The sequence below is a fragment of the Podarcis tiliguerta genome, assembly GCF_965153285.1.
Source record: "Podarcis tiliguerta genome assembly, chromosome: 11".
Lineage (NCBI taxonomy): Eukaryota > Metazoa > Chordata > Lepidosauria > Squamata > Lacertidae > Podarcis > Podarcis tiliguerta.
In genome coordinates, this window is record NC_139544.1 from 9451963 (window position 1) to 9595220 (window position 143258).

General features: G+C 43.9%; 4 protein-coding genes and 2 long non-coding RNA genes across 17 annotated transcripts; 1 reads left to right on the forward strand and 5 right to left on the reverse strand.

The window, feature by feature from the left end:
- Nucleotides 1-8202: 8202 nt before the first annotated feature.
- HABP4 (hyaluronan binding protein 4) lies at nt 8203-26258 on the forward strand. Its single transcript, XM_083404235.1, has 8 exons — nt 8203-8654; nt 16143-16293; nt 18598-18759; nt 18919-18990; nt 19741-19824; nt 21865-22030; nt 24115-24300; nt 25956-26258. Exons 1-8 carry the CDS (start codon nt 8339-8341, stop codon nt 26010-26012), a joined length of 1194 nt encoding a protein of 397 aa, XP_083260361.1. The 5' UTR covers nt 8203-8338; the 3' UTR covers nt 26013-26258.
- A 991-nt stretch (nt 26259-27249) lies between these two features.
- Nucleotides 27250-85093, reverse strand: CDC14B (cell division cycle 14B). 12 transcript variants are annotated; one of them, XR_014503069.1, is made up of 16 exons: nt 84687-85093; nt 68872-68965; nt 66519-66594; nt 63872-63964; nt 53383-53459; nt 51324-51390; nt 50237-50299; nt 49781-49868; nt 48980-49210; nt 47392-47530; nt 45559-45712; nt 44971-45071; nt 38515-38631; nt 32878-32991; nt 32163-32219; nt 27250-31884 (listed from the first exon to the last, which is right to left on the reverse strand). XR_014503069.1 is itself a non-coding variant. In XM_083404085.1 (15 exons), the coding sequence occupies exons 1-15, from the start codon at nt 84865-84867 to the stop codon at nt 31845-31847; spliced, it is 1575 nt and encodes a 524-aa protein (XP_083260211.1). In that variant the 5' UTR covers nt 84868-85089; the 3' UTR covers nt 27250-31844. The 12 variants fall into 12 exon arrangements, 8 of the variants coding, with proteins under 8 accessions (XP_083260211.1, XP_083260207.1, XP_083260208.1 ...); XR_014503070.1 differs by lacking the exon at nt 32878-32991 and having other exon boundaries at nt 27250-27896; nt 27928-31884; nt 84687-85089; XR_014503072.1 differs by having other exon boundaries at nt 27250-31881; nt 84687-85089.
- A 3465-nt stretch (nt 85094-88558) lies between these two features.
- Nucleotides 88559-97290, reverse strand: PRXL2C (peroxiredoxin like 2C). The gene is made up of 6 exons (XM_083404384.1): nt 97078-97290; nt 96145-96213; nt 95052-95105; nt 93601-93706; nt 91246-91377; nt 88559-89086 (listed from the first exon to the last, which is right to left on the reverse strand). The coding sequence occupies exons 1-6, from the start codon at nt 97267-97269 to the stop codon at nt 88959-88961; spliced, it is 681 nt and encodes a 226-aa protein (XP_083260510.1). The 5' UTR covers nt 97270-97290; the 3' UTR covers nt 88559-88958.
- A 9247-nt stretch (nt 97291-106537) lies between these two features.
- LOC310660147 lies at nt 106538-113288 on the reverse strand. Its single transcript, XR_014503241.1, has 3 exons — nt 113028-113288; nt 111972-112111; nt 106538-107152 (listed from the first exon to the last, which is right to left on the reverse strand). It is a non-coding gene; the product is annotated as an uncharacterized lncRNA (long non-coding RNA).
- Nucleotides 113289-129659: 16371 nt separating this feature from the next.
- Nucleotides 129660-131689, reverse strand: LOC310660190. Its single transcript, XR_014503288.1, has 2 exons — nt 131242-131689; nt 129660-130476 (listed from the first exon to the last, which is right to left on the reverse strand). It is a non-coding gene; the product is annotated as an uncharacterized lncRNA (long non-coding RNA).
- Nucleotides 131690-133664: 1975 nt separating this feature from the next.
- LOC310660056 (protein FAM240C-like) lies at nt 133665-139122 on the reverse strand. The gene is made up of 3 exons (XM_083404464.1): nt 139012-139122; nt 138768-138920; nt 133665-134419 (listed from the first exon to the last, which is right to left on the reverse strand). Exons 1-3 carry the CDS (start codon nt 139101-139103, stop codon nt 134287-134289), a joined length of 378 nt encoding a protein of 125 aa, XP_083260590.1. The 5' UTR covers nt 139104-139122; the 3' UTR covers nt 133665-134286.
- Between the last annotated feature and the right edge of the window lie 4136 nt (nt 139123-143258).

A 143258-nucleotide genomic window follows, 5' to 3' on the forward strand; every position in this document is an offset into this window, starting at 1 on the left:
TCCCCTGAAAGCTTTGGCGGTCGAAACAGAAGGCTTTTTATCACAGAACAAGAAATCAGCCCTCAACAAATTAACCGGGGGGAAAAGATTTTTTTGAAAAAATCCCTCAGCCCCGGGGTCACAATTTCAGCAAAAATCTGACTTTTGGCACTTCATGCAAAAATGATGCCAAACACTTGCAAATGCACGCCTGAAAGGATTGGCGGTCGAAACAGAAGGCTTTTTATCACAGGACAAGAAATCAGCCCTCAACAACTTAACCGGCAGAAAAAGATTTTTTTGTAAAAATCCCTAAGCCCCGGGGTCACAATTTCAGCCAAAATCTGACTTTTGGCAATTCATGCAAAAATGATGCCAAACGCTTGCAAATGCTCCCCTGAAAGCTTTGGCTGTCGAAACAGAAGGCTTTTTATCACAGAACAAGAAATCAGCCCTCAACAACTTAACCGGGGGTAAAAGATTTTTTTGAAAAAATCCCTAAGCCCCGGTGTCACAATTTCAGCCAAAACCTGACTTTCTCCAATTCACTCAAAAATGATGCCAAACGCTAGCAAATGCTCCCCTGAGAGCTTTGGCGGTCGAAACAGAAGGCTTTTTATCACAGGACAGGAAATCAGCCCTCAACAACTTAACCGGCAGAAAAAGATTTTTTTCAAAACATCCCTAAGCCCCGGGGTCACAATTTCAGCAAAAATCTGATTTTTGGCAATGCATGCAAAAATGATGCCAAACGCTTGCAAATGCACGCCTGAAAGGATTGGCGGTCGAAACAGAAGCCTTTTTATCACAGGACAAGAAATCAGCCCTCAACAACTTAACCGGCGGAAAAAGATTTTTTTGAAAAAATCCCTAAGCCCCGGGGTCACAATTTCAGCAAAAATCTGACTTTCTCCAATTCACTCAAAAATGATGCCAAAAGCTTGCAAATGCTCCCCTGAAAGGTTTGGCGGTCAAAACAGAAGCCTTTTTATCACAGGAGAAGAAATCAGCCCACAACAACTTAACCGCCAGAAAAAGATTTTTTTGAAAAAATCTTTCAATTTCAGCAAAAATCTGACTTTCTCCAATTCACTCAAAAATGATGCCAAACGCTTGCAAATGCTCCCCTGAAAGGTTTGGCGGTCGAAACAGAAGGCTTTTTATCACAGGAGAAGAAATCAGCCCTCAACAACTTAACCGCCAGAAAAAGATTTTTTTTGAAAAAATCCCTAAGCCCCGGGGTCACAATTTCAGCCAAAACCTGACTTTCTCCAATTCACTCAAAAATGATGTCAAACGCTAGCAAATGCTCCCCTGAGAGCTTTGGCGGTCGAAACAGAAGGCTTTTTATCACAGGACAGGAAATCAGCCCTCAACAACTTAACCGGCAGAAAAAGATTTTTTTCAAAACATCCCTAAGCCCCGGGGTCACAATTTCAGCAAAAATCTGATTTTTGGCAATGCATGCAAAAATGATGCCAAACGCTTGCAAATGCACGCCTGAAAGGATTGGCGGTCGAAACAGAAGCCTTTTTATCACAGGACAAGAAATCAGCCCTCAACAACTTAACCGGCGGAAAAAGATTTTTTTGAAAAAATCCCTAAGCCCCGGGGTCACAATTTCAGGAAAAATCTAACTTTTGGCAATTCAAGCAAAAATGATGCCAAACGCTTGCAGATGCTACCTTGAAAGGTTTGGCGGTCGAAACAGAAGGCCTTTTATCACAGAACAAGAAATCAGCCCTCAACAACTTAACCGCCAGAAAAAGATTTTTTTGAAAAAATCCCTAAGCCCCGGGGTCACAATTTCAGCAAAAATCTGACTTTCTCCAATTCACTCAAAAATGATGCCAAAAGCTTCCAAATGCTCCCCTGAAAGGTTTGGCGGTCGAAACAGAAGGCTTTCTATCACAGAACAAGAAATCAGCCCTCAACAACTTAACCTGCAGAAAAAGATTTTTTTGAAAGAATCCCTAAGCCCCGGGGTCACAATTTCAGCAAAAATCTGACTTTTGGCAATTCATGAAAAAATGATGCCAAACGCTTGCAAATGCTCCCTTGAAAGGTTTGGCGGTCGAAACAGAAGGCTGTTTATCACAGGACAAGAAATCAGCCCTCAACAACTTAACCGGCGGAAAAAGATTTTTTTGAAAAAATCCCTAAGCCCCGGGGTCACAATTTCAGCAAAAATCTGACTTTCTCCAATTCACTCAAAAATGATGCCAAAAGCTTGCAAATGCTCCCCTGAAAGGTTTGGCGGTCGAAACAGAAGGCTTTTTATCACAGGACAAGAAATCAGCCCTCAACAACAAAACCGCCAGAAAAAGATTTTTTTGAAAAAATCCCTAAGCCCCGGGGTCACAATTTCAGCAAAAATCTGACTTTTGGAAATTCATGCAAAAATGATGCCAAACGCTTGCAAATGCTCCCTTGAAAGTTTTGGCGGTCGAAACAGAAGGCTTTTTATCACAGGACAAGAAATCAGCCCTCAACAACTTAACCGCCAGAAAAAGATTTTTTTGAAAAAATCCCTAAGCCCCGGGGTCACAATTTCAGCAAAAATCTGACCTTCTCCAATTCACGCAAAAATGATGCCAAACGCTTGCAAATGCTCCCCTGAAAGGTTTGGCGGTCGAAACAGAAGGCTTTTTATCACAGGACAAGAAATCAGCCCTCAACAACTTAACCGCCAGAAAAAGATTTTTTTGAAAAAATCTTTCAATTTCAGCAAAAATCTGACTTTCTCCAATTCACTCAAAAATGATGCCAAACGCTTGCAAATGCTCCCCTGAAAGGTTTGGCGGTCGAAACAGAAGGCTTTTTATCATAGAACAAGAAATCAGCCCTCAACAACTTAACCGGCGGAAAAAGATTTTTTTGAAAAAATCCCTAACCCCCGGGGTCACAATTTCAGCCAAAATCTGACTTTTGGCAATTCACACAAAAATGATGCCAAACGCTTGCAAATGCTCCCCTGAAAGTTTTGGCAGTCAAACCGAAGGCTTTTTATCACAGGACAAGAAATCAGCCCCCAACAACTTAACCGGCGGAAAAAGATTTTTTTGAAAAAATCCCTAAGCCCCGGGGTCACTATTTCAGCCAATATCTGACTTTCTCTAATTCACTCAAAAATGATGCCAAAAGCTTCCAAATGCTCCCCTGAAAGGTTTGGCGGTCGAAACAGAAGGCTTTTTATCACAGGACAAGAAATCAGCCCTCAACAACAAAACCGCCAGAAAAAGATTTTTTTGAAAAAATCCCTAAGCCCCGGGGTCACAATTTCAGCAAAAATCTGACTTTTGGAAATTCATGCAAAAATGATGCCAAACGCTTGCAAATGCTCCCTTGAAAGTTTTGGCGGTCGAAACAGAAGGCTTTTTATCACAGGACAAGAAATCAGCCCTCAACAACTTAACCGCCAGAAAAAGATTTTTTTGAAAAAATCCCTAAGCCCCGGGGTCACAATTTCAGCAAAAATCTGACTTTTGGAAATTCATGCAAAAATGATGCCAAACGCTTGCAAATGCTCCCCTGAAAGGTTTGGCGGTCGAAACAGAAGGCTTTTTATCACAGAACAAGAAATCAGCCCTCAACAACTTAACCGCCAGAAAAAGATTTTTTTGAAAAAATCTTTCAATTTCAGCAAAAATCTGACTTTCTCCAATTCACTCAAAAATGATGCCAAACGCTTGCAAATGCTCCCCTGAAAGGTTTGGCGGTCGAAACAGAAGGCTTTTTATCATAGAACAAGAAATCAGCCCTCAACAACTTAACCGGCGGAAAAAGATTTTTTTGAAAAAATCCCTAAGCCCCGGGGTCACAATTTCAGCCAAAATCTGACTTTTGGCAATTCACACAAAAATGATGCCAAACGCTTGCAAATGCTCCCCTGAAAGTTTTGGCAGTCAAACCGAAGGCTTTTTATCACAGGACAAGAAATCAGCCCTCAACAACTTAACCGGCGGAAAAAGATTTTTTTGAAAAAATCCCTAAGCCCCGGGGTCACAATTTCAGCCAATATCTGACTTTCTCTAATTCACTCAAAAATGATGCCAAAAGCTTCCAAATGCTCCCCTGAAAGGTTTGGCGGTCGAAACAGAAGGCTTTTTATCACAGGACAAGAAATCAGCCCTCAACAACTTAACCGCCAGAAAAAGATTTTTTTGAAAAAATCCCTAAGCCCCGGGGTCACAATTTCAGCAAAAATCTGACTTTTGGCAATTCATGCAAAAATGATGCCAAACGCTTGCAAATGCTACCTTGAAAGGTTTGGTGGTCGAAACAGAAGGCTTTTTATCACAGGACAAGAAATCAGCCCTCAACAACTTAACCGGCGGAAAAAGATTTTTTTGAAAAAATCCCTAAGCCCCGGGGTCACAATTTCAGCCAAAATCTGACTTTCTCCAATTCACTCAAAAATGATGCCAAACGCTAGCAAATGCTCCCCTGAAAGGTTTGGCGGTCGAAACAGAAGGCTTTTTATCACAGGACAAGAAATCAGCCCTCAACAACTTAACCGCCAGAAAAATATTTTTTTGAAAAAATCCCTCAGCCCCGGGGTCACAATTTCAGCAAAAATCTGACTATTGGCAATTCATGCAAAAATGATGCCAAACGCTTGCAAATGCACGCCTGAAAGGTTTGGCGGTCGAAACAGAAGGCTTTTTATCACAGTACAAGAAATCAGCCCTCAACAACTTAACCGGCGGGAAAAGATTTTTTTGAAAAAATTCCTAAGCCCCGGGGTCACAATTTCAGCCAAAATCTGACTTTCTCCAATTCACTCAAAAATGATTCCAAACGCTTGCAAATGCTCCCCTGAAAGGTTTGGCGGTCGAAACAGAAGGCTTTTTATCACAGGACAAGAAATCAGCCCTCAACAACTTAACCGGCGGAAAAAGATTTTTTTAAAAAAATCCCTAAGCCCCGGGGTCACAATTTCAGCAAAAATCTGACTTTTGGCAATTCACGCAAAAATGATGCCAAACACTTGCAAATGCTCCCCTGAAAGGTTTGGCGGTCGAAACAGAAGGCTTTTTATCACAGGACAAGAAATCAGCCCTCAACAACTTAATCGGTGGAAAAAGTTTTTTTTGAAAACATCCCTAATCCCCGGGGTCACAATTTCAGCAAAAATCTGATTTTTAGCAATGCATGCAAAAATGATGCCAAACGCTTGCAAATGCTCCCCTGAAAGGATTGGCGGTCGAAACAGAAGGCTTTTTATCACAGGACAAGAAATCAGCCCTCAACAACTTAACCGGCGGAAAGAGATTCTTTTGAAAAAATCCCTAAGCCCCGGGGTCACAATTTCAGCAAAAATCTGACTTTCTCCAATTCACTCAAAAATGATGCCAAAAGCTTGCAAATGCTCCCCTGAGAGCTTTGGTGGTCGAAACAGAAGGCTTTTTATCACAGGACAAGAAATCAGCCCTCAACAACTTAACCGGCAGAAAAAGATTTTTTTGAAAAAATCCCTAAGCCCCGGGGTCACAATTTCAGCCAAAATCTGACTTTTGGCAATTCATGCAAAAATGATGCCAAACGCTTGCAAATGCACGCCTGAAAGCTTTGGCGGTCGAAACAGAAGGCTTTTTATCACAGAACAAGAAATCAGGCCTCAACAACTTAACCGCCAGAAAAAGATTTTTTTGAAAAAATCCCTAAGCCCCGGGGTCACAATTTCAGCCAAAATCTGACTTTTGGCAATTCATGCAAAAATGATGCCAAACGCTTGCAAATGCACGCCTGAAAGCTTTGGCGGTCGAAACAGAAGGCTTTTTATCACAGGACAAGAAATGAGCCCTCAACAACTTAACCTGCAGAAAAAGATTTTTTTGAAAAAATCCCTAAGCCCCGGGGTCACAATTTCAGCAAAAATCTGACTTTCTCCAATTCACTCAAAAATGATGCCAAACGCTAGCAAATGCTCCCCTGAAAGGTTTGGCGGTCGAAACAGAAGGCTTTTTATCACAGAACAAGAAATCAGCCCTCAACAACTTAACTGGCGGAAAAAGATTTTTTTGAAAAAATCCCTAAGCCCCGGGGTCACAATTTCTGCCAAAATCTGACTTTTGGCAATTCACGCAAAAATGATGCCAAACGCTTGCAAATGCTCCCCTGAAAGGTTTGGCGGTCGAAACAGAAGGCTTTTTATCACAGAACAAGAAATCAGCCCTCAACAACTTAACCGGCGGAAAAAGATTTTTTTGAAAAAATCCCTAAGCCCAGGGGTCACAATTTCAGCCAAAATCTGACTTTCTCCAATTCCCTCAAAAATGATGCCAAATGCTTGCAAATGCTCCCCTGAAAGGTTTGGCGGTCGAAACAGAAGGCTTTTTATCACTGGACAAGAAATCAGCCCTCAACAACTTAACCGGCAGAAAAAGTTTTTTTTGAAAAAATCCCTAAGCCCCGGGGTCACAATTTCAGCAAAAATCTGACTTTTGGCAATTCATGAAAAAATGATGCCAAACGCTTGCAAATGCTCCCCTGAGAGCTTTGGCGGTCGAAACAGAAGGCTTTTTATCACAGGACAAGAAATCAGCCCTCAACAACTTAACCGCCAGAAAAAGATTTTTTTTTGAAAAAAATTTGGCATTAACAAATTTATTGTGGTATCTGTTTTTTCAGATCAGAGCCTTTATCAGATGACAGGAGGTTTTCCTTAGTAGGCAGTTAAATAGACATAGTGGGGGGGGGGGGACTGTAAGCCATGAAGCCATGTGTCTATGAAATGCAAGAGCTACAGTTTGTGATATTCAATGTAAAAGTGTATATAAGTAAAACACAGTGTCTATTTACAATGGCATTCATTTGTAATATAATTTTTCATAGCTTTTTAATGTTAATTTAACATCTGAAATGGATGGGAAGCAATTATCGTGAGCCAGGGCTAAACAAATATAATTAAAAGTTACTGATAAACTCTAGTCCAGCAAATTTTCATTAGAGACTTCCTTTGAAGTGGTTATACTAAGTGTTTATGCTTCCAAGTTCAAAGCCCACTCAGGCATGAGGGGATGGGCCGTAGCTCAACAGCAGAGCACAAGTTTTGTGTGAGAAAGGTTCAGGTACATTCCCTCTTTCATTTACAAGCAGGCCTGAGAAAAGACTCCAGCATGACAGCACAGAGAGCTGCTGTCAGTCAGTGTAGACAACACCAAGAGAAATGAATGGTATTTATAGTATTTTCCTATTCACAATGGCCTTCGGTCTTCAGGGAAACCGACTTAATTATAATCCTAAAAAAGCAGAGACATCACCTTGCCAACAAAGGTCCGTATAGTAAAAGCTATGGTTTTCCCAGTAGTGATATATGGAAGTGAGAGCTGGACCATAAAGAAGGCTGATTGCCGAAGAATTGATGCTTTTGAATTATGGTGCTGGAGGAGACTCTTGAGAGTCCCATAGACTGCAAGAAGATCAAACCTATCCATTCTGAAGGAGATCAGCCCTAAGTGCTCACTGGAAGGACAGATCCTGAAGCTGAGGCTCCAATACTTTGGCCACCTCATGAGAAGACCTCCTGGAAAAGATGTTGGGAAAGATGGAGGGCACAAGGAGAAGGGGACGACAGAGGACGAGATGGTTGGACAGTGTTCTCGAAGCTACGGACATGTGTTTGACCAAGCTGCGGGAGGCAGTGGAAGACAGGAGTGCCTGGGGGGCTCTGGTCCATGGGGTCACGAAGAGTCAGACACGACTAAACGACTAAACAACAACATAATCCTATCATTTACTACACTAGCACTTTAATACCCAAGCTGTCACCTACAGTTACTGAAAAATATTTCATAGACCACATGGAGGATTTCTAATAGATTTTTATGCATCATCTCTAGCGGGGCCATTCTAGTTCATTTGATCATGTACAGTAATTAACAGTTACTAATTACTGAGACATCTCCCCCCTCGTGTAATCCTATCCATGACATTAACCCCCCCCCACCGCCCCGCCCTCACTGCTTTTGCTTCCAAAGCCGGGCACGTGACGCCACAGACGCTCTCCGTCATAAGCCAGCGGCGTGGGAAATTGTGAGAGCGGAAGGGGGATCCCGCCTTTTCATTGGCCGGCCGGGGAAGGCACGAACTCCCTGATTGGCCGGCGGCTCTGAACGTCGTCGAGGTGCATTATTGGGTAGGGCCATGAGGGACGGAGGGCGCGGATTGGTCGGCGGCCAGCGCCTGCGAGGTGGGGGTGGGCGGACGCCTGCGCGCCGATTGGGCAGTGCAGTCGGACGGGGCGGGCGAGCGGCCATGGCGTGGTTACTTGGGCCGCGCTGAGCCCGGCTCGCTTCTTTCTGTCGCATTCGGGGAAGGGGCGGCCGTCGGTGCCGCCGCCGCCACCGCCAGGGCAATGATGAAGGGCGCGCTGGCCAGCCCCGTGGCCGCCGCCACAGCCATGCAGGAGACTTTCGGCTGCGCCGTCGCCAACCGCTTCCACCAGCTGCTCGACGACGAGTCCGACCCTTTCGACATCCTCCGCGAGGCCGAGCGGCGCAAACAGCAGAGCAAGAAGCGCGAAGAGGCGGCCGTCGCTGCCGCCGCCCCCGCGGCCGGGAGGAAGCCCGGCCCGGGAGGAGCCGCCGCGGCCGCCGCCAAAAGGGAATCCCAGAAGGAGCGCAAAGGCGGCGCCTCCTTCCCGCAGCCGGAGAGCCCCTCAGCAGCGCCCGGTAGGGAAGGGAGCCGGAGCGGGGGTGGGTGGGGAAGCGAGGCTTCCCTCGGGGGAATCGGGCTTTGGGTCGGCCGCGCTGCCCGCGACGCCCTTCGGACGAGGGAGCCCTTCGGAATGAATTGGCCGGGGCGGGGGAAGGTGAATCCGGATTCGCGGCTGCGAATGACATTGGACGGGGCGGGTGCGGTTCGGATTAATGGACGCGCGGCAGCAGCGATCGCCGCGGCGCACCTGCCCTCCTCTCGCCCCAGGCGGCTGCCAGCGCGCGCCTTCCGCGCAGGAGGGCTGCTTCCGCGCTGGCCTCGTGGTCGGCTTCCGACTCCTCCCTGCGCGGGCCGTGGGCGAGTCTTGCCGGCTGCGGAAGGGCAGGGCCGGGCCGCCGCCTGCGTGCCAGGCGATTGTGGCGTCGGGCGGGGAGAGCAGGCGCTTGGGATGAGGGCGCAAAGATGCGGCCGCGGCGCCTGGGCTCCGCCTTCCCGTTCTCGTCCCGCGGGCTGGCCGGCGCCAAGAGGCAGCGAGTTTTTCCCCCGCCCGGCATTGTCCCCGATTAATTCCGTCGGGGGAAAGTCGCTTGACGCCGAGCTGTCAGAAAGGGCTCGCTGGGCTGCCTTCAGGGCTCCTTGATTCCTTGGGGATCAAGCCGATCTCCCAAGCCCTGAGCTCAGCAGTGCCCGGAACGAGGGGGGCTCAAGTTTTTGTCTCCTGCTCTTTGCATGCCAGACTGCACGTGTGGCAGGAGTGCCAACGTGAATAAAAAATGGGGGAAGGGGCAGATAATCGATCACAAGGTGGTGCGCACACACACCAGTTGAATGGTAATGCTATAATAATAATAATAATAATAATAATAATAATAATAATATTTACACCCTGCCTATCTGGCTGGGTTTCCCCAGCCACTGTGGGCGGCTTCCAACAAAATATTAAAATACAATAGTCCGTCAAACATTAAAAGCTTCCCTAAACAGGGCTGCCTTCAGATGTCTTCTAAAAGTCTGGTAGTTGTTTTTCTCTTTGATATCTGATGGGAGGGCTTTCCAGAGGGCAGATGCCACTACTGAGAAGGCCCTGTGCCTGGTTCCCTGTAATCTCACTTCTTGCAGCAAGGGAACTGCTAGAAGGCCCTCGGCGCTGGATCTCAGTGTCCGGGCAGAAAGATGGGGGTGGAGATGCTCCTTCAGGTATACTGAACCGAGGCCACAATGCCCATCAACTTGGGGGGGCAACCCCCCTCAGATATTTTATTGGAGGGGCTGAAGGGACCTCTGCCCCTAGGAGTTGGCTTCTGTGATTTGTGAACAACTCAGTTTGTGCAAGAGCACGTATGAGTCAGTGGGGGCGGTTGTATCCAACCCATGTGCCAAGGAAGCCTGGATTGTGCTGAGAACCTAAGCTAAAACTTGACGATTCTCAGAGCAGGGCTGAGTCATGAAACATTGTTGTGTTTTCCACCCCCACTTGACAATTTATGAATAATGGCATTATTCCAAGGGAAAGATGCATCAGGTTCTTTGATGTTGCCCGCGTTGTCATTGCCCACAAAAGATTGGCCATTCCAAGTGATTGGGCAGAGGGGAGGTCTTAAGCTGGCAACAGAAAATCACACATGAGGAGATGGCCGTATCCCTGTAGGGAAGAAGTTCCACAGGCCGGGTGTCGCCTCAGAGAACATGCTATCCTGTGTTGCCACAAAGGCTGTAGCCATTGGTGGAACCATGCAGAGGGCCTTTCCCATTGATCTCAAGACCCAGGCAAGCAAATGTAGGTGCTCCCTCAAGTACTGCTGATAAACAAAATACTTGTATTTCTGTGAGCCTGTCTCCAGTTTTAATCCAGAACAAAAATGTGTGCCTTGTCAACCACTTGAAAAACATTGCAGCTTGGGATAACTAGCGTAGTAAAACCTAATACGCATTTTCACTGCACAGAGCTTAATATAAAATTTTATGATGTAAAGATTGACGTAAAAAGAGCTGTAGAATGGTTTAGCAGGTCACTTAAATGTAAAATTGGGTGTGAGACAAATTCATTTGTGCTTCGGAATACTTCTTGAATGTATTGGATCAAATTACGTACACAATATATATTTTTGCTGGTTGTCCCCAGTCTCTCGCTTTCTATATCCTGACTATTCAGTTTAACCAATTTGTACTTGGGACTGCCCAAAATCTTCATATGCCATGTCTCTCCCTACAGACACATATATGCAGAGAGATATCCATGGACTACGGCAATTGTTTCATCACAGCAGCATAGTTTTTCTGACACACAATAACATGAGTTGCTGCAGCTGGCTATGGTAGTGTGCTGATTGTTCCCTGTGGAAATCTGAACCCGGGACAACTGGGGTAGATCAGATGGAGAACATTTTATCATGTCTGAAGTGTCCTTCCTTCATTCTCCATTAAATTTACTGTTCACACAGAAGAGCAAAGGGGAAAGTATACAGACTCCTCTTTAGAGATTTGAATGCCTAAACTGCCCAGGTGTAAAGTGGAGGCCAAGGATCACATTCCCTTGTAGTTAACTTTTTTGGGGGGTCTTGGAGGCTGGTGGTGAGCAGCTGATGCAACTCTTAAAATTTGTTCAGTGAGTTACAATTTGTTCAGTGAGCTCCACAAGTGAAGGGCTTCCAGGCAAGCAATAGGTGTTATCAGACTGCAAGGACACCTTTTAGCCAGGCAAAACAAAAAACTGCATAGGTTGCTTATAAGGTAATGTGGTTCTTTAGAGTTTCCAAAAGGGCTGGAGAGACATGCCTGAAGGGCCACATTCAGTCGCTGAGCCTGAGGTTTCTCACCCTTGGCCTAAATCAGTGGTGTCCAAACTTTTTCCAAAGAGGGCCAGATTTGATGAAGGGAAGGGCCCTGGGGGCCGACCAAAATTGTTGACCTTTTTAAGGATTTTACCCCAAAGTTGTTGAGTTTCTTTTTGGATTGAAGTCGTTGAGGTGTTTTATAGGATTTTACCCCAGGAAATAAACTGCCACAGGGGACGGATTAGGCCCCCGAAAAGGACTTTGGACATGCCTAGTATAAATGGTAACATTGTCCAAAATCTGCAGGATTATGATCTGCTCTTCCCCTTTCCACAATGCGTAACCCAATTACTAATTGCATCATATACGTGCTAACGTTGGCTATGGAACTGCCTAGCACAACTGACTCTGATTGGCAGCTGCTGTTGAGAATCCCTGGAAGAGCATGTTTCTGAGACTTGCTACACAAGACTGTTGAACTGAAAATCGATTGATTGATTGCATTTATAGCACACCTCCCCTCCCACCACTGAGCACACAAGGTGACATACATGGTACTTAGTCCCCTTCCTCATTTTATCCCCACAACAGCCTGGTGAGGTAGGTTAGGCCAAGAGGCCCAAGACCATCCAGTGAGTTTCTCAACCGAGTGGGAATTAAAACCGTGGTCTCCTAGGTCCTAGTCCGACACTCAGTAACCATGACACCACACCAGAATGAACCTTGGAAGCAGATCTTCATGCAAATCATTGGGTTAGGTTGATACCTCTTAAGTCACACTATGTTCATTCCCCCCCCCCCCCTCTTGAAATGTTGACATGGTGAAAAGGGCTTTGAATAGTTATTGGCTAAAAAGCAGTTGGGATTTAGTCATTTTAGAACTTTGTCCATTCTCCGTTAGTGCTTCTTTACTAATAAGTTCCCTTATATCTTCAACAGTCCTTGGTAGCTGTTAGCTTGTTTTCACGTTTAATTTGTTAACTTTTTGTCTGTTTCCCTGGGTCGTTTTTCTCCCTGGGAATTAGTAGCTCTGTGCTGTTTTGATCCTTTCAGATGATGACAGCATCTGAACTATCTCTTTCTGCTATCAATCCGTTTACATACAGGTTTGAAAAATCATGCAACTAGGACTGTTTAGGTAGCGCAACACTTCCAGCTGCAGTCTTCATCAGAATTTGGAAAGCGTGGGATATATTAAAGCCTCATAGTGTAACAAGACTTTTATGCTGGTTTACTGGGATAGAATCCTCTCCTTAGAAATGGCTGGGTTAATATTGGGTTTTTGTTTTGTGAACTACCATGTGCTCTGTTGGATGAAGAAGAATTGTCTAAAAATTCAACAGATAAATAATAGGTTTGGGCCCTAAGCCCGAACAGTGGTCTGAAAGAGATTTGGGAGAACTTTGCTTCAAATCATCTCTCAACATAATGGCGAATTGGGGGGGGGGGGGGGCTTTTCTTTGTGAATGCAGTTTACCTGGTCATGTGCAACTTTAATCCAGACATTATTGCTGATTTCTCCTTTTTGCTACTTTGCGTTCTCCGTGTGGAGGGTGGTAAACATTTGAAATCTAGGACTGCTTAGGTTTCTTTTTTGCCAGTAAGTTGAGATGCTAACTTAAATTAATGATAAAGACTGCAATCCTTTTTCAGGGTTGTAGAATTGGTTACACATTCAATTTCAGCTGTGTAGTCATAAGCACAGGCTTATTTTACTTGTAAAAATTACAGTCTTTAAAACATAGCTCTGTGTAATTATCTTAGGGTGTGTGTACACAAGCCTTTTAATATGTATGAGATTCAGCTAACTCAAATAGGAAACCATATAATTATAAAAGTAAACCTCTTGGGTTGTAGAAGAGCCCTTTGCTCGCTAAAGAGCTCTTACTTCATTAAAACATTTATTCTTTATGGCTTAAAATGCAGTTTCCTACATGATTATATAATGCGATATTATAGTGGCTATAATACATACTGAAGACTTTGAATGAATTGTTTGCCAGGACATATTTATAGTAAACATACACATGCTATGTCCTTAATTTCTTTAGACAATTTTTAGGTCTTAGCAGGGCTGGCCCAAGGCATTTTGGAGCTTGAGGTGACCCCAAAATGGCCCCTCTCCTCGCTAGGGAAGAAAGGGCAAGGGGGAAAAAAAATCAGGAACAAGGGGGAAGAAAGATTGACATTTGGATCTGGTGCCCCAGTGGATCCTGCTTCCTGAGGCAGTCGCCTCACCTTGCCTCCTGGGTGGGCCGGCACTGGGTCTTGACATCCTTTGGACTATTGCAGCTGATCAGCCATTGAAATAAAAATGGGTTCATTTGGATTCTAGAAAAAAAAATGGCTTGGCTCTGCTTGGTCATCAGTTGTTGATTCTGTGAAATGGCACTTTAGATGTCTTCATTCCAGAAAATTGCTGGGCTACAGAAAATGCTAGCACTGTGGAATAAGCCGTTCTACATGCTGCTGCTTGGATTGCGGTCATTGGTATCATGGCAGGATTCCTTTGTGAAACATCTCTGGAAAAACAAGTTTTTCTGCCTCACATTGAAGGCTTGTAGGTAGTCACAGAAGATGAGAGATCTAACAAATTATGCAGAGAGGCCAAGATGAGGTAATGTCTCCCAACAGCCATTCCCATTATTTTTTCCATATATTGAAAGCTGCAAGTTCACTGGGAACAGGTCTCTTTCAGCATGGTATCTCATTATGTCCTTCCGGTTGTTTTATGACTCTTTAACTATCAAGCAAATAAATAAATAAATAAGGAGGGTGTGGTACTTAGCTGGTTGAGTGGTGATTCTGTAACTTCTGATGCATGATCCATAAGAAATCATTCATAGCAGCTGGCTCAGGGCACTGATTCTGTTGTTGTTTTATTATTATTATTATTATTATTATTATTATTATTATTATTAATATCCTTCCCATCTGGCTGGGTTTCATCAGCCACTGGGCAGCTTCCAGCGCATATAAAAACGTAATAAAACATCAGACATTAAAAACTTTCTGATAGAGGGCTGCCTTCAGATGTCTTCTAAAAGTTGTGTAGTTCTTTATCTCTTTGACATCTGATGGGAGGGCATTCCACAGGGAGGGTGCCACTACTGAGAAGGCCTTCCGCCTGGTTCCCTGTAACCTCTCACTTCTCACAGTGACAGTGAGGGCACTGCCAAAAGACTCTCAGAGATGGACCTCAGGGCTGAATGATGGCAGTAGAGATGCTCCTTCAGCTATATCAAGCCAAGGCCATTTAGGGCTGTAAAGGTCAGCACCGACATGTTGAATTGTGCTCGGAAACGTACTGGGAGCTAGTGAAGATCCTTTAGGGCCTGTTTAACCATTCTTGGCTTGCCCATGAAAAGTACAGATTTATTTCCTGCATAATCACTAGCACATCTTCCTTGTAATCTGCAAACCCTCCTCATCTTCTTGCTAAGATTTTTGCTATACACCAATAGGACTTGTATTTCCTAAAAGGCGTTTAATATTGCTTGTTGGAATTGAAGGGATAGTTTCATGCATCTCTGGGAGTATGAATTTTATAGGGGTTTTCACAGTTGTCCCTACTAGTTGTGATATCTGCAGTTTGTATATTTTAGTTGGGAGTCCCCCGTTCTGAATACTGGGTGTGCTTCCTCTGTTATTTTCATATAAATTGCACAAAACCTGCCCCCTTTGATAGCTGGGCTTTCTTGCTGAGTTGCTTGTATTGAATTTGTGAAGCCCAGTCAAAAATTGTGAATGTCTGTTTGCTGTCAGTGGTACCTTTGAGCCAGATTTGGGCTTGAAAATAATTTTCCTTTTTTTTATTATCAGTTGCATACTGACAAGTTTATGCTGTACATTGAAAATTGTAACACTTAACAACGGGCTGTGAAATGAAGCTATACATTTTGAAGTTTTGTTTAGCTTAGTTTATTATTTGTATCTTGCATTTTCACCAAAGATTTTCAAGGTGGCTTGCAAAATAAAAATAGAAGTCATACCCAGAGTGGACCCATTTACAACAGTGGTTTAAGTTACTTACGAGTAAGTGAACTGAACCAATTTCAGTGGGCCTACTCTGTGTAGGACTAAATTGGAACCACTCACAGAAGACATCTAGACAAGTACACTTCTAAATAAATAAAAAGTACATCAAGAAATTCAAGGGAGCAGCATAAAGACCAAGATAAAAATATCTGGGCATTAGAAAAGTGCACTTATTTATTTCATACAATCTATATGCCGCTTGGTAATTTTTTTAAAAAAAACAACCCTCCTCAATGTGGTTTTCAAAAAGAATGAAACAAAATTATTGGTAGTAACAATATAAAATGGTTATTTAAAATAATTCAAAATTATTAATTTAAATTAGCACTGAACTAAAAATGTATTAAAACAAATCAATATTCTACATATTTTATTTATTTTACTTTGTAAAGTATTTATTAAATATTAGGTGCTAACAGATGGTAGAAAACAAACTAGCAGACACAGTTCAAACTACTGTACATTACAACAGCCTTCACTAACCTGTTGCCTTCCCATTGTGTTGGGCTCAAGCTCCATGCTGACTGGCACTGATGGGGTTTGTGATCCAGGATATTGGAGGGCCCTAGGGTGATGAAGACTGCTTTCAAATCTGATTGGAATCTAGGTGTCTCAGTTAACAGCCAGTAGTATTGTGTGATTCTCATAGTTCATTTACCTAACAAAATCATGTTTGTTCTGTACCCACAGGCCAGAAGCGAGCTCCAAAAAGGGGAGAACAGCAGGGATGGAATGAAAACCGAGGCACAGAGGTAAAGCAAGATAAAGCTGAGTGGAGACCTTCTTTCAGGGAGTACCGTCCTCATGAAATGGAAAGACAAGCGGAGTTAACACTAGAAAGGTATGCGCTGTTGGAGGAGGTATAAAAATGGCACCCAAGAGGACTTTGCATTACTCCTTTTCGTGCTTCAAACTTGCTTTCAGCTAAATTGATTGCTTACGTGACCTGGACTCGCTTTGTCTTGTAAATGTGACTCTGGTTTACGTATCTGGATCAGATTGTTCTCTTGAGGAGACAATAAAATCAGGTGGTTGTTTGACCACAGCAGTATGTAAAAAAAACAAAGAGAAAGCTGTGAATTGCTCTATCATACTTTGTGGTGTTGGGACCGCACCTAGATTTGTGGGTTGGTTTTGTTTCTGTTTAAAGCACATCTTACAGCTTGTTGAACTCTAGTGGGAGGGGAGTGAAATGTTCCGCAACATCTCTGAACCATTGGCTGCTCATTAGAAAAGAATTCAAATAGCAGCTCAGAACCAGAGTTGTCTTGTGTGAGAAGAAAGGACTTGACTGCAGCAGCACGCATCAAGACCTCTCAGTTTACTTGTACCCCTGCAGGCCTTCATGCCCCCATCACTTTCTGTTCCAGAGGGTTCCTTAACCTTTGAGAGCAGATTACAGTAGGGTAAAAAGGTAAAGGTAAAGGTACCCCTGCCCGTATGGGCCAGTCTTGACAGACTCTAGGGTTGTGCGCCCATCTCACTCAAGAGGCCAAGGGCCAGCGCTGTCCGGAGACATTTCCGGGTCACGTGGCCAGCATGACATCGCTGCTCTGGCAAGCCAGATCCGCGCACGGAAACGCTGTTTACCTTCCCGCTAGTAAGCGGTCCCTATTTATCTACTTGCACCCGGGAGTGCTTTCGAACTGCTAGGTTGGCAGGCACTGGGACCGAGCGATGGGAGCGCACCCCGCCGCGGGGATTCGAACCGCTGACCTTTCGATCGGCAAGCCCTAGGCGCTGAGGCTTTTACCCACAGCGCCACCCGCGTCCCTTACAGTAGGGTAGAAGAGCCCAAAAGGATAAACGTCACAGGCAGAATTCCACTTCTTAAGTTTGTGGCCTTGGGAAGAAATCTTCACAATTGCTTATGTTTTCTAGGTAATAGCAGCAAAATGAAATCTGCTCATTACCACATTGGACAAAAGGAATGCAGTTGCCGCTTTGATTTAGTTTTGTGAACTTCCATGGGGAAATCAACGTGCTGCCATCTGCCTTATTGCAGGGCAGATATGTGGGTAAACCATATGCGGAGCGAGTCTGCCCCTGAGGCCTGATAGAGGTGGAAACCATCTCCCATGTTTTGCTACGATACCGTTTTTATGAGGATATACGCTCGGTCTTCATCACCCCTGTTATACAGAAAATTCCAAGTGGGTCTGAACCTCAAAGCTTAAAATCCCCGCTAGAGGATCAGGATCCAGAGATCACGCCAAGGGGTGGCCAGATTTTGCGTGGCTGCCATAAAACTCAGGGAACAAGCTGTGCTGTTACAAAGACTAAGGCCTCAGATGCAAACCCTGGGTAATATTTTAGAGACTAAGATCTAAACCACATTTCTATTGGCCGTCATATTCGTATTGTTTCATTTGATTGTAAATTCAAACTTAATTCTATTGTGTTTTATGTTCGTTTAGTATGGTATGTGAATTGGCTCTGGGACCGCAATAAACTTCCTTTCATTTCCATGGGGAAAACATCAGAGCTGTAAGGTTAAACCCTGCTGGACTGGGGCAAAGGCCCATCTAGTTCAACATCCTGTTTTTGCAGTGGTCAACCAATGAGAAACCTGCAAGCAGGACCTGGGGGCAACGCTGCTTTGTGGTAGCAGCTGTTACTCAGAAGTATACCAATGATGGCCATCTTTTCCTTGGATTTGCTTAATAATACCCCTTTAAAGCCACCCAGGTTGGCAGCCACTGTCTGTCCTGAATCATCCAATTTCATTGGATGGCCCTGAATTTGAGTACAGTCAAACCTCGGTTCTCGAACGGCTCCGTTTTTGAACGTTTCAGCGCCCGGACGCCGAAAACCCGGAAGTTAATGCTCCGGTTTTCAAATGTTCCTTGGAACTCAAACGCCTGACGCTGCTTCCGCTTGAATGCAAGAAGCTCTTGTAACCAATCAGAAGCCGCGTCTTGGTTGTCGAACGTTTCAGAAGTCGAACGGTCTTCCAGAACGGATTACGTCCGACAACCGATGTTTGACTGTATTATGAGGCCCTATCCGCTTTTTCAGTCTACGCCGTGTATAATTTTAACGCAATTAAATATCTTGCATGTAATGCTTTGCTTTTCTATTGCATCTCAACGGTGTTAACCTATTAAAGATACGTTGGGTCAAGCTAAGGTGAATTGTATTTCAGACCAATAGACCGATTCGATCGGGAAAGGCCAATGAGAGGTCGTGGGGGAGGAAGAGGTGGAATGAGAGGCAGAGGAAGAGGTGGTGGAATGAACAGGACTTTCAACGGCTTTGATCAAAGAGGGAAACGGGAATTTGACCGACAGAGTGGAAGCGACAAAACGTAAGTGTGCTGGTCTAGTACCTTAACAGCATCTTAGTAATACTGGGGGGTGGGTGTTGTGAATTTGCATCTGTAACCAACCTTTTGGACAACCGTTTTATACAAATATTTTTAATTTCCAAAAACGGGGACTAAAAAGAATACGATTTATGTCTCTAGAGGAGTCCGAGCAGAAGACAAAAGGGGTGGAAGTGGACCTCGCAACTGGGGAGCAGTTAAGGATGATGTGAGGTATGACAGTGTTTTAGTAGTTATATCCTGGATTGTAGTCTTGTTGGAACATAGTTTCCAAGCTGTATGGTCATAATCTATCATTTACGAATGCTGCTTCCCAGCTTTCAGATCTTGCATCTAAGAAACTGGCAAAAATTCCGGAATCCTAATGCTAGTGTCTCTTTGCTGAGTTTTTGGATTCTGTTGAACGTTCCTAAAATCTCTGCTAAAAGTATTGTGATATTTCTGTCATCAAGTTACTGGCACACAATGTGTTAGTTGCCAAGGCTGATACAGTGGTGCCTCGCAAGACGAAATTAATTCGTTCTGCGAGTCTCTTCGTCTAGCGGTTTTTTCGTCTTGCGAAGCAACCCGATTAGCGGATTAGCGCTATTAGCGGTTTAGCGGCTATTAAAGGCTTAAGGGATTAGCGGTTTAGCTGCTAAAAGGCTATTAGCGGCTTAGAAAAAGGGGGTGGGGAGCGAAAAAAAATCTCAAGACTCGCAGACATTTTCGTCTTGCGAAGCAAGCCCATAGGGAAATTCGTCCTGCGAAGCGCATCGAAAAACGGAAAACCCTTTCGTCTAGCGGGTTTTCCATCTTGCGAGGCATTCGTCTTGCGGGGCACCACTGTATTGTTTGAGGATGATCCCATCTCTCCAGTGAGACACTAAGGTGTAGTTATTCTGAACAGCCTGTATGAGTACACTGCAAAGTATAGTTTTTTGTTTCCGATGAGTTCACTTGGTGCACTTCATGTTTCTGCAGTGAGCTGGAACAGACTGCTCCTATGGAAGAGACCGCAGAAACAGAAGAGAACCCAGGAGCACCTGAAGGAGAATCTCCAACCAAGTATGGGCTGGTTTTGAACATCTTGCTCTTGTTATTAAGTCATTATTGGAAAACACAGCCCATTGTCTAGCATCATGCAAGTGGTGCGGATCAAATTTGGGCAAGCTGTACCTTGCATAGAGTGTCAATGCAACATTCTGCAACAGGCTTGCCCAAGTTGTGACCCACACTGGGCGACTTCATTAAAAAAACTTGGGGCAGGCTATGGGATAAGTACCTGGCAATGTTACATTTGTAGCTGATCTTAGTCCTATTTGGACCCCTTGAAATTAATGGATATTAGTAATGTAGGTTTATTAATTCTAATGGACCTGGCTTGAGTATGACAAGTTAGATACAAACCTTGGTGCATATAATTCCTTGTGCAAATTCTGACTTTATAAGACTTGCATTTCTTTCCTTGGCAGCTAAACCTAATTTTCTGTTTTAAAGCTTTTCTGATAACTGAGTTCTCTTGAAACTGTTAAGGCAGATAATGCATCATCAATCAATCAATCAATCAATATGCCCCAGCCACTCTTCTCTGGTTGGTGAAGATTGCATTTAGTGTCACATTTGGCAAGACATAACATATCCATGTTCTATTGCATCCAAGTACTCGTATCAAATACCTGTATATATTGTTCTGCAAAATATACCCATCCAGTAGGATATGTCGGGCTAATTCCCTGCAGGGAATAATAACTATTATCTGTTTCTCTTTCCAGTGACAAATGCTTGAAATAGGTATACATGAGCATGCAAGCTCTTAAAGCGGTTTGTGGGTTAGATAGATATCTCAGATGTTTCTTGGGTGTGCTTGCGTACAGCTAGTAAACCTAATGTACTTATAACAGTTTTGATCTTGGACTCGCTATAGCAATACTGAACAGCAAAAGTCAGTGTTTTAGAAACTGGTGAAACGATAGGCATCTGCTGCTGTTACAATATGGAAAAAGTAAGGTTCAGGTGTATCATTGACTCATGTAATGGTCAGGAGATCAGGAGTGGCTAACCTTTTTGGGGCCTGAGGGCCATATTTGCTTTTGGCCAACTTTCTGAGGGCCTCTTGGCAGCAGTGGGCAGAAGCAATAGTGGGCGTGGTCAAAAGTTTGTGGATGTGAACACTCACACAAACATACAGGCACATGTGGGTAGAAACCAGGGTGGATAAAAATCAATTATTTTTATAAATAAATAATAAAACAAACAAACAAATAAATAAATTCTGTTCCAAAACCAAAGCGTTCCAAAACCAAGGCATGCTTTCCTATAGAAAGTAATGCAAAGATGGATTAATCTGTTCCAGACTTCTGAAAACAACCCCTAAAACAGCAGTTTAACATGAATTTTAAGATCTAACGCGAAACCATTGATCCATAAAATGAAAGCAATAATCAATGTACTGCAGTCAGACAAGCAATCAATTAGTAGCTGAACTGGGTTCCACACAGTCACGAAAACAAAAACAAAAGAGCTGCAAAAATGAAAACGCAAAATAAATAGCAAAAACAGACCTCAGCATAACATTCAAAATGGAAGCATGGCACTCAAAACGGAAGCGTAACACTCAAAACGGAAGCGTAACACTCAAAACGGAGCACATTCGGCTTCTGAAAAAAGTTCACAAACTGGAACACTTACTTCCGGGTTTGCAGTGTTTGGGTTCCAAGTTGTTTGAGAACCAAGGTACCACTGTATTGGAAATTTTGAGTTCCAGAAGTTTGAACGCATGAGGGAAGTATTGACATGCTATGGGGAACATCAAGGTCTGCAGGAGTTGAAAAGACTCTGTTTCAGTTACCCTATGAGTTCTCTGTATACTCAGTGGAGTGCAGTCTGTTGTGGTGGAATGGAGTAGCCTGGAAGGGGGAATGGCTGGCTGGAACAGGAGCATTCCATACTGCAATAGTTTGTAGCAGCTTCCTCTCACTGATGCAAGCTCTGCATACCGTAGCTTAGAAAGGGAACCTTCAATTTCAGCGCTCTGTGCCTTCAATTTTACTCTGCCTTTCCCTTCTTGCCATCCTAGAGGCTAATGGTTTTTACTTAAACCCTTAGAGTTGCTGAAGGAGAGCCTGTGGAAGAAGTTCAAGAGATGACGTTGGATGAGTGGAAAAATCTTCAGGAGCAAAGTCGACCAAAGCCTGAATTCAACATCCGGAAGCCTGAAACCACTGTTCCTTCTAAAGCAGTGGTGATTCACAAGTCAAAATATAGAGATGATGTAAGCAAAAACTTAGATTTTAGGGGGTTATTCCTTTCAAGCCTATGGCTTTATTGTTCTGAAGCATACTGAGAGAGAGTCTGAACAGATTAAACATTATTAGAATATCTTGCACGTCTTGGGAATTGCTCAAGTTTTTTTTTAACTTCCGGCAGTAGATATTTTTCTCTTCTTGATGACTCAGTCGTGTTGACCAAACAAGCGTTTTTCATTTGTCTTGTTTGCTACTTTGAAGACTTGTGATTCAGAGTATGAAAACAAAATTGAAATATTGGGCTTTTCTGAAGCTTTTTTTGAGTATCAGGTGTCTTTATGATTTGTATTGTGTGACTGCCAAAAATTATGATAGACACAGGCCCTTCATATTAGATGTTGCCTTAGCCCAGCTTCATGAGGGCTTTTCTTGCATTAGTCACTATAACAGTGTCATTGAAAATAAAATGGTTGTAATTCTTCATAGTTGCATTGAGGATTAGATGATAGGCAGATTCTTTTCAAAAGGACCAAGATTTAAGCTTATAAGAGCCAGGCAACTTCCTCTGCAACACCTGATAAACCACAACACTTTGATTTAAGGTGACTTTGCCTTTTGCTTGTATTGAGCTTGGAGCCCAAGAAAAAGCGTTATGTGAATTGTCAATGAATATTAATAAAACATATATATATATATATATATAGTGGTGCCTCGCAAGACGAAATTAATTCGTTCCGCGAGTTTTTTCGTTGTGTGAGTTTTTTTGTCTTGTGAAGCACCACTGCAGTTAAACACTAACAACGGCGGGGAGAGGCAGGGCAGCTGCCGCAGCCGGTACCTCAGACTCATCCGCGCCTTGTGGCCACCGCGCGACGCGGCTGCTGGAGGGCGGCGGGGCTCAGGAGCGCGACTCTGGCTGCAACGCTGGCTGAGGGGAGTGCGCGAGGGGGGTGGGCAGCGGCGCGAGGTAGCCGGAAGGTCGGAGAGAGCCGGAGGAGTCGTCAGCCAGAAGGTGGGAGGGAGCTGGAGGAGCGGGGAAGCGAGCATGCGTGCATGCAGTGACCGTCGCCATGACAGGAGAGGCAGGGCTGTTTCGTCTAGCAGAGCAAGCCCTTAGGAAAATCTGTCTTGTGAATCACCTCAGAAAACGAAAAACCCTTTCGTCTAGCGAGTTTTTCGTCTTCCGAGGCATTCGTCTTGCGGGGTACCACTGTATATAAACAACCAACAACTTATCAACGTTCATTTCTGTGTTGTACAACCCATGGTTAAAAGCATTTACAGTGTAGCATCTTTGGCAGAGCACATTGACTACCCTTTTTGCAAAGGACAAAAAGTTGGCTGTTAAAATGCCAAGATAATAGGCATGTTGTCATTTCTGTAACATAGAGATAAATTATTGTGACTGCTGTGCTAGTAAGGTGTGATATTGTTATACAGTGGTACCGTGGTTTTCAAACAGAATGTGTTATGGGAGTCTGTTCGATTCCCAGAACCATTTGAAAACCCAAGCGCGGCTTCTGATTGGCTGCAGGAGCATCCTGCAGCCAATTGGAATCTGCGCCAGATGTTCGGCTTCCGAAAATCGTTCGAAAACTGGAACACTCACTTCGGGGTTTTGATAGTTTGGGAGCCAAAGTGTTTGGCTTCCAAGGTACGACTGTAAAATGTTTAACAGTATTAGTACACTTTTGAGAGCAACTTGTCATTAGCGGCAATTTAAATAAAAGAGCTGTCTTCTCTCACATACCTTACAGCAGGCATAGGCAGACTTGGCCCTCCAGATGTTTTGGGACTACAATTCCCATCATCCCTAACCACTGGTCCTGTTAGCTAGGGATCATGGGAGTTGTAGTCCCAAAACATCTGGAGGGCCGAGTTTCCCTATGCCTGCTCTAAACCCCCTTATAGGTCTCCACAGGGTCAAAAGATGTGGTGAGAACATTGTAGCAATTTTTGGGTTGGGTTTTTTTTTAAAAAAAGCTTCAACTATTTCCTTTTCATGTCCCCCTTTCACAGCTCCTAGGCAGTGTCTGGCGGGTGCTCCTTTTCGGGGGGGGGGGGGAGAATTCGGGTTGTGTGTTTATAATCTAGATCAATTCTGTTCCAGGTGCTGAAGGAGGATTTTGAGGACGATGCCCACTTTTTCCGGAAAGCAGCAAACGACATCACTTCTCAGCTGGACATTAATTTTGGGAACCTGCCTCGTCCGGGGCGTGGAGCTAGAGGAGCCCGGGGAGGCCGTGGGCGTGTCCGGAGAGTTGAGGACTCAGGAGGACACAGGCCGGAAGTGATGGTAATTATTAGCGTGTTGTGTTAAGCCCTCCTTCCCAGATCTAGCAAGTGCAGAGTGACCACTTCACTACAGTTTAGACCAGGGGTCAGCAAGGTTTACCTCGCCTGTGCTGGTTCACTCCATCTGTGTCTGCGCAGACGCGATTTCCGGCACCACAGAAGCGAGTCCCTGCGCTGTGCCGGTTTAGTACAGCGTGTGGAGACTTGCCAAGTGGGCGACTCGGTTTGGGGGCGACTCGTGGGCCGGTTAAACAACCCCTGTGGGCTGCTTGTGGCCCGTGGGCCTTAGGTTGCTGATCCCTGGTTTAGACAGATCACTCGAACTCAATTATGTAGATTTGTCCAATTCTCAGGAACTTCCTTTTTTTTTTTAATAAAAAAAAACACGCATCAGGAATAAAATGGGTTAGGAATTCATCTGAGTTCTCTAGTAGTTTGGAGAAAATAGAGCACTTGAGACCTGTCTACAGACTCAAGAGACAAGGAAATCTAAATTTATGAGCCCGCTGCTGCTTGAGGACGACCACCTGATGGGCTCACCTCATAGCTCTCAACTTTCAGATTTGAAAATAAGGGATCAGCAGCCTCACCTGTTCCGGGGACAGTCTACAGGATATCTAAGAATCTGGGATAGCAGCGGGAAACAGCGCTGCAATAAGGGACTTTCCCGCAAAAAAAAGAGAAGGTTTACAGCTATGGCTCACCTGTGTGGGTGGAAATTAGGAGTTTTGGTTGGAGGATGCCATAACATGCACTGTTTGTGGGGAAAAGAGCAATAAAGGAGGCAGAATTTAGAATAAAATGAATGAATAATTCCATTTCTATCCTGCCATTGCAAAAGTTTGGCCATAGATCCCCCTCCCACCCCGCTTTCATTCCCATAGCTGTTGAGGTAGGCCAAGAGTGATTGACCTAAGGACGCCCAGTTGAACTTCTTGTGGTTGAATTGTGGTCACTTTGAATTCTAATTCAAATTGAAATGCTTTAGTTGTGAATTTTCAGACTCTTCAGAATTTAAGAACTTGGGTTTTACAAGTATTTTTATTAAAAATAATAAGCTGAGCATGCAGGAGAAATCCTATATGCCTAATGTACACAGACACTGTCCATCCAGTGTTTAATGGAGGCTTACAGTAAATAATACTTGGGTTTGAAGGTTGCGGCGCCAAAATGGAAACTGAGATGAAATTTGACAAGAGTCAAATTTTATGGGCATCTCAGGATCTAGATGGGACACGGGTGGCGCTGTGAGTTAAACCACAGAGCATAGGACTTGCCGATCAGAAGGTTGGTGGTTCGAATCCCCGTGACGGGGTGAGCTCCCGTTGCTCGGACCCTGCTCCTGCCCACCTAGCAGTTCGAAAGCACGTCAAAGTGCAAGTAGATAAATAGGTACCACTCTGGCGGGAAGGTAAACGGCGTTTCCGTGCGCTGCTCTGGTTCGCCAGAAGCGGCTTGGTCATGCTGGCCACATGACCCGGAAGCTGTACGCCGGCTCCCTCGGCCAATAAAGCGAGGTGAGCGCCGCAACCCCAGAGTTGGCCACGACTGGACCTAATGGTCAGGGGTCCCTTTACCTTTACCGGATCTAGATAATACCGCCAGTTATTATCTAACTAGCAGAAAGGTTTTGAGATGTGCTCTTCTTCCTTTTAGATGCACGTCACTGCTCCAAACCCCGATGACCCTGAGGATTTCCCTGCTTTAGCTTGAAAGAACTGAATAATGGCGCCTCGATAACAGCTCTATGTTGCTGTGGAAGAATATCATCCAAGCCTACAGAGAGAGATGACTTATGTGTGTGAATTTTGCACTTCTATTGTGTTAAGCGCCTAGACCTATCCTGTGGGCTAGGAGGCAAGGTTGAGCACCACTGTTTGGGGATTAGCTTTGTGAAGGCTTATGGTATCGTACGTGAGGGCTTTCAAATAAAGGTTCAAGGTGATGGTGTCAAAACAAGTACAGAAGGGTGTCTCTTTGTCCACGGTGTCACAAATGTAAGCTAAACCAGATTGGGTGGTTTTTAGGTTGTTTTTTTGAAAAGAGAGGATTGTTTTGATGGCAAAACCCCATAGGCACTTGGCAGCTGTTTTTCTGACCTGAGTGAAATGTACCTTCGCCTATGCAAAGCAATTGCACAATTTCGAGAGGTTAGCAAATAAACAAAAGCCTGCTCATTGGTTGGGGTGTGAGGTGGTATTTTCACAGCGATAACTGTTCTTACTCCATAACGCTCGGAAGCTGCAAGCTGCTGTGTTTACAGTTTCATTTCCAGTTTGGAGAGTGGGTTTCTTGGGAAGGTGACTAGAGAAATAACTGAGAAGCCCTGTGTTCATACATAAACTTAACTAAATAAGTGAGTCCAGGTTAGGATATTCTTTTGGGGTATGACAGTGTGTTCTTTCCTGTGAAACCACACTTGAAGCTACCTGGCCTTAGAAAATTTTATACCACTTCAGTGAGGCTACAGACATATCCAAGTTTTATACAGGATCAATCTACTGGATCAATCCACCCCTACTCATTGGCATTTCATCTACAATTGTAATAGCCTCCATGTGCTTTGTTGACCCTTCTGAAATTGCACCCAGGTTGTGTTCATCCAGTTTGGGACTAGGCTTGAAGGCTTTGCCACTTCCTTGCCTAATTAATGAAAAAATGGTTTTTAAAAGCCCATCTTATTTTGCAGGAGTTGCACTAATCACTGTAGATAATTTAGGTGTGGGTACTTGTGAGTGTTGTACTTGGGCAGCCGCTTTGAAATACAGAATCCCTCAAGTAGCCCCAGGTAAAAGGGTTATTCTGTAATGCATGTGAATTATGGCTCCCTTGCAGCTAAGGCATGGATACAAATTCCTCCAGAGCGAGACAGTCTACCAAGAAATTGTTTTCCCTTGAATGGAAAGGACCAGTGCCTTTTTATACCAACATTACACATTGCAGAGCCTGATATAAGCAATATATTTTATTTGTATACAGTTCTCTTATATGTCAGTATTTATATAATCAAATTACACTGGTTTAATAAGAAACACACACTATCAGATCAAATTTCCAAGATAGTATTAATTTACCCTTAAAATACCTTTAGCAAAATAAACTTCCTTTCTTGATTTCTTTAAAAAATATTAATTTTTTTTTTGCTTTAAAAAAAGATGAGCAGTATTGATTACACCACATATTTGGAACAAATGATCTGTACAAGAGTTTCCAAGGCAATACATATAAAAACTGTAGGGCAACATATATGGGAAATGTAAGTGGCAACTTGGGTGGGTTGGGGAAGGCTATGTTTTTGTCCAGTTTTGAAACAGCACAGCTGTTGTCATAGCAGGTGGATGTTTGAGAATGACCTTGCCCTAAGTTGGCAAGTTTGAAAATTGTGCCGCAGTTGCAATAAACCAGTACTGACTTGGAATAATTTCAGGGGGTGGGGTTGGTGTGTACGTAGAAGGCAAAACCAGTAGCTGAAATGGCATTCATTTAGTAGCTCTATAAAAGCCCAAACTAAAGCAAATGATGCAGAAGAATTGTGAACCCTCTTTGGTTTACAAGCCTGGAAAATGCAACAAGCCCCACTTTAGGCATGAGAAAGGACTGAGAAACAAGAATATATTTTCCAGCTGACTTACCAGACTGTGTCCCTCAAAGATGGTTTGAGATGTGTAAGACCTGGAACTAGAGTTCCGCAAAAACTACCAAACTTAACATGAAGTAAGAGGTGCCTTAAATCGGAGCAGTGGTTTTCAAGTGGCTGTTGCTGCAAATCATTTATATTTGCGTTATTAAGGAACAGGAGAATTGTGTGTAAGAGAAGTGTGTATAGTAAAATGTTCAGGGTTTAAGAGAAGTCATCTCTCCAAAGTTTGGTGGCTAATAGCAAATGCGATTCTGTACACACATGGCAGTAAATACCGCTGAAAACAGTGGGGCTTCTAAGCAAACATGCCTAGGATTGGGCTGTTAATGATTGAGCTTCTCCATGCAGCTTAAAGGTCTTCTAATCTTTATAGGCCAACATTTAAGGTTTTGAGTGTGGGGAGTGGAAGTGTGGCTGAACAAAATTTGGAGAGAAGCCAGCTAGTAAAACAGTAAGTTGTGTGGACTAACAACAGTTGTGGACTGTTAAGTAATCTTTCCTTCCATCAAGGCCTTGCTGCTAATCTAGTTAAGTGAAGGCTCAAGCATACCTTGCAATTCTGTCTTAAATGACAGCCTTCCAGGATCGGCCTGTCATCTCCCATGAGACATCTTAAACATTTCCTCAAGTTAAAGCAAAAGGCTGCCATGGACCTGGTCTACCCCACACTGCAAGAAGGTACCAAATAGCACACCTACGTCCAGGCCTCAGATAACTGAAATATTGTTGCTTGTCTGCTTTTAGTATTTGCATTTTCTATACTGGCTAACCCCTAAATTAGTGCAATATTTTCAAAGGCAACAGAAGGAACTCTTCTAAGGTTATCTTGTAGAGAGGAATTACAGTCCCAAACTTCAAGTGAATATTTGAGTCACTGAAGGAGAAACCCCACTAAGTAAAATGGGGGGGGGGGCCATTGATTATCTCTTTTGAAGATGAACATCATCCCTATGCCTTTCGCAGTCCCATAAGATCTGAATTCACCCGACTCATTAGTAGACAATAGTTTCTTTCCCCCCAGCAACTCAGAGAATTGACAAGCCAAGGCTATGTATCTAATAGGCTGAGATCTCGGCTAACCTTCATCCCTTGCCTAATAGGATTCAGTAGGCTTACATTTTGGAACTCAAAGGTAATTAACATCGAATCATAAAGTTGGAAGGGACCCCAAGGCTCATCTAGTCCATGTACTGACCATAAATCTCTGGTAGCAACGGCCATTGTAAGTAAAGGCCAGAGTTGCTGTTCTACAAGCAAATCATATTCCCATGAAGGAACTGGGCTTAGTTCTTTTATACAAAGTAAGTTATAGTTCCATATAAACTACCTTCTCACATCCTAAAATTTGGGCCCCGGTGTATGCATATACTGATCTTGAGTATCAGTCCATTTGACACGATCAGGGGTTGGCAAACTTTTTCAGCAGGGGGCCGGTCCACTGTCCCTCAGACCTTGTGGGGGGCCGGACTATATTTTTTGGGGAAAATGAATTCCTATGCCACGCAAATAACCCAGAGATGCATTTTAAATAAAAAGGACACATTCTACTCATGCAAAAATACACTGATTCCCGGGCCGTCTGCGGGCTGGATTGAGAAGGCGAGTGCGCTGGATCCGGCCCCCAGGCCTTAGTTTGCCTACCCATGCTCAAGATTAAAGCAGCACATTTTCTCATTTTTAACAGGCTGTATCTATTTGGATACTCTTATTTGCCTAGCTCTACTGGACAAGATAAATACCCAATATGAAATGAGTAGCAGCAGGAGACTAGATCTGTTGGGCAGAAGGTTGTTTGGTCCCATGACCAAATAGCTGGGGATGATGAGAGTTGTAACCCAAGCACTGGAGGGCCACAGAGACATCACAAAATCCTTACTCATAAAGCACTTTTGCAGAGTAAGAGGGGTGGGGACTGTATCTCACCTTTTGGTAATTCTAGTATTTCGTACCATGTACACAGGCTGTGAAACCAAATATTGGCTCTATCAGTCCAGCATGATGTAGAAACATCACATTCTTTCAAATAATCTCCATGCGTGAAGTCTGCAGATTCTTAAATGAAAGCCGCTACGCCATGGAGAAATTTTGTAGTAACATGAAGCAGCTCAGTGATTTAAAGTAACATGCTGGAAGTTACAGGCCATGAATAAGGGAACCAATTTTAGCGAATGTGTCCGTCGTGGCAGTGAGAATTCAATCATAACATATTCATGAAACCATAGTTGCATTTCTTGGCAACTGTTAGCAGCAACTTCTTCATTGAAACTATGATGGTTAGCAGCTTGCTCAGTGTCAAGTGGCTAGCAGTCTCTTAGTTTTAGGTTTCTTTTGCTAGCCCCACAGGGGCAGATACCACCCCCCAGCCAAATCCTAAGGCACAAAGCCAACGCCCTACTTAAAAAGTAGCAGCAACTGTTGTCAAGTAGATAGGTGTTCATGTGCCACTTTCTGGCTCCCACAGCAATATTTCCCTAGGCAGGAAAGAGCAGAGTGGAAGAAAAACAGCATTCCTGGAGCAGGATTGTACCTTTAATTCCTGTCCCTTTAAGATCTAACAAGGTGGCCAATGCAGCTGTCAAAGTGCTATGTCCAATAACAAGGGCAGAAAAAAGCATCGTGGTGCTTTGGCTCCATTCTTCCAACTTTTTAAAGCCACAAATGAAAATTATGATAGCTTAGGATGCTCCAGGTACACTTGCCTCCAGGGCTGCTACTACTGCTTCTCCATTAAAAAAGTAATTTAAAGATGCAGTGTGTCAGACAAGGGGAGCAAAGAGGCTATTGCAACTCCAGTCAGAGCTCAGTGCTAGAGCTCATGCATTTCTATTCAGAAGGTCCAGGTTAGGTTCAATCTCTGGCTTCCCAGGTAGGGCTGGCGTATAGACTCCTGTCTGAACCCCTAGGTAATGCTGTAGGCCAGGCATGGCCAAACTTGGCCCTCCAGCTGTTTGGGGACTACAACTCCCATCATCCCTAGCTAGCGGGACCAGTGGTCAGGGATGATGGGAATTGTAGTCCCAAGACAGCTGGAGTACCAAGTTTGGCCATGCCTGCTGTAGGCTTGGATAGAGACATCCCTAGCATTGCTTTTATAGACATGAGATGGTGTGTGTAAATATCTGCAAAGAAAGAAAAGTTACTAGGAAGCTCACCTTGCCTCCTGCATTTTGGCCCAAAACAAGTCGTGTTAGGATAGTTTTTCTCTACTTGCACAGGAGAACAACTTTCCAAAGTGGCCCTAAAATACGGCACATACAATCTTTACATTTCAATTAGAAGCAGTAAGTAACACAACAGACAGGGGTGTAACTTGAAGAGAAAAAAACAGAAACCCCAGAAAACAAAAACATGAAAATAAATCACAATTTGATGGATGCTAGTTTAGTAGTCTGTTACCGCTTTATAAAAATCCTACTAAAATTAGGATAGTCAAACTTTTATGGAGCTGTTTATGGGGGGGGGGGGGAGATGAAGTATCACTTCTCTCCACCTAGGGAGAGAAATTACATTGATAACTTACATAGGTCATTCCAAATAGCTAAAATGCCACAGTCGTCTTGGTGGTTGACAAGCTAGATGATTGCCATCACATTTTAGACATGAGCGCTGTACGGAAAAGAAAGCTCTTTTGATAACAAGAGTTATTCAGACCGAAGGCTAAAATTTACACGCTGCTTTTTATATTTGGGAATAATTTCCTAGCATTAAAAGTAAAAATGGTACAGTTTACAGTAATTTAAGGTCCTCACACAAAAGTTCTCTTCACAAAACTAAAACGTCTTCCAACTAAATATAAAAAATAGACCACTGCTTTTTTTATATATACAAAAAAGTTTCTTCCAATTGTTTTAATTGGCAGCCATGTCCTTTTGTTTCCCTTGCATCCTCTTCCACTCTGATTGCTTTTAACGCAACACAGTTCTGGTTCTTGGGTTGGGAGCACTGCTGAAATGATAAAAATGAGGCGTGCAAGATGTCAGATACACTTGGCAAAACACAAACCAGTAATTCGAGCATTGCTAGCCAATATAAAACTAAGAAAGCAAACAAAATAGGAGCTCGGGGAGGGAAAGGACCACTCACAGACGGCATTTTTGAAAGCGATGCAACATCTGTAGTAAACGAAAGGACAGGCCAAGCAACTCAGATTACAAACAGTGAAGCAGGGAAGGGGGGCAGGGAGAGTTCAGGTCTATAAAGGGATAGCAGTGGGAAGAAAGTACCATAAGCGCATTTGTTGTAAAGCATCCCTTTTCCTTCTTTCCCTCTGGGGCACCAGACTGTAGGAAAAGTAGAGAAAGAAAAGGTAAAGGGAAAACAATTCTTTCAAGACCAGTCAGAGTTTAATGAATGAAGTACTGTCGTTTTAGGGATACGGGTGGCGCTGTGGGTAAAACCTCAGCGCCTAGGACTTGCCGATCACATGGTTGGCGGTTCGAATCCCCGCGGCGGGGTGAGCTCCCGTCTTTCGGTCCCAGCTCCTGCCCACCTAGCAGTTCGAAAGCACCCCTAAGTGCAAGTAGATAAATAGGTACCGCTTTATAGCGGGAAGGTAAACGGCGTTTCCGTGTGCTGCGCTGGTGCTGGCTCACCAGAGCAGCTTCGTCACGCTGGCCACGTGACCCGGAAGTGTCTCCGGACAGCGCTGGCCCCCGGCCTCTTAAGTGAGATGGGCGCACAACCCCAGAGTCGGACACGACTGGCCCGTACGGGCAGGGGTACCTTTACCTTTACCTTTACTGTCGTTTTATTCAGCCTTCAGTTTAAACAAGAAAGACCAAATGCAACTCATGATATTAAAAGCAGATGGAGATCTTTTAAAACAAAGTGTGTGTGTGTCCCGCCCCCCCGGCAGTTTTTCCATGGTTAAATGGTTAAACTATCCCTGAAAGAAATTAAAAGTATTTCTTACTATTTAATTAATAGTGTAGGACTTACGGTGTGTTTGATCCTATTCTTCAAGTGCCTTTTAAAATCCATTCTCTCTCCACTCATCGTGTCAACACAGTATCTTGCTCCCTAAACTGCTATCTGTAGCAACATGGGACGACTCTTTCATTTGTAGCAAAGGTTTCCAGCCATTTTCAAGAGAAAGAGGGGAGGGAGTTACTTAAGCACTCTTGAAAACTGCGTAGGAGCTTAAGATCCGGTGTTATTTTTTGAACTGGCTGAGGCAATCGGATGCACCCGCTCCGTAGAAGTGCTTGTGAGCAACCCCGATATAGAAGCAGTTCTACATATATGTAAAGTACCGTATTTTTTGCTCTATAAGACTCACTTTTTCCCTCCTAAAAAGTAAGGGGAAATGTGTGTGCGTCTTATGGAGCGAATGCAGGCTGCACAGCTATCCCAGAAGGCAGAACAGCAAGAGGGGTTGCTGCTTTCACTGCGCAGAGATCCATCTTGCTGTTCTGCCTTCTGAGATTCAGAATATTTTTTTTCTTGTTTTCCTCCTCCAAAAACTAGGTGCGTCTTGTGGTCTGGTGCGTCTTATAGAGCGAAAAATACGGTACTTTTCTAACAATGGTTGTTTCCCCTGCAATAGAATTTCTATGCTGTCACGACCCACAAAATGCCTGGTGGTAGCATAGGGCTTTCTCTGTACGGCATTGAGGGACCTTACACAGAGCACCTGCTAAGACTGATACCGTATTTTTCGCTCCATAGGGCGCACCGGACCATAGGGCGCACGGGGGGATTATTCCCTCCCCAGCCACGGGGCTGGGGAAGCCCGAGCTTCCTCCGACCCCAGCCCCCAGAACAGGTCCAGGAGCGGTGGCAAGATTGCGCGCAACCTCGCCGCCGCTCCCAGAGCTTGTGGGGCTGGGGATCGGGGAAGCCTGAGCTTCCCCCCGACCCCAGAACAGGCTGCTATCCGTAAGCCTTCGGAGGCTTGCGGATAGCTGCCTGAAGCCCGGGGTGCGCAGTGAAAGCCTGCATTTCAGCGAAAGCCTGCATTCACTCCATAGGACGCACACACATTTCCCCTTCATTTTTGGAGGGGAAAAAGTGCGTCCTACAGAGCGAAAAATACGGTAAATGTGGCCTAAGCCTACCTTGCAAGATCTGTCACACAGGTGTGTCTTCGTATGTACAACAGATCAGTGTCCTTAGAAGTTCAATCTACTGACCAGACCAAGGACTGTGGCACAATGCAGATTACGAGAGTGGGGTATGGAAGGAGGCAAGGCTTCCAAAGGAAACACATTTATTCCCCCCCCCCCCCCAGGGGCATTTGCTTTTCTGTTTATGCGCCACAGCACTGCACCAAAGGATACATAAAACTGCTGTGTGGCCAACATTGCAAGTTGCTTTTGAAAACAACTCCCTCCATGCCCCATTTGGGTCACTTGTATGTTTCTAGGATGTGTTCTGACTTTTCCGGCATTATAGGAGTCAGTTCCCACATCTCCAAAATTCACTTCTGTGTGCCTTACTTACTTCTGCCTGGGAAATACAGTGTGCCAAATCCCCCTCTGTACATAGGACTTGAGAAAACAAGTTATAGAATTACTGGTCTTCGCCCTTTACAGAAGGGAGGTGTGATCACCACTAAGTTGTATACCCTAGTTTAGAATTCCAGAGTATGGGCTGTAGCCAATGTCAGAAAACACCCACTGATATCCCCTCTGCAAAGAGAAAATAGTCCTTCTGTCCAGGAATTTGGACATCTTGGCAAACTATTGTTGGGGGAAACCTGGAAATGGAAGACAGAGGGTATGATTTTGCTACCCATAATCTTCCAAACTGATTCTATTCTTTTTAACACAGTGACGCATAACAGATTCATTTTTGTTATCTTCTCACTTAACATATCATTGCTAAAATTTCAAAAGATAGGATGAGCCACATCACAAGTGCGCCTTGGTGCCTTGGCTGGTTCCTGGATTTCCATTCTCTTTTAAATATTTGATATTATTTGACTGAAGCAATTGTGCAAGAGGCTGAACAAAGGGAGCGTCCATCACTATTCAAGGTGATGTAGAAAACTGAGGGTGGGGAATCATTTTAGGTCTGAAGGTCACACCCTCACAGGCAGCCAGGGGTAATATTCATGCGAGTCTTACCACTGTGCAACAGATTACAGTCCAGCCGTGCAAAAAATCAGGTTTCTACACATACACCTGTCCGTTCAAATTTGAGCCAAACAAGAGGCATTATCACAGTTTGAGCACACATTCTTGGCAAAGCACTTAGGAAGAGGGTGACCTATTGGAGGAGGGCATCCTGAGGGCCAAAGAAAGAGGTCCCAAGAGCCACATTTATGCCTAGGCCTGAGGCTCCTCACTCCTGATGTAAATGACTAATTTCTGCTACTCAAACACCAGCATACAATTCCTCTCTAACCTCGGTTCCACTAAAGTCGAAAGAAATATGGCTACCACAAAACTTCAGGAAACTGTATATTGATATATTATCCAAAACTGGTTTGAAGTCTGTATCTTGCTAGCGGTTTCATAATTTTTGACCTGGGAATATATCGCAAATCACGATGTGTGTGTGTGTGTGTGTTTGGGTGTGCGCTAAGCAAAAATCATAATGTGGGGAAAACCATGAAGCCAGCCAATGCTCTCGATTCCTGCAGCCCGTTAACTCTGCCTGCTCAACTTCCTGCAGGAGGCAGCAAATCACAAGAGCAGGTGCCAGCAAAAATTACAATGCAGGGAAAAACATGAAGCCGGCCAATGCCTCTACATAGCTCCATCCTTATTTCAGATGTTGTGATTTATCAGTATATCGCAATGTTTAGCCAGTGATATATCATGATGGTGAAAACCAGATATTGCCTGGCCCTACTGTGTACTATTTAAATCACAATTATCCAATGCCTAAAATATCCAGTTCATGCAACGATTTAGTCTGTGGGCCCTTAATCTACTGACCCAAGATATCTTCTAAGGAAAGGGCCCATTCAGATGCAACTAGGCTTGAGCTTTGTGCCTGCATGTTCTGTTTTTGCACCACTTTTTCTCTCTTCAGCACATCAAGATTGAAGACTTTCTTGGTTAACCAAACCTATAGGGCAGAATCCTTGTTGCACAAGCAGAAATCTGCTCATGTAAGAGACACCACCTTCTCTTCTGCCTCTGCAGCCAGTGGCGTAGCATGGGGGGTGCAGGGGGGGGGGCCCGGCGGCACCGGGCACAACATCTGGGGGGGGGCGCTCGCACTCGCAGCTCTCTGCCCCTACCTGGCTCACTCTCTCTCTCTCACTGCAGTGCTGGCTGTGCGAATCCAATCCGAGCCGCCGGGTCGCCGCCCACTGTGGAGGGGAGGGTGCCAGGCGTGCGGTGCGGAGAGAGAGCGAGGGACTATCTGGGGGAGGGGCAGTGCAGCGGGGGGGGGTGCAAATTACTTGCCTTGCCCCGGGTGCTGACAACCCACGTTACGCCACTGCCTGCAGCCTCCCTATTTTCTTCAAAGGGTCCTCGGAGAGAAAGGAGAAGGGAAGGGGTGGCATGTCTGTTTATATGGTTTGTGCATATCTTGTCTTAATAAGGCAAGATGTAATATCTGAATCTGGTCAAGTAAAAAGTGTGGAAGGCAGAGCTCTATTAGAGTGCAATGGAAATAGAACGTTAGGGATATTTGAAGACAAAGAAGTTCAAATAAAGGCATACCAAAGATAACAGTAAGACTATGCAGAAAGAAGGAGGAAAGATAGCCAGCGAAATCAGCAGGTTTTGAGAAACTGGTTCATTGTTCATTCTGCTTCAACAAGCTGAGTAAATAGTTAGTGGATTGTGAAAGTAGTGGAAATATGAATAATTTTGAAACAAGCAAATATTAAAAGTAAAAGCAGGAATTCTTTCTGCTGAAGCCATTTAGAAAAATAAGTATTGTCCAGATAAAATTTCATTGACATTGTAAGGATAGGTGGCTGTTACTGTCGCAAGGTGTTTCATTCACTACACAAGAGTAAAGACCATGCGCCTTGATAGCACAAAACAATAGTGCTGCAGCAAGTGGATTCAGGTGAAGGGCTAGTAAAAAACAGAAGAACAGAACAGCTGGAGGAGGGGAATGAAATGCTGGCTAGAGGTGATAAAGCTTTATCAACAAAAGGACTCTCACCAAATACTTCCAAGGAGTAAATCTTTGCCAAGCAAGGACAACCCTGCTGCCCTGGAACTAGATCGTGTGGTTGGAGGGGGAAGGGGAGCATGGAAACCCAGACTAGTATCTCTACTGCAAGAATACATTTCAAAATGCACCATCAACAACCAAATTTACACCCCCCAAAAAATAACATGCATTTTTTCAAACTCTGATGTAATACAATTTCTATTTCCTTCTGTTAAACTAATGGCCAGTCTAATATCAAGTGATTTGTTATAAAAAGCCCCCTCCAATAGTTCTAAAATTAACAATGGCATAGCTACTTGAGTGTTTTGTTTTGTTTTTGATGATGTACACTTATGGCACCAGCAGCCATCATCTTACAAGAAATGTATTCCCCTTCCTTTCTCACACAGGACACAATACCAAAATGGCACTTGCCATCTACAGTTCTTTTTTCCTTTTTTTAAAAAAGTAGCACCTGTATGTTTTTCAAATTGGTGACTGATTAATCATGGGCATCTTTTAGTCATTCAAAATATATCTTAAATACACATTAAGCAACAAAATCTTGCAATCCTGTATGTTCAAGTCTCTCCCCCCCCATTGTTTTCTATAAACACCATGCCTCCTGCTCAGTTCTTTAAGGCCTTTGCATCTAAGTAGAGGAGGCATTTATATAATTTTCATATTCTTATATCTAAGAGACTCTCTCACCCACACAGAGGTCTTTTAAACTTGTTTTACAAGGGGAGGCTGATGGCATAAAAACATCTTTTACTGATTTACTTCAGCTTACATTCAACCTTCATACGTGGCTTCTGAGGTTGTCACCCATCCAGGCAGTGGCCAGAGTTGGACCTGCTTAGCAAAGATGGAGACCTCATATGCCTTCATGATACATGTTATTCAAAACATCCACATTTAACTCAAGCAGTTCTGTCTTAAATACAGTTTTCCAATACATTAGCAAAGGATACTTGGGCCCAGGCTGGATGCAACACCAAACCATATTTTAGCTTTATGTGTGTGAGCAGCCGTGGAGTCCTGGTCTCAGATGCTCCCCCTTCCTCTCTCCTCTTACGAGTCATGCCATAAGGAGAACATCATCCGCATCCATTTCTACTTTTAAACTAACCGGCAAGAGCTCTGATTAGTTTAAACTATAGTTTTAAGTATGCCAGGATCACAAACCACAATTTGACGTGGGCTTATTTGAAAAGGGGACCCCCGCCTCTCAAAAGCTAAACGTAGTTCCTCCCACCCCTCAAATTCAGATACAAAAAGAAACAGGTTAGTTCAAAACTTAAAAGAGGATGCCTCTGACCTCATGGCTGTGCTGGAGGAGGGAAGGGGGAATCTGTGAACTCAAAGCTCACTGCTACTTGCACTAAAACTACGGTTCAGTGTTTGTCTGGAAGCAGCATTTAATTCAAGCAGCAGAAGCCTGAATTTTATTTAAAGTTCAGCCTTCATTAATTGACAGTGTCTGCAGGGCAGCACAGTAGTTCTCACCTTTTAAAACTGCCTTTTCTTGCAGTAGACCTGGTTGTTCTTTTAGAATGGCCTGAACTGTCAGAATTGCTAGTTTCAGGCTGTTTACCTTTCTGAACACTGGACTGCAGAATCACCCTGAAAGGAGTAGGAGAAAGAAATTACTTAAAAGTAAACTGAAATGTACATAATGTACGAAGATAAAAACACCTACATAAGATGCCTAAAAGACAGGATTTTGTGGACAACTGTTTTTGATCTTTCCTCATTGTGTGTGGGGTAGTATTCAGATTTCTGCTCTGTTTTAAATCCACTAAAACTTTTCATTCAGACTATTAATACAGCCAACCATTTTGGGCTCAAGTTTTTACTTCCAAAACAGAGAAGCAAAGGGCTTTCTTTCTTTCTTTCTAGTGCAACAAAAGTGCCTTTATGGATCCTACCATGCAAACATCTCTGCATTACTCCTGAATGTCCTAGACAAGGCACGGGTGACCACATAATCCAACATATGAACTGATACTAAGAAATATCTAAATATAAAAAAGGAGAAGTGATTGCCCAAGCTTGACCACTGGAGTTTATAACCAAAGAAATTGGTTTTTACACACACGGAAAAACCATCTGTGAATCCCTACACTGGGGCTCAGGATTTACAAATGAACTCTTTAGTTTTCAAAAAGTTATGTGAACCAACACTTTTTTAAAAAAAAACACCACAAGATAATTTCTGCTTTGCTGCTATCCTGTTCTCCTAATGTCCTTGTTTTCTTTTCATGCTTTCCATGGGCGGTGAAGCAGGAACAAACTTCTTAAATTCCTCCACTTCACTACCCAGTTATTACTGGAAAGGGGAGAGATTTCATCAGCATGACAAACCTAGACAGCATTTTAAAAAGCAGAGACATCACCTTGCCAACAAAGGTCCGTATAGTAAAAGCTATGGTTTTCCCAGTAGTGATGTATGGAAGTGAGAGCTGGACCATAAAGAAGGCTGATCGCCGAAGAATGGATGCTTTTGAATTATGGTGCTGGAGGAGACTCTTGAGAGTCCCATGGACTGCAAGAAGATCAAACGCATCCATTCTTAAGGAAATCAGCCCTGAGTGCTCACTGGAAGGACAGATCGTGAAGCTGAGGCTCCAATACTTTGGCCTCATGAGAAGAGAAGACTCCCTGAAAAAGACCCTGATGTTGGGAAAGATGGAGGGCCCAAGGAGAAGGGGACGACAGAGGGCGAGATGGTTAGACAGTGTTCTCAAAGCTACAAACATGAGTCTGACCAAACTGCGGGAGGCAGTGGAAGACAGGAGTGCCTGGCGTGCTCTGGTCCATGGGGTCACGAAGAGTCGGACACGACTGAACGACTAAACAACAACAACAACATTACCCTACTGCAAACCCTTTCCCTCCTAGCTGGTGACCTGGTGCACACTCACATAGCATCTTAGATAACCATTTCCAGAAGGTGATGCTTGGGGAGTGCTCTCTGGCCCTGTGGAGCCTTCAACGTAGGGTTCCTCAAGGTTCAATTTTATCCTCTATGCTATTTAACATCTCCATGAAACCGCTGAGTGAGGTTATTATTCAGAGCTTTAGGGTATGTTGTCAGCAATGAGCTGATGACACACAACAATGTCTCCTTTACATCTGCAGGTGAGGCAGTGGACGGACAGGACCAGGTGAGACGAAGGCATGGTCAGTGGGCGGCTCCCTAGACCGGATGCCTGCTCTTGATGGAATTACACTCCCTTGGAAGGAGTGGGTGCATAGCTTGGGGGTACTCCTGGATCCTTTGCTTTCGCTGGAGGCTCAGGTGACCTCAGAGGTGTGGAGCACCTTCCATCAGTTTTGGCTGTTGACCCAGCTGCACCTCTATCTGAACAGGGATGACCTAACTTCCGTTGTCTATGTTCTGGTAATCTCCAGGCTGGATTACTGTGATGTGTTATATGTAGGGCTGCCTCTGAGGATGGCGTCCAGGCTGGTCACCAGGGCAGGACGGTTTGAGCACATTACGCCAATTCTGGCCTGACAGCACTGGCTGCCAATTAGTTTCCAATTCAAAGTACGGGTTTTGACCTACAAAGCCTTAAATGACTCAGGACCACCTCTCCCTATTTGAACCATCCTGCACCCTGCAATCATCACCTGAGGCCATTCTTCACGTACCTACGGGACCGCCTCTCCTGGTATGCCCCGCGGAGGACCTTAAGGTCCACAAATGACAATATTTTGGAGGTCCCAGGTCACAAGGTGGTTAGATTGGTCAGAACTAGGGCCAGGGCCTTTTCAGTACTGGCCCCGACTTGGTGGAACGCTCTGTCACAAGAGATTAGGGCCCTGAAGGACTTGACATCTGCAAGACAGAGCTGTTCCACCTGGCCTTTGGTTTGGACTCTTATGTCCAAACCCTGACCCTTATGTTTTCCCTTCCCTTATGGTTTTGATCCATGGGTTCCTTAAAAATGAGGCTGCATTTTAAATTGCATTTTAACCTGTATTTTAAATTGGTTGCCCCCCCCCTTATGATTTTACTGTAATTTTACTGGTGTTAGCCGCCCTGAGCCCAGCTCTGGCCAGGGAGTGTGGGGTGTAAATAAAATGTTATGATTATGATTATTATGTGCCTCCTCCACGAGAGGTCCGGGGGGTAGCAACATGAGAACAGGGCCTTCTCTGCAGTGGCTCCCAGTTTGTGGAATGCTCTCCCCAGGGAGGCCCGTCTGGCACCTTCATTATACCTCTAAGGGCATCAGGTGTTCTCTTCTTCCAAGCCTTTGGCTGATTAACAATTCTATGTTCTTTTAAATGTGTTTTTGGGAGGGGTGTGTTACTGGTTTTCTCTTTTTCTGTTCTTGTTTTTATTACGTATTTTGTGTTTTCATTTGGTATTTTTATGCTGTGAGCCACCCTGCGATCTTTGGATGAAGGGCAGTACACAAATTTAAACAAATAAATCCCATATCGTCAGCTCTGATACTGTAGAAGAATTTGCCCCTGTCTGTTCCTGTAAGTAATTAAGTGGGCTGCAATAATAGTTCTGTTCAGTGAAACTTTCCAGGAGGGACAATGGCTAGGTGACTATGGATTTCTTTATTCTTACTTTAAAAATAATAAATTGATATGTTTTCAGTTTATTTCTATTTATTCTATTCTTAGCCACTTTAGATATATAAAAAAGCATTCCTGAAAACTTTAACAGGACAGTAAAAATTCAGGTCAGCTATTAAAAAAACATTTTCCTCCACAAAGGGTATGAACCAGTCATTGAGAGGACAATTAACAGAGCAATCCTAACTTACCTTTACACCAGAATTGGGGAAGAGGGAAAGAGTGATCAGCTGGTACAATGGGAGTCAGATCCACTGCTTGGCTATTTCATAGGAGCCAGAGCAGGAGGTGGGGGACAACAGATTTCACCCCCTGCCAGGGGCTGTAATAGGAAGGAATTAACTATGGCCACCCTATGACAGGCATTCAGTTTCAGTGATTCTGTGGGAAAGTGAGGGAAACAAAGGGCCTATGGTTCTGGTGTATCCACAGCCAGCCCTGATAAGCCCCCTTCTTACCTCCTCCACCCAACATCAGTGGTGGAAGGTCTAAAGATCTAAGTGTCTTCTCACTGGTACACCTCCATCTCCATCATAGCAGCACTCCCAGGGACAAAGGATTGCTCCATTAAGATGCTAAATCCCTCTTCTACAGCAGTGACCCCTCCCTCTCCCCCCACATTTTGTAAGTGGGTGCATTTCAGATAAGCGACAGGTTCTGCAAGACTGCAACTGTAGTGGCAACTGCAAAGGGAAGAGACAGTTTAATTCCTCACCGTAATTGTCTCTTTCGCTTTGTGACACCAATTCATTTCATTGGTTGCAATGCATAGCTCATTGCTTCTATTGTGAAGCAAGAAATGTGCCTCAAGTCTCCAGGAGTTAATAAAATGCAAGCTATTCTAAGCACACTAAGGCTGATGTGTATACAGTACAGTGATTTACTGCATTTTTAAAACTAAAAATGCAGGATATGCTAATTTCCAGAAACAACACAGAGCAAGACAATGGTCTACAACTATAAAGAATGGGAGCGGGCATCTGTATGAAATGGCTAGGAGCTGCTATCAAGGTTCCAGCAATATGTGAATGACATCCTGCTCTTTCTCTTTATTCCCTGCATTGTAGGGGGTTGGACTAGATTGCCCCGGGATTCACTTCCGGCTGTACAATTCTATAATTCTATATTTATCAAGTTAAGGAAATCATCTATGCCTCATTTCTGTAGGTTTAAATTGGAGCATATAAGCTATTAAGCTAGTAAGCGTGAGCAGAGTTAAGGACTGAAAGTTGCAATGAAGCACAAGCTGCTCAACACAAGACCTTCTTGTTAAAGATACAGGAAAATGTGAAATATTCCAAAGTATCACTAGGGGGCATAAGGCCTCGTTTCTTAAATCGGCCCAGTACGATCCAAGACACAACAAACTTTCATTTTTTCATAAACTATTTTACATTTCCATCCTAAATCAGACAGAAAGGTGGGATTTAAGACTTTCATATGTGAAAAAATACAGAATACCTGCAATCCAGAAAATAGTCTTCCCCTTTTACATTCCTTCACTTACAGCACAATCCTATGCAGCCTTATTCACAGGGATTGCAAGTTTCAGTGTCTGACCTGTACTGCCCTGACAAAGCACTGTCTGCATCTTTTCAAATTCATAATCTGAGAATCAAAACCCAGCACAGATTACTGAGGCAAGGTAGGTATTCAAAACTAGTCCAGAACTAGGAGACGAAGAAACCCCAAACGACCTTTCATATGCCGATAACAAGATGAACACCAGACAAGAAAAGAACACCACCCTGCAAATGCCTGGCAGTTTTCGAAGGGCAATTCTAAAGCACACAAATCACAATCGGTTTTCTTGTAAAAGCAAGTAGCCCAAGGTCCATGATGCCTTGCAAAAAAAAAAGGGGGGGGGAGGGGAAAAGAAGAAGGCTGTAAAAGCTTGGAGCATGCATTTATGAAAGAGGCGAGAAGGTGAACTTCTGTAAAGAATGTAATAGGGACACACTTACACTATGACTCTGTCAAGGGAGGTCCTGCTGGACCTAGGTTCTTAACCCATCTAGACAGAATAGGAGGTTGGGAAGAAGGGAGCCACACACAATCCACCAGATGACAATGCTACTCAGGACAGACACCAGCATAGCTAGGAGACATCTAAAAAGGGGTGAGGGTGGGGAGGAAGAGATGGATATGAAATCAAAGGGGAAAATCAAGAACTCTTTTTTTAAAGAAATGAGTGGTACATTTCAGCCAGTTGCAGTTGAAAAAAGGGGAAAAAAGCTCTATCCGTGTTCTTTGGTGCTGTGGGGGGGAAATCCCTTCCCTGTTCAAAAGCTATGCTGTATTTTTAGGGAGATTATTTTAACCTTCGTTTGATTTACAGGGTGAATCTAGGAAGGATTCTGCAAATCACTTTTCACCTCAAATACCCCAAACTCTGTCTTAGCTGGAACTTAACTGACAGATTTGTCCAAATGCCATTTAAGAATACAATTTAAGAGCCTGCGGCATCATGCCACTGGTCCATTTAGTCTCGCATCCTCACAGTGGTAACCAGGTACTTATGGGAAGATAAAAAGCAGGACCTCAGTGCAATCTACGCCCTTAAAAACACACAGACACAAAACTTTGTTCATAATATAGCATACCAATATTAAATGCTCTCTGTGGGAGGGTCCATCAATTCATAGCTGTCAACGTTTCCCTTTTTTTAAGGGAAATTCCCTTATTCCATATAGGATTCCTCGCAAGAAAAGGGAAAAGTTGACAGCTATGCATCAATTAGGCTACATCTGCTTCACTAATATTTAGTCTGCCTGATCTAACAGCAACATCAGCACCAAAACATACATCCACACTTCGAACAAAACACACAGAGAGATGTGCTGCTTTTCTACATTAAAATTATATTTTTAAAGTATTGCATACTTTTTGCCCGATATGCTTTTTTTCTAACCATAATGCACATGCAAAGGAATTTCTTTTGGCCCAAAACCTTCACACTCTCACACACAAACACAGGGAACTGTTCCAGCAGCAGTTTCTCTAAAAGCAGAAAGCAAGAAACTTTTAAGTTATGGGTAGGAAAACCAATCCTGGAAGGGCCTTGTTTTGTAGCAGTTTTGTTTTTAAAAATACACTGAAACAAAGAAGCTTTTAGGCATTGATGTAATGTTTGGTTTAGTAAGTGTTTTGTGATTTAGCCATTGAGCCTGATATGTTAGGAGATGCGGCAGAGAGGAGAATTTACTGATGTTAAGGAACTGAGAAGACCTGGACATCGAGGTGACAGCTAGTGGCAATGAATTAATTGTGTACAACTTTTAGAGTACCTAAAAACATACGGAAGAAGTCAGTCTTTAAGAAAGAGGCTTTTGCATTTACAGATGCAAAATGAAATTAACTTACGTTAGTGGAACTGAGTTTCCTTTTGACTGCCGTTTACTTTTCAGGGCACGAAGCTTATCTCCTTGCGTAACTGAGTGCATTTCTTCTTCATCACCACTGTACTGTAAATAAATGGTAAGTCATTGGAATAATTTATAGTATACTTCAAAGTCTTGATGCTGAAGCATAAAACTTCATGCATACCAGACCCCCAGTAAACTAATGAACTTTTCACCTAAAGTTGCAACAGATTTCATAAAAACATTTCTTTAGCATTTTGGTGCGTATCTGTTGTATTTTCTTGTTAACACAGGCATAAAAACCCACAGGAGGAACGCCCTCTCCACAGCAACAGAAACTTGTGTGTGTATCTCTCTTCTGCTACTCAAAAAGGAATATCTAAATTCAACTATATTATGCCCATACCTTACCTGTAGAATGTCCTTTCAATCTTGCTCATTCATCAGACATTTTTCCCTACTCTTAGGAAGCTTTTCAGGAATAGGAATACAGAAGAGCATACAAAAAGAATCCAACCACTTTTGCTTTATTATACCCACATTTAGCAATGCCCTAAGATTTACAACAGCACGACGTTCGGGTGATTACCGGTTCAGAATCTTTACTGCTGCCAATCTGACTTTTGGAATCATGAATTGAAATGTCATCTACTCCTGAAAGAATTTTTGTAACAGTGTATTTTGCTGTCTTCCTTAGCTTTGCACGGAGTATATCACCTTCCAACCAAAGTTCTGACTGTTTCCTGTTACGGAGAGAAAATACAGTAGAAATTTCCAATATCAATTTTTGACTACATTTATAAATCCAAATTCATAGGTTAAGCAGAGTCCGGTAGCAGGTGTGCCACCCTCTAATGTGGTACAAAATGGTCTCAATATAGTCATGTAAAATATTTATCGCATTGCATCCAACTATGCCCTTCCATTTGCAGAACTGCTTTGACCTAGCAGCGGTTTCCAGTAATTGGAAAATGAGGTTATTTTTTGCCAATTCCTCCTCCTCTTCTCTGCAACACCCTCCCCAACAACAAAAAAAGCAATCTGCTCTGGAGGGTTGGTGGAATCTTTGGAACAGCATGGGAAGTAGTGTGGAGGGGTGCCGGGGGAATCATTAAAAATTGTCTCCCTTACATTAGAGGAGTGGATCTCAGCTGAATCAAAAGCCCTTTTGTGAACAGGTGGATGTAAACCAGAGTTGTTGTTTTTTAAAAAACCAACAACTATAATTTTATTTCCACCTTGAAAGTTTTACTGAAAGGCAGGAGACAAACATTTCAGAGAGCTATTGCTGTTGTTTGTTTAAAACAATTAGATGTATTAGTAGATTAAAAAGTTGCTTTCAGTCTGCTGGCAGGCTTAATGAGTGCTGACTGAAGTCTTGCAGTGTACTTGTTTTATCATACTAATCTGATGCTAAGGCATCAATCAATATCGATATTTTAATCACCGCATTTTAGACATTTCATTGCTATGTTTTGTGCATGTTCTTCACCTTAAAAAACAATAGTTTCATTTCATTTTTGTATACACTTCAGTAGTAATTCATATATATTGATGTTTCTACCCAATTCTGTACCATAGTCTATAATTTTGAGGTTGAGTTTTCTGTTTTCCTTCCCTTTTCTTTAATGCTTAGTCCAGGCAGAATGTGTGCCAACTGTACAGGCTCTGTGATTTCAGCTTCTGTCAGTAATGCACATTCAGCTGCTGAATTCTACTGCATACCCCGCAAGTGTCTCAGGGGGGAAAAAGGGACATCCCATTTTTTCTCACGATATAACAGTGTCCATTTGGGTTGCTGCGATGTTGTGCAATTTCATGGTGCAATTTTTCCCTGAAAAAAGCACTTTTGGGGGGCCACAATATCGCATGGTGCCCCAAAACATGGGTTTTTGGGCACTGTGCCTGAAGAAAGCAGGGTTTTTTGGGGGGGGCTGCAGCACAAAATCACACGAGATCACAGCAACCAAACTGGCTGGTGTGCTCTCACAATAAAAAATGGGAAGATGGTGTCTGGAAAGACGGCATCCCTGATTTGGGCTTCATAATGTTGGAAGGTATGCTACTGATGGGAAGGCAAGTCAAAGACACACAGCTCTAACCAGATGCCGGTGATTGTAGGCTGCTTATACTGCAGTTTCCAATTTACGTGCAAAGCAGCAAGCAGCAGACCAAGCCAGCAGTCAGAATTACCAGTGTCTTCAGAAGGAACACTGCCAATCGCTGCTCTCTATGTGGGTAACTGCTGTTTTATGGTCCTAACCTCCTTTAACCTATGTTTAATATATCAGAAGGCAGAATGGTCATTACCAATTTGTCTGAGGCCAGGTCCCGGTCACTGCATGCAAATAATTAAATAGCTTCAGCACTGATTCAATCTTCTGGGGGTGGGGCGTGGGAATGGGTTTAAAAGCTTACTTACTCTAACAGGAAGTGCTGCTGTGCTCCAATCACAGAGCCAGGTCTGCAGATTCTAATCCAGGCAATCGCTTCAGCAGCAGTCATCCTGTAATGCTTCATAATGTAACAGGCTATAAGTGTGCCAGTTCTGCCAAGTCCAGCTGCGTGGAACACAAATAAGCTCGTTCTTTTTTCTGGCTTTTGCAAGCAGATCCTCATTCAGGCTTTATCATGCTTTTATGCCCCCTCTGCAAACCACAACTGCTTGGGCCCTACATTTCTTAGGCCAGGCCTTCACAAAAAGGAACCCCAAGCACACCAGGCCATGTATTGGGTGTGTGTGTGTGTGTGTGTGTGACACACTATATAGCTCAGTCATACATCACATGCTCTACATGCAAAAGGTCCCAGGTTAAATCTCCAGCATTTCCAGTTAATTGGATCCATCAGGATGCAGATAATGAGGTTGCCCTTTCCAGCAACCAGTCAGAGCAGACAGCTCTGGGCTAGATGCACCAATAGTCAGACTTGCTATGAGGCAGTTACCTATGTTCCTATTCTGGCTTGAGATAATACTCTTTTCTGTAACTGACAGTATCCTCTGTGGTCAGCTCAGAGTGCCCTGTTGATGTATTTTATAAACAAATTTAAACAGCAAATGCTTGAGCAGATCCAAGCCTGGATGAAGCTCCTCAGCTTTCATCAATCTCTTCGAATGGTATGGAGATGCTCCAGAGCTGAGCCACCTGTGGCCCTCTGGGGAAATGGCGGGGGGGGGGGGGTTACCCAATTTTCAACAACTCTGCTCCCTCCTAAACCCAAATTGCTCACAGCTCACCCCATTCAGGAAGTGCTCTCCAACCTGTTTGGATTCAACACACTGTATCTGTAATCAAAACTTTCTAAATTGCACCAAAGGCATACCTGGACATAAGGTGGCAGTCGAAAGTTTGCTCTGGAAGGGATCTTTCAAAGTGAGCTTAGCTTTCGATACCCAGATTTGTAATACACAAAAAAGCAAACTAAAATATATCCGTATGTTATTCTGTAAGGATGTTCACCTTTATTTTACTTCTAAAGGCTTGAGCTGCACATTGTCACTTTTCTCCCATAAAAATCACTACCTCCTGGGTGACTTATGATGAGGCTTACCTGTAGCAGCTGGCCTCGCTGGGATGCTCTTTATTTACTACACATTTATGCAGGCAACTTATTTATTTCACATTTGTGCTTGTTACAGTTTAGTGGAATCCACTGGAACACAGGCCGAAAGCAGAATGTTTAGAGGCTTACTGCTTCCATTTCTCTGTCTCTAACTAAGCTATGTATGATTAGCAAGATTCCACATGGAAGTTGGAAGTAGTAACCTAGCAAGAGGCCACAGCAGTTAGGGATGAGATGGAAGAAAAAGCAGACTTCCAACATTCTAATGACAGAGATGTCAGAATCCTTGCAGTACAAACAATTTCAAAAAGAAACTGGTGTGATTTTGGTCAAATTGCTAAAAAAAATGCTGCGCAATGGCTGAACCAAGTGATGGTTAATAATGCATGCTGTGAATGCTATCCCAAAAAGTTAGTGTCAATTACTTTAACGCATGATTCCTGTACCTTTGCAATGAACTGCTATAGCACCTTCGGCATTTTCACAAATACTTAGGAATGTTCTGATGATGGCATCATTAGGTATACTTCCATCAGCAAAGAAGAGTTCATAGTGTTCAAAACCGGCATCTTTAAATCTCCTTGCATCATACACTCTCTTGTTTAGACGGATTATAGTGGTAACATTATGTCTTCTGAAGTAGGGAAAATAGGCCTCGGGAGCGTGGTGTGGGTAACCTGGAAGAAAGGAAACAATGAACATTTATGGTAGTGTAGAACAAAATATCAAGCAAGCCACCCAAAATACCCCACCAAAACCTATCAACCCAGCCTGTTTTCAAATACTGATTTCTATAGTTCAGCGATGTCCAATCAGGTGACCGCGATCGACAGGTAGATCCCAGAAAGATCGCAGCTGGTCGCAGGATCGTTATCGATCGCGGGATTTAAAGCAATGTATAATGAATGTTTGTGTCCCCTGCCCCGTTCCTACATAGCTTCAAAAGGGCGATCGTTTCTAGTCTGCTGATGATGTTAGTTGGCTTTATTGTTTTGTGTGCTTGTTAGTGTTGTAATTAATGGTTAGCCTCCCCCCTGCCAAAAAAAGCTCAACAACTCTGGCCTTTCCACCCTAAAATAAGTTCCTCCTCCCTCCAGTGACTATGGGTAGATCACAGCCAGTTTTTTTATACTGGGAGTAGATCGCAGTCTCTTGGGAGTTGGACGTGGCTGCTATAGTTGGTAATGCAATAAGTAACAGAATAATGTATGGTTTCCGCCACAAGTGCCTCTATCTTTTAAACATACCATTTTCAATTTTACTTCTTGAGTGTGGGCCACTGAAGGCAATGAATTTTTTGGGTATTATCCAGTTAAAGTCTCCGTTTTCAGCCCTCTGTTAAGAAAACAGAAGAATTGTTTACTTCATCCCTCAAACATCCCTGACATTAGTCACATTTGCTTCGGTGAACATAGTGAGGATGACGAGGAATGCTGATGTAAGGTTTTGCAGAATAAGAATGTGTAATTCCGATTTCATCTGGGATTATAGACCACATGCTCTCACACTGTCATGCGACAGCCTTAAGTGTATTGAAACATCTTTTTGTTATTTACCTTACTTTCCTTGACTCCACATACTTAGATATAGACTATCTTGAAAACAGAAAAAATCAAGAGCTATAAGTAATGCATGCCAATTTTAAGCAAAGACAGTCTCAGCAGTAATTATAAGTAGACATCAGTAAACAGAATGATGCTTACCTCATAGTGCTCATATTCATCTACATCAAATGAATTGAAATCAAGGAAGCCATACCGCAAAGCCTAAAATTTGCAAGAGAGCAACTTTAAAAACAACAACATAAGACTTGTAGAATGGACCATAAATGATCACTTTTAGTCTGTCTCTTTTACCATTCCATATTATCTACATTGTCTGAACTAAAACTTTACTTATGTAAATGATATATGCAAAGCACTCAGAAATTGCTATGTAAGTGTAATTATGACTACCATTCCTGCTCACACAATGGAACTTTCCCAACACTAATAATAATAATAATAATAATAATAATAATTTCTTCTCCTTCTTCTCCCCCTCCTCCTCATTGCAGCCTCCCCCAAATCCAGTCCCTTCAGTTCAATGTACTTATTCAAAACCATGGGTCACCACAAAGCTAATAAAAATAGACAACAGCTGGCTTACTGACCAGTGAAAGCCCACTCCTGAGGGTCAGAGGACCCTCTAGAATGATGCATTGTTTGAAATGAGGGGCTGCAAGAAGAGGGGGATTGATAGAATTTGGGGAGTGGGAGACATCATACAAACACGGAAGTGCAGTCTGATATCACTATGGATCCAAACCATAATTGTGGTTTGGCTTATTTCCCCCTCTTCTTAATTATCCAATCTTTTGGAAATCTTTCAGATTTCAAACTCTCCAGAATCCCATAAGGTTCTGATCAAAGTACAGTGGTGCCCTGCAAGACGAATGCCTCGCAAGACGGAAAACCTGCTAGACGAAAGGGTTTTCCGTTTTGGAGGTGCTTCGCAAAATGAATTTGCTATGGGCTTGCTTCGCAAGATGAAAATGTCTTGCGAGTTCCTGCGGGGGTTTTTTCCTCCCCCCCCCCTTTTCCCCAAGCTGCTAAGCCACTTAACAGCTGATCCGCTAAGCCGCTTATCAGCTGATCCGCTAAGCCGCTAATAGTGCTAATCCGCTAATGGGCTTGCTTCGCAAGACGAAAAAAACCGCAAGACGAAGAGACTCGCGGAACGGATTCTTTTCGTCTTGCGAGGCACCACTGTATAGGGTTCAAGATCACACATGGAATTTATTTTACTAACCTTATTTATCGCCTGAAAGCAGTCAAGCAGCGTTAGATGAAAACTGCAGGTACCAAACGCAGCATCCCTGCAAGGCACACAAGTGTGAACTCAACGTTGGCCAACTTTCCTAAGGGAAATTTTGTAGGCTTCCTGACTTGGCTACAACAACACACTCTAGCTAGTGGTTTCTATTAGCTAACAGCAAGCAGATAAATACTTGTCAAAAGGACACTTGAACCGTTCCCTAGTTTTGTGGCACACAATTACTGCTTTTCCAGCAAAAGCCAAATGGTCTCAATGCATGGGCGCTGGTTGCCTAAGCCACATCAGTGGAGCAGTGCCATGGCAAGGAAGGATCTTGTTGTGGCTGGTTGCCTTGCTCTCTTGGGTCAACAGCAAATGCGAGAGAAATGGCAGAGAGGTCAGGCTGGCTCACTCCACTAGCTGGAGTCTGCCCATCCTTGCTGCCCATGGCCAACCTGACCCTTTTTTGAGAGCCCTCCAGCCAGCAGATGCTACAAGCTTCACTGAGGCTCACGCTGACCACCATGATGAGATGAGAGGAGTATTCAGGTCAATGTGGGGAGCATCCTGTGACAACTGTCCCAACTGCTCGATTTGTTTTCTGGAATGATCTGCCCTGCATGTGTGTTGAATTCTCAGCTCTGGGTTCATTTGCTATGCTAGGCACTAGTCAGCCGCAGGTGGAAAAATAAATTGCTGCACTTGGAAGCTGTGTTGTCATGGGGGCAAAATCCACTAGCCACTTAAGTAAGTAGCGAGCTTGGCCCCCCATCAACCTTGAAGCCTGCGGCTGCAATCCAATAAACACTTATTGGGGGGGAGCCTTGCTGAACTCAGTGCAGCTTATTTAATATGAATAGGATTGCACTGTGTGTGTGTCTCTACATGTAGAGCACTATAATCTATCATACGAGAAGTGTTCAGCTGGTGTAAACACAAAACTATATTTTAGGGATCAGTAACTAAACAACAGGGACGTGGGTGGCGCTGTGGGTAAAACCTCAGTGCCTAGGCCTTGCCGATCGTATGGTCGGCGGTTCGAATCCCCGCGGCGGGGTGAGCTCCCGCCGTTCGGTCCCAGCTCCTGCCCACCTAGCAGTTCGAAAGCACTCTTAAGTGCAAGTAGATAAATAGGTACCGCTTTATAGCGGGAAGGTAAACGGCGTTTCCGTGTGCGGCACTGGTGCTGGCTCACCAGTGCAGCTTCGTCACGCTGGCCATGTGACGCGGAAGTGTCTTCAGACAGCGCTGGCTCCCGGCCTCTTAAGCGAGATGAGCGCGTAACCCCAGAGTCGGTCACGACTGGCCCGTACAGGCAGGGGTACCTTTACCTTTACCTAAACAACAAGGGATGCGGGTGGCGCTCTGGGTTAAACCACAGAGTCTAGGACTTGCCAATTAGAAGGTCGGTGGTTTGAATCCCCGTGACAGGGTGAGCTCCCGTTGCTCGGTCCCTGCTCCTGCCAACCTAGCAGTTCGAAAGCATTTCAAAGTGCAAGTAGATAGATAGGTACCGCTCGGGCGGGAAGGTAAACAGCGTTTCTGTGCGCTGGCCACATGACCCGGAAGCTGTACACCAGCTCCCTCGGCCAATAAAGCGAGATGAGCATCGCAACCCCAGAGTTGGTCACGACTGGATCTAATGGTCAGGGGTCCCTTTACCTTCACCTTAACTAAACAACAATGTTAAAATTGTTTCCTTAACACATTTTGCCATAGCAAATTGCATGGGGCTCCCTTATCTGGTTTATTTTTGTTTAAGGATAGTTTAAGTCTTGAGCACACATGTAAAAAAAGATCTAGAAAAGTCTTCACCAATCAGGTGCTCTCCAGAGGTTTTGGAGTTTAACTCCCATTCTCCCTAACCACTGACCGTATTCTTTGGGGCTGATGGGAGCTGGATTCTAACAGCATCTGGCAAGCACTAGGTTAGTGAAAGCTGAGGCAGGAATTCCAAATGGGCAGGGGATCAGTTTCTCCCCCTGCCCTGCCAAGAAAGGGTAAAATGAATATTTTTAAAGAATGGGTGGTTTTAATACATGCTTTCATTTACCTGAAAGGAAGATATGTCACATTTTCAGACACTAAATGCCTGTATATGTTTTCTGGAGATTCCCTCAGATATATTATCTATTTTGGAAAGAGAGAGGAGAAAAAGGGGACAAAAAACATTCATATGGTACTTTTAAGTTAACTACAAGATAATATTCTCTGCAATTCTCCCACCCACCAAAGCAAGGCATACAGTAGGACAAAGGATAGTGTGCATACAGTAATACAGAGAACTGGCTATAAAGTAACATGGCGGTCAATACAAAGCCAGAAAAAAGGCAAATAGAACCAATAACCATTCTGCATACATAAATGCTGTTCAAGCTCCAGAAAGTGTTATTGCAGTAGAATTGCAGATCAGAATTAGATTCCAGTTCAAAACATTGCTACGTTTTCTTCATGAGCCATTAGAATGCCCCAATAAATATTCAGAACCATCAAATGGGTCATTTTTTTAAACTAACAGGATTGGCTACAGAAGACTTTGCCTGCACAGCAGTCTGGCATGTAAGCAACCCAAGCCCAGTGTTATGGTTACTACTGGTACAACCGTGTTGGTACCAATTCACACAAACTGCTTTTACCAAAGAGCACAGCACCCACGTGATTTGACAACTCTGGTGGAATCCACACCATGTCCACAATATATCAGCTAGGCCTGACTCTCACAACCAGCCTACACCTGCTTGCAAAGGTGAGACTCCTATCTGTACTACTTATTTTTATAGTGTGGTAAACAAATAACCTTTGGAATCGCAACCTAACTTTGCCATATAGGAAATGCAATTATTTTAAGCCTCCATCAGCACAAGACATGAACTGTGACTGTTCTCACACCGCCTGTTTAATCATTATTTTAAATACTAAACAGTTTGCAATGGAAATTTATAGAACTATGCTTCATTAAAAATGAAAATAGGAAATATAGCATAAGCAAAGTTTAGCAACTGTACACACTTCTATCATGTTTCACCCGCCCCAGTTTTTAATCCTTAAAATATTAAAAATGCTAGGTGATACAATTTTGCAATCAGCCTTCCTAAACAACTGTGCTCTCCTAGTAGATAAAACAAAGGATAAAATTATAGGTAAAAGATAATTCAGCAGCTGCAATTCTTGATTATCCAATTAGCATTCCCAATACAATTTGGCTGTACACAAAGCAATTATCCATTGCATGGACTGAAGAGACACGTCATGTTTCAATAACATTCAAGTCCTGTTTTGATGAACAGATGCTACACAAAGTAGCACAGCTGGGTAGTTTTAGTCTCTGGAGTTACTGGTCTTAAGAGGGGACCCCTGCTTACATGGCAATCTGTATTCAGTTACTTCAAAAGGGGGGGGGGGAATGAGCATTGTTGCACTTGGGGGCCCTCCTGCACATTCTGATTAGTAGGGCGCTGGAATCATGTCACAACACCCCCAGTGGCTTGTACATTCAACAGCACAATCTATCAGTGGCATAGCGTGGGTTGTCAGCACCCGGGGCAAGGCAAGTAATTTGCGCCCCCTAACCCGGGGCAAGGCAAATAATTTGCGCCCCCCCCCCCGACTGCACTGTCCCTCCCCCAGATAGTCCCTCGCTCTCTCTCCGCACCGCACCACACGCATGGCACCCTCCCCTCCACAGTGGGCGGCGACCCGGCGGCTCGGATCGGATTCGCACAGCCAGCACTGCAGTGAGAGTGAGTGAGCGAGCCAGGTAGGGACAGAGAGCTGCGAGTGCGAGCGCGCTCCCCCCCCCCAAGATGTTGCGCCCGGTGTGGCCGGGGCCCCCCTGCACCCCCCACGCTACGCCACTGCAATCTATTACTGTTTATCTTGAAGGAGAGCTTTGCTGGCTATATGCACTGATGGAGTGAATAACAGGACCCTCACTCAACCCCTACAAGGGCTTGGAAATTAGAAGCACTGCACTTGGAAAACTACCTTGCTTGAATTTCTTTTCAAGGAATGCAGCTTCAAATTGCTTTGAACACAATGCTGTCCTACAAACAAGTAAAATACTATTGCAGAAATGTGCGGGTTCTTCGGGAGTTGCTTCTACGTAAAGTGGGACGGAACATCTGCTGTAAAACCTCCCAGTCTCAATTCATGTACATCTGCATCTGCTGGGCGAGAGCTCTGGACAGTAAGGCTGGAAGTTCTGGTATACTTCGTAAGTGATAACCTATTAAAACCATGTCCTAACAAAGACCATCTCTTCCGTAAGGATGTTGCAATGGTATCATAAGGTGAGGGTGGGGGGAATCAGTGGAAGAAAGCGCTTTTCTAATGGGGGACACATAAATTGTTAAGGTCACACCCGGTAGAGTACAGGGTCAGGTTTAAGGTGCTGGTTTTGACCTTTAAAGCCCTATGCAGCCTAGGACCCACATGCCTACGGGACTGCCTCTCCTGGTATGCCCCGCGGAGGACCTTAAGGTCCACAAATAACAACACTTTGGAGGTCCCGAGCCTCAAGGTGGTTAGATTGGTCTCAACTAGGGCCAGGGCCTTTTCAGTACTGGCCCCGACATAGTGGAACGCTCTGTCACAAGAGACTAGGGCCCTGCGGGACTTGACATCTTTCCACAGGGCCTGCAAGACAGAGCTGTTCTGCCTGGCTTTTGGTTTCGACTCGGTCTGACCCTTATGCTTCCCTCCCCTTATGGTCTTGATTTATCAGCTACTTTAAAATGACGCTGCATTTTAAATTGCATTTTAACCTGTATTTTAAATTGCCCCCCCCTTTCCTCCCTATTATGTTTTTACTGTGATTTTATTGGTGTTAGCTGCCCGGCCACCCTCTGGCCAGGGAGGGTGGGGTATAAATAAAATTATTTATTATTATTATTATTAGTCATGATTTATCTGCCAGAGCTGTCTCCTCATCTTGCTCTAAGACAGGGGTGAGGAATCTCCAGCCCATTGGTCCATCTTGGCCTGCCAGGTCATTTCCCTTCACAAGCCACACCCACCTATCCATCTGCTGACAACACTAGGTGGTGTCCGCAGGTGTTGTGGGGCCAATCCTTCTGGGTTGTTGCTTTCCCACTGCCTTCTTTGCAGGAAATGTGTTGGTGAAGCAGACCTCTCCACCCGCCACAGTGGGTCTGTCACGGCTAAAAATTGGCCGCTGTTTCTTTACTGCTAAAAGAACTAAGTCAGCATGAGTCAGCGGCCTACAAGGACTCATGCAACCCTTCACCAAATTGCACCTGTATATATAGAGTGGCCAATGTTAGTGTTGGGTGTGGGTTGGTTGGACGGTAGTAAGCTAGTTGCGTTTGGTGTGGGTAAAAGCTGTCGGTCGTGGTTGGAGAAGACAACTTTTTAAGAATAAAAGCAGCATTCTGCAAAGTACTCTTTCTTAAGGACTCTTTGTGCCAACTAGGGTCTGAGGTCCAGGCAAAGGAGGTCAGAACCTTTTTCTTTTTCAAACACTGACAGGGTCAACTGAACCAATGGATTCAAGTTACAAGAAAGGAGATTCTGACAAAACATCAGGAAGTATTTCCTGACAGTAAGAGCTGTTCCACAGGGGAAGAGACTCCCTTGGGAGGTAGTGGACTCCAGTTTTTAAGCAGAGGTTGGATGGCCATCTATCATGGATCCTTTAGATGATATTCCTACATTGCAGGGGGTTGGACTAGATCAGCATTTCCCAACCTTGGGCCTCCAACTGTTTTTGGACTACAACTCCCATAATCCTCAGCTAGCAAGACCAGTGGTCAGGGATGATGGGAATTGTAGTTCGAAAACAGCTGGAGGCCCAAGGTTGGGAAACACTGGACTAGATGACCCTTGGGGTCCCTTCTAACTCTACAATTCTATGATAATACGATTCTAAGTCTAACAACAACCTCCCTACCAGGCACCGAGTCCACAACTACTTATTTTCAACAGTACTTCAGCAAAACAATCTCCCAGATCATTCAATGGCCCAATGACATGAGCCTATTTAGCGTCATTACTTTCCCCAGTCAGACACAAGCATGTAAAAACATTACAAATCTTCAGAACAGGTGATGCTTTTGTTTTAAATGGTTCTGGATGCAAGTGCGCGCAAGCTTGTGAATGTATCATCAACCAATAGCTTTATTTTCTTCAAAACTCAGTCCAAGGTACAGTGTAGACAACACTAGCTGGCTGTAACCCTGGTTAAAGGATTAAGAGTGGTTCATCAGACTTCACAATCGCTGCCCCAGCCCTTCCCTGCTTCGGTGTGCATTCCTTCTGCTCACTAAATCATTGGTACAGATACCGAATCATTGCATAGGCAGGCACAGAGGTTCAAGTGCAAGAGGGAAGGTCCATTCCAGATTCCTTAACCATGGTTAAGAAATGGGTAGCAGTTCATCTGCTCCTGTTGCAAGAATTATAACTGAATTGGCATTTCTATATCCTATCAGTCATGCAATATTCTGGGGAATTATAATATACAACTGATCTGAGTTAAAGTTAAAACAGTTGACTTGTGGTCAAGTGTGCGAGAGAGAAAAACCTGTGGAAGTTTAGTGCATATTTTTATTTTTAGAAAAAGTAGAACTTTAAGCCCTTGTATTCTATAGATTTTGTTTTTGTTTTTTTTAAATAGCAACTTTTCATCAGCTTTACAAAAGAGTGGGAAAGAAAGCATCACAGAAAGACAGAAAATAAATAATTACAGCAGAAATGACTTTCCTAAGCCAAGGCACAAACATAACTCATAACAATAATAACACTGTGTAAAAACAGACTACAGAAGCAACTTGCCTAGTCGGCAGAACCAGTAGCCTGGCTTCCTGGCAGTGGGTTACTATTGCTTTCTGGGAGGGTTGATACGGTGGGGAGGTCAGCGCAGTGCAAATCCACTGGTAGAACCAATCTGGCACTCCTGCCAGTGTGTTTGCACTGCACTGACCTCCCAGCTGCCTAATGCCTCTTGGTAGACAACAGCAACCCACCTGCCAGGAAGCTAGAGTAGCAGCTGCACTCTACCAAGAGACAGCTTCTGTAAACAGGTATAAAAGTGAAAAGTCACAGGAGCAGGCAAACATTGAGACCTTGCAGATATCAAAGAAGAAGATTGCATATTATTCCTTGGGGAAATGAGACACAACCACACTGGTGAAATATGCACCCTTAGAGGGAGAGAAAACATTGTAAGGGGGAAAAACCCCAGCACAATCCAATACAGGTTTTAGAAAAGAGACAGGACACAAATACACACACGCCCATTTGCTTAAATGTAGAGAAGGCTATGAAAGGCAACACAAGATATACAAGAAACTCTGTTGGTGTCAAATCCCCATGCATTAATGTAGAAATTTTTTATTTAATTTCAGGTACTACTGGAAGTACTAATGGAAAGGTTAGATATTTGAATGGTACATCAGCAGTGGTGATTCTGCTTCGGCAGCTCCATCTAAAATAAGGTTACATCTAGAAAAGTTGGCAAACTGAACCTAGGAAGGATTAAGGAAAAAAAAACAAAGAACACAAGAGGTGAAGGAAACTGCTTACCCTGAAGGAAGAAGATGAGAAAATAAAGTACACAGAGATGAGTCCTGGAGATGACCTGAATTACAGCAATTCCTGAGGGTAGGACCCAAGAAGGGTAGCCCTCCAAAAGGACATAATTAGTGCCAAGCCTGAGAAAAAGAAACACTGTTACTAAGTTAATGCAGGATTTGGGATACAGAGCTGAGATGGAGGCAGGAGACAAAGGAGGAGGACAGGACACACAGGAGCTATTTCTGAATTAAAACAGACAAAGAGAGTCAGAAGAAAGGATATTAACCCGTGAAATAATAGAGGAGATCAAAAGCACCCACTTCAGAAGTAATCTCAAAGTGTATTTCTATCTGCTAACAAAGAACTATAAAGCTCTCTAGCTAATGCAGTTCTGCCTTTTAAGTATGAACAGGCTGATATTTTAACTGAGCAAAACTAAAGCTACGACGTCTTATTTCACAACACTTATCATTACTCTGCTACCAAATATTCCACGTATCAGCCTCCCTCAATGTGACGGCTTGGGATGTTTCAGACTACGGTCCCAGTCTCAGTCCCAGCCATCATAATGACCAACGGTCAGGGATGATGGGGGTGTTAAACATCTGAAGAGCACCAGGTCAATGAAGGTTGTCACATCCTTTTCCAGCAGCACACACATGCTGCTCAATTTAATATATGTCACAATTACATACAGATGATTAGTGACGAAACCTACCCAAAAATCATGTTCAAGGCACTAACAGATTGCTTAACCATCCCACTAATTATTTTGAGTTATTGCATATTATTTGAAACGCTTCTTTCTTCTGTTTCTAAAGTTCAGGTCCCCAAATAACCCAGTTTTTGATACGGTATACCACAAGAAACTCTTATTGAAAGATCCAAGAGAGCAAATGGCCTGACAGGAAAAGACAAACGGAAGAAACTACATTACCTACAAACACTGAAAACATAAATGAAAATGCCATTAATGATTCATGATCTTCATGGAATGAAGGAACAGCACATTCAGATTCATTTTCTGAAAACATTCTAGATACAACAGGTATGATAAACAGTTGTCTTAATTTGAGATTTTACCTTATTTGGCTTAAGGTTATATGTGGTAATTTGAATTGCAAACCCAATTTTCACTGGAGCATTCAAGGACCACTGATTTCAAGGCATGTCTAATATTTTCTCAATAACACTCTCACTAGCCTTCAGTTCTATGGTTCTGTGTTTATTTCCAAAATAAAACTTGTAGGAATAGCACCATTTGCAGTGTTGTAGCCACTTGCATCATTATGTATTATTCTTAGATGTATCTGAAATCAACAGCCGCAGAGTAACATCTAAAAATGCATTTAATACATTCATGCAGGGGTATGTCAAATATGTCATTTCTTTTTTTGAAGGGGGATGTCAAGGTATCAGAAGGTTAATACAACCACCTACAAAACATTGAAAAACAACAAATATTTTATTGTAACTCCTTTTACCATTAGAGAGTATACTCGAAAGCATTTAACATTCTGGTGATAATAAATAAATAACTCTATAGTGTTTATTTATTAAATTTCTATTCAATTACTATTAGTTTCATACAGCTGCAGTCATAGAAATCAATAATAGGAAGACAGTAAAACTTGCCATATTAAGAACTGTCAAATTATCTGTGCGTAAAGGACACCACACAATGTCTAGAAGAACAGCCACAACAACTAGACAATTAGCACAACAGATTTACTACTTTCTGGTTAAAATCCCAGTCCCACTGAAAACGTTCAAGTTGTCCTCTATAAACATCAAGCAAAAGTTTAAAGCCAAACAGTGAAAACAGCTTAGGAATACAAAGCTCCACTAGGTAGCAGTGATTCAGCACTAAAACGACACATTTCCTACATTAAATGCAAATTATAATTACTCCCACAAAATGGAAACAGTGACAACGCTTCTATATGACAAGGCAAGACTCGAAAGCACTGGCTCTTGTATTTTCTGTGGGTTTTTTTTAAAGAACAGTGAGCTAATTTTCAGTAGCTGATAAAGAATCTCTCCCTTTATGTGTTGGGCTAGTTTTGGCAGCAACAACAACTGCTGCTTTAAGAAGTACAGAAAAGCATTACTGCGGTCACTTAATTTAAAGGACAGAACTTTATTGATAAATGCATGTAGCGTAATTAGCTAGTTAACAGACACATATTTTCATATGAATTAGGGGAGTTATTCAACATGTGATCGTTCCAACAGGGCAAGCAATTCAGTTTGCCAGGCTGAATGGTCCCCCTCTCCTCCCCCTACACACCGTTCTAGGGGTTCTTCCGAGCTCCCTGAGCCAATTTTGGGGGACATGAGAGAGGAGGAGAAAGAGGAAAGGCTTCCACTTACACGACTCATAAATTGAATCCTGCCGAAAGAAAACAACCTTTTTGTTTTGATTTGTTTTGTCTTAGATGGTGTACGTATGTGCTGCAGCAGGAATCACCCAAGGAGTAAAGAAGGGATACCTCTTTTTTTAATTACACCTGCTATCTGAAGCTTTTATATTAATTAACATTAAAAAAGTGTTGCAATTAGGTAATTGAAGACATGTTTTTAATTAGTCAAAATGTGTTGACTAAGTTTGGGGGTGCCTGCAATATAGCAATTGCAAGGAGAGCTCTGGAAGGAGAGGACCACACATATAGTTGCATTCATGTCCCCTTCTAGCTCTAACTTCTCCTGCCTTGTGACAATTGCATAATGCACCAGTGTAGGCAGGGTTTATTGTTCTAAGTTGGACAGGACAAATCAAGAACCATATCCATGCCAACGTGTGATCATTGCTTAACAGGGTATGAATACTGTAGCTCTTTGTACGGAAATCCTGCTCAAGCTGAACTTCCACTCAGCTGGAGAAGAATTCTGGACACACCATGCGACTTTCAGAAACAGTTAGCAAACCAAGCCACACTGTACAGAGCAGCTTATATCCCTTTGAAGATTGGAGAAAGAAGGATCCAAAACATATTGTCTACAAAAGGTATCTTCGTTATGAAAAAAGTAAAGTTACAATTCAATAAGCCTTTAAAGCAATTTAAGCTTTCATATCAGAAGGAGAATTATCGTTGAGAAAAATTATTTTCCAACTTTCTACCTTCAGCACAGAACTTTTTTGAGATTGGCATGCCCATTAAAGCAGTTCGGCACATTGCAATGGATTCTAGAGTACGCTGAAGAGAAGGAAGTTGTCCCCAACCTGGTGCCTCCTCCTTACGTTTTGGAGTAAAAGTACAGCCCACACAAACAACTTGCCCTCTACCCCAGGGGTGGATAACATTCTTCAGCCTAACAGCTGGAGTCCCTTGTGGAGAATCTTTTGTGATGGGCAGAGTCAGAGGTAGAAGTGTGGTCCATTCCACCCATTCAAAACTCAAAGTGTTCAACCTAATTTCCCCTCCCTTCATCCAAGCAAGCAAGAGACATGGTTACACAGTTCAAGTTCATATTCCGGACTTGAGGAGTATGTACAGCAGTGCCAATAATGGATGTGGCCTGGGGAAGAGGGAGAGAGCATAGTTCCAAGGGCCAGAGAGGCATAGAGGGCCACATTTAGTCCCAAGTCTCAAGCTCCCCATGCCTGCTGTACCGATTGCTGGACCTCTGTGGTTACTTGAAGGAAATGTACTTTCCACATACAAATCTTAACTGAATCATATACGAGAAATTACACTAAGGCTGCAATTCTCAGCATGTTTACTTGAATGTTAACACCATGCCGATCAGCAAGACTTATTTCAAAGAAAGCATGTTTAGGATGGGAGTGTTAATGTGAAATGTACCATTCTTTTCCAGAAAAATGATCTGTGAGAGAAAGCTTACCCCTCACCCTAGAAATGCACATTGCCCCTTCTGTGCCACTGCGCCCGTGTGCCAGGAGGTAATCATGAGCAAGATGCCCTTCAGGAATGCATGTCCACCATTACTCACTGGCTCACTGATGTACCCCTTCGTGTCCAAGGAAACCCAGGATTTCCTTGAACAGAGTTTGGTTTATTACATGGTTCTCATTCTTTTCCCTTCATTAATACGGATGCATGTGGGATTACGCTTCCAGTCGTACAGGGTTCATTCTAGAAGGATGCTCTGATCTGGTGCCATGGATATGTGTCAAAGCTATTCCGCCTTCCCAAGTCTACACCTGTGTGCTTTGTGGGTTATGTTTTTCGTTATGCTCACTTTACGTTTTTGTATTTGAAATGTGCCCACAAAAATAAATTAAAAGTAAAAACACAACTATTCCTCACGGGCATGGTTTGTCCTCCATTATATTTTAACACTGCTCCCTCAAACTAGCCCCACTTAATTCCCAGTTGTCCCAATTCAATTAATGTTTTAAAAAGTCTTTCATCTTCTTCGAAACATAAAAACCCTGGACTGTTTATAATAGGGTATAACTAGATCTACCAGTGGGCCTGATCAGTGTTTTTTTTCCTGGGGGTACTCAAATGTACACAGTACTGGCACCTTTTTTTCTAGAAAAAAAGCACTGGGCCTGATCCTCATCTTCCTCACAACCCCGCTTGTCAGGTTGATGCCCCTGACTCATCTGTCAATCACCTGACATCACAATGACCATCAGGTGACTAGTTTTTGCACTGATCTGTGCACGGAAGCCAGGACGGATCAGCTGAGCACTGGGGCTTGCAAAGAACTGCAACTTCTTCCCCTGTCTCACATGGTATCCTATATGACATCTGGTTTAGCAAGGCAGGTGAGCTTTCCAAAATGGTCTGGCAATAAATAAATCCATGTATCTAGTAATAAGAGTAGCAGCAGCAACAAGTGAGGGGGAAATGGGGAAAGAAAATGGGCTTAGGGATAAAACTGTAAAGCAGTTTTATCCTATGAATGCATTCCTTTTCCTAAACTGGGGGCAAAAGGACATGAACCACAAGTTACTTGATCACTAGACATGAGGGCGTAGGGACGACACAGGCTTGTGGGTCTTTGACAGTTTAAAAGTTAAACATTAGAATACTTACTGCGTAACAGCCTATGAGGAAGGCTGCGTTGACTTGCTTTTTCTGATCAAAGCCAGTATAATGAACAATCTTCTTTCTTAACATGGTAAAGGACTGTACCAAGGAAATAAACAATGGAGTTATAACCCAACTCCTTGCATTATAAAAAGTTGCATTTCAGTCATATTTAAGTAGTAAGCACAGATAGAAAACAGCCTCATTTGGTAACATGTAGTTACACTGTTACATTTTATTTAAGACATAATTCAAATAATTACTTCTTTGCCAATGCCTTTCTACAACAAAGGACACTGGGACCCAGCATACATAGTAATGAAGGTTGAAATGGTAAGAAGAAGAAAATTAAATGAGCTAGAAGATCAACTATCCAAAGCTAAAATATAATTTAATGAAACAATTCTGAAGTCCACAACATAACATAAGTGTTTGAGTCAGGAACAAAAGAGCTTGTGTAAACATGAGGTTATTATGAGAAGCAATTTCCTCAACTTTGCTGTTTTAAAGGGTCTTTTGTAAACTTTAATTGTACCAGACAATGTGAAATTTATTTACACACCTCAGAGATTCATTAGTCATTTATAGAAGAGCAATAAAAAAATACACACCCTAACATAAATTTGAACCTATAGTGCTGTCCTTCTCTAGACATGCTCTTATAAACCTCTAGCTCCTCAGCAAACAGCTTCCCTGTTCACTGAAAAATAATTACTACAAGGCCACATTCACACCATACTTTTAAAGCACTGCGATACCACTTTAAACTATCATGGCTTTCCCCAAAGAAACCTGGGATGCGTTGTTTGTTAATGGTGCGATGGCTGTTAAAAGTGTTTTCACAGCACTTTAAATGTATGGTGTTAATGTGGCCCAAGCAGAGTAACTGGAATGTGAAGATCCAAGAGTAATCCCATAACCAGCTCCTCCACATAGTACTTCAAATTCCAAACTTACAATTTATCAGATCTCCACAGCAAACATCACTTTAAGTCTTGCAGCTGTGTGTAACTGCTGAGTCACAAACTTCAGTTTTCACTGTTTAACTTTGCAACCGCATTTCAAAGGCTGAATGAAAACATATTTGCAGCTTCTGTTTTTTTTATTCTGCAATGTCTTCCCAATAGGCATTTTCCCCCATCTGCTATCTAAATAACTTGAAAAAATGTGGGAAAGCCTGGGAAATAGTATGACTTGTTTGACTGGACGAGCCATTTCTTCAGCATGCTGGCTGTCCCAAGATCCCTCACACTACTACATAGTACAGTTTTAAGGCTTAATTGCCACTATATACTACTACAGTTCTATAAAACACCCGAGGGTATTATTTTTGTAAAAACTTGAAAATAACAGATTGCCTTGTACACTGTTCCATCTGATCATAAAGGAAAAAGAAAACAGATTACAAGCTTGTGGTGTCTACCGATCTGTAGCAGGGAGGAACAGCAACTAGATGTATTTAACCTTCACAGAATCCATGAGGAACAAAACTAGATTTACTTCTTCTAGTTATTTGTTCCAATATTACAGCAGAGGTGGAGTTTGGGGAGTTGGTTTCCTAATTATTTTAAAGGGGAGACCACAGCCTACCTCTGGGGGTCTTAGGGGGGTAATCCAAGAAGCGCTTCTGCTAGGACTTTTGGCTGTGCAACATAATTTCCCCTCCCCCTCCTTTCCTCACGCACCTCCTAAATTTGCTCTGGGTCCCCCGCCCCAACTCTCTGAAACATATTTGGGGAGGGAGAGCACAGGATGCACAGGGAGAGTTGAGTGTGGGGAAATTCCATTACGTAAGTAATTTTCAATTTTATATTGATCAAAAGATTAAATATCATGCCGCTGAATAGACTAGGGCAGAGAGCCTCAGAGCTTTCGTCATATGTTTTTATTTGGCTTGCCTCTTGCCCAGGGTGCGTAATGCTGAATGGTGGTCCACAAGGAGCTACAACTTGATCCCTTGTGTGGGTGCAGCACGTCATCTATGGGGGCCCTATATTTGACTTAGGTTAGAATCCCAACCATTTCCTTACAGTACAAGATACATTTTCCTTAAAATGTTAAAAACAACAGGGTATGTTTATTATAAAGAACCAGTATTTTAATCGTCAAGAGGTACTGGCAAACATTGTTAAGATGTTATTTTTTTAATGAAAAAGATAAAACCCACTGAAATACATATTATCTTCAGACACTGGCAGGTTGCCAGAAACAAGGAATTCCATGGGGGAGGGGGCACTTCCACTCCAAACAGTGTTTCCTAGTAAGTTTATTTTGTCTGTGATACCATGAGGACTTTTAAGTTCCATGGTTTTCAGTTTCTTGCCTTCTGCCTTTATCCATTAAGCACAGAATGAATTCCCTGTTATTTGTACTCCAAAATAAAAGCAAGTTCTACCACATTCTACCACATTATTCTACCACATTATTCTTCCCCACCCTTTTGCCAAACCCAAACACACACACACACCATTCTCTGGGCTACCCATATTAACACCAACCTAAATCCCTTTCACTTTAAATATTTTCTGCCAGTGAATATAACGTAGTAAAAACAGTGCACACATGAACTTCAAGTGAATAATGTTCAGTCCCAGCAACATTTTATAAAGGAACATAATAACATACAAACCATTGAGTACAAAGTCATTTTTACCTTCAATTTTTTATTTAGCTTGCAACAGTATCTGTAAATCATTGCCAGATTGAGTGGGCCAAAATCTGCATAGAAACTTGGGGAAAGGGGGCGGGTGGGAAAGAGAGGGGTGAAGAGGAAAAAAAGTTCGCTTAAACTGAAATACTTCGGTTGAAATGGCTGTTCAAAAGAACCACATCCCTCCTCAACTCTGCCAGCACTGCCCACATATGCAGGCATTATAGCTGACATATCACTTATTCAGATTCACTTCTAGATTACTGTTCGAATACGTTGCAATTATCGGTGGAAAAACAATTATGCAACCCTCATACATATTGTAAAACAGCTCTGCGGTGTCTACTGGATTACAATGTCAGTGTGTGTTGAAACAATTTGGGAATTTTCTGTAAAACAATTTGCAGACATTGTTTTTAGAAAAGTCAGTCTGAAAGGTAACAATGCAGAAATTACAAAAGCTTGTTAGCACCCTGTTAAAACCCTTCAAAACCTTTCCGTTGCAAATTAAAATATATACTGAAGGTGACAAGAACTGAATAAGGTGGAAGTTGCCCACTGGATCTCTGAATAATTCTTATTCTGTCCTTGCCTCCTACCAATCAGCCTCTGCTGTGGGTGTTTAATTCAGGAATATCTACCAAAGGCAACCCACAAACGATGCTGCCTATTTCTTGCTGAAGAAGTCTCTGATCTGAGCCTGTCTTTTTTCAGAAAACAGGATGCTTGCAATGACGTAGCAAAGATACAGAATCTTGATTAAGCAGTTTATACTGGCTGCACGCAGTTTTCCCTCAAACTATGGCCTATTCAGGTGATCCACAGAAAGGCTGATGAACAGTTGAGACCATCTGTTCTTGTGTCTGCATGACTGATGATTTTTTTTTAAACAAGGGAAACTGAAATTGTTTTCATCAAGACCGTATTATAAAAAGCAAGCTAACAAGGCCCTGACTTATGGTCCAGGGACAACAAATTTCATAATATAGCACAGGCATCATCTACAATCATTTTCTGAAATGTACCAGTTAAAGGCTATTTAAAATATGATCTATGTATATTGCTTTGATAGCCTGTTTGGTGTAGTAGCTAGGGTGCTGGACTAGGACCTGAAAACCAGGGTTCAAATCTCCACTCAGCCAATAAGTTTACTGGGACTCCCACTCTAATCTACTTCACAGGGTTGCTATGAGAAATTGAGATGAGAACTGTGTGTGTGTGTGTGTGTAAAATATTAAGTGGTCCCTCAAGAACCTTGCTAATTTTTAGTTGGGGATATGCAATTTGCTGCTATAAGACCTAGTGATGGCTACTTTCTTGGTTAAACTAATTACAGTCATACCAATTAGTCAAACTAATTACAGTTGCTTTAGGTTGAGCATTTTCGGGTTGCACTCCGCGGCGACCCGGAAGTAACAGAATGTGCTACTTCCGGGTTTCGCCACTCGCGCATGTGCAGATGCTCAAAATGACATCACGCACATGCGCAGAAGCAGCGAATCGCGACCCGCACACATGCAGACGTGGGTTGCGTTCACTTCAGGATGCGAACGGGGCTCCGGAACAGATCCCGTTTGCATCCAGAGGTACCACTGTGATGGAATCATCAATGGTTACTAGTGGAGGCAACAGAGGCTCAGAAGCAGTATGGCTCCCCAGCAATATACTACTGGTGGGGAACAACAGCGGCAGAGGGCCGTTGCCTTCACATCCTGCTTATAGGCTTCCCATAGGCATCTGGTTGGCCGCTGTGGGGAACAGGATATTAGACCAGACAGTCCTTTGGTTTGGTCCAGCAGAGATGTTCTTACATTGTTTGGTTACCTTCAACCATCTTACTGGATCCTATGGGCAGTGGCGTAGCATGGGGGTGCAGGGGGGGCCGGCCGCACCGGGCGCAACATCTGGGGGTTAGGGTTAGGGGGCGCAAATCCACGGGTTAGGGGGCGCAAATTACTTGCCTTGCTGACAACCCACGCTACGCCACTGCCTATGGGCCAGATTCAACTGATGAGTCCTGCTAGTGGAAGGAAGCATGCACAAGGACTTCTGCTGGTACAAGGGGCTTTTCCTCCGTCTCTTCCCCTGTGCCTCCCCCAAATGACTCAGAGGGTGGGTGGGAGAACACCCAGAACAGTGTATAGGGGGAGGAGAGGGGAAATGGTTTGTCTGGCAAGCTGAAACACTTGCACTGACTGAATGATTGCCGTAGTGCTTTGCTGAATTTCTCCCATTACATTTTCCCTTCAGGGACAGGGATATTATAATAATACCTGTTCTGATAAAGATTCCTATTACATCCTCATGCCGCTTTATTTCACTGTGTTGAAGAACAAGGGAATAATATTATACTTACTTCTCATATACAAATTCATCATCTACGCAGAAATAATGTGTGCTTGAGCTACCACTCTTTGGTTTGTGGAAGAGAATGGCAAAATAAACACGATCTGAAATTGAAAAAACAGGCATGAAACTAGTATCTGTCATGAAAGCCAATATATCTGCAAATATGTTGATCATATTTGAACTGAGTTACAGCTGCAGATATAAAAAAACCGGATATGCTCTTGTGCCAGGCAACATAAAACATTAACAGCTGGTCATGGTGGTGAATTAAGTGACCAAAATGCTATGTGTGGATGTAGGAAGCTCAGGCTCAAACCCACATTGACCTATGTCGCTCAGTGGGCGGTTTCAGGCAAAGTTCTTCCAACCTACTTCACAGGGTGGTTCAGAGACCAGAACACCGCTTAGTTTCACTGTGAGAAGGAAATCATACATTACTAAAGCCGCCCTCATGTATGCGTTTTATTAAGGGGAACAATGTGTAGAACAGGGCTGTGTGCTTCTGCAATGACACCGGCTCCACTCCAGAATCCACGCATTATAGGAATGGACATTTGCAAGAAAAAGCCTAGGCTTTTCCTCCCTCTGTGCCTCAATACCACAACATGCAGAGACTTTCCCTTGCAGATATCCACACCTAATAAGTGGACATTGTGGTGGGTCTAGAAACCCTACTCTTTAGCAAATTCCCCTTCACATCGTTTACATGCAATCAAACTTGCTTAAAATGTGTGCTTTGGGCTTTGTTTTTGTTTTGCTAAAGGCAAAGAGGAGGGGGAAACAAAGAAAATATGTTATTATTCACTTAAAAGTCTGTTTGGGTCAGAGCACAGGTCAAACTAGTGGCTTTGATCATACCCTTACGGCTATCTCTAAATTACTGGAGGAAGCATGAAATGCAACTGTGAAGGAAGAATGAGGAGGTGTTGGTTTTTTTTAAGTTCACTTTTGAATGAAAAGCAATCATTTCACAAAAACCTCTTGATTAACAAAAGCAGCACTCTAAAACATTTCCAAGCCAAACAGATGAGCATGCCAGCCTGTAGGATCCCAGTAGATTCTTTGCCAAATTGATTTAAATCAACTAGTCTTTGCCCCACTAGGAAGCCCTAGCCATTTCCAAGGGGACTTACTTCCGAGTAAATACCTGTAAGGCCGTGGTGCAACACAGTAATAAACATGTTTTCCTTGGAAGAGTCACAGGCCTTGAATTATATACATCCTAGCCTTAGAGCAGGGAAGAAAACCCTCCTGAAGTCAAGGGAGCTTACATAGCTAGGGCTGGGTTGTATTCTCAGATTCATCCGTTTTGTTCTCTTGAGGTTTCTGTTTTATTTCCACTGCAATGGGGTGTTGCACCAGCAGATTTGCTTGCTCGCGTGTGCACAGTATTTACAAACGCAGTCTACCCAGCCACCCACCCCCAAGAGCAGACAGACAGCTGCCGGCAGCCTGCAGTTTGTATCCTTTTTGCAAAGCAGCTAATAACCACAAACCACTTGCATTTAACGCCAAACAAAGACGCCAAATTTAAACGGCTTATATAAAAGACGAAGCTCGAGGAAAGGAAAGTCCAGGGCTCCTTTTGTTACGCAACGACACTCGCTGCGAGATTGTCACTTCTATCCCACCCCCGCCAAACTTCTCGCAAACAGGGTATAAACCCCAGCGGGTTGATGAAGGTGATGGATTTCTCAGAGCTAACCGGAAGAGTCCGCGACCAGAAGGAGGAGGAATATCAAGAGGAATGGAAGAAATTTAAAGATTATTTCGTTAATATGTTAAGATAACTTAAATGGAATTACTTGCGAGTAACAGATTGGCCTAGGATTTAAATATGTGATGTTGTCGAATGATAAAAGTCAAAATGAAAAGAAAGAAAGATGTTAATGGATCAAGAAAATGTTATGTGAAACTAGTTTTGGAAAACTGCTACAATGATTTATATGGAAACTCAGCCAGGGGGATTCCAGCAAGTCACCCAACAATGATAACAAAAGTGGATTTTTTACAGTTAGGATATATGTTTGTTTGTTGATTTTTTTATATATATCTTTGTCATAAATTTGGAAAACCAATAATTTTTTTTTAATTTTCAATGCAAAATCATAACAAAAATTACAAACATTGAATCCAAAATAAAAAATTTTGGGGGGAAAAATAAACCCCAGCGGGGTCTGATCCACGCCACGAGCAGCCGAGGAGTCGCCCTGCTTGCTGCCCGGCGTCCCGGGTTCACACGCTGGCCGGGAAACTTCTGCGAGTCTTTAAAGGGCCAAAAAGTCCAGCCAAAGAAACCCGCCCGCCGCCCGGCTCCGTTTCCCAAGCCTTGTTTTCCCCTCCTCACCTTTCGCCACCTCCGCGCACAGGCGAAAGTCCTTCCCGGCGTTCATTGTTTACAGGCATGAAGCGAAGGCGGGCGAGGCTGGGAGAGCCGAGGCGGAGCGCGCTGGAAATGGCTGCGGGGCCGCGGAGACAACCAAGGGCTCCTCCTCCTCGCTCCGGAAAGTTTTCCTCAAGAAACGCGCTGCGGAGCCTCCGCCGCCGCCCACCGCTCCGAGAGCGCGCCCGGTCCTAAGCCCGAGGGGTGGGGGGGACTCGCCCGGCCGCGGGGAAGCGCAGGCGACTTGAGGAGAAAAGCCACCCCCGTCGGTGAAGCGGCTCTGGAGGCCTCCCCGCCGCTGCTGCCATTGGCTGGCGAACGGGGCAGAGCCGCTCCCGCTAGCCGGAGGCAGCAGCAGCAGCCGCCCTTCGCCTTCCGAGCGGGGCACGGCCCTGCTTCCCCCAGCCCAGCAGCCGCCGCCGCCAGGAGAGCTGGCCCACGGGGGGATACGCAGTAGCCGGGCTCGCCCAGGGACTTGGCAAGCCGAGCTCCATTCCTTGGTGGGCGGCTGCGGGTGGCTCGCCTCGCCGCCTGAAGCGACGCGCAGACTTGCGCACCGCCGGCCAGAAACCTCTCCCCTCCACGACGACATTTGAGGCGCCTCGCTCGCTTTTTCCCCTCCGCGACAATATCTGAGGCAGGCTCTTGCAGCTTCCAAGGGGCCTTGGACGAAGCCACAAAACTCAAAAAAAAGCCCCCCGCCACCGCCTCTTTGCTTTCCTTGGCCCGCGCTAAACCAACGCGAATTTCAATTAAGTTAGGCAGCCATTCTGGAAACTTCTGCCTTGCTTTTCTACTGCTGGGATTTGTTGATTTGAATGTAAGCGGCTGGGGGAGTCTGTCTCATTTTTATCGCGGCCCCGTAGCCATCTTGAGTCTCCTCAGAGAAATAGGTGGGATGTGGTTTGTTCCAGACTAAAACAAGAGAGCAACAGATGGCTAAGGTTTCACAAGAGGAAACATTGGGTGTGTTTTAACAAAATAATGGGTTTTTTTTTTAAAAAAACAACAACAACAGAAGTAAGAGTTCTCATATCCCACCTTTACGCAATATGAGGTGCTCAAGGCGGCTCCCAAATACGGTGGTACCTCGGGTTACATACGCTTCAGGTTACAGACTCCACTAACCTAGAAATAGTGCTTCAGGTTAAGAACTTTGCTTCAGGTTGAGAACAGAAATCATGCTCCGGTGTCACAGCAGCAGCAGGAGGCCCCATTAGCTAAAGTGGTGCTTCAGGTTAAGAACAGTTTCAGGATTATAGTACTTAACCCGAGGTACCACTGTACCCTCAAAACATTTTAGCTGGAAGGCATTGTTGGAGAATAATGCAACAAAACACCACCACCACAAACTGGCTTATAAGTATGAAACCAAATTTACTAGAATAATAGCTAGAATAGGCTTGTAACCATTCAAGCAACAAACATACTGTACTAGGGTGCCATGTGCAAAACAAAGCCTGGAGATACTGTAAACATGGAGTGGATAAATGTACAGCTTGTATCTACAGTATCTCCAGCCTTTGTTTTGCACATGGCACCTTAGTACGGTATGTTTGTTACTTGAATGGTTACAAATCTATCTCTATTCTAGCTATTATTCTAGTAAATTTGGTTTTATATTTATAAGCCAGTTTGTGGTGGTGGTGTTTTTTTGCATTATTATTACTGTCACCACATTTGATACTTTGTGTATATTGTTTGAGAACACTCTTTCACATGCTCCAGCATAGCTTTGGCAAAAGTTGCAATGCATAAGTACAGTTTAGATTTACTTCTGTGGAACCATGCACAGGATTGCACAATAAAAGCAGGGGGCTGTGCAATTCCTAGTATGGTTCCTTGGAAGCCACACAAGAGTCTCTCTCGCAACCTCAGCCCCTTCTGTAAAATGGGGGCAAGAACCCTGATTTAATTTACAGGCGTATGGGGTGATAGGGGAGGGGTGGTACCTTTGGGGTGACTGACTTCTTTTGGGGTAGGCACTGAAGCATTTTGACTTCCCAAGCACACTCCATTGTCTCTAGAGGCAGATGTATGCCAACAACAAAGTTACAGGTTTGCTAAAACAGTTACAATATGGTTAACTTCTGAACAATTCATAGCACTGTATAAACACTAAGTATCACCTCTTTGGCACCTCAGCGTGAGCAAAGTGCTGTGCAAAACCTCAAGAGTTTTATGGTATGGCTTGCTAACGTTTCCATTTTAACGAGAGCAAAAACATAGGGAGTAATTTGCTAAGCGCACCCAGACGTTTGAACTAGCGTCCTAGTCCAATTCTCTCTCTATCAAAGCTTCCACATGTGAGCTGCTTTCCCATAAATCAGACTCCCACCTTTAAATGTAGAAAGGAGGGGAACTGATAATGCATGTTGAGATTTACAGTGCATGGATTCCCCTGGAAAAGAAAATGGCACTGGGGGGGGGGGGGTGATTCCATAGCTAGGAAATCTAATAAATGAATTGGCTTTTTGTCAGCAACAGGGAAACTGGCTTGTGTGATGCTTTGTGTTTTATTTCAAGTGACTGTCAAGTGTTTATCTCGTGTTTTTACTATTCTGCTGGGAGCAGCCCAGAGTGCCCGAGGAAACCCAGCCAGATAGGTAGGGTATAAACAACAACAACAACAACAACAACAACAACTGTTGTTATTTCAGATTAAAGAATGATGCACACATCCTGAGAAAACCTATAGCAGTATAATGCAGCAAGATGTGGTGAATTGTGACCTCAGAGGGGCACAGGGAAGCTTTCACACTATAGAACTTTACTGTGAGACTTGCCACGGATGAATGGAGTATTGCCAGGATCTGCCCTTCCTCATAGCTCATGGTGAAGATCCTAGTTTCAATTCTCAGCATTTTCTGGTAGGGCTGGAAAATATTTCTGTCTGAAACCTGGGAAGCTGCTGGTGGCCAGCAGTGATAGTACCAAGCTCAACTGATCAGTGGTCTTACTTAGAAACTTGCCTATGTTCCTAAACTTTTTATGGGGAGGGATATACCATTTGCAGACTAGGGGAGGAATGCATGTGAGATACGATACGATCATCTTTATTGTCATTGTCCCATACAGAACAATGAAATTGAAAAAAAATCTACATCAGACATTCAAAAACCAACAAGCCTGCTATCCCAGCCTGGTTAACCCTCTAAAAACTCTGATACTCCATAATTAAATATAATATACTCGCACAGAGACTACCTTACACTGCGTTTATCCAAAAATCACATTTGGATAGAAACTGTTTCTCAGGCAGCTAGTCCTAGTCTTTATAACCCTGTACCTTCTTCCAGAAGGCAGAAGCTGAAAGAGATCGTTTCCGGGGTGCATACTATCCTGCACTATCTCTGCGGCTTTCTTATGACACCTGGAAGCATAGAGGTGTCTCAATTATGAAAGCACAGCCTTTTTAGAATTACATCTTTTATTTTTCTTCACTTCTGCATGTTACACACACGTCCTCATTTTGCTGCGCATCAAAGGGAAAATCCATGGGTAAAAAGAAAACATTGTGTGCTTATTTGTTTGTAAGCTGAGGACTTGCTTCTTCCCAAGCAAGTGGCAGAATATTATGAAAGAAGTATTAGCAGTTTTAAGACGCTAATTGCAGGGTGTGGAGATGTTGTTTTAGGGTGCTAACTTTAAAGGAATGCTCATGGCAGAACATTTTAACAATTCCTTACCACACCTATTACTATGAAAGAAACCAATTGTAGAAATAATAATGTTTAAACCCTTCCATAATAGATGTGTCTACAGAGGACAGTTTCAAAGGGAGAGCCAAAAATGGACACTTTTCTTTAGGAGGGGGTCAATGTTTTACAGTTTCTTCAGATATCAAATATTTGTTTTAGCATGCTAACTGAAAAGTACTGCAACTCGCTTTATATACCATACCAAAAGCTAAAGGTTTGGCACAATCACAATCTCTTTCATCATTACAACCACCTTCTTAATGACTACTCTGAGTAACATCACTATTTCTGTTTTAGTTATCCAAGATAACTTGCCCAAGGTCTCTGTTCTCAAGTAATGTCACAGCACTCAGGGATCCAGGGTCCATACTAAAAAAGTAAGTGACTTTAATGCATTTACTGAAGTGCAGATGTAAGCTACAGTGTTTTTGATAACTATCACAACATTGATAAAATGGTATATGACCCTACCTTTGCCCATTAAGATACATTCTACTTCCATAGTGCAACACACCTGAAGCCTAAGAGGAACAAATAGTTACATTCCTTATTTCACTAGTCACTCTTTCATTTTGCATCCATCCACAACTAATTCTGAAAGTTCTTTAATTTTGTTACACATTTGGGAAGAGCTCCAGCTCATTTTGTGCCTTTGAGACTTCAGCACTTCTGTAAAGCAGTTATCAATATTTACAGGGTAAGTGCTGCAGTTAAGAGAGTGACTAATGGGTGTCATGAGAAAGCCTTGTAATAATCAGGACAGACACTTAAAGAGCAATATCCTTGAGTTATGGAACACTTTGTACTAAGTAAATATTCACAAATGGGAAATCCACTCTGACCCAAACCTGAGCACACTTAATTCAGCAATAAGCCTCACTCAGTACACTGGATGTACTTCAGAGTAAGGGTGTATAGGATCGGGCTCCATGTTTTTTGGGAAGGCCAAGACTGTCAATATTAAAAGACTTCTTAGCCCTCTTCTTCTTGGGGGAAGGAACCACCAAATATTTTGGTGTACTTGAGGTTTAGTTAGGATCTACACAGGTCATTTTCCTTTTCTTTCTGTATGTTACCTGTTCCATACATATATTTTCAAACCCTTGTAAAAAGCCCCACCAGCTGCAATATAACTCAGCATTCTTCACAGCAATGCCCAGGCTTCTACAATTTACATCCATTTTTAAATGGTCAGTCAAAATTTGCCCATTGATTTCAGCAAAATGGTTCTTATTTTGCAACTCGGGTGACTTGCTGTAAGTAGATTTGATCAGATCAGGGTCTCCAGCCTCCTTGTCCTCTGTGCCACCAGTTCTGGTTCCTCTGAAAACCAGGTACATTTGCCTCTGTTGATGAAAAGATGCCCTCTAGGCTGCAGCTCCAGCTTGGATGGCCTAGGTAGGATAATGATGCCTGGCACATTCCTAGTCCAAGAAAGCAGATTTCAGAGGAGGTATCTTTCTGCCTTTCCTGCCAGATGTGCTTGTGTACTTCAGGCAAAGCTCAGAATTGCATCCTTTGCTCATGTTGCTGTTACGGAAGTACGAGTCTTTTGCAGACAAAGAATTCTTACAGGGATAGAAGGTTGGAGCTGTGATTTTTTTTTTTGTGGCACAGGGCTCTCAACCATGTACTTAAATAGTAAAGGTAAATTCTGATAGGCCCAGGATGATTCCTCTCATGTGGAGGAGCTTTATGAAGGCATGCTGATATGTGTGTGGAGCCCTTTCTCGTGTGTTGAAGAAAAAGATGGTGAGAGGTGGAGCATAGCTGCTGGGTGCATAGGTCAGGGGGCTAGCCCTTGGAGCCCCATGACCCCCTTACACATCCTTTGAATGCCTGAGGAGGTCACATGAACATTCCTTTATAAACTGATGTTGATCTCCTCTGAACCATGTGGTGTATCCTACAGAAACCAAGGGGAGCAATAGTATCTTGCTGTGTTATCATTTCAAAAGCCCATCTTAACAGCTTACTTCAACATATTAGGCAAGAGGCCAAGACGGAGGCAAACTCTGCAGTGAGCAAAATGCATTTGATCCAATATTAAAAGGCCTTTAAGATAGTGCTCAGAGCAGTCTGCAGTCTGTGACACAGGGTGGCTGCCTGCAGTCTTTTGGTAGGTGACACAGGGAGGCTACCAACAGGCAGTGCAAGTCAAGATGCCTCTGGTACAAATCTTGACATGGTTTACATATTTAGGAAGGCCATTCTCAGCCTCCCCCTATCAATAGTAGAAGGATAATACTGGTCCTTCATACAAAGCGATTGTAGATGTGAAATACCGTATTTTTTGTGCTATAAGACTCACTTTTTCCCTCCTAAAAAGTAAGGGGAAATGTGTGCGCGTCTTATGGAGCGATTGCAGGCTGTGCAGCTATCCCAGAAGCCAGAACAGCAAGAGGGATTGCTGCTTTCACTGTGCAGCAATCCCTCTTGCAGTTCTGCCTTCTGAGATTCAGAATATTTTTTTTCTTGTTTTCCTCCTCCAAAAACTAGGTGCGTCTTGTGGTCTGGTGCGTCTTATAGAGCGAAAAATACGGTAATTTGAGCAAAAGCTGCAGATCGCCCCCTTTAGAAATGCACTGGCTGGTCCCTTTCTAGTCCCAAAATCAAAACAACAAACACTTAGAGCAGGCTTCCTCAACCTCAACCCTCCAGATGTTTTGAGACTACAATTCCCAGCATCCCTGACCACTGGTCCTGCTAGCTAGGGATCATGGGAGTTGTAGGCCAAAAACATCTGGAGGGCCGAGGCTGAGGAAGCCTGACTTAGAGGAACAGGGGAGAATCTTAGAGGAGCAAGGGAGGGCATCTAGCTAAAGCGTATAGGATACAGAAGCCAGCTTTCATTGTCTGCAGCAAAAGTAGCATGTTTTGATGCCAAGTGATGCAGATTAGCCTCTTAGAAGCATCCCCTTGAAAAGCTAAACAACTGGGGTTGCTTTGTGCACCCTGTTATAGGAAAAACGATTGATTGATTGATTGTCAAAGGGATCTCTTCAGAGAATGTCTGGGTTGCACTCAACTGACATTTCATCACCAGGTTATAGGGGAAGCAGTTCATGAACCTTTGGATTAGATGGCCCTTGGGTCTCTTCCAACTCAAAGATTCTATGATTCTATGACTTTGTGACTTCATTTAATAAACTCAGATGCCACAGGCAAGAACCCAGCCTTAGGGGTACAGCTGAACTTGGGTTTGAACTTAGAAGTTCAAAAATAAATGTGAAAAGGGAACCTTCATGCGCTGATTATTTATAGTCTATTAGCAAGATGCCCTTTTCCCCCCAGCTGAAAGGGAAATGGCTTGACTTTCCAAAAATAGCAAAATAAGTATTGATAAATTTAGGCCGTTGGGTACCATTTCATTTACAGATTCCTAGTCAAATCAAAGTTCTTCTTTTGCATCAGATTTGTTTTTGGATTCTGGAATAACTTATGTCAGGGAGCATGCTGCTGAGCGACATGTATTGGGATTATCACGGAGACACACTTTCCCTGTCCATCATTGCAATCTTCTATTACCAGCTCAACACCAAGAAAAATCAGAGACATATTCTCAGGACATGTGCAAAGTCCCAGCTATACTGAGCCTTTTTGTAACATTTATTCTGACACAGAAGCAATCAGAGTGAATTTAACTCTACACACATAAGAGTCATGCATTACTTAGGCCAGGGGTCGGCAACCTAAGGCCCATGGACCACAAGCGGCCCATGGGGGTCATTTAACTGGCCCATGGACCCTCGCTGCCCGCTCAGTTGGCTCCCATGCACCGTGCTAAACCAGTGTAGAGCAGAGACCACCTTTCGCGATGCTGGCCGGCTTCCCATTGGCTGCAGGAAGCTCCTGTAGCCAATGGGAAGCTGTGCATGCCTCCTCCGCAATGGAAAGAAAATAGCGCATGAGTGCGGAAATAGCGCATGTGTGTGCACTCGTGCGCATACTCTGGCCCACCGCGGCATCTGCGGGACTGTGGCCCAAGCCACAAAAACTTTGCCGACCCCTGACTTAGGCTCTCCCAAACTGAACAAAAACCACTAGCTATATACTATGGCCTGCCAAAGGATTTGGCACACAGACATACAATCTTTTTTTTTTCTTTTTTGTGTGATGTAAAATAAGCAGCAAAATGGGCATACCTAGCCCATGGCTGCTGTGCGGAATGTTGATCACAACTTATCTAGGCCTGTCACAAGATCAGACTGACATAACAAATGACCTTTTTATTTGGACAGGACCAAGTCACTTTTAAGTGTCGGTACGCCCATTTGAAGAAGTGCTGTAAATATCCAATGCAGAAAATATCCGTAGTAAACATTGTACTACCATGAACAAACAATGCAAAGCCCTGTAAATGAAAACAGAACTTTCCACCCAAGCAATGCAGAGAGAGAGAGAGAGAGAGAGAGAGAGAGAGAGAGAGAGAGAGAATGCTGTGAGTAAATAATGCCTGGGTTTTTCCGAAAATTGTTTTGGGAATTTAATTCACAGACTGTTACTTATTGTTGTTACTAGCCATTTGTGCAGCATCACTTTTAAGAGGTAATGTGCTTTACAATTATCTCCCACATGCCTTGCATCCCTTTTCAGAAAGTGAGTGACATTCCTGTTCTATGGATGGACAACTGGAGAGACCTGACCAAGACAAGAGTTTACAACCAGGCTTTAATTTTCTGAAAAGGTTCCAGTATATGTAACATATATCAGGGATCTGAAACCAACTGCACTTTCTAAGCCCTGTGTTTATTAGCATGCATAAAACAAGAGCATGTTGAGAACATAATAGATGAAACAGCCCTCAGATGTTCCTCCATCATGTTATCCCGCAAAGTGGGGGCTTACAAAGAACTGGGGAAATGAAGGGAGAGAGAGAAATGTTAAAAACCAATAGTATTAGACTGGGCACTAGGAACACTGGGACTAGAATGAGCAGCTTATTGCTTATCCAGGCCTGAGCCTCAAGAGCCTAGCACTATGGTCCAATTGCCTTACAACCTACCCATTGCTACAAACATTTTTCCTTAGGCAAACCTAGCCAGACATGCAGTTGTTGACATACATTGATCTCTTTTAAAGCTAATCTTAATTGTTTTAAATTTTCTAATTGCTTTAAGTGTTTTTCATTGATAGTTTTAATATCTCTTGCAAACCACCAAGAGGTTCTATTACAATCAAGTAGTATAAACATTTTGTTAAATAAAAAATAAAGCACCAAGGAGTTTGGGGCTTCAAAAGCCCTACATGATTTAAAATATCTAGCTCTAAGCAATATGCTATTCATAACTCTTGCAATATTTATATGGGCATTTACATGTACCATTGATTACATGCTGTTCATAAAAATCAAAACATTATTTATACCCTCTTTCAAAGAACAATAAAAGTGGAAGGATAAGAAAACACAAAGCTAGCTGTCAACAGCAAATTCGATTCAGCAGCTATAAGCAGTCCAAAGTTTAGATAGAAAAAGGCTTTTAAGACTTTGGGTGGAAATAAAAGCTACAACAGCAGTTTAAGGGATCTTTTAATGCCACATCCTTAGTTATGTTGTATTCCTAATATTTTGTATTTCCCCCTCATGTTTGATTTCCACATCCACAATGCAATATTATATTGAATTCAATCCTTCACTGCTTTCTTGCAAGAAGATAAAACAAATAGGTGCATGGTGCTGATAAAGCACATTTCCTGGACTCAAAAGATTTTCAGTTTAACTGTAGTGAAAACTTGTGCAATTTTTCATCATCTAGATGAAGCCTTCTCAATATAAGTTCCATTTTATACCCAGGACTCGGCTATACAGCTGCAAATAAAACGTTTTGGGTGTGTGCATTATACAAATGTGACACTAGATGGCAATGGTGAGCTAAGGCAAATTCAATATATTTTTCAAATCATTTCCCTCCCAAAAAGCATTTTCACAACATTTTTTATATGTGTGTAGATTCCACCCAAGATGCAGAGACATGCTGAATTTAAATGCTTTGTATGTTAGATGGGTTAAATTGAGTCAACTGAACTCATGATTGCAACATTGATTTAAAACTGCCAAGGAAAATGTTTACATCAAATCACTGGTTTCAGCCTAATTTTCCAACTTATATTTTTCTTCAACAAGCCCACACAATAATTGGCTGAAATGATAATCAAAGCAGTATGCATTTATAACTAAGCAGAGCCTTTTAATTACTAAGGAGTATAATCTGAAATCTCTAGGTACATTAGTCTTCTAGGCTTTTGCACTGCAGAATTTATATTTGCTTAGAGACAGAGGAACAACGGTGAAATTGGCTCTCTTTGCACCCATATAGGTGCAAGGAAGATCACTACTTGAAGAATAAGACCCAAACTACATTGCTATTTAAAGTGCTCTTCTGATCACTTGGGAATCTTGCCACACAGGTCATGGCTTCAGTTTTCAGATATCATGGGCTGCATCCAGATAATTCTGCACACAGAACAGGGCTTTCCCACCTCTTTCTTTCTTTAGCTCCCTGCTGCTCCTAAGGGTTGGGGGAACCTATTTAGAATGGCACAGGATCGGGTTATAGAGGGGAAATCTGCAGAAATCAAGGCAATCCCCTGTGTGTGGGGAAAACTGCCATTGATTCATGCAAGCAGACCTTTGGGTCTGTTCTCATGAGTCTAAACTTTCATACATGTTTCTTACTTTCAGAGTTTCACTGAAATGACTGTAATTGAAGGCTCAATACAGCCGAATGTGTGTTAACATCCAATTTAAACTAAAATTAGCTTCTTTGTTTTGATTTTTAAAAAATCCACTCCATTTTGTGCAGATAAATTATGTATGCATCAGATCAGAACAATACACAGCGTTTCCAGGAAAAAGCTGGAGGAAAAAGAAAGCAGATCAATCAAATAAAGCAGAGATGCTGTTCAGTAGTAGTTTGCTGGCGGCCTTTGATGATTCCCCATCTATCCAGCATGACAGGCTGAGACAGAAGAGCAACCATGTGAGTGAAAAGAACCTTGAGTGTTATTCAATTCCAGAACCCTGCCCAAGCCTTCGTTTGCCTCTTTAAAATATGTTTTGTAACCATGGTCAGAATGTAGATTCAAAAAAATTTTTTTGCCACAAGCTTTCTATACTACCCTTCAGCAAAAATGGCTGTATGGTGGTTTACAAAAACAAGGTAGTATGAAAACAATAAAGCCTAAGAAATAGAAACAAAAAATAATAGTCCTCATCAGTTACATAACTTACAGCATTATGAAAAGGGGACTTCCAATCTATCAGCCTCTAAAAGCCCGGCAAAAAGGTGTTTGTTTACCTGGCTTCTAAAAGAACATAAGGGAGGGCATTCTGCAGATTATAATTTTTGTAGGTGTATTATATTATTATACTGTAGGTATAATTTTATGTACAAACATATATACACACAATAAAATGTTGAAATCTAAAACATGCAGATGGAGAATCATGTTGTGATTCATAAGGTTAAGGCATCTCTTAACTAGAAAAGAGGAATTTCAGCCTACCATTGTTTTAGAATGTTTACACTGATGTGATGGCCTGTGTAGTGCCATATTGTAATATATCTATAATATATCTACAAGTGGAAATGTTTACCTGGATTCTGCCCCAACAAACAACTAGTGCAGGAAGGTATGCAATGCAACTTCCGGATCCTTTTCTCTCCTCTCTCCATGCAACCCCTAAATCTGTTCTGGGTCCCACCCCCCGCCCCCACTTTCAACCCACCAGACTTAGGGGTCACCCAAAAGTCTTTGTGCTAGCGGAACTCTTTAGCTGGATACTGTCCCTCAGTGGCGTAGCGTGGGGAGTGCAGCGGGGGCCGGACGCACCGGGCACAACAACTGGGGGTTAGGGTTAGGGGGCGTAAATCCACAGGTTAGGGGGCGCAAATCCACGGGTTAGGGGGTGCAAATTACTTCCCTTGCCCCGGGTGCTGACAACCCACGCTACGCCACTGCTGTCCCTGGGTTTGCATCTCTCTGCTCAGCCATGAAACTCCCTGGGTGATGTTCAGCAAGTCAATTGTTTCAGACTAACCTACCTGACAGGGTTGCTGAGTAGATGAAATGGGCAGAGTCTTCTGTGACTGTACTTAACTGTCAGGGGTCCTTTACCTTTACCTTTTTAAAAATATACTGTACTGAGAAGCTTAGAACTACTGCATTACTCGGAAGAGTGCTACAGAGTCCTTCCCACCGTAATGACCACCAAGGTGAACAAGGGTCTGGAAAGCAAGCCTTATGAGGAATGGTTGAAGGAGCTGGCTATGGTAAGTCTGGAAAAGAGGAGACTGAGTGGAGATATAATAGCCATATTCAGATATCTAAAGGGCTGCCACGTGGAAGATGGAGCAAGCTTGTTTTATCCTGCTCTGGAGGGTAGGACTTAAACAAAATTACAAGAAAGGAGATTCTGACAAAATGTGGCCAGCTGTCATGGATGCTTTCGCTGAGATTCCTGCATTGCAGGGGGTGGACTTGATGACCCCAGAGGTCTCTTCCAACTCTACACTTCTATGAAGTAGGGAGCTAGTGACAAAGCAACCTGGAGGTCCTTTTGCCCAGGATTTGTATCATCAAGACAGTTTTGAGTCATGTTAAGCTTCCCATAAGCACCCATTGAACAGGCAACAATAAAGAGGTCTTGTTTATCCTACACAGGCACACCGACTCTGCGGAGGCAGCAATTTCCCCCAAGGGCTCATAACTAGCTGCAGGAGGGGAAAAGACAGTCCCCCCCCCACTATCTCTATACAAAAGGCAATGCACAGAATTCTAAGATTTGATCAGAAATCAGGATAACACCCACTCTTCCTGATACTCCTCCTCCAGGAAGAGTGGATTAAATTGAATGATTACTTAGTTAAATATGTTAAGTTAAATTAACTGAAAACAGCTTGCAGATACTTACTTGGCTTAGGATTTTATTTATGTTAAGTGATGAATTAATATGTTTAATTTCATAAAGCGAAGATCTAAGGATGTTAACGTTTAAGTTCAATTTTATAAGAACTGTGATTTGGAAAACCATCAAAAGGACATGCAATGAAATCCAACCATGGGGAAGCAAGGAAGTCACTTAACAAGGTTAATAATTTTCAATAAGGCTATCATTTATGTTTGTTTGTCTTATGTGTTTGTTTGTTTATACTGTTGTGAAAACCAATAAAAAAATTTTTTGGGGAAAAAGAAGAAATCAGGATAACACCAGGGGGTGGGGGTGGAGGAGAACGTCTGACCTATTTGCATTCGGAGGCAACAACAACAACAACAACAACAACAACAACATTGAGAGGGGATCGGGAGCTCCCTCGTGCATCAGATTTTCAATCCCAAGGGATCGCGGGTAGCGCGCAACGTTTGGAGACGCGAAGGAAGCCCGGGCATTGTTTACCCCGCGCGCGGACGCAAAGGACAACAACAACATTGAGAGGGGATCAGGAGCTCCTTCGTGCATCAGATTTTCAATCCCAAGGGATCGCGGGTAGCGCGCAACGTTTGGAGACGCGAAGGAAGCCCGGGCATTGTTTACCCCGCGCGCGGACGCAAAGGAGAGCCGCGGACGCCGCGCATCCGGGCGAGAAATCCGCGCCGCGAAGTAAACTCGGGAGGCCGATTTCCAAGCGAGGGAGGCGGATCTGCGAGTCCCCCCCACCCCCGGTTGCACCCATCCCAACACACCCCCAAAAACAGCCGCCCCATCCCAACACGCCCACCCCTCTCCCCGATCCGCACCTGTGATCTGCAGGTAGAGCTCTCTCCGGAGGGGCCGCGGCGCCGGCTCATCCGCCTCCAGGACAGCGGGCAGCGTGGCCGAGCTGCGCGTCTTTTTGACGGCCGGCGGCGGCGGCGTGTCGGGCAGGCTGGCCGGGGCCGAGTTTCGCCGCCCGCCCGCCGCCGAGGTCTTCCGCTTCATGGCGGCGGCGGAGGAGGAGACGGCGGCGGCAGCGCACCGGCGCTCATCCCCGCCGCTTACCCCCCTCGCGGGGCTCACGCAGCCCAGCGGGAGCAGGAGGCGGCGGGCGGCGGGACGCGCCGGCGGCCGTCTCGGCCAGAAGCGCCGCCCCGCTCGGCTCCCAACCGGCCGCGGGCCGCTGCTGCTGCTGCTGCTGCCGCTCCCGCGCTCGGGCGCCGCTCCCGCCTCATTCGGGCGCTCCCTCCGCCCGCCCGGCGCTCATTGGCCCGGGAGGCGTGACGCCATAATCCCCCAGGCTCGGCCCCGGTGATGTCATAGTGAGAGACGCCTGAGCACCTGCGTCTGGTGGGGGGGGGGGTCAAGGCGACAAAGGGGCCTCGACATTCCTCTTTTTCTGTCCGCGCATTCGTATAGAATAGGGGTCAGCAAACTTTATTTTTTTTCAAAAAAAAAAAATATTGGTTTTCACAACATTATAAACAAACACATAAGACAAACAAACATAAATCATAGCCTTATTGAAAATCGCACTTATTAACATTATTAAGTGACTTCCTCGCTTCCCCTTGGTTGAATTTCATTGCATGTCCTTTTGATGGTTTTCCAAATCACAGTTCTTATAAAATTTGAGTAGTTTAAAAGTTTAAAGATTATTTACAGAAATACTGCAAAATTAATGAATGTTAAAAGAATGGTGGAATGAAGTTATATGGCTTTAGTAGAAACGTTATAAGGATTTAAGTATAAATAGATTAATAGAATATTATAGGTAAAATAAGGTTAGAATGTGTTAAGATAATTATAGGACCGAAAACAGAGGAAGATGGAAAGGAATTGCTGAAATAATTGATAGAAGTGGAATGCAGAAAGGGAGGTGTGAGGAGGTCGGTGAAATAAGTGAATGAAAGATAAGATATTGAAACTGTTTGAGTGTTTTAAATTGTTTTTGTTTGGTTTTGTTAGTTTAATGTGTTAGTGTTATGTAGTGTTTTTGTGTTGTATTGCTTTTTTGTTTTTGTTTTTGTTTTGTAGTGTTTAAATTGTTCAAAAAGTAATAAATATTATTTAAAAAAAACATAAATAAAACCCTAAGCCAATTAAGTATCTGCAAGCTCTTTTCAATTAATTTAACTTATTTAACTAAGTAATCATTAAATTTTATCCACTCTTCCTGATACTCCTCCTCCTTCTGGTCGCAGACTCTTCCGGTTAGATAGGCTAGCTCCGAAAAATCCATCATCTTCATCTGCCATTCTTCTATCGTTTGTAATTCTTGGGTTTTCCACTTTTTAGCTAACAGAATACGAGCGGCAGTTGTGGCAAACAAAGTAATTTAACATCTTTCTTGGGCAATTCCAAACCTGTTATTCCAAGAAGGCCTCCAGTTTCTTTATAAATGTATATTTCAACATTTTTCCCCAATTCATTATAAATCGTTTCCCCCTTTTTCAGCAGGGGGCCGGTCCACTGTCCCTCAGAACCTTGTGGGGGCCCGGACTGTATTTTGAAAAAAGAAGAACGAATTCCTATGCCCCACAAATAACCCAGAGATGCGTTTGAAATAAAAGCACACATTCTACTCATGTAAAAACAAGCTGATTCCCGGACCATCCGCCAGCCAGATTTAGAAGGCGATTGGGCCCGATCTGGCCCCTGGGCCTTAGTTTGCCTACCCATGGTATAGAAAGCTATTGGCTGGCGTCCTGGCAGCCAAAGAAATCATATATAATTGTAGAGTTGGATGGGTTCTCCACCCCACAAGGGTCATCCAATCCAACCCCCTGCAATGAGGAGTGTGCTGTTGCCCTCAGGTGCCTGGAAGCATTCCTCATAATTTCCATGGCGTTCATGTCACAAACAAGGCATCAGTCTGAATTGTTCGTAGCTCGCCCTCCATTCCTCCTATTCATAAGCACATCAACATATAATGCTCACTCTCTCTGCTCCCTTTTAGGATATGTCTGCCATCTGCTGGATATTAAAATGCTATGTTTTCATCTCATTTCCAAGCATCAGAGTTTAAAAATTCAAGCATAAATGCTGCAAGGATAACTATGCTTGTTACAGCAAAAATAAAAATGAAAAGCAGTCTTGTGGCGTCTTTAAGGAACAGAGCAAACTTCCATCAGATGCATAAAAGGCCCTCATGGGTACACAGAAAGCAATGAAGACATAAAAAATGGGGCCAACCAGTCTTAATGTGGAGTCACTAATTTTCTGGAATTTCTATGCAAAATTCAAGCAGTGTGCATCTGGTGATTCCACAATCACCCTAGCTTAGCCAGGAAGAAAGTATTATACCAATTATGTTGCTTTAGGCGCCGTTATTGGTGCCAAATTACCCTGTGGCTTTTGCTGCAATGGACTTAACAAAGCAGCACCTCTGGAACAGAGGAAGCAGCCTTAGACCAAGTGAAGCTGTTGGTCCATATAGCTCTGCTGCATTGGGTGACCAGCTGCAGATCTCTGGGAGTTCAGATAGGAGTCTTTCTTTCCAGCCGTACCTGATGGATGGATTGGACCTGGGGGCTTTATCATACAAACATGTGCTCTGCCACTGTGCTATATCCTGTGCATAACGACAAACATTTGAGTTTGCAGAGAAATGTCAGGCATTTAACCCTATTGTTTACGTTTTTTAAGGACCCACGTACCTACAGGACTGCCTCTCCTGGTATGCCAAAATATAGTCCGGCCCCCCCCAAGGTCTGAGGGACAGTGGACCTGCCCCTTGCTGAAAACGTTTGCTGACCCCTGTGTGTATTGTACTTTAATTTGTTGGAAGCCGCCCAGTGTGGCTGGGGGAACCCAGTCAGATGGGTGGTATATAAATCATAAATCATATTCTTCTTATTATCCTTTTCTACAAGCAGCAACATTCACTTTACTGTATTGCTGTATGGGTGCCCAATTTTCACTTCGTGTAAAGTAGTGACAGAGGGCCCTGCCTTATTCTTGCACGTTACTGATAGCAATGTAAATAGAAGGAGAAATGCTATTTAATATGTAGTGCAAAATCAGGTCTCAGGTCTCAGCAAGCACCCCTCTCAAATAAAAACTGACTAACAAGATTTATCCCACACATGGCATGCATATTTTGTGCTATCCTTCCTTGTATTTTCCATGGTGAATCTGTTGAATAGTGGGTAGACATGGCAGACGACACAGCGATTTCTCCAAAGCAGCTCTTTATTTTGTAAGCTGGAACAGAACTGAACAGCAAACAGCTCAGCCGGCCTGCTTTTATAGGCTGTCAACATTGTAGCAACAACAACCCAGGGTTTCCCGCCTAAAATAACTGACGTGGACCTGAGTGAAAACTATCTACAGTATCCCCCTGCTGGCCCAGGGTGAGAACTTCAGTACATAACAGAGTCCACCCATTATTTTCTATTGAACCCTCTGGGGACCAAATTGGGCAAAAAGTATGAAAGTTCCTAGCCCTAAATGCTTACATGGAGTACAATATTTGATGTTACAGGTTTTCCTAACCCCCTCTCCCTCCGCAATGCAGAAGTTTTAACTCAAGGTCTGGAAGTAATTCCTTATATAGTTCTGGGGGACAGGACACAAAATTACTTAGTTGTCTACTACCCACTGAGTCCATGTCAATATTCTTGAAGAGGACTCCAGAGTCTCCACCCCTGGGTCCAAATCATAACCATTTTGTTTTGACTCATCGAAGAAGCTGTTTTACAGACAGTAGAAATTTACATTTTTATTTGATCTGTAGAAAAATATGTCCTTTTATTAAGTCACTGTGAGACAGGGGTTCAGAAGACAGAACTCACTAATAATAATAAAGGTTGTGATGGAATAAAACCTATACACTGTGTATACCAAGTATATTTTTATGCAAGTTTAAACATCACTCTTTTTTGTTAAAACACATCACAACTTAACTTTGTGTTCAATGAAACAATAAAGTGTGACGTCCATTTTTACCCACCGGAAACCGAAATATTCAGTATCCAGGAATCTTCCAATGTTACAGCAACCTCACCCAAAATTATTTGCTGAACACACTGTTGACATGTATCGTTTACATGGATGTACTCGCCCCATGGATTTTTTTCTTCTTTTTGACAAAGTCACACATCAATAACTGGAGATCTGTTGCCGAAGTTTACTGCTTGAACTCCAGCAAGTTGCAAAACAGTGTTAATGGGGACATGGTCCAACCTGTTCTGGTCAAGGTGCACATGGTGGATTTCATTCCCTGGGGGGTGGAAAAAAATAAGCCTGTTACTGCCTATCTACAAAATACTGCTACCAATACAGTGGTGCCTCGCAAGACGAAAAGAATCCGTTCCGCGAGTCTCTTCGTCTAGCGGTTTTTTCGTCTTGCGAAGCAACCCTATTAGCGGTTTAGCGGATTAGCGCTATTAGCGGTTTAGCGGCTATTAGCGGCTATTAAAGGCTTAAGGGATTAGCGGATTAGCTGCTAAAAGGCTATTAGCAGCTTAGCGCCTTAGAAAAAGGGGGTGGGGAGCGAAAAAAAATCTCAAGAATCGCAAGACATTTTCGTCTTGCGAAGCAAGCCCATAGAGAAATTCGTCCTGCGAAGCACATTGAAAAACGGAAAACCCTTTCGTCTAGCGGGTTTTCCGTCTTGCGAGGCATTCGTCTTGCGGGGCACCACTGTATTCACAATCACCTGTCTTTACAGCCAATGCGGTCTGGTGCCTTGGGTGTCGGATATGTGAGCTGGTTGTTCATATTCTCAGAGCCGTCCTTCCCATACGGCTTAGTGGTTCGTTGCGCCAGAACGCCGGCCTCTCAGGGGTGCCCCAGCGAGAGGGGGAGCTGTGCGGCTTTGCCAGCGGCCTCCCCTTTCCCTGCACGCCTGCCAGCTGTGCCCCATCAAACATATGGCTGGCGAGCGTGCAGCTTGCCTCCCAAGCCTCTGCGGGGATTGCTCTCCGGCAGCGGCATGGGGGAGAGTTGCGCACCCCCCCCCCATGGCTGGCAGTGCGCAGCTTCACCCCCCCATCCATGGTAATTTGGGGGTCCTGAGTGGATATTTGCACACCAGCATATTCTATATCAGCTATGGATATTTTTTTTGGCGGGGGGAGTACTTTCCAGATGACAAAACGCCCCATTTACTGATTACTATACTCCAATTATGCTGCAGGGGAAGAGAAATTGAGATTAAGTGTTGCTACATCAGCACAATGACCGTCATATACAGTGGTACCTCGGGTTAAGAACTTAATTCGTTCTGGAGGTCCGTTCTCAACCTGAAACTTTTCTTAACCCGAAGAACCACTTTAGCTAATGGGGCCTCCCACTGCCGCCGTGCCGCTGGAGCACGATTTCTGTTCTCATCCTGAAGCAAAGTTCTTAACCTGAGGTACTATTTCTGGGTTAGCGGAGTCTGTAACCTGAAGCGTCTGTAACCCGAGGTACCACTGTATGCGCTCAAACTAGGAGCGGAGGGGAGAAACCAGAAAACTTCCAAACAGCACAAAACACGCCCCCCCCAATAACCACAGAAAACGCCACCAAAGCCCACCAATCAAGGACTGTGCTGTTGATGACACCCACATGCAACCCACTCACAACAACGAACTTGCAGCAATGTAGGCATGTCCCCAGCACAACTCCCTGTACCACAAAACAGGAGGTTTCCTCCCACTGCCGCACGTTCAAATCTCCCCCAGCTGGAGAGCTCGGTTGGTTCAAGAGTAGTGCGGATTAATGCCAAGTTTGCAGGTTTGATCCATGCAAGGGACAGCTGTATATTCCTGCACTGTGGGTGGGGGGTTGGACTTCCAACTATCTAGCATCATTTCTTGAGCGTAGCACATTAAGAGAAGGAAGGAGAGGTCGCACAACAAAATAACCACATAGCACCAGGGCCAAGACAAAAAGAAGACCCATTAACGTCATTGATAGTTGTGAAGTGGGGAAGAAGAAGAGTTTGGATTTGATATCCCGCCTTTCACTCCCTTTAAGGAGTCTCAAAGCGGCTAACATTCTCCTTTCTCTTCCTCCCCCACAACAAACACTCTGTGACGTGAGTGGGGCTGAGAGATTTCAGAGAAGTGTGACTAGCCCAAGGTCACCCAGCAGCTGCATGTGGAGGAGTGGGGAAGCGAACCTGGTTCCCCAGATTACGAGACTACCGCTCTTAACCACTACATCACACTGGAGGGCACAGATTGGCTGCTCTCCCTCCACCCATTAAATCCATGCTATCTGGTGGTAGCATGTTTATCTGCTAAGTTCCTTAAGTGTGTGCATGTGTGAAATCTTAATGATATGAAGAAAAGGAGACAAGTGCTCGGACACTTTTCATCAGTATATCCAGGAGCACAAATGCATCATGTAAGCAGAACCAAGGCAAAGGTTAATTTTAACAAACAGCCTTACCTGGACCTAAAATCAAAGTGCCTCCCTGCTGAGCTGGATCGCCTTGAAAATCAAATGCAGGGCTCGTCATTGCTCTCCACATGCTCTTGATGCTTCCTGACAGCAGGTTGGATTTTACATGAGGACTTTGCACTGAAATGATGATATAGAAGAGAATGTGTACTTTGCATGAGAAATTAAGTTTGCTCTGCAGATCTTGCAAGCATACCTGGCTACAATCTATGCACAGTTTTGTGCAAGTCAGTCAGTTGGAATTATTATTATTATTAATAATAATTTATTATTTATTCCCCCCCCCCCCCCCATTCTGGGCGGCTTCCAACAAAATATTAAAATACAGTAATCCATCAAACATTAAAAGCTTCCCTAAATAGGGCTGCCTTCAGATGTCTTCTAAAAGTCTGGTAGTTGTTGTTCTCTAAATGTGCTTAGGAGAGAGCAAGACATTTGACTATCCAATAAGAAAACGGAAGTGATCGGACTGAGGAGGAAAAGCAGAAATTTCTCTACTCATAAACCAACAACAACAATGGGCTTTTCCTTCTAAGGCCAGCTACCTTCCCAGCCAAGCCTAACAATGCAAACCTGTCTTTGTGCTTACTCCGAAGTCCCAATGGGACTTAAAGGTAAAGGTAAAGGGACCCCTGACCATTAGGTCCAGTCATGACTGACTCTGGGGTTGCGGTGCTCATCTTGCTTTATTGGCCGAGGGAGCTGGCATACAGCTTCCGAGTCATGTGGCCAGCATGACTAAGCCACTTCTGGTGAACCAGAGCAGCGTGCGGAAACGCCGTTTACCTTCCCGCTGGAGCGGTATCTATTTATCTATTTATCTACTTGCACTTTGACATGTTTTCGAACTGCTAGGTTGGCAGGAGCAGGGACCGAGCAACGGGAGCTCACCCCGTCGCGGGGATTCAAACCGCTGACCTTCTGATCAGCAAGTCCTAAGCTCTGTGGTTTAACCCACAGCGCCACCCGCTTCCCAGGGCTTACTACCTAATAATACCTAATGGGACTTACTACCTAATAATTGTTTAGGATTGCAGCCTTCCTCTCTTGTTCAGTTTTCAAGTAGGGCGACTTATGCGAGAATAGGAATCTAACGCAGACTGCTAGAAAAAGTATTACGTAAATTGTTTCTCTGTAAGCCCTACAGTCCCAATGATCCATAGGGGAGCAAAACCAGATGCAAGGTTATCGCAAAGCACTGCAGCTATGAAGGGTCATTCTGCATATATTTAAGCTCTAATTGGATTGTCACAGACTGAATTTTTCCCCATTCAGTTGTCATTTAAGTCCAAGCTTAAAACACACACGCCCTCTACACACATGTTGATATATAATCCATCAACAGAAGATCACACTGCTTTTATGCTTTCCTCCTTACCTGGGTTGCACAGCAGCACCCTTGAGACGGCAGCGATAGCAGGTTCTGGCAAAATCTACGGTATGTCACTGAAATCTCTTGTGAGATTTCAGTAAGATTTGGGGGGATTGCAGTGAGCTCTCACAAGAAACCAGGGCTGCTGCTCTAGGGGAGGCGGTAGGGCTGGTGGGGGGGGGGTGTCGGTCAGGGTGCTGCCTTCATGGGCTTCCACCACCTGAGGCAACTGCCTCAGCCCCTCATGGCTGAGTTGGCCCCAAATCCACACCATATAGTTAAAGCACATTTATACTACTTTAACAAAGATCTGGGAGCTGTAGTTTACTTAGCATGGAGCCACAAACTACAGTTCCCAGGATTTTTGGGGGGAAGCCATGTGCTTTAGATATGGTGTCATATGGAGTTGGTTGGAGGATGGATGGCGGCTAACAGATTGAGGCTGAATCCTGACAAGACAGAAGTACTGTTTTGGGGCGACAGGAGGCGGGCTGGTGTGGAGGACTCCCGGTCCTGAATGGGGTAACTGTGCCCCTGAAGGACCAGGTGTGCAGCCTGGGAGTCATTTTGAACTCACAGCTGTCCATGGAGGCTCAGGTCAATTCTGTGTCCAGGGCAGCTGTTTACCAGCTCCATCTGGTATGCAGGCTGAGACCCTACCTGCCAGCGGACTGTCTCGCCAGAGTGGTGCATGCTCTGGTTATCTCCCGCTTAGACTACTGCAATGCGCTCTACGTGGGGCTACCTTTGAAGGTGACTCGGAAACTACAACTAATCCAGAATGCGGCAGCTAGACTGGTGACTGGGATCTAACACTGGGTATAATCCTTAGTTCTTCATTGCCATAAGTGATAAACCAGTTGTGTGTTTTTCTGTGAGTATGGAGGGGAAATTGCTTGTGATCTATAGTTCCTTGCGTGACTACATTTTGTGCTGTGGCCTCTGCATTTACAGTTGGTACCACAGCTTACCTGTTGTAGCGGATGCTTCACCCCTTTTCATCCCAAGCGTCCTGTAGATTTCCCTTTCAGGATCCACATACATTTCATGAGGATAACCTGTCAAAGTGCAAAATGGCTGCAAGAAACATTTGTAAATATCAAAATAATGCATTGGAAAGCTGCCCAGAGTGGCTGGGCAACCCAGGCAGATGGGCAGGGCAGAATAATAAAAATTATTATTACAGTGGTACCTCAGATTACATACGCTTCAGGTTACAGACTCCGTTAACCCAGAAATAGTACCTCGGGGTAAGAACTTTGCTTCAGGATGAGAACAGAAATGGCGTGGCAGCAGCAGGAGGCCCCATTTGCTAAAGTGGTGCTTCAGGTTAAGAACAGTTTCAGGTTAAGAACGGACCTCCGGAACGAATTAAGTACTTAACCTGAGGTACCACTGTACTAACTACTTGGAAAACGAAGGCTGCACATGTGTGTGTGGGGGGGGGTCCAGTCTCATTACATTCAGTGGGACTCATTTCCAGGTCAGTGTATTTAGGACCAGAGAGTAATTCTGATTTTGAAAACCTTCAAGCTCCACACTTAAAATGCAGCTATCCCTGTGGGCTTAGATGTGTGCATTCAAGGACAAGTTCCTCTTTGGTGGGACTCTACAGTTTCCCCTCAAGGACACTTACAAATAAGTCCACTGGAAACCAATTGTCCTTATTCACGTATATTTTAGTAATGATATATTAGACAAACAGAAGTGGTAGCATCCATGCTATACATTTAAAGCACACTTGTGCCAACAGTCTTGGTTTCCTCCCAAGGGATCCTGGGAACTGTAGTTTGTTAAGGGTACTGGGGGTTGTTAGAACACCCTCCAAAAACTATTATTCCCAGCATCTGTAACAAACTACAGTTTCCATGATTCTTTGGAGGAAGTTGTGACTGTTCAAGTGACATAGAGCGCTTTTAAATGTATCATGCAGATATGAACATGGCTCATATAACTTTTCTCTTTATTTATTTAAGTGCAAACCTATACATAGTTACTTGGGAGTAAAGCCACCAAGACTTACTTCTTAGTAGATATGAACAGGACTGCACGATTATTTATAAACTTTAAATCCCACCTCATTGCCCAATACTTGAAGGCAATTTTCAATTACAAAATTAAATAACAACAACAACAACAATAACAACAACAACGTAATATTCCACAGTTTTGGTGCCACCCGAAGAAAACAACAAGACTTCTCTGTGGTGCCCTCCAAAGATGTGGGCACCTGGAGAAGGGTTTCTGATGCAGACCTTATTTCGATCTGCTCCCAGGTATAGATGACGACACTTATATCAGCATCTACTTCACATTGGTTGTGAACAGAGAGGGAAATCCACAAAACTCCATTTACCAGTTTGCTTCCCTGTGCCTGCTCAGAGATGAAAGAGCTGAGTTCAGAATATGCCAGCAGACCTACCTTAATGTGATGGTGCGATGATTGTCCAATAACCACAAGTCTGACATTTGCATCCTACATGGGGAAGGTGTCGGGGGAAACACACAAAAGTGTATATAAATCTTTAAACTGAAGCTAGTACTTACAACACGATCATTGTGGCAAGATAATAAACGCTTAAGGTGGACTTCACAACAGCTGTGCCATCAGAGACTCTCAAAATGGGATGATACGATGGCAATTTACAGTGATGATGACAAACCGTTTTGAGCTGAAGCATTCCGTGCTCACCCACCCTAGAATGTTCAGTTCACATTGAGTTCATGAAACATCATGAAACATCGTACCCTGACCTGTTCTTAATGCATGGTTGACCACATCTATGAATGCGATGGTTATGCCCTTTTAAGTTTTGCTATATCAATCACTAGTTTAATAAGGAGTATATCCATCACTAGTAATAGTTTAATAGGGAGGTTTTCATACCTGTCCAACTCTGTGTTCCTTTCCCAACCTTTAATCTATTGATGATTAATGCTTATATGCAACCCTTGCATTGTCTTTTGTTAACCAATCAGCAACAAGCACATACGTGGCAATGCTGTAATATTCAATAAAAGGGACTCCCCGAGACATGCTCGGGAGATGCCTCCCGTATGACACTTGTCACTCGTCTGTCGTTTATTTCAACCCTACAGCCCCATGCAGGATTCCTGAACCATAGGCCTTTTCAGCTTTTTAAGGAATTGCCTCTTTACAGAGGAGGTTGGGGGCTGATGGTGGTCTACATATTTATCACAGGAGTTTCCTCTGAAACCTCACCTCTGTCTATCTGTCTGCCTTTTATATTCTGTTATTATTAATATAACAAATTAGTGCATACATATTCTTGCAAACCAAGAAGGAACTACTGTTTGCGATACTTGATTATTTGGCTTCCAGGGTGCTCAGCTGATACTGAATATTTAAAAAGAATGACAGAAAGCATGAAGGAGAACAAATTCATCAGTGCATGCATTATAAAGTAATTGAAGATATATGTAAATACTGTACAGTAAAATTGCCCTATATTGGACTTCACAATATAATACTTTAAAAAAAAAAAAATACTTACTTGTAAAAATGTCTTGGGAATCTTGCCCAGATCTTCCACATATTCCTTACAGGCGTAACACAAGAAATGCTGAAGAGAGACGATGATGAGTGTCAGAACAACTGCAATAAAAGTGTTGAGGTCTCAAAATTGGGGGGTGGGGGAGGAATAGGTAAGTACGCTGAGGCTTAAATAGCGTTGATCAGAAAGCCCTCTATAGTAGAGTTGAAGGCTGGAGGTCTGGATGCATCACACTGCTTTTAATTATGGTTTCATACCCATTCACTCAATGGTCAGACAGAGCATCAAAAAACTAAAAGGAAGAAAAATCTTTTTGGGGGGAGGGGCAAGAGATAAAGATAATTGCGTGCTTTCTGGGAGTTTTGTACACAGCCCATTATGTTTTTTCTTTTCTTTTCCAGAACAAAACCAGCAAGTCCTTTATTTACTAGGTGGAATGGCAGAAAATCTCAGGTGAGCGAATGAAAATTCCTTTAATTTGGCTACAGCCCTGATTAAAAGTCCCTTCTTTAGAATTATTGCTTCAGCCGCGCACAAACGTGTTGCGATTGGATCCATTACAACTCGGGAAGCGTGATAAGCAAGATAAGATTCCTTTCCTCTTTAGTGATCAGCCACTCCACTGAAGTAGCAAGAGCGCAGCGCTATTGAAGCGCGATCCTTGCCACGTGTCTACGAAGAAAACAAAAGCCCTACTGAATTCAGCAAGGATAAGTCCCAGGTAAATAGGGTGAAGAATGCCTGTCTAAAACGAACGTGCATCGGACGGCCCGGTTTCCTCCAAGGCCTCGGCTGCAATCCGGACCGCGATCGCCGCTTCCGATTTCCTGTTTGCAAGACGAAACGAAAGTCTTGCAAAAAAGCGCAAGACTTTTCCAGTTCCCTTTAAAAACGAAGCACTTTTTGGGGGGTGGATCTCCCACCTCGGCTTACCCGCACAAACACCACGATCGCCTTCCGCTCTCGGTACAGGGATCCGAAGGGAACCGCTTTCCCGGCCGCGTCCACCACCAGGCGCCGGGCGGCGTCTCGCAGCTCCACGGGCGCATCGGCGAGGGGGCGAACCCGGGCACCCACTTGGCGTGTGACGGGCAGCAGGGGCCCCGGGGCGCCCTGGCCTGCCATGCTGGGACCCCGGGCAGGGAGGCGGAGGGGGGAGGCCGGCCGGGGCGGAGAGCCTGAACTCCTTCCCTTGTTTTGGGCTGGGGAACTCCGCCCAGAGGAGGGAAGGGAAGGGGACGCCAGCCATCGGGGCGCTTCGCCCTGTTCCCATCTGCGCCAAAACAGGCTAAGTTCTCCTGGCGCAAGAAATGGCTAGACGTCACGTTAGGAGGACTTGTGTGAGTGTCTGGTGGTGGTTGGAGGATGGATGGCGGCTAATGGATTGAGGTTGAATCCTGGCAAGACAGAAATACTGTTTTTGGGGGACAGGAGGCGGGCAGGTGTGGAGGATTCCCCGGTCCTGAATGGGGTAACTGTCCCCCTGAAGGACCAGGTGCGCAGCCTGGGAGTCATTTTGGACTCACAGCTGTCCATGGAGGTGCAGGTCAATTCTGTGTCCAGGGCAGCTGTGTATCAGCTCCATCTGGTACACAGGCTGAGACCCTACCTGCCCACAGACTGTCTCGCCAGAGTGGTGCATGCTCTAGTTATCTCCCGATTGGACTACTGCAATGCACTCTACGTGGGGCTACCTTTGAAGGTGACTCGGAAACTGCAATTAATCCAGAACGCGGCAGCTAGACTGGTGACTTGGAGTGGCCGCCAAGACCATATAACACCGGTTCTGAAAGATCTTCATTGGTTCCCAGTACGTTTCCGAGCACAATTCAAAGTGTTGGTGCTGACCTTTAAAGCCCTAAGTGGCCTCGGTCCTGTATACCTGAAGGAGCGTCTCCACCCCATTGTTCTGCCCAGTCCAGCGCCAAGGGCCTTCTGGCGGTTCCCTCACTGTGAGAAGTGAGGTTACAGGGAACCAGGCAGAGGGCCTTCTCGGTAGTGGCGCCTACCCTGTGGAACGCCCTCCCAGCAGATGTCAAGGCAATAAACAACTATTTTACTTTTAAAAGACCCAGTTTAGGGAAGTTTTTAATGTCTGATGCTGTATTGTTTTTGATATTTGGTTGGAAGCCACCCAGAGTGGCTGGGGAGACCCAGTCAGATGGGTGGGGTATAAATAATATATTATTATATTATAATTATTATTATATTATAATTATTATTATATTATATTATTATATTTTATTTTATTATTATATTATATTATAATTATATTATATTATATTATATTATATTATATTGGAGCCCTTCGGCGTTCCCCTCCTCGGTCTTCTCTGTGTGGAGAATGTGTGGCTTTTGCCCTGTAATAAAAAATTTAAGGTCTTCTATATATAATAAATGTTCATCAATGTACCAACCACCCGCACTCACCTTTCCCCCCCTCCAGCTCTTTCCCCCTTCCTAATGTCTCAACAAATGAAACTGATCTGTAAAAAATGTTACTTGGAGAAAAGAGAGAGAGAGAGATTGCACATACTTTTATAAACCAAGGAAATCTTTAATAAAAATACCTTTTTAAAAAAACCAAGCGCATAAAGAAATGTGTGTTGATGGGGAAAGTCTGAATAGAATACGATATATATATTTTTAAAACAGAAAAATGTATGGTACAGTGTTAGTGGATATTACTTGCAATATTGTGTCTATTTTAGGAAGAATTGCATTTTTTAAAAAATGTACCAACCAAGCACGTACATGTATGTGGACCACATGTCTGGAGCAGCACAGGAAGACTGCCCTGAAACCATTTTGACTCCCAAACTGACCAAATGTTTTCTCTGCAAGGAGGGAGGGGGTGAAGGAACCTTCCCATTGTCTCAGGAATTGGGAAATCACCATCTCAAAGGAATGGGCAGACTACCAGGAAAGGCAATCAGATAAGGCATTATCAGATAACCTAGCAGACAGGAAAAATGACAACATTCAAATTTCTGTTGTAGACCACCTTTTCTGTGATGTCTGTATGATTTATGGAGGGGTGGTCTTGAGCTCCAGGGCAGGGAAATTTAAAAGGGCAGGCACACCTCCCCACCTTTCACAGCTCAGGTGGAATCTAGACACATATAAAAAACGCTGTGAAAATGATTTTTTAAAAAATGTTTTGAAAAATATATTTAATTTGCCATAAGCTCACCATCGCCATCTAGTGTCATGTTTGTATAATGCACTTAAAACACACTTGTATAACCAGTTAAAAAGGCAGTGGTGAGGTGACGGCAACAACTAGGGGTGAGGGGAGACTTGCCTGGGCTGCTCACCTGCTATGCTCTGGCATGCACACTCAGCCACCAGTATGGTGATGAATGAACACAAATATAGTGTAGAGAAAAATCCTCTTGCCAGTGATGAATTAAGATTCAATGCTCATTCCGGCCAGTTTCTTTAGGGAGAGAGAAATAACATTTTTGCTTCTTCACCCCAGAAGCAAAATTTCTCTGTTTGGGCCTTGCTGGATCTGCAATCTGATCTACGGTAACTCTGATAAGAGTTACTCTGAAACATGACCTCCATGACCAGAAGAATATTATCTAGAAATGGGCATTCCCACCCCGAAATTGCTGCATTTTATTATCCTGCTTTCCTCCCCTGTCGTCAAGGAGACTTGGAGTCCTGCTTGCTATGGGCGGCATACACATTCCTGAATCTGTTTAGTAAGACCTGGATAGGCCCTCTGGAGATCTTATCCAATACTCCTGTTTAAAAAAGTGCTGCAGAACGATAATGTCAAAAAGATATGGGGCAATTCAGTGTAAACTTGATCAGTGAAAGGGACCCTTTGATCTTTGCAGTGAACACTAAAGAGAACAACTACAGCAAAATGAAGGCGAAATATTGTGCTTTAAAAATAGTGCTACTCCAGACCATGCGAATAAAATTAACTTAAATAAAACAAAAGAGTACAATAATTAAGCTCAGCTGACTCGGATGAATGTTTGGCGATATTCGGATGCCTCAAACAAATTGCATTAGAGATAAGATTATTTGCTTAGAGGGAAATCCATTTAAATGATCCGTATTTGAAGCATCTACTTGGAATGCACAAAATCCCACTATATCTTGCCCTTTCTAATTGGCTTCAGGAAATAAACCTACACACACACACACACATCAGCAAACATGGCTCAGTCACTTCTTACAAGCGGCTTGCACAGTGTTGGAACGATTTCCTAACCCCTCTAGTTTAAAGTATCGTTAACTATTCTGTGATATCTTAACATGTGTGAAGCTAGGAAACTTTATTCTCAACTGGTAATGAGTATTTGAACTGATAAAGATTCCTGTCATGGTCAGCACATAAATTAACTGTCTACTTTGGGGCAAAAGATATGAGATCTATGATAAGATGTGAAGGTGTAGTTCACAAACTATATACACAGACTAAATAATAATAATAATAAACTTTATTTATACCCTGCCCTCCCTGGCCAGAGCCAGGCTCAGGGAGGCTAACAGCAATAAAATTTCAGTAAAAACATAATAAGAAAAAAAAAGAAAAAGAAAAAACAAGTTAAAATACAAGTTAAAATGCAATTTAAAATGCAGCCTCATTTTAAAAGTCAAAACCATAAGGGGAGGGAAACATCAGGGAAACATCAATATACACAAACTATATAGACAAACTCTTTGTTTGTGTGTGTGTCTTGTGTGTGTGTGTGGTGATGAGCTGCAGATACAAATCTACGTGTGAATTTCTAAGAATCGGGAATTCTAACAGCTTCATCTAGAAGTTTGAGGACGTGGAGTCTTTTTTGGTTTTGCTATTAAAAAAGCCATTGATAGTCAAAAATCTTTGCAAGTGCACATCAAGCCCGATTGTACTATGCAAGTGAAATTCTCTTAATCTAGTCCATCTAGTCTGCTGAATGCACATAACCCACAACTTTGTAGCATGCATAGTGACATAGATGAACATGCATGCTTAACACATGTTGAACTATGACCAATTTTCACAGTTCTTCCTACACATACAGGTTTTTTGTGTGCAGCAAACTGATTATTTATTTTTTCATTATAATGTTTCCTACCTGCACTTCACCATAAAATCCCTGGGGAGGCTGCAATGATATAATATACAGTTATGAAATGGATAATACAGTGGAAGACTGGATATTCAAAACTTGGAAGTTGTAAATATAAACTTAATGGATCTCGCCAGAGTAAGGGAAGGGAGGCAGCCTTAAAATTGCTTTGTGGTAAAGTGGAGTATGTATTAGTGCAACATACAGAAAATGCAAAATTATACATACTTTTAGAGATGTTATGAGTCACTTCAGTAGCTATGTATTCTGTTCAGGTAAACGGTATTGTTGGAATTTTTTTGTTACTCTCAGAATCACTTTTGTTTACTGTACGCATTTTTATATCATTCATGTGTCTCTTCTTTGTTATTGTAATTACGTTTCCACTGGTTTGTACTTTGATTGATAACAACAACAACAAAAACCTATGATAAGAAAACAAGTTACAATTTTATATTTGTGTGTGTGTAAACTGATTAAGCCAGAACAGAAAAGTATAAATTCAGCAAACAGGTGGATCCCGCAGAAAACAAAGTGCCTTAACTGTTACTGGCTAGGCTAAAGAGGTGCATTTTTGGTATATGACAAAAGCTAGTGGGACGCGGGTGGCGCTATGGGTTAAACCACAGAGCCTAGGACTTGCTGATCAGAAGGTCGGCGGTTCGAATCCCCACGACGGGGTGAGCTCCTGTTGCTCGGTCCCTGCTCCTGCCAACCTAGCAGTTCAAAAGCATGTCAAAGTGCAAGTAGATAAATAGGTACCGCTCCGACGGGAAGGTAAACGGCGTTTCCATGCGCTGCTCTGGTTCGCCAGAAGCGGCTTAGTCATGCTGGCCACATGACCTGGAAGCTGTACGCCGGCTCCCTCGGCCAATAAAGTGAGATGAGCGCCGCAACCCCAGAGTCTGTCACGACTGGACCTAATGGTCAGGAGTCCTTTTTAAAAGCTATACAATGAAAATGTTAAGAGTTCACAATCTAAAGGCTGCTATAGAGAAAGCTCACCTTTACTCACACTTCTCATTCCCTTCTAATTATCTTAACACCTGAGAGGGATCATAGCGACGGAGGCAGTCTTTCGGATTTTGGGGACCTAAATCATTAGAGCTTTAAATACAGGAGAATGTTTGAAGTTATCCTGAAGCTCAATAAGGGATAATTCTTTTCCTAGTGTGTTCTAACATCTCACTGGATTCCAGCCCAGCCCCCTCATTTCCCCTCTCTCCAATTTGGTTCTATTTTTAAAAAAATTGTTTATCTGCTGCAAATCCTCAGCATGAGCTTGACTAAAACCTAAACCAATTAGCAAAACAGTTGTGACAAGAAACACACACACACACACACACACACTGACAATTATAGATGCATAGTCTAATCAGAAGTAAACTCAACTGAATTCACTAGGGCTTACTCCCAGGTAAATGCCTTTGCAGCTCTTAATTCCTGGAGGCACAGGCCGCAATTGTCATAAAAATGATGGGCACTTTCATAATGCGATCAGATTTTGTGCCAATTATTTTCGACGAATGGCTGGAGGACATGCAAAACATTCCGTGCGCAAATGCAACTTTACAGATTGGCCACTTGGTGTCAGAGATGTATTACACATTTGCTGCTCATGTGCTATGACACAGGGCTTCTAAAATCAGACATGCTGTCTATTGTAACAACTGCTCTCCCATTTATTTGTGAGATGGTTCTTGCCAGCACAGTGCCTTATCCTTTTTATTCTGATTTCCATCGTCTCTGACACGCACTGCATGCCTCATCAGTTTCCATTTCTCCCTCACCTTCCATTTTTTTAATCTGTATATCCCCGAATGCTAACACAATACTAACTACGCAGCTGACTGAAAGGTATCTGACACAAAATGTTAATAAAAGATGTACTTGCTTCCCCCGAGGACGTTCTGTGTGCTCATAATTAGGCCTGTTTTGAGGGAAAACATTCATCAAAAAAGCTTTCAAATGGAAAAGGTGGTTTCTGCTGAAATGGTAAATCCCATCATGAAAAGATTGCTTTTGACTTCATGTCCCATTTGGCAAAATTAAAACTTCTGGTCAGCAAACTGAACGAAAGTTTCAAACTGAAGTTTAAGTTTCAATTTCTTCACTAAGGTGAATAGTTTTTCAGATTTTGATGGAAACTGGAGTTTTGCAATGGATCTTGACCATCTTCCCTGGTGCAGAATTCTGGAGCGCTCAAAAGCTTGCATGCCAATTTGTGACATTTTCATTAACCTAATAAAGACATTGCTCCAACATGGATTTCAGAATGTTTTAATTGCGCTTTTTAAATAAACTTCTAGATTGTTTAATACTATATTTAATACAATGTTTAGTGCTATGTTAAGCATTTTAACTTTTTGATGGTTTGTTCTAGCTGTTTTACCTTTTTAATTTGTGTGGGGTTTTTTTTGTAGCTTATTTTATTTATGGATTTATTGAATTTATATACGTCCCTATACCCAGGGGTCTCAGGGCAGTTCACCGAATAAAATGAAGATACAAAATCACAAAATACATAATAAAAATAGAAGTAACAACAACCCAATAACACCCCTGTTGTAAACAAAATCTGCCCTTCTTCCCTTATGGGGTATCCAAGAACCCTTATAGATTCCTTAAGTGGGTTCCCTATCGGTAGGAGAAAATAACAGAGGCCAACCAGAGAATATTGAGAAGCAAAGCAGCAAGTAAGCCTGATCTTTATTAAAGCTGTTGCAACAGGGTGCTCCCCTCACACGCAGGAAGACGGAGGAGGACCCAGAACAAAAGTGTGCCCCCCCTTTTAAATTGCCCACCCTGCAGTCCAAGACCACCCCCAGAAATATCATACATACATCACAGGAGGGGTGTAGCCCAAGACCACCCCCCAGATACATCATACCTACATCATAGAAAAGGCGGTCTACAACAGAAATCTGAGTGCGTTGTTTATCTCCTGTCTGGCAGGTTACCTGTTAATGGTCACTTGATTGGATACCCTGGGGAGCCTGGCCAGTCTTTTGCAATGATAAATACTTAGTTCCTGAGCCAGGTCACAGGCTCAACCTATTCATACACAGACATACCCTTAAGATAGGGTTTCTGAACGAAAAGACAATGGGGAGGCCTTTCCATTTCCCTTCAACCTTGCAGAGAAATATTTGAGGTCAATTTGGGAGGGGCAAAATGGTTCCAGGACTTTTTCTGTGGGGTTACTTTCTTTGGGGGACCCCAAAGTTGTTGACCTTTCTAAGGAAAGGCTGCTCCCGCCGTCACACTGCTGTCCCATGCTGCTCACGCACGGCTGGACATCGGTTCTCGCAGTGGGATCATGGTGTGGGTCTGGGCAGCCGGGCGTGATGGGGGCGGCACGGGAGGCAGGCGGGGGTCTCGTCCGGGCAGGGAGAGGCGAAGCAAGCTGGGCCGTCCGTATCACCGCAGCAGAGAAGCACGCTTACTCAGCCGCAGTCTCGTCGTCCTTGCCTGGGGAGGAAGGGAGGGGAGGAGAGAACGTGTCTGGGAGGGGATTGGGTAGGGGAAGGAAACGTGGTTCGCGTGAAGGAGTGCGGAGGTGGTGGGGGCAGCGGGAGGAGGCAAGGTGGTGGAGAAGCAGGGGAAGGAGGGAGGGGCACCGGGGTCAGCAGTTGCAGAGCGTAGCCTTGAGCGTGGGAATCTTTAGGAAGACACAAGAACTACCCACTCTGGAAGAATGGCAGATGAAGTTGATGGACTACATGGAATCGGCAGAAATGACCGGCAGAATCCGAGACCAGGGAGAAGAGTCGGTGGAAGAAGACTGGAAAAAGTTTAAAGATTATTTACAGAAATACTGCAAAATTAATGAATGTTAAAAGAATGGTGGAATGAAGTTATATGGCTTTAGTAGAAATGTTATAAGGATTTAAGTATAAATAGATTAATAGAATATCATAGGTAAGATAAGGTTAGAATGTGTTAAGATAATTATAGGACAGAAAACAGAGGAAGATGGAAAGGAATTGCTGAAATAATTGAAAGAAGTGGAATACAAAAAGGGAGGTGTGAGGAGGTCGGTGAAATAAGTGAATGAAAGATAAGATATTGAAACTGTTTGAGTGTTTTAAATTGTTTTTGTTTGGTTTTGTTAGTTTAATGTGTTAGTGTTATGTAGTGTTTTTGTGTTGTATTGTATTGCTCTTTTTTGTTTTTGTTTTGTAGTGTTTAAATTGTTCAAAAAGTAATAAATATTATTTTTTAAAAAAGAAAGAGCGTGGGAATCTTTCAAGGTAGAATGGACAGGGGGAGCGGGAGTCACGTTTATGATGTGCAGAGTTTGGATTTGATATCCCGCTTTATCACTTCCCGAAGGAGTCTCAAAGCGGCTTACATTCTCCTTTCCCTTCCTCCCCCACAACAAACACTCTGTGATGTGAGCGGGGCTGAGAGACTTCAGAGAAGTGTGACTGGCCCAAGGTCACCCAGCAGCTGCATGTGGAGGAGCGGGGAAGCGAACCCAGTTCACCAGATTACGAGTCCACCGCTCTTAACCACTACACCAGATGCAAGCACACACCACGCAGCTGAGGAGGTGGTGTGTCGCGGAGCCAGCAGAGAGAGCTCCAGACAGCGGGAAAGCATCCGGAACCTTCCTGCCTCTGACAGGTGCTGGAGGCGCGTAGGCACCAAGGCCCCGCTCCACCTCACTTACCTCCCCACTCTCCCCGGACTCTCCGCCTGGCGCCCTCCACTGCTTGGCACCCTGGCTCGCCGCGCCACTATGCCCAATGGTAAAGATGTCCATGGCTGTGTCCTGTGATCAGAAAAGCCATGCCTCTAATCTGTTTAAAAAGGTAAAGGGGATTTGAACCGCCGACCTTCTGATCGGCAAGTCCTAGGCTCTGTGGTTTAACCCACAGCACCACCCGCGTCCCTCTCTAATCTGTTTACTGTGGCACAATTTTCCAAGATGGCAAAGCACTGCTGTGCCTGATGCTAGACTCAATGAAATTGATATCACCAGGTATTATATTATTTCTTCCCTGATGAATTTTCTGTCACATTTGTTTGATTTATACTGGATGCCCCCCTCCCCCCAGGGCTGTTCATGTTTACTCATCTTAGTATATTAAAATCTTGTCATTCCTCCCTCTTCCACCAGGACTCGTAAACGATTCTGCAATTACAATGTAAACTACAAACACTCAGAGACACTCCCACCTTTTCCTCCATGCTTACAAAATTAAAAGATGTCATAAAAAAAAAAACAACTAAGGAAAAAGATGACATCTTTGTTTTATTATTTCATGATTTGAAAGGCAAATCAATTTTTCAGGTAAACAGATTGAAACATTTGATTCACAAAATTGCCGTCCATTTTAGCAGTTCAGCGTTCCTGAGTTAGAGATCTATCTAATTTTAGTTCGTCATACTATCAAATGTGATCATTTTAAAGTCCATCCTATCATCTCCCCTCATTCCACGTTGACTGTTGCGTGGTGGTCTGATGGCTGCCTTTAAAAACAAATTTTAAGGGGCTGTGTTGCTACATGCATTGAAAATGGGGCCGTAAATACCCCTAGGAATGATGTGACATGATGTTTTCTTGTCTGCCCATCTGTCTCCAAGATATTGTATGGAAGAAAGATGGCTGCCATATGGACAACTCCCATGATCCCTAGCTAGCAGGACCAATGGTCAGGGATGCTGGGAATTGTAGTCTCAAAACATCTGGAGGGCCGAGGTTGAGGAAGCCTGATGTAAACACACACCACAATGCAATGTCTCCCTGGACCATTCAAGGGAGTTTTTGCATTATAATGTGCTTTTCACATCACTCTTGGCTTTCTTCAAAACTTGTGGGTATCAGCTGAGGTATCCCAGTAAAACTTCACAGGCACAGGCAGCAGAATTGTCTGTTTAAAGTTCAGGTGCTAGTTTGACCCATTGCACCCATTTAATAGGATCTGGGGAGAAGAAAAGATGCAAAATACATTGCAATAAGGCCACTTAAACATGGTATTTCATTGGAAGAATATGTTGTCCAAATTCAATCCAGCTTCAAAACAGCACAGACCCTGTTAGATTAAACCAGAGATGAGCAGGGAGGGAAGAATATGAATATTCTGCCAACAGCGTCTATCAGTTCTATTGTAAACTGCCCTGTGATGCTCAGGTAAAGGGTGATCTAGATATTTAATAAATGAATAAAATAAATAAATATATTGCCGAAACTATTGCCCGTACATCCTGGGCTCTTGGTTGTAGAGGTCTGCGCTCTAATGCTCCATGCCTGAGCATTTTTTATTTTTTGATTTGCCCTGAGCTTTCCTTGTGAAAACCCGCTCTTTAGCGCTCAATCAGAGCAAACATCAATTTGGTGTTTTCTGTGGGCGGATGTTTGCTCTGATTGGGCTTCAGAGAGTGGGTTTTTTTCAGGCAAAGCTCTGGAGCATAAAAACGGTGCTCGGACATGGAGCTTCAAATTGCAGTCTGATTGGAGGAAAGAGAGGGGAATGGTCAGTATGCATAAGCCCTTGCTCTTGGTGGTGCAGCAATAAAACTGCTAGCAGATTTGCAAAGCTAAGCAGGGTCTGGTATGGTTTCAAACTGGATGGGAGACCATGTGTTGAGATACGCATTGCCAGCGCTTGGACTAGATGACCCCCAGGGTCTTTTCCAGTTCCACAAGTCTATGATCCTCTGACCATAGTTACATCACTTAAGGCTTTCATATTATAAATGAATGACAAAATATATGTGCAGCTTTTGCAATATGAAAAACCCACTAGATGGTGCTCTTTGTTAACAAGATGTTTCCTTCTACACAGCCGGGCAAGTTTAAGTTCTCCCACCAGTTTTGCTGGTGGAGAGTATATGGGAGTAATTCATCACAAAGCCATTAATTCAATCAGTCCTGATTATGTTGCAAAATGAATATTTTATATGATCATATTTTATATTAACAGATATGCTCTCATAGAACTGGTGATTTTGCAAAATTGCTTTTTAAACTTTATGGATCTTTGCAGTATTAACAGGATCATCCTTGTATTAGAGCAGCCATATCTGGACTATGGTGAAAGGGCAACTGCAATCATTAATTAAAAGGGGATAGCAGCTATATAAAAACAATCAACTAAACAATTATGCTTTACAGCTTAAGCACCAGGAAATTAGCAGCGAAAAGAAACACAGGAAAAGGGGGCAAACATTTCAAAGGGTGGCAACAGATAACACAAACCAGGATGTGCGAGAGCCCAGGAGTCATGTGATGCAGGAAAAATTAAGATCCCCACTGGATCGGGACCATTTAATCAAAGGCTTATCTAATACACAGTGACAGCAGTCATGAAATTAAAAAACGCCTGCTTCTTGGGAGAAAAGCAATGACAAACCAAGACAGCATCTTAAAAAGCAGAGACATCACCTTGCCAACAAAGGTCCATATATGGTTTTCCCAGTAGTGATGTATGGAAGTGAGAGCTGGACCACAAAGAAGGCTGATTGCTGAAGAATTGATGCTTTTGAATTATGGTGCTGGAGGAGACTCTTGAGAGTCCCATGGACTGCAAGAAGATCAAACCACTCCATTCTGAAGGAAATCAGCCCTGAGTGCTCCCTGGAAGGACAGATCCTGAAGCTGAGGCCCCCATACTTTGGCCACCTCATGCGAAGAGAAGACTGCCTGGAAAAGACCCTGATGTTGGGAAAGATGGAGGGCACAAGGAGAAGGGGACGACAGAGGACGAGATGGTTGGATAGTGTTCTCGAAGCTACCAGCATGAGTTTGACCAAACTGTGGGAGGCAGTGGAAGACAGGAGTGCCTGGCGTGCTCTGGGCCATGGAGTCACGAAGAGTCGGACAATACTAAACAACTAAACAGCAACAATACACAGTATCCAGTCTCCCACAGTGGACCCCCAGATGCCCCTGGGAAGTCCACATAAGCAGGGCCTGAAGGCAGTAGTGCCTTCTTCTTTCTCTGCCGATCACTTGTAGCTGAGTAAGATTGTTTTAACAATGAGTCCATAAGTGACTGTGGAGGCCAGTTCTGAATCCACACGTCCTTCCACAGTGGGGACACTGGTTTCCGGGCAGGAGTTGATCACGGTGTGGATTTGCCAAGCGTGCCTTCCTCTTAGCACGTTTCTCCCTTGCGTCCTGAGTTCGAGTGTCTTCAAAGCCCACAACACCTTTGGTAAAGGCTGTTCTCCAATTGGAGTGCTCGCAGGCCAGTGTTTCCCAATTGTTGGTGTTTATACCACATTTTAAAAAATTTGCCTTGAGACAGTCTTTAAACCTCTTTTGTTGACCACCAGCCTTACGCTTTCCATTTTAAAGTTCAGAATAGAGTAGTTGCTTTGGAAGACGATCATCAGGCATCTACACAACATGACCAGTCCAACAAAGCTTCCAATTATTCCAATTAAACTTTTTATTGCACTAGCCATGGGCCATGGCATCATTCAGAAGGAGAACAAAAAAACAAACAAACACAACAACAACAGCAACAACCAAAAAAGTCACCGGGCACCAGACATACAATAAATAAAATAATAGTCACGGCTACTAAAATTATTTGTTGCATTAAATAGAATAGAATAGCAGAAGATTCTCAGGTAAGATGTGCCAAATTAAATACAGTATCCAAATCCCCTTTGCAGTTGACCGCTATTTTATCTAGTTCTTTAGTCCAATGAAGTTGATGTTGAAGAATCATTGCTTCAACACTGGCGATCTTTGCTTCTTCCAGTACACTTACCAAGTGATGTGCAACATTTTTCAGAGACACAATTGATGGAATCTTTCGAGGAGTTGGAGATGGCGTTTATAAGTGGTCCATGTTTCACAAGCCTACAGTAAGGTTGGTAGTGTACAATAGCTTTGTAAACAACATAGCTTTTTAAACAAAGCAGTGCCTTACTCCAGGCATGAGTGTCCAGTGTCACACTGCCTCTGCCTTGGAATTAGTATGCAGCTATTATGACTCATGGGACGCGGGCGGCGCTGTGGGTAAAAGCCTCAGCGCCTAGGGCTTGCTGATTGAAAGGTCGGCGGTTCGAATCCCCGCGGCGGGGTACGCTCCCGTTGTTCGGTCCCAGCGCCTGCCAACCTAGCATTTCGAAAGCACTCCCGGGTGCAAGTAGATAAATAGGGACCGCTTACTAGCGGGAAGGTAAACGGTGTTTCCGTGTGCGGCTCTGGCTCGCCAGAGCAGCGATGTCACGCTGGCCACGTGACCCGGAAGTGTCTCCGGACAGCGCTGGCCCCCGGCCTCTTAAGTGAGATGGGCGCACAACCCTAGAGTCTGTCAAGACTGGCCCGTATGGGCAGGGATACCTTTTTATTATGACTCATAGCCATTGATAGCTGCATATCATCCAAAATCCTGTTATGTAGCTCAGCCTTGCCATTATCTGCAATAATGCGAAGCTTTCTATGATAATCTGAAATGGTCAAGATGGAGATGAGGCCTTTTTCACTCTTGCATCATACTTCCTTTTGAGGTAGTAGGTACCTGACCTTTTTACAAATAAGTATTTGAAGCTAGGACTTAACCAGAGGGCTGCTATTTTCCAGGTACAGTCCTAGATTTACAGAAGCCATCCTGGTTTCTGATTTGATCCCGGAATGTCCTGCTTTTACTTAGGACGCCCCTATTTTCATCAGATAAATGTTGGGTGGTATGGAGTTATGTGACCCCCCGAGCCAAAGAGATAAGTAACTATACAACCTTTAGAAGACATCTGAAGGCAGCTCTGTATGGGGACGTTTTTTTAAAAAATGTTTAATATTTTATTATATTTATATATAAATATGTTGGAAGCCACCCAGAGTGGTTGGGGCAACGCAGTCAGGTGGATGGGGTATAAATAATAAAATGATAATGATGACGGTTTAGGATGTCCCTATTTTCAGCAGAGAAATGTTGGAGGGTATGGGGCTGTTTACAAGCATTTATTGATCAACTAGTCTTATAGGTTCTGAAAACCCTGCCCAAGCAATAAATATATGTGAAGTCTTCTTAAAATAAGCAGAGAGGGATTTTGACATGTTTCACTGAGCAATACATTCCAAAATGTTTGGGGCTGTAACCGAGAAGGCCTTGCCCCTTGTATTTCATTCTTCCCTCTAAAGATGACATTCCAAACAGGCTTCCCCTAAGTCCCTTGCAAATTGTTTGGGATTGCTCAGATAGAGAAATAAGTAGTCTTGTCTCCTAATAAAGAATCTCACAGTCCTATTCAAACACTTGAAGACCAAACTTGTGAGACTTTTGAGGGTAAATGGAGAGTTTGTTTGAATCCTGGGTGAGAACCCAGAGGCTGAGAGGGAGTGAGTAAAAAAGAAAATGAACTGATACTGATTTTTATATACAGTGGTACCTTGGGTTACATACGCTTCAGGTTACAGACTCCGCTAACCCAGAAATAGTACCTTGGGTTAAGAACTTTGCTTCAGGATGAGAACAGAAATCGCACAACAGCAGTGAGAGGCCCCATTAGCTAAAGTGGTGCTTCAGGTTAAGAACAGTTTCAGGTTAAGAATGGACCTCCAGAACGAATTAAGTACTTAACCAGAGGTACCACTGTATTAGTAACTTTGCATTAATGTAACGTTTTATATGTAACTGTATTTTTGCAATCTTTTGTTAACGTTATCTGTTGTTGCTTCAGTTTTTTTGAACACTGCTTAGAGATATTTTAAAACATATTAGGCCATACCACAGTTAAATCATTAAAAAACCAGAAATCCTTCCCACCTGAGTCCCTATATTGCACCTTGCTCCAGCTGGTAAATCTTGGAGGTGTAGTGAAAAGCAGCAAAGCAGATAATACAAGCAGAAGTTAGCCCACCCCTTCTCTACACGGATTGTACAGGTGTCAGGTGAAAAGAACAAAGTGAATCTCGAGAAGGAAGGCTAAGAAAAACAGCGCAGAATGATCAGAAAGCGAGTATGTTAAGTTTGCAGGGCTACACTGAAAAGAGCCTTGGCTGCCTTGAAAAGAGCACTGGCTGCGCTGTGCACTGCTTCATATCAGTCTTTTTCAGCTGACACCTTGGTAAAATATACTTTTCTTTTTTAAGAACAGCACCTAAACTATCCTGTCATTTCATCTTCAGTGGATACCATCCCGCGCTCTCTCTGAAACTGTATATTTGTGATACCGGTAGCACGTTGCAAAAAAATGATTGATAGGGATTCTTTGAAGGTTTTCAAGGAATTAAGCAGCCTAGGTGCAAGTATTTGATACCTCAAACACAAGGAAGAGGAGAGAACTCAATCACACAAGCATCCTTATGGTCGACAATGTTCTCCAAAGGCGTTCTGCTGTGCTCTCACTGTTCCCCCCCAAGCACGCAATATTGCGGACTGTCAGTACAGAGATGTGCTGTTGGTTTTCTGCCTTACGCACCAGTCAGAATGAAAATAGGCAGCGCGCCAGCACGTCAACAAAAAGCAGAAGCCCTCATTTACAATCGAAAACGTTGCCGCTTCAAAAGCGCAGGCAGCATATGTTGCGGAGCATATGAATAAATCAAATGCCATCCGCAGCTAATGAAACACGCTTCAATATGCTTAACTCCAAATTACTTTTGATTAAAAAGCTTACTGGGGAGACGAATGTAAACCACGGCTAGGTGTGCTCTCCTCAGAGTTATGTCCTGAATCTAATTTGAAACGGATAAGAACCAGCAATTCATTTCCTGTGCATTTTTTTTTTAATATATATTATAAATAGCAATTGCAAGTGTGTCATTCAAACTGCTGGAAAGGCCTGTATGTTTAGCAGAGTCATCATGCAAATGAAGTTCAAGTGATTTAATATGCTCACCATCTCAGGTAGATAACTTGATCAATGATGTGTTTTCAGCGATTGAACAAATGGGCTACGTCAGGGAAGTGTTTCAAGCTATTCTGATTCTCTCCGCAAAGCGTTCAATGCAGGATATATCTTTAGCACAATAAGCAAACAGCGAAGAGTGATTAATGGACAGATTTCGGCGACGATGCTCATAAGGGTAGCTGCAGGCGTAGAACACACTGACAGACAGAAAAATTACACTGCAATCTGTATAAATGCACGGCTTAGGTTTGGGTACTCGGCGGGGTAGTGTAGCAACTCTGCCCCCCCTTTTGGCAAACCTGTGAGAATTCCAAAAAGCAATGTAAAGAGGTAAAAGCCTGCTGGGAAATGATATATAGTGAGTTAAAGAAAATGTTTAAAAAACACTTTTGTTTTAAAAACCAGAAAATTTTCTATTTGGTATAGTGGGTAGGGGACGCGGGTGGTGCTGTGGGTAAAAGCCTCAGCGCCTAGGGCTTGCCGATCGAAAGGTCGGCGGTTCGAATCCCCGCGGCGGGGTGCGTTCCCGTTGCTCGGTCCCAGCGCTGCCAACCTAGCAGTTCGAAAGCACCCTCGGGGGCAAGTAGATAAGTAGGGACCGCTTACTAGCGGGAAGGTAAACGGCGTTCCGTGTGCGGCTCTGGCTCGCCAGAGCAGCGATGTCACGCTGGCCACGTGACCCAGAAGTGTCTGCGGACAGCGCTGGCCCCTGGCCTCTTGAGTGAGATGGGCACACAACCCTAGAGTCTGTCAAGACTGGCCCGTACGGGCAGGGGTACCTTTACCTTTACTTTATAGTGGGTAGAGAGATACTGAGACAAGATAAAAAAATTGTTCTTATATGCAACAACTGCATCAAGAATTTTAGTTACAGGTAGGTAGCCATGTTGGTCTGCCGTGGTTGAAAGAAAATAAAAAAATTCCTTCCAATAGCACCTTAGAGACCAACTAAGTTGTTATTTGCATGCACACGAAAGCTCATACCAATAACAAACTTAGTTGGTCTCTAAGGTGCTGCTGGAGGGATTTTTTTTTTATTTTGTATCAAGAATTTTGTTAGCCCAAAGATTGAAACAACAGGTGTTACCAACAAAAGAAGAGTAGCAGATGAAGCTGATGGACTTTGCAAAACTGGCAAAACTGATGGGAAGAATCTGGAACCAGCAATATAAATATTTCAAAAGGACTGGAACAAATTTATATTATATTTGCAAGACAACTGTAAGCAATTAACATCATTAGCAGGCTTATCTGAAGATTTGTAAGTTGAAATTGCTACCTATTCAGGTTGAGTAATATGATATTTTAGGTAATGATATAACAAGGATAGGAAACGAAGAGAAATGTAAAGATGTAAAGTTTAATTTTTGTAAGCCATCAGATGGGAGGGAGGGAAGCTGTTAGGCTCAGTTGAGCCACAGAGATAAAATAAGAGGGTACGATGTTACGTAATGTGATTATATGTAAAACCGATAAAAATAATTTGCAAAAAAAGAGAGAATTTCAAAAGCAGCTGGGGGGGTGTGCAAGTGGAGGTAAGTCTGGGCGAAATGTTTTGAATGCCCACAAATTTTTGGGGAAGCTTAAATAATGGATCTCACTTATGATGACATAAGTGACCAGGACAACTGTGTTTGCCAAGACTTTGGGCGGTTCCAGACTCTTGCTATTTGTGGATGGGATTCAGTCACATCCCAGCAAATTTAAGCCGTCCAATTAAAAGTGATTTGAAGCTTTCCCCCCAAAGATCAGACTTTTTTTTGGGGGGGGGGTAAGGAAAACGATGGGTGGGGAAGCAATGGAAAACTTAGGATGACATTTGCTTTGACCCAGCCATAGCTGTCAAGTGTCCCTTATTTGAAGGGACAGTCCCTTATTCCAGCGCCATGTCCCGCTGCTATCCCTTATTGATGGGTGTCCCTTAAATGTCCCTTAAATGTCCCTTAAATGATGTCTCTTAAATTTCAAAGGAAGCAGCTCCTCTCCCTCCCTCCCTGCCAGCCAGGGAGGAGGGAGGCTCCAACTTTGTTGCTTGCCTGTGTTGCTCACCCAATAAGAAGTCTAAGAACGACTGGGGGGGGTGGAGCTTGCATGCCTTGTGTGTGGCTAGTTAATGCAAGCTGAGGGGTTTTTTGAATGCTGGGTGCCATTTTGTTGCACGTGCTGCTGCAAACTTTGCAGTGCAAAGCCAGGCCGGGGAGCCATCTTAAGTTGAGGCTGCATAGGCCTTGTGGTGCATGTGATTCAGCTTCTATTCAGTTGAACCTCTGGTTACAAAGTTGGTTGGACAGTGTTCTGGAAGCTACCAGCATGAGTTTGACCAGACTGCAGGAGGACAGGAAGACTGGAGTGCCTGGAAGAGATGAGACTGCAGGTCCCTTATTTTGGCTGCTGGTCCCTTATTTTCAAATCTGTAAGTTGACAGCTATGGTTGTGCAGTATGAACTTGCTAGTATGCACTTGAATTCTGCCTGCAAAATAGTGAAAGCCTGGAAGTGGCTTCTGTTAATCTTTGTGTTACTTACTAGCAGAAGTTAGCGGAAGTAAACAGGCATTCCTATGGCAGATTCCCCAGCAGCAGCTGATCCAACTATACCCGCAGGCTGCACGCACCCCAGTTTTTCTAACTGCAGCTAATTCTCTTCTCTTCCCCAAACCTAAATGTAAAATGTTGCTCGGTGTTATGTACTGAGTTGAATAGGATCCAAACTGCAGCAGTCTGATTGGTCCTGGAACAATAGGATCCAAATTGCAGCAGTCTAATTGGTCCTAGAACAATAGGATTCAGAATGCAGCAGTCTGATTGGTCCTAGAACAATGCAGCAGTATGATTGGTTGGCAGGAACCACCCAATCATGCTCCAGATATAAGTGAATCCACAACCGGATTGGCTTACAGTAGAATTCCAGAATTAGCCAATCAGGTGCAGCCCATGGTGTAAATAATGTATATAAAGCAGATACTTTGAGGGGACATTCACTCATTCCTCCTCACCACTATGAGCTGAATAAAGAGCATGAAATCACTTTGCGACTCTGAGTATATTTCACTCTGTACATACACATCTTTATGTGAAGCCTGAGGCTTTGGGATAAGCAACACACACACTTAAATCAGTATTCAGGGAGAGTAAACAAAAAGAGCAGTGTCTGGATTCCATGCAGCTCCCCAAGGCATAGAAGGACTGAGACATTCACAACTGTCTCATGTCCTTTTTATAACACAAATGAAAACAGTACTGTGCGGATGCAAGGAAAGCAGAAACATATGATACAGTACTTTAAAGAAGGGGGAGCCCAATGGCCTGGGCATGAGGGATCCTTCCCAAGCCAAGCTTTTGGGAGTCTGGGCTCCCCCAGAGCCAGATTTAGGTTTGATGAGGCCCTAAGCCAGGCATCCCCAAACTCAGCTCTCCAGATGTTTTGGGACTACAACTCCCATCATCCCTAGCTAGCAGGAGCTGTGGTCACAGATGATGGGAATTGTAGTCCCAAAACATCTCGAGGGCTGAGTGTGGGGATGCCTGCCCTAAGCTACTGAAGGTAATGGGGCCCTTTATATGTCCATCTGTCCTTTGTCAACAACAAATTGTTGCTGTTTTTTGTGAGTATATGCTATATGATAATTTATGGACCTAATAGGTATCTAAAGCCATTTGCACACAACAAAATATGTATTTTCTCAAAGTGATTGTTGAACTGAAATACAATTAAGAAGAAGTATATTAATAGTGAAATACAATTAAGAAGAAGTATATTAATAGTGAAAGAATTATTAAGCGCTAACTTAAAATGATTTTTTATTCACAACAAAATAATGCAAACACATTAGCATTTGGCAGTAACAAAAGTTCATTTAGAAGCACTCTTTAATATTAGATAACAGGTACAACAGCTTGACCTATATTCAGCCCTGCAACCAGTCCATGCAGAATGTAGGCACCCTATATATAGAAATGAGCAAACCAGTGATATTTTAGGGAGCAGGCGAGCAGGCGGGGCCCATTACTTACATCGTAGAAGCCTACACAACACAAAACACTGTTGCTGTATGTAGGCTTTATTTTATTTGTTTTTTATCTTATATTTTGGAAATGTGCATTCAGGTTTTTCCCCTTTAAATTTTTGGGAGCTTCTAAGAGAGTGGGGCCCTAAGCTATAGCTTGTTTAGCTTATATGTAAATCCGGCAGTGGGCATCCCCAGCTATCAGGTCTCTTTTTGCTTGTGTGGCTTATTCCCCAAGTGTACATGCAGAGTGAATTGACAGAGGCACTAATGCCTGGACTGAATACAGTCCGAAACTGAACTTTGCTTCTTTCTTCATATTAATATATTTTTTAATATTTATAGTCCATCATATGGCTTAGTACAGTGGTACCTCGGGTTAAGTACTTAATTCGTTCTGGAGGTCCGTTCTTAACCTGAAACTGTTCTTAACCTGAAGCACCACTTTAGCTAATGGGGCCTCCCGCTGCCGCCACACCGCTGGCGCGCGATTTCTGTTCTCATCCTGAAGTAAAGTTCTTAACCTGAGGTACTATTTCTAGGTTAGCGGAGTCTGTAACCTGAAGCGTCTGTAACCTGAGGTACCACTGTACTGTTGTTCTCCCTTCTGCCTGTGAATGTAGCACCTCAGATGTGTGGTTGGGGAATAATGCGTGCAGATACCGCCGTCGTCATCACAATCACATTTATTACTCTCACCCATTACCTGCAGGTACAAGGGCAGGTTACAACAATTTAAAATTCATAATTAAAAACAGTACAAAAAGATCACAGCTACAGGAATAGGGCGCGTCCTGAAAACACACAATTCGGGTGTCAAATGTTAGACCTTCACTGAAACCTGTATCGTGAAGGGGCTTTGAACATACACCCAGTTTTATTCTCCCAGATATAAATCGTAAGGAGGGAATGTATTGGGAAATTTTTAATGTTTGATGTTTTACTATGTTTTCATATGTGCTGTAAGCCACCCAGAGTAGCTGGGGAAACGCAGCCAGATAGGTGGGGTGTACATCATCATCATCATCATCATTATTATTATTATTATTATTATTATTATTATTATTACACTACTTAGGGCTGGCACAGAGAAAGCTCTCTCCCAGGCCACCCCCAAAAAACTGATGGTTATAAAATCAACAGTGCCCTCTGTGCTCATAATACCTGTGAGGGTCTGTAGGGAACTAGGTAGCCTTTCAGTTAATATTGGGGGTAAAAGCCTCAGCGTCTAGGGCTTGCCGATCGAAAGGTCGGCGGTTCAAATCCCCGCAGCGGGGTGCGCTCCCGTTGCTCGGTCCCAGCGCCTGCCAACCTAGCAGTTCGAAAGCACCCCCGGGTGCAAGTAGATAAATAGGGACCGCTTACTGGCGGGAAGGTAAACGGCGTTTCCGTGTGCTGCGCTGGCTCGCCAGATGCAGCTTTGTCACGCTGGCCACGTGACCCGGACGTGTCTCCGGACAGTGCTGGCCCCCGGCCTCTTGAGTGAGATGGGCGCACAACCCTAGAGTCTGTCAAGACTGGCCCTTACGGGCAGGGGTACCTTTACCTTTTTAATAAAACAATTTGCTACTTGGATGCAGCTTTATAATTATCCTGTGCCCAGTATGAATTTCAGTTCCTGGTAAGGTGGAGACTTCAATCATTTTTAATATGTCATGCAATCCTTAAAAAGGTAAAGGTACCCCTGCCCGTACGGGCCAGTCTTGACAGACTCTAGGGTTGTGCGCCCATCTCACTCAAAGAGGCCGGGGGCCAGTGCTGTCCGCAGACACTTCCGGGTCACGTGGCCAGCGTGACATCGCTGCTCTGGCGAGCCAGAGTTGCACACGGAAACGCCGTTTACCTTCCCGCTAGTAAGCGGTCCCTATTTATCTACTTGCACCCGGGAGTGCTTTCAAACTGCGAGGTTGGCAGGCGCTGGGACCGAACAACGGGAGCGCACCCCGCTGCGGGGATTCGAACCGCTGACCTTTTGATCGGCAAGCCCTAGGCGCTGAGGCTTTTACCCACAGCGCCACCCGCGTCCCTCGTGCCATCCTTATAATGCTACTAATAATAGTTCACCCACCTTGTTGAACATAATTTTAGGTTAAATTGTCTTAATAATGCACAAGAAAACCACTGTGTATTAGAGTATTCAGGATCTGCGCTAGGGTTGTCATGAATGCACTTAAGGATATTTATTTTAACAGATCTGTTCTGAGTTCGACTTGGTTCAATACAACCTAAAGAAACTATTCCCTTGTATACAGCCAAATAGAAAACAAAGCCATTACATATTCTGGGGAAGCCCAAAGCTTCTCCTCTTTGGTTTGGGGAATGGTGTGTGTATGTGAATAACAAATAGAATTCAATACTATTTTTTAGCAAAAGAAGGAAAAGGCTTTTGTGAGGAATGAAAAGAGAGCGTAGATGTGTACTTAAAGAGATGGGAATGGCAGTCTGCAGCTACAATACATCACGATTAGTATTGGGATCACTTTCAAAACAAATACATGAGAAGCGGCTAGGGAAAGCTATTTCTGTCCTCAAACACAATAATGAGGAGGAGAAGAAAAAGAACTGCATTCATTTCAGTTATAACGAAGTGCATTTCATTGGGCCCATTCTTTGTTGTTTGTAATCTTATATTTCCTGGACAAGCCAATAATTTCAAGGTGGGTAATTTCTGATCCAAACCGTGCAATACAGTTGATTCCTGTGTGCTGGTGAGGCCGAGGTTTTGAGTCAACCTGTTCCCGCCCCCTTTAATTCAAACTTATAGTGCATTTCTTGTTAACACATAACATTTCTGTGCAATGTATTTTTATTTTCTTTGAAAGAGTTTTGCTATGACACCAGGGCACTGAGCATAAAATCCAATGCAATACAGTCATACCTCATGTTATGTTTGCTTCATGTTATGTTCTTTCAGGTTACGTCCCGCGGCGACCCGGAACTACCAGAAAGGGTTACTTCCGGTTTCGCCGCTTGCGCATGCGCACAAGCACCAAATTGCACTGCGCACCTGCACAGATATGGCGCTTCAGGTTGAGCTCTTTTCATGTTGCGAACGGGCCTCCGGAACGGATCCTGTTTGCAACCAGAGGTACCACTGTACAGTGGAACCTTGTGTTACGTACCGTCCTCCTTGTGAATGCTTCAGGTTATGAGCTCTGCTAACCCGGAAATAGATGCTCCCGGTTGCAACCTTTGCCCTGGGATGCGAGCAGCAGTGGGAGGCGCCATGAATGAAAATGCGCCTCATGTTACAAGCAGTTTCGGCTTAAGAACGGACCTCCGGAACGAATTAAGTTCGTAACCGGAGGTACCACTGTAGTATCTCCCCTGCCTGTAACATTACATGATATGGTGTAAGCAGTGAAAACCAGGGGCAAGGAAGGGTGGTAGTAATTGCCAAGGGATGCATGGCTCAAATGTCAAGAGGAGACTGGATGAGTCACCCAGGATCATATGTGCTCGGTACTCAAGAGGTCTCTTGCATTGCAACACAGATTTAAATTGTTAGTATTTTGTCAGCCTCTGTCTCGAGAGACAACATTGTGTGGGTCTGGGAGTGAAGCCAAACTGCTGTGCCAGCAGCAGCACTCAAGTGATCTCCCCAGGGCACAAGCCTGGCCAGTGTGTATGGAGGCCCTGGGCTGCCCAGGTGACAAGACTCCGCTCTTGGCCTCACTGATGTGGTCCAAAGGAAAGCAGAGCAATACGTTTGGTACCAACTTGGCTGCAGGAGCTGCCAGAAGGAGGCGTACAAGAGGCAATCCAGCTGTCTTAGGGACTCCACTCCAGATCTGTGTTGGGTTTACTGCTTAGCTTTTTCTTCTCCCAAAGATATCCCACAAGGCAGCAGAGGTTTAGGACCAGAGTTTTCCTTCTCCTAGATGGGCTACCTTCCCATCTACCTTCAGACCAGGCACATTTTCAGTCTTGTCTAGAGATGCCAGGGGTTAACCTGCAAGGCAGATGCTCTTCTACAGAGTAATGACCCTTTCCTATTTCATGGTGTGCTGTTTTGAGATGCTTAATGGGGAAATTACAGCACACTAACTGCACAAAGGGACGCGGGTGGCGCTGTAGGTTAAACCACAGAGCCTAGGACTTGCCGATCAGAAGGTTTGAATCCCCGCGATGGGGTGAGCTCCTGTTGCTCGTTCCCTGCTCCTGCCAACCTAGCAGTTGGCAGGAAAGCATGTCAACCTAGCAGTTGGCAGGAAAGCATGTCAAAATGCAAGTAGATAAATAGGTACCACTCCAGCGGGAAGGTAAATGGCATTTCCGTGCACTGCTCTGATTCGCCAGAAGCGGCTTAGTCATGCTGGCCACATGACCCAGGAGCTGTACGCCAGCTCCCTTGGCCAATAAAGCGAGATGAGTGCCGCAACTCCAGAGTCGGTCACGACTGGACCTCATGGTCAGGGGTCCCTTTACCTTTACCTTTAACTGCGCAAAATAAGGCATCCTCTTTTTTCAAAAGCTGTCTGAATGTGCTCCTTGGTGTGCCCTTCAGATAATCTATTTCAGTGAAAGCGCCTCACAATATTTGATCGTTGGCTGTATTTGCCTGGCTGAATCTGTCACTTGTAGCTGAACAGCCCTACAGCTGTACAGTGTGTCGTAAACTTTATTTTTAGGGATCTAGTAAAGATTTTTGTCCGGTCTCAGGCCTTTGGGGAGGGATCATTGCTGGAGAGTCGTAATCCCAAGTTAAACCATATAATTTCTCCCACCCCCTAAATTAGCACTCACGAAAACGCAAGGCAGATTCAGTTTCAAAAGGGGTAGGCCGGGCTTCCTGCAGCCCTGCTTGTCCTTGGTTCATCTCGCGTACAGCAAATCTCCGACCGGGAAGGCTGTGGAAGTATTGAACTGTTGTCTGGAGTCATTGATGGGCAGGATGTAGGCGAACAATGTGAAACTTAATCTGGACAAGGCAGAAGTGCTTTTGGTCAGGAAATGACCCCGTGATCGGGAGTCAGCTTGTTCTGGATCGGGTTTCTCTCCTCTTTGATAATGCAGCGTGGGACCGCTCCTGGACCCAGCTTTGCTCCTGAATGTTCAGACAGAAACTCTGGTTAGGAACACTTTTGATGGCACCCGCTGCACTTGTTTCTGGAGAAAAATGACCCTGGACCCTGGACCTTGGACCCTGGACCCAAACATGCCTTAGCACAGACCCTCCAAGTGTCCCTATTTTCCAGGGATGTCTCTAATTTAGAGAAGCCATCCCAGTTTCTGATCTGATCCTGGAATATCCCATTTCCCCTTGTTGTTGTTGTTTAGTCATTTAGTTGTGTCCAACTCTTCGTGACCCCATGGAGCAGAGCACGCCAGGCACTCCTGTCTTCCACTGTCAAACTCATGTTCAAACTCATGCTGGTAGCTTTGAGAACACTGTCTAACCATCTCGTCCTCTGTTGTCCCCTTCTCCTTGTGCCCTCAATCTTTCCCAGCATCAGGGTCTTTTCCAGGGAGTCTTCTCTTCTTCTGAGGTGGCCAAAGTACTGGAGCCTCAGCTTCAGGATCTGTCCTTCCAGTGAGCACCATAGCTGTCAAGTGTCCCTTATTTGAAGGGACAGTCCCTTATTCCAGCGCCATGTCCCGCTGCTGCCCCTTATTGATAGATGTCCGTTAAATGTACCTTAAATGATGTCCCTTAAATTTCAAAGGAAGCAGCTACTCTCCCTCCCTCCCTGCCGGCCAGGGAGGAGGGAGGCTCCAACTGTGTTACTTGGCTGTGTTGCTCACCCAATAAGAAGTCTAAGAACGACTGGGGGGTGAAGCTTGCATGCCTTGTGTGTGGCTAGTTAATGCAAGCTGAGGGGGTTTTTGAATGCTGGACGCCATTTTGTTGCACAAGGGCAAATTGTGCTTGCTTTTCCGCCTCTTCCAAATGTCTTCATTAAAAAAAAATTGGCCTAGATCTTAAACTGTTTCTTGAACACAACGGACCTGAAAGGGTTGTCGGAGGCTACAACGAGAGCTCCTTTGAAGAGTAAGATTTCAGTAGAAAAAATGTTGCCTGAACATCTGTCATATAATTGGTCTTCAGCTGGTGGACTGTTGCCACAGCACTGCTGCCAACATCTTCTTTTCCTAGTTATTTCTGCTTCTCTCAACTTTCTGCTGTCAGGAGAAGAAGCAGGATGCAAATCAAAAGACAACTTATGGTGTGTATATTTTGTGCATGTATCATAAAATGGGTGTCACCAGAAGTGGTCTCACATGGAAGGTTAGGGTCAACCCAGTTTCAGAAAAGTTGAAGACTATTGTCCTGTACAATGTATCATGTCATTTTCATTCGGAGCAGATTTCGCATCATTGAATGACCCCCACTGCTTCTCTCTGATGCAAAACAAACCTATTCTGGACAGTTCATAGAATCATAGAGTTGGAAGAGACCACAAGGGCCATCGAGTCCAACCCCCTGCCAAGCAGGAAACACCATCAGAGCACTCCTGACAGTTAATGCAGTAGAAAACATTATTGTATTGTTTGGAGATATTTTTCTTTTTCTTTTGGGGAGTTCAGTTTATGAAACAAGAAGAATTTAATGTCCGTGATGAAGATGTATCACAAGTGTTAGAACATGAGAAAACAAGGATTTTGGCCACAGAACTAATAGGCAAATAGAGAGGTGAGTGAATTTTGGAATTAATATTATATCTTTATATCTGGAACACTGGAAATGTTATTATTAGTTCTGAAAATGGTTTTTAAGGATATATTTTTCCTAAATGGCTTGAGGTGGATTTTTGGAAAGCAATCAAATGGTATATAACTTTTAGGAAATAAATAAATAAACAATATTGTTGACACACTTTAAGGAAATAAGTGGCTTTCTTTTAGATTGGGTCATACTTGGCCCAAGATAGAAATCTTGAAAATCTATCATTTAAAATTTATTGTCAAAGCATTAAACTTTCCAAGCATGTTGGTTACACCCTCAAACCCTTTCTGAACAATGTTCCAATCAACTGTCAACCCCCCCCCCCAATACGTGCCCTAATTGGGTCATTAGTCTGGAAAATGCTGAATATCTGTCACAAGTGCAGCTGTCTATAGCATAAATGGAACCTGAAGTGACTTAGTTCCACGTTATTAGGTGTTTATTTGAGAGAATGGATGACAACTGCGGTGGCTGAGATCATTTAAGCTGTCTTGTATGCTTATTGTAGCTGCGGTTAATCACATTATTACAGATGGCTGCTTTAATGGCCCATTTAGGTGCCACAGCGCTGGCACAGCAGCACGCAGGGTCAGCTGGAAGAATCCCAATGCCTGCACACAGAGACGGCTCGTCCCCTTCCACAAGCACTTTGTCAGGAGCTCAGCCTGCACTCGAGTAGGACCCTGGCAAAGACACATGCCTGACTGGCATGTTCTCTCCCTCCTGGTCAAAAGCTTCATTAGCTTTCTTCAGCCTGAACATCACAGCGACCGATGCCAACAGACATCGGCACACTTAGGGATCCGCAGAGTCTTTGCAGTGGTGTAACAGACCTCAGCAACTCAGCATTTTGGCTAATCTACTTTATTTACATATAAACACACACGGAGCACTGCAACATGGCTCCCTCTCTCTCTAGCATCAGTCAGCAAAGAGAAAGAACAAAGGACAATAGTCCCACTTCTTAGAACACAGTAACACAAACATCCTGTCTCCGTCACTTCCCACTTTGTGGAGTCAAAATATATACCGTCATGTGATAGACAACAATCCCATGACTGTAACCATGGAGCAGGAATTCTAACACACTTGCCAGCCTTTCCCCGTTCCCATTTCCAAGAATCGTGGTTGTGCGGGATGCGACAAAATAAAGGAATGGTTCCAGAAGTGTTGCATCACTAGAGGCCGAGTTTGTTAAACAGGAAGCGGAGATGAATATGATTTAAATTGCACAGAATTTATGCAGGGAGGAAGCTGCCTTACACTGAGTCAGAGCCATTACTCAATCTAGCTCAGTATTGCGTCTTGAGCCCCAAGACCCACCCCCAAAATAAATACACATGGACACTTATATTAGTTTAAGTTTTGGGGCAAATTTTGGCCACAACTTTATTGAAATACAATCACGTGAGCGGTATTGGCTTAGGCATTCACTCCCCACTATAACTGACTACACCTCTCAGGGTGATCGTCCAATGGAAAAAACCAAACGAGGGAGCAAGGTCGATGAGGACCAACCCCGGGGTTCCTGTGGTCCTGGCAGGGCCCTAGCCCCTCAAGTGGACTTCAGACGAGATCCAGGACCCCCAGATTCCTTTAACGGGATACTCAGTTCCTGGAGGGGCAGGTGATGGCCGCACCTCCCCTCCCCACAGTCCAACTGAGCCAATGCCTAACCACCACCTTACAAGTTGTGACGATTTGCTAAGGGGTAGGCGAAAACCAAATGGCTAAAGCCAGTCTGCCAAATGGAAAAAAATCCTACCCAGCCCCTGTTCCAAAACAGGCGACCCAAACCAAAGCAAGGCCAAGCGACTCTACCTAAACTAGGGAGGGTGGACGGGAGTTCAACAGTGCGAAGCAAGTGTCCCACTTGTGTCACGCTGCCGCTGGGATCATGACACCTTCTGGCTATTGGCTAAAACCACCTGGCGTGATCCCAGGGGAATGGCCAGGACTTCCTGTTCCTCCCCCCCCTCATTTTAACTCTGTCAGGTGAGCTCTTGGGTCCTGAGCGCAACCAGGACCCTCTGTTATGAGGATCCCATTTGTCTGCACTGTCTGGTAGCAGCTCTCCAAGATTTCAGAAGGCGGTCACTATCAGCCCTGCCTGGACATCTGGGGGGATTGAGCCTGGGACGTCCTGCATGCAAAGCGTGCTACTGAGCTACCGCTCATAGTAAGCGGGGTTGTATGGCTGCTGTAGACAGACATATATATCTGTTGATTGGTAATCTCAGATAATGGAATGCTGTTCCCTTCCTTCATCAACTCCTGCTAGAAGCAGAGACCATATCCTCCAACGTTTCTCTGATGAAAATAGGGGTGCCTATTCCATAATGGTAATAATCATATGAATTTTATTATTTATTCCCCGCCCATCTGACTGGGTTGCTCCAGCCACTCTGGGCAGCTTCCAACAAATATAAAAACATAATAAAACATTAAACATGTTTTTAAAAAACTTCCCAGTGCAGGGCTGCCTTCAGATGTCTTCTAAAGGTTGTATAGTTACTTATCTCCTTGGGTTGGGGGGTCGCATAAACTCATCTCCTCCGAGATTTCTCTGATGAAAATAAGTTGTTGTTGTTTAGTCGTGTCCGACTCTTCGTGACCCCATGGACCAGACCACACCAGGCACTCCTGTCTTCCACTGCCTCCCGCAGTTTGGTCAAACTCAAGCTGGTAGCTTCGAGAACATTGTTCAACCATCTTGTCCTCTGATGTCCCCTTCTCCTTGTGCCCTCAATCTTTCCCAACATCAGGGTCTTTTCCAGGGAGTCTTCTCTTCTCATGAAGTGGCCAAAGTATTGGAGCCTCAGCTTCAGGATCTGTCCTTCCAGTGAGCACTCAGGGCTGATTTCCTTCAGAATGGATAGGTTTGATCTTCTGGCAGTCCATGGGACTCTCAAGAGTCTCCTTCAGCACCATAATTCAAAAGCATCAATTCTTTGGCGATCAGCCTTCTTTATGGTCCAGCTCTCACTTCCATACATCACTACTGGTGAAAATAGGTACATCCTAAGGAAAAGCGGGACATTCCGGGGTCAAATCAGAAACTGGGATGGCTTCTGTAAATCTAGGACTGTCCGTGGAAACTAGGAACACTTGGAGGGTCTGAGAGACATCCCCCTAACATGCTAAACTGGGATGTGTTGAGGTAGTGGCCACCCATTCAGAATTCAGTGTAAATTATGAAATGGAGAGCTGCCCTCTCTGCTGTTTATGTACTGGGGGAGAGAGGCATCATGTCTAATAAGCATGCCTTCAGAAATCTCTGGAGCTGCCTTTTGATTAGAAATGAGTGCCATTTAGGCCTTCACACTAGTTACAGGCATACAGCTGTCTGTAATGAATGTTATCAAGAACTTGATTAATAATGGAACGTATTCTTTGTAGCTGCAAGAATAAATAACACTCATGAGACTCTTCAGTGTTCTTAACAGTAGGTTGTCTGTTTACAGCATAAGTAATTTTTCATATCTGTCAGCCAGCTCTGAAATCTAAATGGTAAAGTCAGCTCTTGGGGGACCTGTTGACAACGATTACTCTGGAGGGGCTCCAATTCTATCTGCAATCCGTGGTCTGCATTCATCCATGCTATGTGAGGTTTCTTGCTGAGCCTCACTTAATAAAAAGGTGGCAAGAAGCCTCTACAATTACTTTAAATAAGAAAGTGTCCCGTTTAAAACATTGAAATAGACACAGGTGATTACTCACCTACATAGTTAGCTATGAAAAGCCTCTGTCAATAAAATTAATCAGTGTTAATCAATAAAATTATCTGTGCTACAGGCAAATGGGCAGCAAGCCACTATGCCATCTGCTGTATCAATATGGATGTTATTCCTCTGCCTTGAAAAGTAAGTGTGTGTATACTCTTCTTCTTCTTCTTCTTCTTCTTCTTCTTCTTCTTCTTCTTCTTCTTCTTCTTCTTTATATACCACACTATGCCCGTAGGTCTCAAGGTGGTTCACAGAATAAAATCAAAATATAAAACCACAAAATACACATTGAAAACAAAAGTAACAACAACCCAATAACTCCCTCTCAAAAAAATCCACATTTTAAAAAGGCATAGGATGTCAATCAAATCAACCAAAGGCCTGGTTAAAAAGGAATGTTTTTGCCTGGAGCCTAAAGGTGAAGAATCGCTGTGTCATCTGATATGTTCACCCACAACTTAACACTTTAAATTGGGCCCGGATCGGTGTAATATGTTCAAACCATCTTGCTCTGGTGAACAACCTGGCCACTGAATTCTGCACTAGCTGAAGTTTCCGAACCGTCTTCAGAGGCAGCCCTATGTATGCATTGCAGGAATCTAACCTTGGCAGGCTATGTCATGTGACAAAGGTATTTGAGAGCAGAAGCAGTAAAGGAAGCAGTAAAGGAGTCTAGAAATGTTGTGAAATGCTGAAAAGCTGCAGAATCATTCAGCATGCTGAATCACTGTGACTCATCTTGAGGAGGACTCATTCCCTGTATAAGTATTGTATCTGCTTGCCGGCAGATTCAATCTCAGTGTGTGTATCTGTGAGAGTGTTTTGGAGCCTGTGCTCTGTGGAAACTCTGTGTATGCTCTGAAGCTAGTTTAATCTTCTGTTCACTATGCTGTTATTTGCAAACAAGTTTATTTTAACTCAGTAAAGCTTTTGTTCTTTTACTGAAGAAGACTCTGTGTTATTAATTTACCCTGCGTGTCAGGCTATCCCTGTCCAAATAGGGGCATAACCTGGCCACCAGCTGAAGCTGATGAAAGGCAGTTTGGGCCACTGAGGCCACCTGAGCCTTGAGCGACAGCAGTGGATCCAGGAGAACCTCCAGGCTACAAACTTGCTTCTTCAGAGGAAGTGTAACCCAATCAAGAGCAGGTGATCTCCCACCCATCCGGTCTAGGGAACCACCTGATTCAATTGTAGTAGGCTGGTTCATTCATAGCCACAGTGACTTGGGTGAAATAGTGGTGAAATAAGTCCTGCCACCACTGTCAGGCAAGCTAAAGCAATGCTATGACCAAATCTTTCCCCACGATCATCAGTGGAATGATGACCGTGCAGGAAGAGGGGGGAAATATTCCTGTTTGGTGGGGTGGGAAATAATAGTAAGGAGATGGGCTTCTCTTGTAAGCTAATGCTCTTTTTTGGCTCCTCCCATTCTGTGACTCTCGGCACATCTGCACATTGATTTATTTTGAGCTGGTTTAACAATTGGCATGTTTCTCCCTTAAGAACAGCCAAACTGTTGTCAAATTAGAATGCTGAGAAATCTCCAGCAGATTCCTAACTTCAGAGTAAGCTCCTTGGATGAATCCATGATAGTAAAATATCTATCTATCATCTATCTATATCTATATCTATCTATCATCTATCATCTATCATCTATCATCTATCATCTATCATCTATCTATCTATCTATCTATCTATCATCTATCATCTATCTATATCTATCTATCTATATCTATATCTATCTATCTATCTATCTATCATCTATCTATCTATCTATCTATCTATCTATCATCTATCTATCTATCATCTATGTATCTATCATCTATCTATCTATATCTATCTATATCTATCTATCTATCTATCTATCTATCATCTATCTATCTATCTATCTATCTATCATCTATCTATCTATCTATCTATCATCTCTATCATCTACCATCTTCCTTCCTTTCCTTTAAAGTTGTATTCTGTCACTTGCTGCTTTCAAAATCTCCCCATGCCTTCACGCTGCTTAACTTGAGAGTAGAAACGTAGAATGACTCTTCCCATCAAGGCTTAACTGATGATAATGTCTGACAAAAAAGCTTTCTGCTTCTATTGATTCTATTGACAAAGTGTCCCATTTAAAAAATGTTAGTGCATTAATGTCATCCATAACTATTAGTAAGGAGAATGCCCTGGATTCTGAATTTAAAAAGAGGAAGAAGCAGAAAACCCAAATGTTGTTCATAATCTTTTACTTAAGCAGGAGACAAACACATGTAAGCATACATAAGTTCTTTATCATTATTATATTGAATATTTCAAAATGAGTTGCCCAGAAGAAGAAATCAAAATTGTATCTTTCATCAAGAGGCTTGACTGCAAATATCATTCTGCATAGCTTTCTGTAAATGTGCCATGCTAAAATTTCCCTGCTCAATTACACAGGCATTCTTGGCGTTAATTTTAATCTGTTCCACACCATAGGCAAATGGCTTCCCCCTCGCCCCCCAGGGAAGAACGGCTGAATGAAGATCTTCATCAGGAGCAAAGATGGAGTAAAGATTTACATCAGGATCTGCTGCCCTCATGGGTGGGCAAGCCCTGGTGGCTTCAGGCATCATCATCATCATCATCATCATCATCCCTTTATTGTCAATGTACAACTTGTGTACAATGAAATTAACCAAGCCTCCTTCCCCCCCCACACACTCAATCTCATTGCACTCTGTGTGCTTGTCGCACAACACACCAACCCCGAAAGTCAGTTGCACTATATTATTTTCCATTCAGCAGCCTAACGGCCCACAGATAGAAACTGTTTTTTAGCCTGTTGGTACGGCTGAATATACTTCTATATCTCCTGCCCGGGGGTAGAAGATTAAAGAGGTGCTAGCCGGGGAGTGAATCGTCCCTGAGAATTTTTTTTGCTCTCCTAAGGCAAGGATCCCTTGCGATGTCATCTAGCGGGCTCAGGGAACAGCCCATGAAATCATGTGCTGTGTTCACCACCCTCTGTAAAGACTTTCTGTCCGTGGCAGTCAAGCCAACGTACCTGTCAGAGCTGGCTCCGGGTCCCAGCTCACCAAGGACCAACGCTAGCCGATAGTACAGTATCAAAGTCTTTATTGAAGAATAGTCTCCATTTACAAGTCTCAGCGTCCCAGCTCTACATCTGGACTTTAGACCGGCGAAGCTCTGTCTGGGTCTCCGCCCCCTGTGCACCAGCTTAAGACTCTAATCTTACTCCACCTCTTCCTTCTCTCTCTCTTCCTCTGGGTCTTACTACCCCCCGGGGTCTCATTCCTCCTGGACTCTTCCGACGCAGAGCTTGACCCCTCTGACTCCTCCTCCTCTCTTCGGCGGGCTTTAGGACCTGGCTCCCTACCCGGGCTGCCCACCTTGCCGCCCTCCTGTACATTTGAACTTGGCGCGCGCGCGCGTTTAACTTTCCGGATGACCGTTTCCTCGCTCCCTGACGAGGGTGTGGTCACTCCTGCCTCACGTCCTCCCTCTGCCTGCGCGCTCCCTGATCCCGATGCCTTGGACTCCTCCCCCCTACTGCACTCTGGGGGGGACGCTGGTCCGGATTTCCAGCTGCTACTCTCTGAGTCCCCTCTGGCCCCTTCTTCCCGAGGTGTCCCCCTGGGCACTCCCCTTGCCCTGACCATGGGGGCCCCTTTCTGTGAATCCTCCGAGTCACTGGAGAGACTCAGAGACCTCGGACTACTGTCGTCGCTGACATTTCCTTCCGACTCCTCCCCCTCGCTCTCCGTTTCCTCCCTCTCCTGTGACTCTGCTCCTGAACCCCTGACAGTACCACACTGTGATACAATGTGAGAGGACACTTTCGATTGTGGACCGGTAGAAGGAGGTCATCAATTATTGTTTAACATTGTTCTTTCGCAAGACCCTAAGGAAATGGAGTCTCTGTTGGGCCTTCCTGACCACCTGAGTTATACTGTTTTTTCCAAGTGAGGTCTTCACTAAGGTAAACTCCCAGGAATTTGAAGGAGGAGAGTCTCTCCACACAACCGCCCAGATATGCAACGGGGCTTTGCATTTGGTAAAGATGTAGCCTTACCCCAAGGTTTTCTCTAACCATAGATAAAAGGTAAAAGGAAAGGACCCCTGGGCAGTTAAGTCCAGCCAAAGGACTATGGGATTATGGCACTCATCTCTGCTTTCAGGCCAAGGGAGCCGCTGTTTTTCCACAGACAGCTTTTCCAGGTCATGTGGCCAGCATGACTAAACTGCTCCTGGTGCACAGAAGACCACCAGAGCACACAGAAACACAATTTACCTTCCTGCCACAACAGTACCTATTTATCTACTTGTTCTGGTGTGCTTTCAAACTGCTAGGTTTGGGACAGAGCAACGGGAGCTCACTCTGTTGCAGCAATTTGAACTGCCAACCTTACAATCAGCAAGCCCAAGAGGCTCAGCGGTTTATACCACAGCACCAATATGGTTCTATTGTTTATACTGTTAAGTTGTGGGTGAACATATCAGATGACACAGCGATTCTTCAAACAGCTCTTGTTTATTCACAGGCCAGAACAGAACTGAACTGAACTGAACTGAACTATATAAGCCTGTTTATATAGAGCTCCACTACAACGCAACAGTAACAACTTTCTGTAACTATCCAATCACTGAACGTCACTTTCAATCCCTTATTTGCATATGTGGACCTGAGTGAAAACTATCTACAGTATCCCCCTGCTGGCCCAGGGTGAGAACTTCAGTATATAACATATACCACTTAGAGTTTTTCACATTAAGCAATTTAAAAATGTTTTTAACTGAAATATCCCCCCCCCCATTTCCACCTTTCCTCTCTCCACTCTGAGCAAGATTTCTCTAACAACCAAATGTCTACTTTCTTTCTCTCTCTTCTTACTTCCTTTCCCAATTGCCCACCATTTTCCCGAGTTCCCATCTATGCCTTCCTTGAGCTGGCTCCAACTGTGAACTGCTGACCTAACATTGACCCTCTGCCTGTTTTCCGACACAGCTCTTGCCTGTGCCTTGAGTTGCCATAATCTGGAAGTGCTTCACTTCCCATAATGGCCCTGATGATGCTCTTACATGTGCTTTGACCAGTCACCAGTAGTCACTCTGTTTCTTATCTACCACAACTCCCAGACAAGCAGCTCTCCTGCTTCCCTCACAGATCCAATACAACGGGGGAACCTATGGTCTTCCAGATGTTGTTGAACTACAACTCTCACCAGCCCCAGCTAGCAAACCAATGGCAAAGGATGATGGGAGTTGAAGTCCAACAGCATCTTCAGGGCCACACATCCCCCACCCTTGCCGCTCAACATTGTTTCACTGAATTGTGAGCCCCACTCTGGCATCAAGTAGAGCAGTACTGTTGAGCTTTTTTTTGGAGGGGGGGGGCAAAGTTGTTCACCTTTTTTTTAACTTTTGACCAAATCTGTTGTGCTGTTTTTGCAAAGAAGAAGAAGCTTTTGAGCTATTTTTAAGGGAAATTGCCAAAATCTACACTTCTGACATGGGTTGCAATATGTCCAGATTTTCCCTGACATTTCAGTGATTTCCACCCAGACACTGTTTCCAATGGCCGGATCCTGGCTACGTCTGGGAGCTTGTAGCTACTTGATTCCACCCTATCCCTTTTAGCTTTGGCACTGTGCTAGGCTAAGTGAAGGCTTGTTTTGGCATGTAGTATGAACTGGAACTTGTTGTTAAGAGCAGCCCTTGGCCATAGCTCATAGTTAGTGAGGAGGAGAGATCTATGGCACAAGTCTGGATTTGGATGACACAACGTGGCTTAGCTCAGTGCGGTGTAGCAGTAAAAAAGACAGGGGACTCAGCTATACAGCTGCAAATAAAATGTTTTAAAAGTGTTGTAAAATGCAATATACAAATGTGACACTAGATGGCAACAATGAGCTATGCCAAATCAAATGTATTTTTCAAAACGTTTTTAAAAAGGCATTTTCACAGCGTTTTTAATATGTGTGTAGATTCCACCAAGGGGAAGCAGCTGTGAGCTCTTTTCCAGCAGTCTACCACACATTCCTGTGGTCCCAGTAAGCCTTAATTTGGAAAACTGTGTTGTGAACCAGGCCATTGCAAGGAAACCGATCCACAACTCTTCTTCCCTTACTGGTTTGTTGTTGTTTTTTTTTTTTTAAAAAAAGAGCCCTTAAAATATATTTATGATGACTTCCTCATCTCCTTGAAGAAATTCAATAAGCAGCAAAAGTTGCTTAATAAACTTTTCTCTCTTGCCGTGATTCAGCTGGGGTCTGAATGCGAAAAAAATGCAATTCTGGGGGGTATTTTATCATTTCCAATACAGACCTGCAAGAAGATTGTTTATTTTCCTCAAAACTAAACTTGCTTCAACCTTAACAATTCCAAACATTTGAAAAAACGCCAAAGAACTATATTGTCTGCCACATTTCCAGTGGAATTCTATACATGCCTACTTAGAAGTAAGTTCCATTAACTTCCACAGGGCTTATTCCCAGGTAAATGGGGTTAGGATTTTAGGCTCAAGTGACATGTTCATTGTCAACCTCACTATTTTGTACTAGATAAATAACAGCTTTCAATCCATATAATGCCTTATAAATGCTAGAAGCAATTAATATAATTCTATACGCACTGACCTAATGATACAGTTGAAAATAGATCACAATGTTTTAACAGCTAATGTAAATTATTTCGCTGTTATCTGGCCTCCACCAAATTGAAACAGATCTCTTTCTTACCAGCTCATTTACAGAATAGATGTAATTGGAGTTACTGTTCAGATTTATCCAAGATCAAAACCAGGCCCAATCGGTGGGGCTAGCAAGATATGCTCTCCTACGTTTCAGCAATAGTGTTAGGCTACTGTTTTATGAATCTGCTGAAAAGCTTCTATTGGCAATAGACTGCTCTGAAGTTTTGGCTTTTCGCTGGTCTTCTGAAGCATCTTTAAGCGACCTTCTAGTCTCTGGGTCCATTCACGTCGGAGCCTAGGGACAAGGAACAGACGCTTTCATCAGTGAAATCCCTCGCCAGCAATGCTGTCCCTTTTCTTTCATCACCAATGCACTTGTCTTGTGTTAATTTAGCAAAGGTATCTCTCCAGCCTTCTGGCTGGGGACACAGAGAGAATACTAATGGCATAGCTCATCATCAGTGTGAAACCTGGTGACATTGCTAGATTCCAGAGGAGTCAAACAACTGGGAAAATGCTGTCATTAGATATATGCCACCTTCTCCCCAGGGTATTCCCCTGATGAAGCCTAACTGCTGCCTCATAGGAAAAAATCATATAATGCATGCATTGGAAATGACATCAAGGAAATCTGTGAGCACAGACTGCTGTTTATGTTACTCCTGTCAAAACAAAACTCAGTGAATTGTCTAAATAATATGCATGCCGTTTGAATCAACAATATGCAGTTTTAATGTTGCCTAGACACTTTCCATATGCCTGATAGAACTTTTAATGTACGACCAGGTTGACAGAAAATGTCCCAGTGAAAGATAAAGATTCCCACCCACTGCAGACATCTCTTAGGGAGGATATAGATTGCAGACGAAGTGGCTGAGGCACAGAAACAAAATGTCAGTAAAGTCCAGTGCCAAAAGGATCGAGGGTATTAAAATCTGGAGTAAAATCTAGTGTATTGACATTTGTTACAAAGGCTACATATATTGTGTTTTCTTGAAATGACCAGAGGCTGGATTTTGTTGGGCTCTGCATTGGATTGTGTGGACTGAGTCCTTGCAGTGGGGTGTGAGTGGAGATTGAGTCTGCAATTGAGGAGCAGGAGAATAAGTGACCGGATGTGTGTGGAGTGTTTCAGCATAAGTCTTGGGAAATACTTATGGGGAATAGAATTAGGGGTCTGCTATGATGGTAAGCATGGGCAGGGGGAGATATGGCAGGGGATCGAACTGGACAGGTAAAGAGAAGAGGGAACAGATGTTGGAGGCAATCCCCACTTCCAGTCCTTCCATCCATCCTTCCAGATCTAGGTTGGTCTGCCATTTTACTCAGTTGTTTAATGCCAGATCTGCCCATAGTGAGATCTCTACCATTCACAGCTGGATCATGGATGATGGGGCTGGCTGATTTGTATTACTGAGACCTGGATAGATGAGCTGGGTGGCGTTAATCTGACTCAGCTGTGTCCACCTGGGAACTTAGCACAGCATCAAAACAGTCTGGACAGTTGGGGCGGTGAGTGAGGAGTCACTGTAGCAGTCAACAAGGATGATATCTCCCTCACAAGGAGACTCCCTTGAGGGCCTGCACCTGGTGTTGGACCACACATAGAAAAGGGGTGCTGCCCGTGATCCTCACTGTCCAGTATTCTCCCTACCCAAGCTGGTGGAGCTAGTCTCAACAGTGGTGTTGGAGAACTTCAGGGCCATTTTCCTGCGGGACTTCAGTAGACTTCCTGTGACTGTCTTAAAGGGACCAACTTGAGACTTCACGGTCCCCATTACAACTGTGGAGATGTCTCAATATATTGCTGGCACAATGCACAGAGACAGATATATTGATTGTTCTTTGCATGGGGTGGGGTCTGGAGTGGGGAGAGTTGTAATGACCTCCTTGTCATAGTCAGACCATTTATTGTGGCGACACTTTCACCCTGTAGGGATGGAGGACTTATTGAGATGGTCCACCCCTGGAGACTTTTGAAGCCTGAAGCATTCCTGAATGCTCTGGGGGATTTCCAGGTGACAGAGCAGGTAATCTTTTTGAGCCTCTAGGAGAGGAATTGGTGTTGACCTTTAAAGCCCTAAATGGCCTTGGCCCAGTATACCTGAAGGAGCGTCTCCATCCCCATCGTTCTGCCCGGACACTGAAGTCCAGTGCCAAAGGCCTTCTGGCGGTTTCCTCATTGCGAGAAGCAAAGCTACAGGGAACCAGGCAGAGGGCCTTCTTGGTAGTGGCACCCGCCCTGTGGAATGCCCTCCCATCAGATGTCAGAGAGATAAACAATTACAGTGGTACCTCGGGTTACTTCCCCATCAGGTTCCATACGCTTCAGGTTACAGACTCCGCTAACCCAGAAATATTACCTCGGGTTAAGAACATACAGAACATACAGATCAACTCCCAATCTGTATGAAGACAATTCTGTACAGGGAAGTGTGTGTGTTTTTTAATTATTATTTTTAAAAAATGTTTTATTATGTTTTTATATATGCTGGAAGCTGCCCAGAGTGGCTGGAGCAACCCAGTAAGATGTGTAGGGTATAAATAGGAAAATTATTGTTATGGAATGGGACATCCCTATTTTCATTGGGGAAATGTTGGTTTCAATTAGTTCTGAGGGCCAGTGTGGACGGGAGCCCTCCACACAATCGGAACAGCAGGGACCAGAACTTAGGAGCTCTTGAACCCTGAAAACAGAGCCACCTGACTGTGTCCATGGTGAAATTGTGCCACACCTATTATTGCAGAAAATTATGGAGTTTTGGCAAAATATGTCGTAATGCTTTTGACAATGATCAACATACAATCTAAGTACTTTTAAAAATCGCAAGTGTGAAAATGCAATAAGCTGAAGATCCTTTAGGGTATAGCGCCAAGAGTGGAACCAGTTGATAATATAACTGAAGGCCATTGATGACAGATTAACTTCTCAGCAATACTATGCATGGAAAGCACCCAATATTCTAGGCCAAGAATGAAATGTCACTGCTCAATATACCACTGAGTATTGTTGCCTGCCTCCTTTAATGTCTCAATAAGCATTGCCTGGCCTTTTAAGGCTGTGGTCATTTTCATTCTGTTTCCAATTTAGATTGCAAATTACTGTTTAATATTTTTTTTTCAGTTTGATGTGCCCTGTAGTCAAAGTGGCATTCTCAAGAGGGCATAGTCAAGATCTTAAAAATCAGTCTAATCAGCAGGGAATATCTTTATTCAAAGCACAGTCTCTCTTTGGCCAAGTGCGACTTGCTAACTACAACAACCCAGGGAACATAAAGAGAATATTTGTCTTCACTTCAGGCTGCTGCTTGCTCATAATCACCAGCTGCCCTCGGGAGGGAGGTCAGTCTCTCTATCTAGCCTGTTGAATTAAATGAACATTGTTTGAATTATGATTTGTAAAAGTTACTTTGAGTGGAGCCTCTGTGCGTTATTTGGTTGTGGTGGAAATTTCTAATGAAGAGCTGGGGAAACTTTGGAGGAGGCTAGAGCATTCCTTCCAGTTTTTGGAGTCCTCTAATCGGCTAGCAAGGACAGCAGGCAAAGGACAAGGTGAGAGGCCCTTCATCCACTGTAGCCATTAATATCTCCAACCGTAGTCAAGGCCAGCAGGCCAGGGGAAAAGACTTGGTGGGTCAGATGAGATGGGGTGGTGGTTCACCATCTGAAAAAGCATTCCTGAGAGATGCCCATCCTGTCTCTTCTTGAAAACCTTCCATAAAAGGCATCTTCTTTCATTATTGAACTGCAGAGAGTTTGGTGCTCATTGGCACACTCTCAGAGCCTCTAGGTGTCCCTATTTTCCAGGAGCGTCCCTGACTTAGAGAAGCCACCCCAGTTTCTGATTTGATCCTGATTTGAATGTCCCACTTTTCCTTAGGATGTCTCGATTTTCATTGGAGAAATGTTGGAGGGCATGGTAAAGGTAAAGGTACCCCTGTCCATTAGGTCCAGTTGCGGTGGACTCTGGGGTTGCGGTGCTCATCTAGCTTTACTGGGCGAGGGAACCGGCGTTCGTCCACAGACAGTTTCTGGGTCATGTGGCCAGCATGACTAAGCCGCTTCTGGTGAACCAGAGCAGTGCACGGAAACGCCGTTTACATTCCCGCCGGAGCGGTACCTATTTATCTACTTGCACTTTTGATGTGGTTTTGACCTGCTAGGTTGGCAGGAGCAGGGACCAAACAACGGGAGCTCACCCCGTCATGGGGATTTGAACTACCGACCCTTTGATTGGCAAGCCCTAGGCTCAGTGGTTTAGACCACAGCGCCACCTGTGTCCGGAGGGCATGGTAGGATGTCTCTATTTTCATCAGAGAAATGTTGGAGGGTGTGGAGTTATCCACCCCCTGAGCCATCTGAAAACAATCCTGTATAGGGAATTTTTTTTTAATGTTTAATGTTTTATTATGGTTTTTTTATATATGTTGGAAGCTGCCCAGAGTGGCTGGGGCAACCCAGTAAGATGTGTGGGGTATAAATAGGAAATTCATTGCTATGGAATGGGACGTCCCTATTTTCATCGGAGAAATGCTGGAGGGTATGTACTCTAAGGGGCAAAACTATTGGAGATGCCCATTTTAGAGGACACCCTACAGTCTTTTGCTTGGCAGCTTCCACGCAAGTAAGAGAAAACCACTCACTTATTCAAAGCACTTCTGGTTAACTGGAAGTCTTCAACTTCTTTTTGCTTGGCCTGTGTTTCTTCAATGATTTCTTCCCAAAAGTTCTTCAAGCCACGGGCATCATGGACTGCCACACCGCGGCGTTTGGAGCCAAGATGTTGATTCATTTTTCTGAAAAGCAAAGCAAAGATATGAAGACCTTCTCAATGGTAATTTAGGAAATAATATGTGTGCTAAGAAAATGGTGAACTGTTTCCCCCACCTTTCTCTCTCCATTAGAATTTTCACATACCCCTGTGGAAATTTTTCCATTCCCCTGCCAAGTGGCAGACATTCTGCATGTACTAAGTGCATTTAGTCTTCATTAGGAAGTTTTATGGGGGTCAAGCTTTCTTGTACTTCTGCAAAGCTTTGAATTCCCTTGTGTATGCTAAGACATGCTCTTGTTTCTCAGAGTCCCTGTTTTGGCTACAATGTTGTCAGCACCCACCACCTGACTTCGCTATTAGAGGGAGTCGTATAACTTGATATGCAATATAGAGCGCCATTTTTCACCTTGCATGTCCTCCTTTCTGGACTTTCAGTGAACATGCTTCTTTCCACAGATTTATTGATAGCTTGTCGTTGTCGTCTTAAGGAACGTGTCTTCGGAATTGCACACTGATCTACAGTGGTTAAAGATTGTTCTATATTTTAAGAAGCATCTTCATAAATACACATGACACCAATCATGCGGCCCTATCTGCCAACAGAGATTAGATTTCATAGCAGGGGTGGAGAAACTTTTGCCAGCTTCGTTCCGGGATGGCGGTCTATGTGCCAGTGGAGGGTGGCGCAAGAGGCAAAAATGAATCAATGGATATGATTATTACCTCGGATGGTGACCTGGAAACTACAACTAACCCAGAATGCGACTGGTGACTGGGAGTGGCCGCCAAGACCATGTAACACTGGTCCTGGAAGACATACATTGGCTCCCAGTACGTTTCCGAGCATATTTCAATGTGTTGATGATGACCTTAAAGCCTTGGCCCAGTAGACCTGAAGGAGCGTCTCCACCCCCACCATTCAGCCCAGACACTGAGGTCCAGCACCGAGGGCCTTCTGGCGGTTCCCTCCCTGTGAGAAGTGAGGTTACAGGGAACCAGGCAGGGGGCCTTCTCAGTAGTGGTGCCTGCCCTGTGGAACGCCCTCCCAGCAGATGTCAAGGAAATAAACAACTATCAGACTTTTAGAAGACATCTGAAGGCAGCCCTGTTTAGGGAAGTTTTTAATGTTTGATGTTTTATCATGTTTTTAATATTCTGTTGGGAGCACCCCAGAGTGGCTGGGGAAGCCCAGCCAGACGGTTGGGGTATTATTATTATTATTATTATTATTATTATTATTATTATTATTTCCTTCATATAATAGCAGGGGTTGGCAAACGTTTCCGCCAGTGGGCTGGATTGCCTGTGCGCAAGAGCGTGTGCGCATCCATGTGCATGCATACACACTCACCACTCTTTCCCCGCTGGCTTTCAGAGCCATGGCGGGGGAGGAGCCAGCATCTGCGGCTTCCTATTGGCTGCAGGAGCTTCCTGCAGCCAATAGGAAGTTGTGGCTGCGTCCCAGAAGTCAGTCCCCACGCGGCGACTGACCGAGCAGGTGGCAAGGGCCGGGGGGGGGGGGCGGTCTGACGACCCCCTCAGGCCATATCTGGGCTGTGGGCCGTAGTTTGCCTACCCCTGTATAATAGGCTACATTGCAGCTGTGCAAAAGTCAGAGGGCTCCACACCCACATCTCTCCACAAGCAAGAGATATTATCACCATTCAGGGATACATTTCAGCCAGGCAAATGCACTCCAGGCTGCTGCAAAGCAAGACCACCGAGGGTGTGTGACCTGTTGGCATGCAGAGGGTCGAAAGGCCAACTGGCTAGCCCCCAGCTGAACCGTCTCCTTCCAGCCGTCTCGCTGCGAAGACCCATGGGCCTCTGCTCCGACGTAAATCAGCGACCCAGGCTTCAAAGCCAGGGCACACTATGTCAGCAGAGTCAACTGTGCACACAGAATAGGCCTGAGGCTTATGGAAGCATACTACAACTACGGATTTATCAGTCATAAATTAGGACAAAGAAACATGTTGTCTCTCTCTTTCTCTTCTCAGAGAATAGGGAAAATCAAAAGCTATACACACAATGGAAGTTCCCAGCAAGCTGTGCTGGTATGTAAACAGACATGTGACATGTAACAGTTCCATGTATGCAACTAAAGGTGGAATAGAATTTTCCAACATGACCTACAGAGGGATGTGCGGCCTGGACAGGGATGTGTGGCCTAGTGACTGTCCTAAGAGTTGGATAGAAAGGCCTGAAGAGCTGCATTTGATCCCCAGGAGGGAGGTTAGCTACTGTATTATAGTGAAATAGAACCTCCGCATTCAGAGGCAGTTTGCCTCTAAAAATTATTTGCTGTTGCATTTGAGTCTTGCATAGGAGCTTCCCAAAAGTATATTACTGGTTGTTGTTGAAAACACGATGCTGGACTAGGGCCGGCCCAGCCATTAAGGTGAGACAGGCAGCCACTTCAGGTTGTATATACCGGAACGTGGAGTTGTAGGTCACAGCTGTGCCATGATGTGGCCTACTCTACACCTTTCCTCAAACTAGCCTGTTGCCCTCAGGTTCATCGGAAATTGTTTTCTCATCATCATTGCTGAACTTCCTCTGTGTACATGCCATACATTGAAAGCACATGACTTCCTCCAAAGAATTCTGGGAGCTGTAATTTGTTAAGGGCGGGGGGTTGTAACATTGTGAGGGGATTTCCAGGATACCTTAGGGGAAGCTAGGTGCTTTAAATTTATGGAGCGTTAGGCAGTGGCGTAGCGTGGGGGGTGCAGGGGGGGCTGGCCGCACCGGGCGCAACATCGGGGGGGGGGGGCGTGCTTGCACTCGCAGCTCTCTGCCCCTACCTGGCTCACTCACTCTCTCTCACTGCAGTGCTGGCTGTGCGAATCCGATCCGAGCCGCCGGGTCGCCACCCACTGTGGAGGGGGGGGAGTGCCAGGCATACGGTGTGGTGAGGAGAGAGAGTGAGGGACTATCTGGGGGAGGGACAGTGCAGCGGGGGGGGGGCAAATTACTTGCCTTGCCCCAGGTGCTGACAACCCACGCTATGCCACTGGCGTTAGGGAAATAAGATTCAACAGCCAACTAAGTTGACTGTTGTACGTGAAATGGGGGATGCAGGCACCATCTTGTGCCTCACCTCAGGCAATAAAATACTTTGGGTTCAATGAACATTTGGGAGGATTCAACATGTTATGTTCCTAGGGTTGCTATTTTGAGATACTTTCCAAGCTCTCCCAGCCTGGTTTCCTGGGTTGTTTCATGGGAGAAACAGCACCAAGCCCGAAACTGGAACCCGCATTTGATAAATAGCCCCAACTGCATTCTCCAATGCAGCCACCAAACATGAAATCTATCGGTGTAACAGGAGGAAATGAGACGGGGTGAGGGAGACTTCCTTTTTTACATTCACTTCTCTCTATAGCGAGCGCTCAGCACCACCCTTTGACAGGCATGCTTGTAAAATAGGAAACGCACAGGCAACGTTAGGAAAATGCAGAGACAAGTTGAGTTTTGCATTTGTCTAATGCTGTGCTGAAAAATATAACTCTGTTCCTTTCCTCCTTTGAAAACGAGGGGTGCCTTAGAACCATCTGTTGAAGGCAATGATGAAACTATTGAATGTAGTGGCATCTGAACGCCTCTGAAACTCAGTACTGTCAAGCTGAGTTCAGTGCGAGACAAGTTATACTTCATGCTGAATTCTAGAATTTAATAGTTGCTTTGCTTAGAGGTACTCTGCAAAGGTCTGGCTTCGCCTTCCTAGTCTTATGGGATAAATCAGTGAAATAATGCCATTGCTTTAGTGAAAAACGAAAATGGCCATGTTGGGGGCGAACTCTAATGCTGCCATTCTGCTTTTGATCCAGCAGAGGATTCCGGTAATTCGAGAGATGAGAATGTGATTTTCACCAGTTCCCCCCTCCCAATGTAGTTTTCCCCTTTGCCCTCTGCAAATCTCTTTCAGGGGGCTGGTGACCCCGCCGAACATTGTGAAAGGTGCCTGCAGCTGAAAAGGGGGGAGAGGCAGTGGCGTAGCATGGGTTGTCAGCACCCGGGGCAAGGCAAGTAATTTGCGCCCCCCCCGCTGCACTGTCCCTCCCCCAGATAGTCCCTTGCTCTCTTTCCACACCGCACCGCACGCCTGGCACCCTCCCCTCCACAGTGGGCGGTGACCCGGCGGCTCGGATCGGATTCGCACAGCCAGCACTGAGAGTGAGTGAGCCAGGTAGGGGCAGAGAGCTGCGAGTGCGAGCGCGCCACCCAAGATGTTGCGCCTGGTGCGGCCGGCCCCCCCTGCACCCCCACGCTACGCCACTGGGGAGAGGACAAAAATCGCATCTCTTCTTACATTTGTGGACATCTCTATGGGATCAAAAGCTTTTATACAAGCAGA

Excerpts from the sequence above, each read along its gene's own strand:
- HABP4 (XM_083404235.1), top strand. The coding sequence starts at position 8,339 with ATGATGAAGGGCGCGCTGGCCAGCCCCGTGGCCGCCGCCACAGCCATG. Across the intron at positions 18,991-19,740 it reads GCAGTTAAGGATGATGTGAG|TGAGCTGGAACAGACTGCTC; the intron begins GTATGACAGTGT and ends ATGTTTCTGCAG. Across the intron at positions 24,301-25,955 it reads GACACAGGCCGGAAGTGATG|ATGCACGTCACTGCTCCAAA; the intron begins GTAATTATTAGC and ends TCTTCCTTTTAG.
- CDC14B (XM_083404081.1), bottom strand. The coding sequence starts at position 84,867 with ATGAAGCGGAAGACCTCGGCGGCGGGCGGGCGGCGAAACTCGGCCCCG. Across the intron at positions 49,211-49,780 it reads AAGAAGTAAAATTGAAAATG|GTTACCCACACCACGCTCCC; the intron begins GTATGTTTAAAA and ends CCTTTCTTCCAG. Across the intron at positions 45,713-47,391 it reads CAGCAGCACTTCCTGTTAGA|GAAACAGTCAGAACTTTGGT; the intron begins GTAAGTAAGCTT and ends TCTCCGTAACAG.
- PRXL2C (XM_083404384.1), bottom strand. The coding sequence starts at position 97,269 with ATGGCAGGCCAGGGCGCCCCGGGGCCCCTGCTGCCCGTCACACGCCAA. Across the intron at positions 96,214-97,077 it reads CGATCGTGGTGTTTGTGCGG|CATTTCTTGTGTTACGCCTG; the intron begins GTAAGCCGAGGT and ends GTCTCTCTTCAG. Across the intron at positions 89,087-91,245 it reads CACTTTGATTTTAGGTCCAG|GGAATGAAATCCACCATGTG; the intron begins GTAAGGCTGTTT and ends TCCACCCCCCAG.
- LOC310660056 (XM_083404464.1), bottom strand. The coding sequence starts at position 139,103 with ATGCACTTAGTACATGCAGAATGTCTGCCACTTGGCAGGGGAATGGAA. Across the intron at positions 138,921-139,011 it reads ATTCTAATGGAGAGAGAAAG|AAAAATGAATCAACATCTTG; the intron begins GTGGGGGAAACA and ends TTTGCTTTTCAG. Across the intron at positions 134,420-138,767 it reads ACCAGAAGTGCTTTGAATAA|GCTCCGACGTGAATGGACCC; the intron begins GTGAGTGGTTTT and ends CCTTGTCCCTAG.